The sequence below is a fragment of the Haliotis asinina genome, chromosome 11 (genome assembly GCF_037392515.1).
Source record: "Haliotis asinina isolate JCU_RB_2024 chromosome 11, JCU_Hal_asi_v2, whole genome shotgun sequence".
In the NCBI taxonomy this organism is placed as follows: domain Eukaryota; kingdom Metazoa; phylum Mollusca; class Gastropoda; order Lepetellida; family Haliotidae; genus Haliotis; species Haliotis asinina.
Window position 1 is genome coordinate 36,341,926 of NC_090290.1, and position 144,179 is coordinate 36,486,104.

A 144,179-nucleotide genomic window follows, 5' to 3' on the forward strand; every position below is an offset into this window, starting at 1 on the left:
CGGGGTACAATAGGGCTCCAGCAAGCCATGTTTGTCGTAAGAGGCGACTAACGGGAAAAGTACAAATTTTTGGTAGTGTCTTTTGGGTGAGTCCATGTGGGATTCGAACCCACACTCTCAGAGTGAGGCATGTAATCATCAGCACACTAAGTCAGCCGCCATCTCGCCATCTCGCCATCTCGACTTCCACAAATGAAAGTCGGACAACTGTTAGTCTAGGCTGCGTAGTTTATGTACCCTTCTGATAAGTGTTACTTGGCACGGCTCCCACGGTAGAAAGCTATGATTACACAATGCCATTTAGAAAGTGGTCAAATGTAACGTATGCTATATTTGAGGTTACACATTCTTAGGAACGTAGGAATTCTAGTTCTTTTTTCAGTTGAGTTCCATCCGGGATTGTGGAAGTCGCGGTGGCTGAGCCAGTTAGGCGTCTGAGTTTGTCCACTGGCGATTAGGTGAGGGTGAGGGTTGGAATCCCGGATTGAACTCAACTCAAAAACGTACTAAGAATTTGTACTTTTCTCAGAAGTGTAATTTCAAATAACATATATGTGACATTTGACCACTTTCTAAATGGCATTGTGTAATCACAGTGTGTGTGGTAGTTGCATGCTTCCGTTTCAGGAAAGAGTCTGAATAGATTATATATTGTCTACGTTTATAGAGTCTTTGAATATATTTAAGAGACGTTAATATGGCGTTAGCGTCAGCAGTGAAATAGAGCTATTATCTGGTAATCTAGAAGATATTGTTCTGGATCCAATGACAGTGCCACAAGCCAAGTCCTTGGGCCTATTTGTGTATATAGATTTTTAGTTGCTATATTTAGTTTTGATATTCTTATTTATATTTTAATTCATTAGTTTCTGATTTTTTTAAAATGCAGTTAAAGTTAGGTCAACTTGTGGCCTAACCAATTGCCAAGGAGGACAAGAAAGAAGACAGGAAGAAGCTATATTTTCCAGCTCAATGCCGACCGAAGAAAGAAATGGTTTAATTCTTTGTCCTAGAGGCGGAACAAGAGGTTTCTTGTTGTACAAAATCCTTATAAAGGGGATTGAAAACAGTTATAGGCAGGAATAGATTCATTAGAGTACAATTTAGTAATAAATTGTAAGGATATTTTTTTACGACGTTGTGTAAGAGATGTGTAAACCTTGGTGGTGGACAGAATCAAGACGTTTAAGGTTGCTTTTGCAGGCTCCACCATATACGATGGAGCCACAATGAAGTTTTGAACGGAACAGTGATCGATATAGGTATAAGAGGGTCGCTTGATCCCCTCCCCACTTTGAGTTGGAAACAACTTTCAACAAGTCAAAAGCTTTCAGGCATTTAGTTTTAAGGGACTTAATATGAGGCAGAAATGTTAAATTGAGTCAAAGAGTAAGCTCAAGAACTTGGCCTCCTTTACATCTTTGATGGGAGTTCAGGGCCCGAAACCATCGAAAGCACTGTTCTGAGTTGTTTTATGGATTAAAGTGTTTACTACTGTCACAAGCAAACGTGAGGCTGTACTATTCAGAGTTCGCCTTCAACACATTGACTGCCACACGAGTATACCCCTAGTATCAATGGCTGCTCAGATTTGTGACTAAGAGTTATCTCGAAGCAAGTTTCACATGCTGAAAAAACAGGCATGTCACAGCTACTGGCGCCGATAAACACATCTTATAACTACGACTCGCTGTTGGGTGGGAATACGTTTATGTAATCATATCGTTGGAAAACGAATACCCTGTAAATATTGTATGTGCATATAAATATCACATTATATATTTTTCTGACAAGGGTATATCACATTCATTTATATTAGTGAACGAAAAAAGGGAGACGACTGAGTACATACATATCATGATCACATTAAATGACATGCACATCACAATGAAGAGAGACGCATACAATGATACCAATTATCTTTCCTTCAGTTATTTTACAAATATAACCATATTGTGCTTGGAATAAAACCTGTACATGTTGGTTACACGTTCTTGGGGAAAGTTTCATACGTTTACATTTTATTCGAGTGAGTGAGTTTAGTTTTACGCCGCACTTAGCAATACTCCAGCGATATGACGACGGTCTGTAAATAATCGAGTCTGGATCAGACAATCCAGTGATGAACAACATGAGCATCGATTTGCGCAGTTGGGAACCGATGACATGTGTCAACCAAGTCAGCGAGCCTGACCACCCGATCCCGTTAGTCGCCTCTTACGACAAGCATAGTCGGCTTTTATGGCAAGCATGGGTTTGCTGAAGGCCTCTTCTACCCCGGGACCTTGACGGGTCACATTATATTCGAGATTTGCTCGCCCGTCTATAAGAAGTTACCCTCAGACATCTGTTCGATGCGAGTAACACAAGGAACACTTGACTAGTTATTACAACTACAAAGTATCAAAGGAATTATGCGTGTAATACAACTGCATGTATATCACTAGTACACGCAAGAGAATCAGTCAGAACACTCATCACTACAGCACGCGCAACATACATGCTCGATACCCATCCAATACACATTAGATGAAAATAGACTGTCTAATGACATCACGGGAATCCCCGGGTCGCCATTAGCGGGTTTAACAAACTCCAGATGTACCGTGAAAATAAAGAAACAATCATCCTTAAAAAATACAAAAATGACAACAAGTAAAGAACCCATGTAGTCAATAAAAGCAGCTCAACTGTTGAAACCACTTTTTCCCCAGCACTGGGGGAAAATTTAGTGAATCGTTTGAACTTCGATTTCGGAGGCTTTTTTCATCGCGTTTTTTTTTAACTTTATAGGCTGAACTGGCATTTCTGATGATTTGTTTCGGTAAGTGCATACCGAAAGATATCAGAATTTGCAAAGTTGTGTTTTCCGTTGCATGTGAACTTTAACAGGTTCATGACAAAATCAGCACACCCAAGTGACCTCGAGCTCGTGCATGTCAGTAACACCCAATGCACACCTGCCGCACCAAGTCCTTAACGACTGAGGTGTAATGGCTGCCGTTTGTGCTAAACTATTTTTCACGTCGGCTCTGAAATCCAGCTAGGGTCCATGCAGAAAGCAAATGTGCTGCTGTAAGTCCCCATGGTCCTCAGTATGGTGATCTACCTTCAGTTGTTGGCAACCTACAGCTCATTTTTGTTTTGTATTGTCCTCTATAGATACATTGTTCTAGGTCTAATCACTAGTTTTACATTCTACTCTGATGTTCTAGTTAGTTTTACTGTCCTTCGTTGACAGTTTTTAACAATGTATATGCTATTAATTCATCTGTATTGTAATAATTAATCGTTCTAGCCACGATATGGCTGCAATATTGCCGATGTGACGTTAGATATTAAATCACTCTGTCTACTCCTCGATGCAGGCCGAATTGTTCTTATGACGTAAAATTAATCTTTTGGGAAGAAAACAAAGGAAAAAATATATCATAGTTGAAACTGTAACTTTATTATCTCGTAGCTTAGTATGTTTAAATATGTAATTTTATTGTCTTGAAGTCGACACTATTAATTCTAAAAAAAATAGCAACAAACTTACCGGACAATAAAGGCACATGATAAAATCCGGTATAATAAATACAGATTAATAGATGCAACAGCCAATTTCTAAAATGAGTAAATAATAACGGCTTTAATTCATTATAAGCAATAAAAACCGGAAATGGTCTGCCCGGTATCACTTTGCGCTGGAGTATATAATGGCGTGTCATCACGGGTCGCACGAGAATACACGCTGAACATGCAGAATGAAAACAACGGGCATCTTTTAATCAACCATCAACAGATACCCTGTGAGTACTGCATGCTACTTCTTATATTTTACTTGTGGTCTTTACGTAAATGACTTTTTAAAATTCGTGTGTTTAGAATCTACTGTTATGCTATTGTCGGAATAGGACTAATATAGTTACAAAACTTTTACACACACAGTTAACGTAATCGGTAGAAAACAACACCGCGTTCTATGAAAAAAATTATGCTGTCACGTGACATGATTTGGAAATTATTTGTTTTGTATCAATGCTTTTTTTCAACAGTTTCGTTAACACGTCAAAAAAGGTAGAAATGAATGGTCCCGTTCAAGTATGACATAACTTTTCTGGATTTCCCCTTTTAGTTTATTTTACTTTACTAGGCTCATACAAAATCCGATTTTTTGTAAAACAACTTAAATGTCCCCACAATAAACGGTCTAAGTACCTCAATGAAAAATGTTTTACATTTTTATAAGTAATTAAAGGCAATTTATTGCTTTTCTTGAAGGTCTGTCCAATAACGCTCCTAAACTCCCGTGTCGTGCAACAATTTGCAATATTTTTCAAGAAGCAAACCTTGTTAGAAAAATGCATGTTGCTGATGTGTTTCTGGAGCATCCAAATAGTTGTATCCATGTTGATGGCACGACTGACAACCAGCGTCATTTCTATGGGTATCAAGTGTTTACTACTTCCCTGCCCAGCGTGGCCATGTGTATGTTAGAAACTATGTGGTGACAACACAAATTAACCAGCTGTACACTGTCCTGGAGGATTTTGCCAACTTTCTGTCCTCAAAGAATGAAGATTCTCAAGAATTATATGGCAATTTAAAATATATCATGACGGACCAACATATTGTTGATGAAGTGTTAAAATCCAAATTGGAAGAAATGCGTCAAGTGTGTTATCCAAATCAGAAGCCATATGGAGCAAATTGAATGACAAAAAAAAAAAGCCCAAACGATCAATGCTAACCAGTGGTTTTGTCACCTCCATGTGCTATTGGGTCTAGCTCATCCAGCATCTCTTGCCATTTCTCAATATGAAAATATTATTACTGACAATGGCAATTTGAACATGCTAAGAAGATCATCTGGCAGTGACAAGAAATTTGAATGTAGCCGTGCTGAGGACGTCATTAGATCTGTCTCTAATTTGATTAATACCTTAGGCCAACCCGCTGCAGGACTCACTGCAGATTTCACTGCATTCATGAAATCCATTAACCAACATATTCATTTGAAACAATATCACCACAATCGTTTCAAAATCCTCGTCCATAATGTTGCAGCCACAATTCATCACAAACATCACCTCAAACAGTTCATGGCGAGCATCACACTTGAAAATCAACTCATTAAAGCTGTCAGAGAAGATCTATCCAATGACATTCTCCTCTCTGAAGTTCTTACTCTTGCTCTTTTTCATGTTCACATCCCTCACCCATTTTACACTTTGATTTTAAGTTTTAAAAACCCAGCAAATCACATCCTCCATATACAAATGCAGTATTATCTTCAGCAACTCTCGGCAAATCCATCAATGATACTCCAGCAGGATTTCATCATGTGCCCATCTTTTAAACAACCTGCAAGCCAACATCCTCTGGGCGTACAACAAGCCATATGCTTGGTTACAATATGTCATCACAGATCATCTTTTACAGAGATGTCAAGCCCAAAAGTGATCCAAGGAAGTCATAAGTGTAATAAAGTTGAAGGTGCGAACAAGCGAATAAAAGTAATATCAGAAATGCCAAACCCTGTTGGTAGAAAACGTCGCCACAGGTTCAAATTTCTCGTAAACGTAAAAGTTACAAGTGGCACAGAGGTACTGTACTCCAGGTACAAAGCCATTCTATGCAGATGATGATTCTGATGGAAGAGAATACATGTTCTTTGACATTAAATATGATGGGTATGAAGATATCAGTTTAACTCGTATTGAAAAGGACTGGCACCAGGGAGATGTGGTATTTGATTGCAATAGATAACACTCAAATGTCATTGGAGCACTTTATCACATTCTCTTGTGTGGTGTTTGCAATGAGCAGAGTGTTTGCAATGGGTTTCATTTGTTTGGGTACACATTTGTGGAGAAGGATATTATGTTGCCAACTGTACCTTGTTCACAGTTGGATGGTTATCCGACAGCAAGGGTTTCTGGTTGGATAGGATCCAGGATGCTGATGGTGTTCCAGTGGAATACTTGTGCACGGCTGGGGGCATAACACTTGCATTATTTCAAATCATACGCAGGGAGCTAGCAAAGTTCATACACAAGCATGGGAAATATGCAACTATACTGACACACAATAAAAACTCAAAACCCATTTTGGTCATTTTCAAAATTATTTTACATAATGAATTCAATTAACACACTTAGATAACGATGTAAGGTCGCCAAATGAAACCATAAGAAGATTTGGGTTTTAACCCATTTAATGTTCACGACAAAGGGATAATTCGACAAAACAACTCTGGCAGTTTTCTTGGATCTTATGGGGTTACCGTGACGTGGACGGGCAAAGTGGGGTTTTGGACACATAAAAGGCATCATGATTCGATTGTTTCACTACCATGGCTCAAGGAACCACAGAGGAATCTAGCCATTGGGATGCTGTTGGCCGCAACATCACAGAGCGAGGTTGCCCGCCTCTTTGGAGTGCATCCATCAGCTGTCCACAGACTCCAGCAACGTCATCAGCAAACAGGAAGTGTTCGTGACCGTCCACGACCAGGCCGACTTACGGTTACGACATCACGTCAAGACCGACACATCCGACGAGCACATCAACGGAACCGCTTTCAGACAGCAGCGAACACAGCTCGTACCACAGTAACGGACGGCAGGTCAGCGCTATGACTGTGAAAAGACGTCTGCGAGCCGTGGGTATGAGATGTCGAAGGCCATACCGTGGAAACATCATGACACCACGTCATCGGGCTGCCAGACTGCAGTTTGCTCAACAACATCGCCTTATGCCACCCAGATTCTTCAACCATTGTGTCTACTCTGATGATTCAAGGTTCTGTCTATCCTTTGCCGACGGACGTCAACGTGTATACAGACGGCAACACGAACGTTATCAAGATGGATGCGATGTTGAGAGAAATCGCTTTGGTGAAGACAGCGTAATAGTTTGGGTTGAAATCAGATTTCGTAGCCATCTGATTGTGGTTAACGATACACTGACAGCACAGCGTTATGTCGACCAGACTTTAAGGCCTGTTCTTCAACCGCTTCTGAACAACCATGGACATCAGGAAATGCCCTTGACATTCCAGCACGATAACGCCCGTCCCCACACTGCATGTCTTACCAGAGACTTTCTCCAGCACGCAGAGATGCCAGTCCTTCCCTGACCAGCTGCTTCACCAGATTTATACCCTATTGAACATTTGTGGGATGAACTTCGACGTCGTGTCCATCAACGTCAACCAAACAACGTCGCAGAATTGGCCCTTGCTCTACAGCAGGTGTGGCAGAATATTCCTCAAGCATCTGTTCGACGTTTGTGCCAGTTCATGCCACGACTCCGTGCTTGCTTGCAATCTCAAGGGTGTCACTCTCGCTACTGGCTTTGATAAGGGGGTCTGTGTGTTAAACTTGACGTGTTACGTCATCAGAGTGCAAACATCATCTTCTTAACATGCAAAGGAAGACAATTAAACTCTTTACATTACTATTAAAACTTGTTTGCAACTGATATGGTTTGTCATTTGTTTTCCAAGTTTGAAATGCGTTTTGCGTTTCCATTGCGTGTCAGTATGTATATGTGTGGAGTGGCACATGTGATATAACTAAACAGAAAATATGGGCTATGAATATGAGTGAGTTTAGTTTTACGCCGCACACAGCAATATTCCAGCTGTATGACGGCGGTCTGTAAATAAGCGTAGTCTAGACCAGACAATCCAGTGGTCAACAACATGAGCATCGATCTGCGCAACTGGGATCCGATGACATGTGTCAACCTAATCAGCGAGCCTGACCACCCGATCCCGTCAGTCCCCTAATACGACAAGCGTAATCGCCTTTTATTTCAAGCATAGCTATAGGTTGCTGAAGGCCTATTCTACCCCGGGACCTTCACGGGTCGGCTATGAATATGGATGGGGGATGATAATTCACACAGCACTGAGAGGTAGCAATCTGCCAGGATATGAGCACCACAAGTGGATTACTTTTGCATTTTCCTGACTAAACTGTTACTGTTATACAATAAAACTTACCATAAAAATAATATTTCCTTTGAAGGATGAGTGGATATATAATCAGACCCACTGAAAAAAGTAACGGTCCACTTCAAACTTTGTGATTTTGCACTTTGTGATAACTGCTCTGGGTAGAGGTTGCACAAATTTCTGGGACATGGGCATTTCACTGTTTGGAATGTACATTATTTTCTTTGACAACACATGTAAAACTGATGAAAGTCATCAGAAACTGCTTATTTTCTAAAACAGCACAGTAAATTTTGAATTCATTTGGGGTACAGAAGTACGAAAGCCTATTAGGGTCAAATCCGTATCTGAAAAATGCGTTTTGAAAAGTAATTACGAATTTTTTGTTAAAAACGTTAATTAAAATCTCGTAATTACGACTTCTAAAACAATCTCGCAATTACGACTTTTTAAAAAAAATATCGTAATTTCGACTTAATCTTTTACGACTTTTCAAAACGCAAATTTCAGATTTTACCCTAATAGGCTTTCGTACAGAGGTAATAGGCACATGCGAAACAAGACTTAGTTGTGAAGAAATTATGGGGATGTAACGCTAAAAAGTATTTTTCTGCGGTTACTGTGTAATAATGACCAGGTCATTTATGAATAGTTTTCAGCAAATATCATACACATGAGAAGCAGACGCCCCTGAGCTCCTAACCGTGAAACCTGGATATGTTTGGGCATATCTGAGTGTATAAATGTATGTGATGATATTTTAAAAAAAAATTAAATCTATTTTGTTAGTACATCTATAACAGGCTTTGTTGCTATTTCACTAGAGGCAATATTTTAAAACAGTCTGGGATCCCTGATGAAAATGTAGACAAGAGCAAATCCTATTAAAGGCATAAACAGCCTAACCTGGATTAGCACACCATACTTACATATTTTAACAGACGTTTTTAGTCTAGAACTTTATTTTATATGAACTACTGAGTTATTACATCCTAAGATGTTAGAAACCACTGTACAACCAAATATAACTAACCTGGTGACTTCTGAGACCCAACCTCACATTGTCATTACACAGAACGCAGTGCCAACCACCAGACACGAGGTATGATCACATTTAATTAGATGATCCCATCAACCAATCAAAATCCTCCGTGTCATGACAAAGATTCCCATAAAGACGGAATGTGCGTGAAATACGTATTAATCAACCTTGGCCTACCCAGAACAAGCACAAATACTGTTGGCCACAAAACTGAATAACATCAAGAAATGTTTTTTGCATGATGTTTTTAACATTTTAAATGAAACACAATAAATACTACGTGATACGTCATTGCGACAGGCACAAGAGGTAATTTTCTCCTGGACGTAACAAAGAACGCCAGGAGAGGTTTGCCTATTGTGCCTATTTTGCTACCATGTGAAACTTGTTTTAAAATACCACTGATGTTAGATGAGAGATAACTCGTAGTAGTGGAATTTATATGACGAGTATATTCGTGAGAGACAGTCAGCGTGTTTAGTTCTAACAATGCAAGCAAAGCCCATTTACACACATGACATGTCGGTTGTTTTCCCTGTTTTTCTCTGTCTAGAAACTTGATAGACAATACAACTACTCTGCGAAACATATTTAGTCTATCATTCCGAGAGTGAGAGTAATATTCCAGCTATGTCATCTGTAAATAATCGATTCTGGACCAGACAATCCAGTGATGAACAACATGAGCATCGATCTGTGCAATTGGGAGCCCATGAAAGTGTAGACCGAGTCAGCAAGCTTTACCACCCGGCAATACGAATAAAAAATATGGTATTACGCCGCTGTAATCGAACGCTTTGACACCTACGCTACCTCACGTCTTCGTAATAGAAATACATTTAGAATGGAAAGTATGATACTGTGATACACTAATAATTCACTTAGCATTCCTAATCGGATTGTATTATTTACGATACGCGAACACCCCTGGCGTATAATCTATGTGAATGTGTTATGTCAATACTGGTGACACCTATCCGTCACGATATGGGTTAGAATCCTTCTAAACGTACTAAACCCCGTGCATGTCGTAAACAGCAACTAACGAGACTGGGTGCTCAGGTTTTCTGACTTGATCGAAATATGCTATCGTGTCTCATTTGCGTAGATCGATGTTCATGACATTGGTCACTGGATTGTCTGGTTCAGTCTCGATTATTTACAGACCATGTGTGTTGCTGGAATATTACTGAGTGTGGCGTTAAACAACATATCAGCCAAACCAGTGACTGAATGAAATAACGAGCCATCTGATGTCAACAAACATATGGCGCTTCAGTTTATTCAACCCGAACAACAACCCTGAAAATAATACTGTTTTGGCATTTGATAAAACTGGGTCCCAAACCAGAGAGACTGTATCAATACTGGTATCGAAGGCGGACTACCAACACACAACAATGTTCAGTCACTGGTCCGTACCTACATAGTCCTTGCCTGCTCGAATGATTTCCTCTGTTGCCCTGGGACAAATATGTAAGATCGCTGACCATGATTTCGAAAAATTCTTCCCATCTGACCATAGCTCCTCCTTAGAATGTTATCAGCCTCGGCAGTTGTCACCCTTGGAACTGGACGTGGTGTGATTGGGCAGCTCCGGGGATCATGCATGAGTCTCGACATCCTCCCACCCTGAGCTATGCTTGCACTGATTTCAGCCTCCGGCTTGACGCGCGGAACTGGACGCGAGGACAGAGGCATACGCCCATAGCTGTGAATCAGTCTTTTCATTCTCTTGCCCTTATCGAGTTCTGCTGATTGCTCTGCTTCAGGTTTTACACGTACGGGTCTTCGTGGCGTCCCCTCGTTTTTGCCATACTTGTGGATGATATTATCCATCCGCTTCCCTTTACTCACTTCAGCTATTTCTTCGGCTTCGGGTTTGACGCGAGGGACAGCTCGAGACGATGCGGGCATCATGGCGTACTTGTGAACAAGATTATACATCCTCCCGCCTTTGTGAACTGTTGCCGTTTCCTCCGCTTCTGGCTTGACCCTTGGAACTCTGGGCGTAGGTCCATGCTCCCCATACTCGTGTACAATAACTTTCATTCTCTTGCCTCTACTGACTGAGGCAATGTCCTGTGCCTCAGACTTTATTCTAGGTGGTGCGGAAAAGGACCTTGGAGTTGCTGTGCCGTTTAGGAGAGGGGCCACCTTACCATTACGTCCGAGGTTAGAGTTGTCTCTTGTGGCTGATGTGGGACAGCGAGGTTTGGGTCGGGGAGAAGAGTATCCTGCTATTCCTTTTCCAAAAGCCCATGCCTTGACCACCCCCCAGCCCCGGGTGTAGTTTGAGTGAGCCTCAGGTTTGACTCTGGGTACAGGACGAGGGGTTCTATAGGAACTGTTTCGAACATCATGCCCGGGGTAGGACGCACGGTAACTGGTCTGGGGTCGCACGGGCATTTAGACGGTCCGCTTCGGATGATGAAACCTACGGGTATACATAAAATAGCATTAAGTGTTGACGACGGACATAGTGAAATATTTTATGAAGTTTCACGGCTCATTTCGGCGTCATACACTGACCGCAAGGTATAAGTCGCATCGGTGTGTTTTAACACGAAATTTAGGGCCGTTACGAAATGATGGTTGATATAGGCGGCTATTTGTCGGTTTAAGTGACAAATGTCTGGTACATCAGCACGCATGAGCAGAAGAGTGGTTGAGTGACTTTAGTATTCCAGCTGTATGACGGCGTTGCTGCAGTTGTTGGGTCAGTGAGTGAGTTGCTTATTACGCCGCTTACACGGCCTATCACAGCCTGGGACATCAGAATTGAGCTTCGCATATAGTAACATGTGGGGAATCGAACACGAACCATCTTGGCTAACACTATACCATCACCTGTAGAAAGTGTAGAAATGAGCAATGCGAAAAGTAAACAGTCGTAAGTTCTTATATTTTCTCGAAATAAATATTTGGCTCAGTCACTACTCATAAACTACTATACTGGCGGAGCTGTGCATAAACATAAACATGTTCAGTTTAGAAGGGTTCCTTGCAGCCCCTCACTCAATTAGAGATTGGACTGTGTTGGAGATAAGACTGTTGACTGGCTGTATCAAGCAATGTTTCAATTCAACGACAGACTTTCAGCGAGACTAAAGACATTATTTATGGCAATTCAAAGCACATTCCACAAGAGTCATATTTACATTGAACTACGTTGATAAGAACATATCGATTTGTTTGTTTCGACACGACACACGACATGGACCGTGTGATCAATGTAATTTTTAAAAACTGTTTTGTCAAAAGGTTATCAGCCTTGGTAATGGCAGTGTAGCAACTCTTGTGAATGTTTGCACTTCGATACGATCAACCAGCGGGTAGATTTTTCAAAAGTGTATTCACTGATAGTTCGTCGATTATAACGATCGATTTAACCATGATTCAAGGGCGATTTGAAAATAATGTTCCAAGTAAATTTCAGGATTTCAAGAGAAATCTACAGAATGTCAACTGATTAGGGGTGAACGAGCGAGTTGGGGTTCATGTCGCTATTAGCAATATTCCTGCAATGTGAGGAATCGAACCCGGGCCTTCTGTAACTGTAGCTGTAACTATTATGTTACCTCAGGCCCTGTTCTCGACTTTATGCGAACTGCCACCCTCACCACACAGCCAACACACTGTGATATTTGGAGGATCGATACAAAGGTGAGAAACTGACACCTTTGGTGACATCGTTTAGAGGCAGAACATTAAACAACAGGCGGACAGGCCCTGTCATTCCACGATATCATCAGGGACTCATTCATTGATACATACCGCCAACACTAGAACAAGGGATGAGATCCGTGACGTGTACGACAGGATCAGGATCAGCATTTAACGCTAAGCTGGCCAAATCTTTGGTTGTCATAATACAACAAAATCACCGAGATATTTTTCAGTCGCCAGGCGTGTGCAGTGCGCCTATCCTTTTCTGTCTCGCTATAATCAACGCCAATGCTGGTCACACCCAATATTGGCACTGTTGATAGTTGCGTTGAAACACCTCTCTCTTAGAGGACATTCCCATGTGACCTGTTGCAATGTGTGGATTTAGTCAGTAAATAGGTTATCAAAAACATTAGACGGATCATTAGATAGAATGTTTAGACGGATCACCAGATAGAATGTATTCATTTTAAATAACATTTACAAAAACTTTCCCTTTGGCGTATATAAAAGTTATCTGGTAGAACTATTGTTTTCTCAAAATCAGTGTTGTCATAGATGGCGCAACGTTGATAAAGCATTTTGTGTAGTACATTACATTTGCATGTCATGACACTCGGTTTCCTTCCTCTGACATTTACATATGCATGGACATATTTGTCTTCACTTATTAAAAACATGCTTACCTTGGTTAAAGAATAGCATGCCTTAGTACATAGGCCTTCGATCGACTGACTCAACCCTACATACCGATGAAAATATGCTTACCTTGGTTCAAGAATTGGTATGCCTTCGGTATTTTAAATGTAGGTCTTCGATCGACAGGCTGAGTCCTAAACACTGTGTTGCCGCCTTGACAAATTACAGAAACTGGGAACACTAATCTGGAGCTAATCTCTGTGGGTCAGTGGTAGAGTTCGACCTAGACGCCAGCAGGTTTGCATTAGGTAACGACTCGGGGATATTTGATCACATTACGATACTACTGATACGGGTACAATGCCTACGGTATTGATTTGGCTGGTAACGTCATGGCCTACACCTGACAAGGGACAGAAATCAGGAATGCTATGCCCCAAATGATGTGAATGACTGCGTGGGTACGACGCACAGATCAGTTTAAGCTTTAATCATACAAAGAAAGGGGACCAAAGTGATTTGTCACCCTCTATTGGAAAGGAAAGTATCTGATTGCGTGCGTTACTGTGCGGCGAGGTGAATTCGTTTGGAACTTTACCCACAACGTTAGTTTAGTCATAAACAACACGGTCAAGTATTGATCAGTATATTTGTACACCGCGCTACAACAATACTCGTAGTGTGAGTGAGTGAGTTTAGATGAACGTCGCTCTCGGCAATATTCCAGCCATATGGCGGCGGTCTGTAAATGATCGAATCCGGACCGGACGATCCAGTGAACAACAGCATGAGCATCGACCTACGCAATTTGGCACCGACGGCATGTGTGAACCAAGTCAGCGAGCCTGACTGCGCAATCCCGTTAGTCGTCTCTTACGACGAGCATAGTCGTATGGCAAGCATGTGCTGCTGGAGACCTATTCTACCCCGGGACCTTCAAGGGTCTTTTATTTTGGAAGTTCAACACATTTGGAAGAAACAACATGGGTTATTGAAGGTTAATTCTAACCCGTATCTTCACGGATAATACTGATAAGGAAGACATTGTGTGGACATTAATGCTTTTTCTTTTACCTGAACGTTAGGAGTTTCGTTGGGTTCGTCGATTTGATAGTCATATATAAACTGACCATGGTCAGGTCATTTAACCATAAGATGAATGCAAACATTTTGTGCTTAATGGGCACTTTAACCGAAAAAGACGGGTTGTTGATTGCCAACAACTGAAAGTTGATCACCATACCAAGAACGATGGGGACATACAGTGCTTTTGCAACCTTCATGGGCCCTAACTGGATTTACACCACCTTGGCGGCCACTGGCGATTGTACGAAATACGCAATATCCAAATTTTCAAGAACAAATACTACGTTTTACAAATTTTGTGACATTAAATTTGACTTTGGAGGCTTTGGGACTTACGTAACCCTCTCAGGAGGACAATAATATTAAGATACTTTAACCTCTTTCGAAGATACAGCTTCTAGGCATGACTTGTGGGTAGAAGTGGTGTAAGAGGGGCTATCAGACAGCTTTGAGCCTAAAGGTCATCTGATATGTACATGATCAAAATAAATGTATGATAGTGTTGAATGGTTTATATTATTAAATTTGACTTTGGAGGCTTTGGGACTTACGTAACCCTCTCAGGAGGACAATAATATTAAGATACTTTAACCTCTTTCGAAGATACAGCTTCTAGGCATGACTTGTGGGTAGAAGTGGTGTAAGAGGGGCTATCAGACAGCTTTGAGCCTAAAGGTCATCTGATATGTACATGATCAAAATAAATATATGATAGTGTTGAATGGTTTATATTATTCACATAAACATAATATTGACAATGAAGAGTGATTGACAGCTGTACCCAATAACACTCAGTACTCGTTTTGCTGTTCAGCGCCCTTCATCGTACTTCACCGGGTGGCCTCGGGGACCAAAAACGTTTATGGCTGCTCTGTCTATTTCTGTGTCGATATGGGTATACGCCATAAGATGCCACGTGATCAGAAACAAGCTCCGTGTGCATGTCACTATAACGTTTATGTGAATGATATAAGCAATGCTTCAATATGACACAGTTGCCTTTTTTATCGATATCATGCACATATTTAGGCTCAAATCCTTTTGATGGCCCTTTGAGGGCTTTTGAGTAAACCTGATCATTCTAATTTAGTAAATACTATTTTCCTGTTATGAATCATGATGGTGTTTACCTTACGGAATGTTGTTCTTCTAATGCTCCCGGTGAGTCTTTTATACCACACGATTACATTAATTATTTCAATTGTACCATTGTGTAACTGGAATCTTCTACGCACTCACAGGCCGATCTCGATAATTGTAATTGCAATTGTAATAGTACGGTAACTGTGCTTCTTCAGAGTGAGTGAGTGGGTTTAGTTTAAGGCCGCACTCAGCAATATTCCAGCTATGTGGCGGCGGTTTGTTAATAATCGAGCCTGGACCAGACAATCCAGTGATTAACAACATGAACATCGATCTGCACACTTGGAAACCGCTGACATCTGTCAACCATGTCAGTGAACCTGACCACCCAATCCCGTTAGTTGCCTCTTATGACAAGCCGCCTTTTATGGCGTACTCGTTCAGAACGATCAGCAGGAAGACGCATGCCCACATCCGTATGGTCAGTAGCTGTAGCCTCAAAAGGGGTTAAAGTATCATAAATACAGGATACGTAAGTCCCATAAGTTTAAAAATAGAACTTATAAGCTTACTGTAGTATCTGTTATTTTATTTTCTGTTATTTTAAGTTTCGGCTACATTTTTCTGGTTATTTGACAAGACATATATTTACTGTGTATGTAAAACCTTTCTTGTCACTATATGGCTGAAATATTGCCAGGTGACCTTAGATTTTAACTTACTCACTCATCACGTGTTTATGGTGAGAGGTAACAAGAGACCGCGAGTTGTAAAAGCCATGGTGGAATGCATATGCTTGCCAGCTTATACTTTGGGATGTAATGTATGAACAGGAGAAGAAAACTGTGTAAATGTTAGCATGAATGCGACAATATAATTTAACATTATTTTGTAACGAAATGAGTGAGTGAGTGAGTGAGTGAGTGTAAAGTCACATCGGTAATATTGCAGCCATATCGTGACTATAATAACATATACTTTGATAATAGTTTTTCCGTAAAATCTGTCGACAAAGGACAGTAAAGCAACTGAGTTAAGGAAGGCAGAAAAGGCTAACATGTAAGCGTTAAAGCATTTATTAAATGCAGGATAATATACTTTTCAAATAAGTAGGGTAACTGTACATTCAATGTACGATTGTCGAAATTTTGAGATATATGGGATTGAATCACTGTTGATGCAATAATAATGGATGTTTTGAGAATGCATCACCACATGGATTTCATTCAAAGCAAAGAATATTGCTGAGTGCGACGTAAAACTAAACTCACTAAAACTCTAAGCAAAGATGTTTGTTCAGTTACCCCCCTTGTTAGGTGACTGAAGCATGGCATGATAATTTCAGGTTTACAGTTTTAAGTCTGTAGTGTGTGATTTGACCATGAAAACCATGACCCTGCATAGATGCAAGAAAGTTATCGGGAAAAATGGTCTACAATGATTTAACGACCTACCTGAAAAACGTCAAGATTCATAATGACACCCCATGCACGTGTAGGAGGCTCCTACGTTGTAAACGTGCTTCCCATGCATTGTGTTTGCATGTGGTGATAACGTGAAATGATGCTGCATACACAAGATGAATGTCATTGTAACGTTCCTCAGTGGGTTTTCTTTCTACCAGACTTTAAAGTTCAGGTTCCCCTACTTCTTTTTAAGAGACTACAATATTAAAACTGGACTACAGGTTACCAATAACCGAAGGTAGATCATCATACTAGGGACTCACAATACCATTGCTGCCTGCATGGATTCTGGCTGGATTTACACCATTTCTTCAGATGTTGGTAATTTCTGTACAGTTTCGCCATATGTTAAAGGAAAACATATACTACGGTTTAGGTAATGACAGAATTTCGAAAGTGTCGTTCAGGATGCATATGAGTGAGTGAGTTTTTGTTTTACGCCGTTTTAGCAATATTCCAGCAATATGACGGCGGGGGACACCAGAAATGGCCTTCACACATTGTACCCATGTGGGGAATCGAACCCTTGGCTTCGGCGTGACGAGCGAACGCTTTAACCACTGGCCTACCCCATCGCCCCCAGGATGCATATGAACTGACTAGTATGTAGTGAGCGTCTTGAAGAATTGAGAGAAGGCATGATCATGCATTTTAGAGTTGATCTTCAGCAACCCTTGGTGGTCTATTAACGGTCAGACTCGCTGGCTTAGTTGACACATGCCATCATATACAAACTGCGTAGATAAATGCTTGCGATCTCAATCAATGGATTGTCTGTTACGTAGTGCCATATCTTTGTCCGTATGTTCGGAGCTGTGATCAAAGCGCATGTGTACTAACCTGATTGTCCATGTTCTGGAAGTCAATTTGAATGTAGTAGATCAAATAGAAAAAAGTAGACATAGTTGAGCGAATTATCCATTAACATTCAACATAGACAGTATCTTAATTTTGTGTTTAACCTTCATTATTTATTAGTTTGTTTCACATCTTTCATTGCGTTTAAAGGAGTATTTCGCGTTTAGTTGGTTAAAAGGAGAGTTCACCTTTACCTTGTTGAAACATTAGTCAAAATTTGTCTACCACCGCAAACCAAATGTAGTTTAGTTTCAACTGGTAGTTAGTTGTTGTGAACAAGATACTGGCCGTTTGTGTTGTTGTCTATGAACCTGATTTCTACACATGCATTCGCGATTGTGATGAAATTATTTAACTAAAATTCGCTATATATACTGGTAATACCTCCTCAGTGGCAGATCAAGTTAAAGATTAAAGTTAATCGCACCAACTGAGCACTTCCTTGAATCCTCCAAGAAATCACATAATACCATATAAATGCATCTCACTTTAATACAAATGTAATTAGCCTCACTAATTTTAAGTTTATCCTACATTATTTATTAGTGTATTTCACATCTCTCATTACGTTTAAAAGTGCATTTCGCGTTTAGTTGGTTAAAAGTGTATTTAACGTTTAGTTGGTTAAAAGTAGAGTTCACGTTTACCTGATTGAAAAGTAAGTTCCAAATTGCAAACCAAATGTAGTTTAGTTTCACATAAAGTGTGATAGTGGACAGAGTATCATGATATATTTTATGTCTGTATGTTTTAGGTGTATATTTTGTGTATTTTGCCACAAATTTCACTCTCTTTTGAAGCATTGAACCGTCACTTAATTTTTCTTCGTGTCATGGCTCAAACTGATGTAAAGATAATTAGCAGGAGTCCTATACTATTCAAAGTGTCTAGTTAAGACTCAGTCTATTGTTTCTAGGACCAGTAAATTTCCTAATCACCACTGTACAGATATCCAGATTGTTGGGTGGGGGTGGAGGGGTGGGGGTTCCGTGTTCTATATAAAAATTCACAGATGCGTGACAATCTTTTAAACAATAGGGGATTACCTCATTGTCTGTTTCGGCCTACATATAGAAAACTACCCCCTTTAACTTCATCTCGATTTTTTATTTCAGCAATTCAACATTTTTGCTTTATTTCCTCCTAAGACCAAATGCAGGAAATGAGAAAATGCTATCTGAAGACATATCTTCCCTTGAATTTGGAATGAACTTAATGTTAACTTGTACGTGTGCCATTTTGCAATGACGGAATCATGTCTACATTCTTCATATGCAATCGCAAAGACAGAGAAATAATCATTTGAATAAGCTCCACTCTGTTTCGCTATTATAATTCGAGTTCACTCAAATTTGTTACTAGAAACCGAATTTGCTTACAAAAATGTGCCATGTAATTAATGAGTTCCAGCTCAGTCTGTCAAACACTCCTGTCCCCCAAATGAGATTATGGGTGACATGTACAAAAGAGTAAAGAGACTATAGTCGCCAGATTAGCTGACCCTTACTGTTAATCCGTTATCATCACATCAGCTGGACGGCAAAGTGGAGTAGGAAGGTAGGATGAGTGTGTGGGTGTGAATGTGTGGGTGTGAGTTTGGTGCATGCATGAATATACTTTTGTGTGCAAGATTTGTGATGTAAGTGCAATATATATTTTTATTATTTTAATTGTTTTAGTGTGGGATATAGTTATATGTGTTTCACAGGCCAAATGGCCGGATGGTATGTAATACGTTTAGCCATGTCATTATGCACCGAATATTAGGATGTGAGACAATAATCAAAAGTTCTTGTTCTTGTTCTTGTCAGATTGAGATAGAAATGCAGCAGAGAGCGTTCGGGTGATCCTGGCACAGTCAGGCTGGTAAAGCTCATCATCAGCTCAGGGCCCTCCCCCTTCTACACGCAGCCCAAACAGAGAATTGGACTGCTCCCAGGAAACACTGCCCAGTCGAACCCACCAAGAAGTTTCCGGAGAATATGAAGACTTCCCAACACTGCAGCCTTCTGCATTACCCAGATTGTCAGAAGGGCTGTGCTGTCGGTGTATTCGTAACAATTTCATTATGTTATCAATATCACTTAAAAGCACCAGTTGTCACAATTCACATTGCACATACCGGGTACTACATTACTTAAAGCTAATTTAACCATTGATATACTCTATCTAAGTAGTACAACACATCAATGTCGCCATGTGCAAGTCAGATCGTTAATTTTCTGCTCGTCCAAATATCATCTAGGAAATGATTGGGTGTATCTTTCCATCTTCATTGATTTTCCAACTCAACCCTCCACGTCATAATAAGATGAAGAGATTTTCAAATCATGTATGGCACAGTTAAACTTATTACTAACCTTACAAGTGTCACGCAAAACACTGGCTCTGTGTTAGATATTAGTATATTAATCAATAACTTTGGCGTAGACATGGAATGTACCATCACCGTAGATAACTTCGTCAGATAGGTTCTGTTGAGCTAAACGGGGTAAATTAACAGTAAATTCAAATCGTATTTCACAACATAGTTCAGAATTTTAAAGCACCCAGTGACTTAATCCCTTATGAAAACACCAACACAACATGAAGGAGATTATCCACACTGTAATAACAAAATTCTACATTACTTCTACATCCCCACAACTGTGTAAACAAACTGCAATTGACGCCACTTACCATTGTGTCACGGTCACGAGAGCTATAAAAAGTGTGTAAAACAAATCGTAATTAAGGTGCCGTAATTATCCCGTCACGGTCACGTGATTACCCCTCGTTACGGCTTGTCCAATCAGAAAGTATTAGCAAAAGTACGTAATCTATGTCGAAAAAACAAACTCGTAATTAAAGACCGATCATAGGTATGGGCCAATCGCAAAGCATTTCAACACTGAAAAGTGATGTTTCGGCTATAAAAAGAGGTCTGTGACACTTGACCTCACAACTGAGAATTAAACATCGCCTTGTCTGATCACTGAATTAAGGAATTCTGCATTGTATTTTAAGGTAAGTTTGTCGATACAGCTCTATGAATCATGTCAGATAATATCATGACTGAAATGTATCACTGAATTGAATTATTGAATAGAAAATGGGAATATCGTGTGTATTGTTTATTTGCATGAACATTGTCATGTATAATATCTTAATCATTATTGAATATGTAAGTAAATTACATGTGTCATGAGGTTTTTGCCTATGTTGACCTCATCTATGGACACATCATTGTTATGCTGATGCATAACAGTGCAAATATGATAACTGTATATTTTATACAACGACGGCTGAGGCATGATTGATATATGTGTTAAAATGATTAGCATGAATGATTCCCGATTATATTTATTAATTAATGTTAGGTAGAAACAAGAAATAGAACTGTTATACATACAGGCTTTGAGATGCTAATTCCCTACCAATATGAGTACATTACATTATCGTTTGAATATCTTTTATGGATATGTATTTCTGTGTAAGACCTCACAATAAATATTAAAACATCCCAATAACTGGTCATTTAATCAAGGAATTATAACGTGCCGGGTAGCATAATGTAATAACGTGTAGTATATGTGGCTTGATAAACGTATTATCCCATTACGAACTGGGTAACATAATGTAATAATGTGTAGTATATGTGGCTTGATAAACGTGTTATCCTATTACGAACCGGGTAACATAATGTAATAATGTGTAATATATGTGGCTTGATAAACGTGTTATCCTATTACGAACCGGGTAACATAATGTAATAACGTGTAGTATATGTGGCTTGATAAACGTATTATCCTATTACGAACCGGGTAACATAATGTAATAATGTGTAGTATATGTGGCTTGATAAACGTGCTATCCTATTACGAACCGGGTAACATAATGTAATAACGTGTAGTATATGTGGCTTGATAAACGTGTTATCCTATTACGAACCGGTTAACATAATGTAATAACGTGTAGTATATGTGGCTTGATAAACGTGTTATCCTATTACGAACCGGGTAACATAATGTAATAACGAGTAGTATATGTGGCTTGAAAAACGTGTTATCCTATTACGAACCGGGTAACATAATGTAATAATGTGTAGTATATGTGGCTTGATAAACGTGTTATCCTATTACGAACCGGGTAACATAATGTAATAACGTGTAGTATATGTGGCTTGATAAACGTGTTATCCTATTACGAACCGGGTAACATAATGTAATAACGAGTAGTATATGTGACTTGAAAAACGTGTTATCCCATTAAGCACCCGGTAATATAACGTAATAACAGTAGTAAATGTGGCCTGATAAACCGTCCATTTTACAAGCATAGTAGCATCAATTCCAAAATACATGCTTGTCGTAAGAGGCGACTAACGGGATCGGGTGGTCAGGCTCGCTGACTTCGTTGACACATCTCATCGGTTCCCAATTGCGCAGATCGACGCTAATGCTGTTGATCTCGGGATTGTATGGTCCAGACTCGATTATTTACAGACCACCTCCATATAGCTGGAATATTACTGAGCGTGGCGTAAAACCAAACTCACTCACTCATTGTAAAGAAGATATGGGTGACGGGTTCCAACGTACTAAACTGTACCTGTGAAGGTCGACAAGTCAAGCATGCAGTGACTGAACTTAGAAGGAAGGGCAATGATGCACGACAGCTAGTTAGGGAGTTCACACAAAAGCTTCTCACAGCAGATGAGAAACGAATGGGGTTCTTGTCAAAGAACTACACCTCCTACACGTTCATTCAGAACGGCATGGAGTTAAAAACTTTCGCTAAAAATACAGCCTTTACTGTCTTCTGTCGGTAGTTCTCAGTCGGTTAAAATATAGCTTTTACTTTCCTAAAGTGAAGGAATTTTAAACGATTAAAAAATCATGGAACAAAGCCAGAAGTTGTGTGATCTGTACAGTGGACTTTACAGACGACGCCTTTCCATGATTTTGCGGTACATATGTACCAATTTATTTGAAAGCCTTTCTGATTGGACATTGATGTCCATGGAGTGAAAACGCATTATTTGATATAAATACAACTCACGTTGTGCAGATTAACAACAGTACCACAATGAAATGGAACCTTTGGTACCGTTTGTTCTCGTGACATTCAAAATGACTGACCGAATGTATGTGTCGGTCGATGTTATTGGGTATGATACTTTAAAAACCCTTGTGTTCTTTCACTTACTAACAGATATCCATGTTATTGATCAAATAACAACAACACTACTATCTGTACTAATGTCACTTTCCCGTCTCTTTCAAAATGAACACACTGAATAGAAATCTACTCTAGTCTTAAATTGGATTTTGTATTCATTTGTATCCACCCCTTTCGTCCCAGTGGTCACTTGCACCCACACAACCGGTTTGTGATGACCTAGGACTCTGTGTCAGTCAACAAGATTGGCTTTTATCGTCTGATAACTCAGAGGCGTTTGTTGTTGAAATCTAGATTTGAAACCAGTCGTGCTGTGCCTTGCGGGCTTGGATTTTTGTCAGATTGAATTCTATCATGTAAGTACACATTTAATCGTTTTCTTTGGGGGCATTTCAGTTACGACCAGTTGAATTTGTGTCTCTTGACTTGCACAATCTGCTTGCACGTGTACTTACATGTTATAACTTGAAAACCACCCCTATGTTGACAATCAATCAACCATTATTTTATTTAGCCAAACCACCACTAGTTTAACAGCAACAGTACAAATAAAGTTATTTTTTATGATAAATTCTTTGAATCATGTGGTAACAGTGAATATATTAGTGTGTACATATTTTTATTGATAGCTCTTAGAAATCCTGAAATAATCTTAACAAGTGGATAATCATTTGAAGGAAACAATAGTTTAATCTTCCGAGATTCCGAGGCCACTAACTATATAATACTGTGGGGTTATATTGGGGTCTTATGTTGTTAAAAAAACATTCAAACAGATAATGGCATTCGTCGGCTATCACTGGTGAACTGCAACGATTGCATTTTCTTTTGATTCTTGGTGTATTTTTCATCAGTTAGTCTTAACTGGTAAATTATGACACCGTGTAATTGCAACTCATATGCGCATATGGGCTAAGTATGCATGTCTTGTTTATTAGTTTATTACAGTGTCACATGTTACATAGTACAAAACATTTGGAGCACATATACAATACAAACACCAGACAGACAAGACATACTTTTCGGTCCAACTTCTAATATACACAAGCCACGGAAAGTGTGTCCTTTTCAAACACGCATTCTATCGTACTGCCCAAATCAGTCACATTCACCAACGCATTACAATGGTCAAATCTCTCAGAATAAGACATGTAGGCATGATTAAAGATCTTCTCTTTTGTTAAGTTATTATTGGTTGAGTCCACATTAGCGGTGAGATCGATAAACATTGGTGAGTGCCGTACAATTTAACATCACTTTGGTGATGATCTATTTTGACCAACTATTGCAATGTTACTTCTCTCCTTGAATTGTCGAATTTGAGTCAATATCCAAATGGATGTATAGTTTATTTGAAATTTAAACAAGCTGAAGTTGCTTCAGTGCCTATTTAATAACTGACAACTGACAAGAAACCAGATCAAATGAACAATGAAGCTGCAAGTCTCCAACCAATCTATAAAAATGCAAAACAAGATAGATATTTAATAACAATAAAGTCTAAAATTATGATCACACACACACACACACACACACACACACACACATACATATATATATATATATATATATATATATATATACATCGTTGCAGCCCTACAAATCACGTTGAGCTTTCTACATATCAGGTGAAGGCAGTTAGTTTGTGTGAGACATTCATTCAAGAGGTTTGTTTAATTAATCCAAGCTGTTTCCACCTGCTAGAGATATTGCAAAAGAGAGAGAGAAAATGTTTGTTATAGTGTCACTTGCTTTCGCAATCAATTACAGAACCATACATTACATACATACATTAAAACAAAAAAGCCCCACCCATACAATTCACAACATACTGCACACACTCTTCGCACCTTCCACACACATAAACACCACATGAACAGACACACAAAACACATGGATATGTTCAAAATGCCATATGAAAAGTGAGGTTCTTCGTCTCACCATAAGATGCACCTTGGAAGCGAGTAGAAGGTGACATTGAGGATATTGCATTAAAAATTATATTTTTCTTTGGATGTTTTCTGCATAAAAGTATAATTGTTCAGTCCCAGTGTATGACCGTCATACATGACATCTGAGTAGAGCGGGCACGAGATTGTGACGTGAGCTTCATCCTCGATATACAGGGGGCAGAGTGGACAACCCTGTCGTGCAGTGGGATAGGCGGCTTAGCGAATCTGCCAGTCTCGGTGCACAGAGGGAGACTGCAGGCTCTCAGTCGTATGAAGGACTTGCGATGGTGTCTTGACATCGCATTGGTTACATAGGGTTCAGGGCATAAATCATTCTTAACCAGTCCATAGGTCCTGTTCCCTTTGTTGTATTACCTTTATCATTCAGCAAAAGCAGGAGAGGCGTGCTCAGTGGTGTTAATTTTGTGTTATACACAAGATGCCAAACTGCATTCCTCCGTAGCAGTGGAGGTTATCAGTGCCCAGGTTAAATACAACGTGACGTCGCAGAAATGTTCGAGTTAATCGAGCAGGGGATTTCATGCAGTGACATAAAAAGTGTGAAGAGAGCTTGCGAATCTGAATATAAATATGTCCAGATTGTCATCAGTTTTACTGAACACCAAATCCAGAGTTTGAAAATATCCTATAATTTATATATCATGTACATGTACACCGATTTTAAGATTTGCCACATCACAATCTCAGAAAACGTTTGTATCCTTTTGGAGACGAATTTCACCGTCGTTATAGTTGTGAAGCTTTTGTGAACTACCCCTTTATAACACAGATAATGTACTCTTCAAAAAAGTAGGGGAACTTCAGTATTTTTATTTACGTTTAAAAAATATTTAGGAGATTTGTCGGAGTCAATCAATGTTGATATGATAATATTGAATGTTTTGAGAGTGCATCACCATTTTCACTTCCTTACAACCATAGCTTTTTGGTATGTAGTCGCTTTTGAAAAATTATTCGTGTATGACATGTAATTTGCATGTGTACGATTTTCATTTTAAAACAAACGACTAGAAACAAACACTAACAAATGTGTGATGCCAGATGAGTGTCAAAATTTATGTTCTAAGTGATGTCACGATTTTTTTGAAAAATCGCCACAATCAAGGATGGGACCCCATGCACGTGCATGGGGTTACTGCGTTGTGCACGTGCATATCATGCGTTGTCTTTAGGGGTGGTAATAGAGGGAATTGATGGTGCTTTATTCAGATGTCTGTACTTGAAACGTTTACACTTCCAATCCAAATTGAAAGTTCAGAATCCCCAACTTTATAAAGAGTATACGTGGGTTGATATGAAATTCAATGTTATAAATACTAATGTTGGTATTGACGTCACAGAGTAGCAATCGAAATCACCTGACCTCACTCCTATCGAACCCGTGTCTTGAGAAGAGCTGGGCGGCATGTTGGTGCAACAATGTCTCAGGTTACCTCATGCAGTGTTCCCAGGTGTTAGACAGTGAATGTGACAACCTTGCCTTATTGTACTAAATGCGAGAGAGGCTATTGAACAAGACGACTGGTCCCTGTGAAATCCAACTCTGGCCCCTATGGTGCTATTGTTGAGGGAGAAACCAGGGAGGATTGTGAGGGAAAGCACATCTTAATGCCTAATCCTATTTTAGTGTACGCTCATTACGTGGTGTTCTGTATTTTGGTTGCACATGTTTGTAGAGATTAAAATTACTGGACCGATTTAATCAATGGGGATTAAAAATAACGTCTGTAGTGGAAATGCAAGTATGCCAACACTTGCTGATAAAACAAAGTTTATCACATTTTATTTATTGCATACAGCACACAAATATGAGGCGTTGGAAAATATGGTGAAATGTCACTTTTTCCTAATTTTGCATGTAACATCATGAATACACAATATCGCACGTCAAAATGAATTATCTGACAACTATGATAAAATTTTAAATCAGCAAACTGACAAAAAGTCACACCAGGAAACATCTCTATATGCACTGTGCATTATACATGAATACATAGAACTGTATAGTTTGTTTACATTCAGAATCCCACTAAATGAGAAATGGAATTACTATAAACAACAGATGAGGAGGCACCAGTGAGTGAATGTTTCTCAAGGTAAAGTCCCAAGTCAAAGTCAAGTCCCAAGTCCTAGCTGCCGATATTTCCGTCGTTTTGGTCTCATGGACCCACTGACCTCCAGCTTGTGAATCGTCACTTCAATGTAGCACTGTTCTTATTCCACGATGTTTATGAATTTAAACATGCTGTTTTATACACGCACGCACGCACGCACGCACGCGCGCACACACACACACACACACCTCATGTCATAGTTGATTACTTTTAATGACTGAGATGGCTAATGATTTTGGATTGAGTTCAGTGTGAAGGCTTAGTGACCTTGGTGGTACGTGGGAAGTGTACTCCATTTACAGAACAGACCAATTGTGCAGACACTGGACTGATCAGCTTGCAGTTAAAATGCAGGCAAAGAGAGAATACGAGTCATTACGTCCCTTCAACCTCTTTATTCTCCTTCAACCACCCAGCGGTGGTACAAGAGTACAAAATATTGGACTGTATAGAACATTACAAGATGGGGCATAGTTAGTGTTAAAAGGTAGTATACAATTAACAAAACATCGACAACTTTTTCAGTTCTGCTGTTTTCTTTGTACACATTAGTTGCTTGAAGATAGCCAGATTTTTCCACTTGAGGTATCGTCAAGGACTATATTTTAGTCTAATATCGTTAAAGTAACTACATCGCAGTAAATAATGAAGTTCATCGGCTGTTGCTGGGGAGTCGCATAACTTACATGTTCTATGTTCTCTTGTTATACCCTCCCAGCGGTCGGTCTCAGTGGGTAGAAGGTGGTTAGTTGTCCTGAATTTCAGAATTGGCGTATAAACATTGGTTGGAAGAAAAAAAAGTAACGTTCACATGTTATATAGTCTTTTACAGTTTTATAATAAAGAGCCTTGGATCTGAGATCCAGATGTATCCACGAGCAGCACATTTTCTTCTGTTAATGTTTGTGTAAAAAAGAAACACATGTTTCTGATAAGTGTGGTATAGTTCTGAAACACCAGAGGCAATGATCAGATGGCTGGCTGGTTTTTTGGCTGTCACGATACTTAAACATAGCTTCATTCATTTACAATCTCCGAAAAACTTTTTAAAAAACTTGCTTTAAGCTAAAGTAGAAATTCCCGCCCATGGGCAATTTTTCGAAAACAATTTTTCATATTTTCATCCTTAGCATATATTCATGACAGGTGCATGTTGAATTTTGTCTAATCCTTTGTCAAAACGTGTTCACAGTGCGGAGAATTTCTGCGTTTCCAAAATTAAAATGATGACGTGTTCGTTGATCTTCTTTGATAGGCATAAGTCATGTATAAGAAAGCAACAGGTTCACTACAATTATCTGCAATGCTGAATTGAATTGGTATGTTCAGTGAAATATAATGTTGAAACCTGTTGATGTTCTGCAAGACTTAATAGTTATGGACCCGTGAAGGTCCCGGGGTAGAATAGGCCTTCAGCAACCCATGCTTGACATTAAAGGCGACTGTTCTTGTCATAAGAGGCGACTAACGGGATCGTGTGGTCAGGCTCGCTGAATTCGTTGACACATGTCATCGGTTCCCAATTACGCAGATCGATGCTCATGTTGTTGATCACTGGATTGTCTGGTCCAGACTCGCTATGTCGACAAGCATATTTTACTGAAGATACATTCTAACCAGTACATTCAGGGATCCAAGCTGTTTAGATGCTAATTCATGCTGAAATGTGCATATAAACTGAGTGTTTGAAAATATGTCATGTATATGTACAGTGTTTATGTATAACACAATTGATCCCCCCATTGATATTGAAACATTATTAACTGATGACTGACTTACTGAATTCTACATTCTCTTTAAAGGATTACAACTTGTTATTTACCAAGAGAACTCGGGTGACATTCCAGTCAAACGCTCCATGAACCCTAATAAACGGATGAATCTGAACGGGTTCGTAAATTTACACAAATACACGGCATCTCATTTAAACATATTTCTTTTCCTGTTTCAGGAAAGCAAGATAAACAACCCTGACTGCTTCTCGATGGATGGTCGCCCAAACATGTCAAAATACCGCATGCTGTGTAAGTGTCCAAAACGTCTTGTCATTGTGGGCCATGAATGAGACATGTTATGTCCGACTCCACAGTTGTTTTGTAGTTTATTTCACTTCCACATACAAAGTACAATTACCTGCGTCGTTCAAGAGGAACTGGACCTGTCCGTCGGGACCAGAACATGGAACAAAAAAAACAAGTATTTACAGTCCTCAAATCACTGCATTTACAAAAGAGACTGATTACAAATATGGTTTAATTCACTTGACATGAAAAAAAAACGTGCAGGAACATAAAGATGCTGAAAAAAAGAACGATAGCGGTATAAAAAAAATATTCTTTTAAATAACTTGGTTTCTGGGGAAGAGAGAGGACGGAATTTGACGTCATTTTCGTCGAAAAATGTTTTATTTGTTTGACATGATATTTTATGAAACTTGTTAACGCAGCAGAGTCATATCTTGTTTTTAGAGTCTTGTCTCAATTGATAATAAAACGTATCTTTCTAACCATCTAAAACCGTAAACATTCGACTTACATGAGTGCGACTGAAGCATGACTAACGTATCAATGAATTACACGAACTCATTTCGTCATACAATGATTTAGGTCATCACCACAGAGTAGCCGTATCTCGCACGGGTTCCGTATATAATATGACCAGAAATTAGCAAGAATGTTAGGAACATGTGTAATTGGATTTCTAGTATAAACGACATCGACAAGCTATCAAGTGATTGGTTTTATTCCGTTAATCCTTTTCCATTAGTTTGTGAAGAGTTATCTGTGGCAGGAGGCGACATGGTATTCTTGTTTCTAAAAACAAACGAATTAATTTAGAAAACTTAAGGCTGGGTATGATTGTTTGGCGAACTGTGGCTGTCTGTAAGGAGACAAAAAGTGAGCTGCATGCAATGGGTTGAAAGAAAAGTCGAGGAATTCCTTCACCGACCATAAAACCTGAACAAAAGGAGCGAAGGCTGCACTGGTGCTTACAGCATAGACATTTTAACTGGCACAATGTGATTTTCTCAGATGAAAGTTCTGTGTGACTGTTTCCTAATATACTGAAAAACAAAGTACAGTTCGAAATTTTACGTGTGGTGTGTCATATCTGTGTTTGGGGCAACGCCCCTCTGTGTATTTGAAGGGAATATGAACAGTGAGCAGTACACAGATATTCTCGAGGGACATTCACTTCCATCTGCTCACGTGTTCTATATAACTATGACAAATAGTGCTGAAATGAAAGAAGAGGTGGTCCGACATTGGGACGGCATGGACCACGACTTCTTTGATCAGTAGTATTGAAGCATTGAAGCCCGCATTACTGCCCATGATGACTTCACAAAACACTAATTGTCTTGGGATCTGCAGTTATGGATTCTAATAGTCACATTTAATATGTGATAAATGAGAGAAAACAATTACAATCAAAATTCACAATAGTATCTTGTCATACTATATCTGCAACATATATTAGATGTGTGTATGGAGAGTTTAATAAATGACATAAAGCAGGTAGATACATGTACATGTATAAAAACAACGTGAAAAAAATTCAAAGCCGGGATGTTAAATGAAGGATATATGTAAACAACAGATCAAATGAACTATTACTGTCTATGTGCAAATTTCAGTGTTCGTGGTCGTCGCTTTTTGTGGAGTTTCCTTGTACCAGTACATAAATGTCTTCACGATCTCAAGTGAAAATACTTTCCTAGGTAAGTCTTCCCTTTTGAACTGACATACATTAATTTGTGGAAATGTACATTCAACCCACGTGGAAACCGGAAACATGTCAACTTAACTACTGCAATGATATTATCATTGCTATCAACAGAACTATGATATGCTCGAAGGAACAACACAGGCAGTAAACGAAACACAACACATGTGTTTTTTTAGAATTTAATTTCTCAGTTGAATTTGATTTTAGTGCTTTGAGTGGGAGAATGGCAATTTCATTTTGGTGTTTGGGAAGGGATCTTCCTGACGTTACTGTGCCTATTAATTTTCCCATAACTTCATGCGCTCGACTGGTTGTCTGGGTGATATGGAGGGTCGTTATGAATCGGTACCTGAGTTTTGTACCTGGTCATGTGACCTGTGTGTGTCCTTCGGGCATCAAAGCTGGTCTTGCGTTTGGAGATATTTTTGCGTGTTTCTTAACACGGTGGAGAGTTTTTATATTCATATTAGGAGTTTTCAGTATATGTGTAAATATCGTGAGTGGTTTGGTGTTTGGTTTTAGCTGATTTTAGTTGTGTTCAGTAACGAAGTTTATTACTCTCTCCGATACTGGGGTTTTATTTTCGTGCGTGCGTTCGTTTGACGCTTTGTTGTATTTAAGAGTTGCTAGATTGAGGAGTATGTTCGGGTTGGTGCCCTGAGATTTTTGGTTACATTTTCCATCCTTAGTTCTATGGAATTTCACCTGTTGTTGCTCATAATGAGATGAATGAGGTTCCTTGTTGTGTGCGTCTCGTTGGTGTGGAGACTTTGTAATGAAATTAGACCGTTAGATTACACAAAGTTTCAATTTTCCTTCATAATGTCCGTGGGCTTGCATTTCAAAGCACGTGATTCACTGCATGCAGTTATTGTGATTAACGAATATCTTAATTTCATATCTTAATTTAGAACTATTGCTTTGTAAGAGTTCCCCCTAGATTGTCAAATTGATGGTCCTCTAAACGGACACTGTACTGAACGTAAAGTTGCTTTTTTTCCTAGAGCTATCTAAACTGACGACCCACCGTGGCACCGTGAAGGAAGAATCTCGCGTGCTTCACATAGAAGGTATTATCTTTTTGTACAAAGAACTCCTTTGATTATTAATATAAATTGTACATTTATTCAAACAAGACACTGTTGAGCGCTATATATATTTTTAAAAAGTCTGTTATATTAATATTAATACAGTACATTTTTGTATTATGGTGTATCTAAATGATAACATCCAATTATAATTGAAACTTGAAATTCCGCTAAGTTATTTAGAAGTTTGTATAGTTAGACAAGACAAATCTTGCTCATAACAACTTCTTTACTAGTTCTTGTCCCTTCTTCATGTGGAAAATGTGGATTATCCACACGAAGAAGTGGTAAACAAAAAGGAAATCGTGGTAAAGAATAAAGAAGTTGCTATCTCTAAGATTTGCATGAATCGGAACTTGTACATGCGTACAAATCAAGTAACAGAAAATATTATCCTGTGTAACTTATCCTGTATTGATGTTTCTATTGAAATTACATATTGTCATCTTATTTCAGACAAGAATCTGTTGTCTGCCAGTTTTTTCACATACAATCTAAAGAGGTCAATGGCATTATATAGGCAGAAGATAGCAGGTATGCGCATCCCACGTGGAGATACTTCCACATCAATACGTGCATGTATGCATGTGAAGATCCGGGTTAGAATTGGTCTTCAGGAACCCGTTCTTGTGTTAAGAAGTGACAGACGGGATTGTGTGGACTCGCTGACTTGGTTGACACATGTTATTGTATATCAGTGCCGTCATTGAGCTGGACTATTGTTCAGGGCAGTGTTAAACAGCAAACCAACCACATTTAATGTTTCATTTATTGAAGCTTTGGCAACCCCATTAATGCAAAATATATCACCAAAGTGTTTTTGAAGCCTTTTAGTCACTTTTCCTTAAAGAAATTAACATAATTTTTCTTGCCACAGTATGTAACATACATTAGTAATACTACGAAATAACAACCCTTTCTGTCTGTGTATGATTGCAAAAGATTTTGTTAATATTGCAAATGGTAGTCATTTTCCTTGGTCGACAGTCAAGCCCATGTACACAGCATTTGTTGTGCTTGCTTTGATAATTTAATTCAAATTTGATACCATTCTACTTACATGAGTTCTGATTCACCACAGCCTATCAGGAATTAGTGAGGTTAATGTCATTTGCAGCGTTGAAGAAACACAAGATATGGTCTCAGCTGGATCCCATTTCCAACTGTACCGGACATGAAAAAGGACGTAAGTCACCTAACTTTGCGCATCAGTTCTATGGGAATTGCTCAAGTAACAGACATGGACGCACTGTGTCCACCAATGTAATGATAGGATTATATAGATTGAAACCTTGACGTTGAAACCAATCTGCTGTGATTTGCCACACTGCTTCAGTGATGGAGACCGTTGAATCATTAACAGTGTTTGAGCACACCACTCCGAGCTTGACTTCATCTGAATGTGGGGGTGGCGGGGTAGCCTAGTGGTTAAAGAGTTCGCTCGTCACGCCGAGGGTTCCGGTTTGATTCTCCATATTTTTTGTGTCTCCTGCCTTGATATTGCTAGGACATTGCTGAAAGCGGCGTTAAACTATGCTCATAACAGCCACAACAATTATCTCATGTTTTAAAGGTGCACTGTATTATAAATGCATCATAATTCTCAATACTTTCTGATGTTGTGTAATAATTTAATGTTTATTTTTCAAGACATATTGCAGGCAATGACCGGAGGTATAATAACATTTACTGGATACTTTACATCTCATTATCTACTTTCCAGCACAACTATGTGATGACACAAGAAAGTGCTCTACATCGCTTCCCGCTGCTAACAGCACCGATAATATAAAAAGTATCCTCACGCCATTGACGAAAATAAAGGCTGGTGCCCTGGAGATGTTGAAGGACGTGTTTGGCGTTCCATCTGTTAAAGTGAAGTATGTGTTCCTCACAGCAGCTTCCGAAAATCACTTCACGGAGTCTCAAGCCATGATAGAAACACTGAGCAACAACATTCTGCCCCATTTGAAGAACTACTCATTCTATTATTACGACATGGGGTTAAAGAAGAATCAAGTTGAACTTGTGAGTTGATTCATTTGTAGACCAATGGCAATAGGTTTTCGTTATGATGTTGGCTGTACTCAGAAAAAATCCAGCTGTATGACGGCTGTCAGGAAATAATAATTTGGACCAGGAGTTGGGAGTGAGTTTAGTTCTGCGCCTCAGCTATATGGCGGCGGCGATATGTAGATAATAGAGTCTGGACCAGACAATCCAGTGATCAACAGCATGAGCGTCGATTTAATGGGTTAAACATTTGAGATACAATGGTATGTATCAACCAAGTCAGTGAGTCTGACCACTTAATCCCGACAGTCTCCTCATGCGCCAAACATGTATAGCAAAACGAGTTAACACTCAGATAATGTAATGCGACACAAGGATGTTCCAACAAACCACAGGTAGTCTTATTTGTTGCTATCCCTTGAGATTCTTTTACCTTCAAAGTTTCCCTTTACGTTTAGGGTCACATGTATTTGCACTATCCTACATCTCTCTCTCTCTCTCTCTCTCTCTCTCTGTGTGTATGTGTCTCTCTCTCTGTCTCTCTCTCTCTCTCTCTCTCACACACACACACACACGCAGCGATTTATGGGTGTAAAATGAATGAATGAATTTATTGCGGTAAAGGGGTCGCAGGATAAAAATTAAAAATGTACAAGAAGATAAACAGTGATGAAGCGCCGCACAGGTGCCTAAGCTTTCAATGATACATGCATTGGCTGATGTAAAAAGTAGATATAGTTTATGATCTAATAAATATTTCCAATGTGTTAGCGAAAATCATCGCCTTAATTCGTCATAAATGGGCACTGTAAAACAAAACGTAATTCTGTTTCTACAGCTGTAACAATAATTACCACTGTACATTATCTTGTAGCTGCAAAACTTCAGCAAGGCAGTGGTGACACAATTCCCTTTTGATCGTCTGCCAAACCGGTTTGCCAACCTGCGGTGTTACACATGGAAGCCCTTGATACTGCAAGTAAGTATAACCATGTCCACCTAAGGAAATCCACCTACCCATTGTGATCAGATTCTAGCACTGGTTTCCTGCCTTTATTTAGTATACCGATTTTAACACTACAGACTTTACAATATATTCAATTTTGTTTCTCTAGTCTGTCATACAGACCCCAAACAAGCATATCCAAGAAAGCCCATGAAGGTCTACAATGTGTGGAAAGTCTATTATTCAAAATGACTTCTCTCGACTCCTGACACTGTTTTATGATTATAATTAATGAACCGTTTTTCCTTTAAAATACGTTTGTCTCATACTGATGCTAGTCTGCAACACACACACGTATCAATTTTGAGGTCTTTTCAAATCTGCAGAACATCCTTTTATATTGTCATAATATGGTTAAATATTTGTCAAATGGCCAGGTTTTCGTCCTGTTGAGATGGGGCACATACAAGTGTACCAGGGAAATTTCTGTTCACCATTGCTTTAAAATGTAGGTGTGAATTTTTCATTTTCTTATCCTTTTCAGGCTCATTTTGACTCAGCAGAACATGTCATTTGGATGGACTCGTCTGTTCGGTTCACGACACATAACCCACTAGAAATGTTCCAGAGACTCAAAACAACAGGAGTTGTAATGTCCTCCGTAAAATTCCCATTTGCTCAGCACACCTCGATGCAATTGTTTTCCTACTTCAATACTGATCCATGTCACTACTCCATGTATCAAGAAATCGAGGCAAACTTCATACTTCTTCATAATCAACCATTTGTGCGAAGACTCATCATGGATCCTTGGGTAGCATGTGCGGTAGATCCGAATTGTATGTGTCATCGCGGAGCCTCGAGACTCTTCGTGTGTTCCAGACACACACGGAAATATGGGAAATGTCATCGTTATGACCAGTCAACTATTGGTTTGATTCTTCTTAAACTATTCAGAAGGAACATAGCGACAATTCTTGCCCCAAAAGGTAAATACGCCCACATATCAAGATCTAAGGAAAGTGGGCATCGGTACCTTGAAGAATTGTACAATAAAACAAGGACGAGATTATAGATAACCACATATCAGGACACGCCCCTTCTGTAGTGTCAAATCCCTAGGTTTCTTCAGAATCTCCATTATCGCTGGGACTCCTTTTAAATTTGTAAAATTTAAATTCACATAAAAATATTTGTATTCAGGAACTAAGCGTCAGTCTAGAAATTAGACTGTGGCTTTATGTGCAGTATGTGATCTTGTGTACATGCATGATATTGGTTGTCTGCGCTGTATGTTGTGAATAACTGATTATACGTGCAGTATGAGATCTTGTGTATGATATTGGCTGTCTGCAGTGTATGTTGAGAATAAGTGTGAGAAGTGCTGTATGAGATCTTGTGTATGATATTGGCTGTCTGCGATGTATGTTGTGTATAACTGGCTATAAGTGCAGTATGAGATCGTGTATATAATATTGACTGTCTGTGCTGCATGTTGCGTTGTGTATAACTGGCTACATGCTTAATATACAATTTGAAATGTTATTAACAAAATATGTTTTCCATCTATGCGCTTTACTTTTATACAACTGGCGAAATGTGCAATATTAATGTCAACAGACTGTGTCTGTAATATGAAATATTGCACAGGTGATTTTGCCCAATGTGATCTATTGAGCGTAACCTGTATATTATATTTTTTACGTACTTATCAGGTAAGAAAGCCAACATTTCCCACTTGAGTGGCACATACTCAATTTCTCTCATAACACAATTTACACAAAGTAGAGAGGTCAACATACGGGCGGTAGGACACCCAGTTTTCTCCTTCTTGTAATTGTTGTTTGTTAGGCCTGCTGTCGATTCACTAGTCAGCCGGCGCTCCTTCTGCACATGCTACACGGGACTCTCGCGCTTGTGTAGCTCGTGCGCTTGGACGGATAACCGGATAGGCGGACCTTCCGCCTTGACGAACCCTTCGTCAGTTGACTGTCGTTATCCCCCCGTTAGTTCCCTTAACTATCGAATCCCTCCGCCTCTGTGCGGAGAGACGCCACTCGAGAGATGTCCCTCCGCCTCAGTGCGGAGAGAAGGAGGACAGGCGACCCCTTCGCCTGGGCGGACCTTTTGTTAGTACCTGGCTCTACTTAAGAGTGAGTGAGTGAGTGAGTTTAGTTTTACGCCGCACTCAGCAATATTACAGCTATATGGCGGCGGTCTGTAAATAATCAAGTCTGGACCAGACAATCCAGTGATCAACAACATGAGCATCGATCTGCGCATTTGGGAACCGATGACACGCGTCAACCAAGTCAGCGAGCCTGACCACCCGATCCCGTTAGTCGCCTCTTACGACAAGCTGAGTCGCCTTTTATGGCAAGCATGGGTTGCTGAAGGCCTATTCTACCCCGGGACCTTCACGGGTCCTCTACTTAAGAAGAGTGAGAGGGAGTCTCACCGGAAAGAAGCGGCGCCTTCCACAGGTTCGCCCGAATCTTTGGCGGCGTCCAGACGATCGGTGCCTCCCTCCCCCCTCCGCCCTCCTTCTCCCTCCGCCTCAGAGGAACTAGTTATTCACGTGGAGGCAGTTTGACGCTCAGTTAGAACTGGGGTCGGACCCATTACGATTATGCCAGAGGGGAGCTCCCGTTCTAAGGGCTAGTAGAGTCTATCCTCGACCAACGCCTTGGTCTTCCCAAGCCGTGAGTCTCCCCTGAACCCTCTCCACTCCGCCCCGTTGCCTCCGCGGCGGCCTCCGATTGTTCACTCCCCCACGGTCTTTCCTTCCAGGTAGGTCCTCCCCTCCTCGGAAGTTCATTGACACAAGAGACCCTCCTCTTATTCCCATCCCGCCGGAGGAGGTGGAGGATGACAGCGACCCTGTCCTTACGGAACCTAACCCTCCAGTCTCTGACTCTGCTTTTAGGCTGGAGGCTATTGCCGAATACACTGGCGTGGTGTTGGCGGAGGTAGAGGACCAACCTTCGGCCACTTCTAGGGCGAGAGAAGAGTCTTTCTGCCCTGAAGACTCTGTTCTCTACCCTCGGAAGGTCCTCCCTCTGCACCGCTTCCTCGAAGCAGCTGCTATGGAATTGAAGGAGACTGTTGCCTCCGCCAGACCAGGTCGCCTTATCTCTCAGCTCGTCCTTTCGGATAAAAGGAGGATTACGCTTCCGGTGGCGAACTCGCCCATTCCGCTAGATCTACCCTCCTTGGTCCCGGACATCTCTCGAGTGGCGTCTGGAGGCGAGCCACTGTATGGGGCATTTGGCGGAGTGGGACAAGTCACCCTGTCGGCTGCTAGGATTTCGAACGGCATTATCAACCTCAGACGGGATGGCTTCCTGGGGCGCACTAAGCTCCCTCCAGTGATTAGGGACTCCCTCCATCACGCCTCAGTGTCCGCAGACACTTTGTACGGTTCCAAACCCCCAGCAAGGGCACTCCCCTGAAGCGGACCAAGGGTAAGTGGACCCCCAAGAAGAATTGACTCTTGGTGCCCGCCAGTCCTTCCACCACCATCATTTCTCCGCTCGAAGGGCCTGTTGACGGCCGACTGAGCCTCTTTGTCCCGAACTGGCGTCAGCTAGGACTGGGCCCGCTCGTGTGTCGGATCCTGGAGCGGGGCTTCCGCATCCTGATCGCCTCTCCGCCCCCTCTAACCTGCTCCCCAGTGGAACGTCCGATGGACTCAGGTTCCAACTCACCTTAGAACAGGTGGAGTCTCTCGTCTCCAAGGGGGCAGTTCAGGAAATCCCCCTTCAGGATCTGATTCCCAGGTTCTATTCCCCTGGTTTGTCAGGCCCAAACGCAACTCGGGGAAATGGCGGCTGATACACGACTTGAAGGAGTTCAACTCCTCCTACCTCGAACAGCCGCCTTATTTTCGACTCTTGACCATTCCATCAGTCCTTCGGTTGCTGGAGCCCACGGACAACATGGTGTCCCTCTACCTCCAGGATGTGTATCTGTACATCCCCATTCACTTGACGGATCGCAGGTACCTCCTTTTCATCCTGGGCGGCAGGCACTTCCAATGGAATGTCCTCCCTTTCGGGATTTCCTCCGCCCCATGGCTGTTCACTCGTGTCACCCAAACCGTCGTCCAGTTCCTCCATGAACTCCAGGTACAATTCCTCATGTACCTGGATGGTGGGTTCGCTCACAACCCTCCATTCTCGAGGTGCAATGGGAACTCGTCATCCACCTCCTTCAACGTCTAGGGTGGCTAGTGAAGTCAGATCTAGCACCATCCACCTCTCTCCAATACCTACGCGCCATACTGGATACGGAAGCCTTCAATGCCTTCGTATCCAAGGACACCCGTGAAGGTCCCGGGGTAGAAAAGGCCTTCAGCAACCCATGCTTGCCATCAAGGGCCACTATGCTTGTCGTAAAAGGCGACTAACGGGATCCGGTGGTCAGGCTCTCTGACTTGGTTGACACATGCCATCGGTTCCCAAATGCGCAGATCGATTCTCATGTTGTTGATTACTGGATTGTCTTGTCCAGACTCGATTAATTACGAACGGCCGCCATATGGCTGGAATATTGCTGAGTGCGGCGTAAAACTAAACTCAGCTCCCCCCTTTTTGCGTTAAATAAACAATCCTGTTGCTTCTCTCCACTCCTTCGGTGTTGAGCTGTCTTTTATCGTATTGGGTTTCCCTTCCGGGGTTGCCGTCCGCTCTCCCCTCCTTAGTGGAGGTGTCCGGTCAGCGGTTCATGTCCTACCCGCCCTCTAGGGCGGGAACGGATGCTACAGCAAGGTCGCTCCCCTCAGGGTTTCTTGGATCTTCTTTACGGGCGAGGTCTCGCGTCCATGCTCTCAGCCCTCCTCCTCTGTGCCCTACTGGGCAATGTTGGCTTTCTTACCTGATAAGTATGTAAGAAATATAACATTCTTTATTAAATGTCATTTTTTATACTTACTCGGTAGAAAGCCGACAATTAAATGCCAACAGTCGGATGTTCCCGCCCAGCCTCCCCCATGAGGGTTTTATTTGCCTGCCTCGTTGGGTATGGGAATGACGGGTACAGGTCATCTCGTGACCTGGGTGACCTACCGCACGTATGTTGACCTCGCGTCTCTACTTTGTGTAGACTGTGTTATGAGAGAAATTGAGTAATCGCCACTTAAGTGGGCAATGTTGGCTTTCTACCAGGTAAGTCTAAAAAATGACATTTAATAAAAAATGTTATATAGTGTTGAATGAGCTGTGTAATGTGTGTTAGCTCTACATGCAGAACTGTAAATAGTACTTCCCTTTGTCTAAGGACATTTCTATTTGTCCATAATAATCAAAGCTGATCCTTATTATATGGTATGCTACGAATATAATGTTATACTATAATATGAGGTATATTAAATTATATGGTTACCCTTGTCAAAAGTTGATGAGAGTATTATGTAATGAGAGCTGTCTGGTACATTGTTTATTCCACGTGTCGTATTTGGTTTTGTCATAATTACTGAACAAAAGCCTTCGTAATGCATTCACAAACAGTTGAAATGTAATGTTTAATTTGTAAATGCAACTTTAACCAAACCCTTCGATTTACCTCATGTTGCTACATGTTGGAGTACCGAATAAAAATATTTACGCTTATATCCACTGTTGTGTTGAGGAATATAGTAGATAAAAGGCAGTGATACCGGGTATTATACGGATTTGAAGGAATCAATGCTGTACTTCGTATATAGATATTATCACTTTATTTTACTATTTGCTGATGGTCCGAAACACAGCTACAATATTCAGTTCTCAACATTTAAATACATATTAATGTATATCAAGAAAGAGGGGTCGTACCCGTCAACGGTACCTTCAAGGACTGTACATTAACAATCGTCAGATGCGGTGATACTCGCAGCTAAACTGTGTACAGTCAATCACCTGGTGGTAGAAAATACTGATACTTGTGCCTGACGTGGACATGAGGTGTGTGTTTTCCCAGTGAGAGAGACCCGTAAACATTCGGGTGAGAATTGGCCTTCAGCAACCCAGGCATGTTGTGAGAGGCGAATAACAGTATCGAATGGATATACTTGCTGATTCGTCATCGTATCTAAATAGCGCAGAATGCTCATGACGTTGATCACTGGATTATCTGATCTAGACACGACTGTATACAGACCGCCGTCATATTGGCGAAATAGTGCAGACAACAAACCAACGAATCAACATGATAAGATATGTAATATACACTTCAGAAAATGTAGGGTATGACGTGTAATTTGCATTTGTACGATTTTCTTTTTCAAACGAAAAGCGCGGTTAGAGCGAAACATTATCAAGAATGTGACATAAGATGATTGTCAAAGTAAATGGTCTACAGTGATTTATCGACCAGCTTGAAAACCGCTAAAATCAAGAAAGACACACACATATACGTGTACGGGGCAACTGCGATGTGCACGTGGAAAGGGGTAGTGATAAAGAGAAATAGTGGCGTGTTATAAGACGTCTGTCTTTGAAAAGTCTGTTAACACTTATACGTCCAATCCAAATTGAATATTGTTCAATATCATGTTCCCGGACGTTTCTGAAGGGTATATCTAAACATTATTAATTTCGAGCCATCTGCACTGGACGGACAGTCCTGCTAAAACGCGGATCTCGTTACCCCGTCTATCTCGGCATGATCGATCTATGATCGAGGCAAATTGTGCTGCCTGTGTGGCGTCATGCAAATGTAATGGCCCATATGCCATTATCGTTAAGCTGCATGTACAGCATTTGTCCACGACGCACTCTAGGCACGAGATCTACTTGGTCCAAGGTTTCGCCTACATGTTTAAGAGCATATTTATCATATCAATGACAAAGTCATTGGCGACATAAACACACCATTTAACCCTGGATAATTAATGATCCGTTAAAATCAAACCATCCAAATGATACAAACTGTATATGGATACTTTTATGTTATATACTCAGTAGCAAAAGTTTAAAAACTTCCAAATCTTCCAATTTCACGACTCCAGTCAGGCCAGGCACGAACTGGAATGGTGGAAAGTCGCCCACGGAATGGCAGATCTCGGAAAACGACGCCTGTGACGTCATCACGTCGCAACAGCTTTGCCAGTGCGCCTGCTCATCTTCAATGTCTTGGGGAACACCTGTGCAATCGCAGCTCGTCCGTCTCCGTCCTGCTTGGATCCGTGCTTCTTGTTTATGTATGTCCATTTCACTGACCCAACCCTCACTCTTTGAAGCGCCCTGTCTTGTGATCGAAAATGGTCAAAGTACAGTTTAAAACGATGTAGTGATTCTTACCCTCTTTTCTTTCTGTTTAGTGGACTATTTCGATGGGTGCTGCTAAACTCTTCTTCCTGAGTAATATTATGTTTTACCGACAGAGCAGCAGAGAGGATGCGGGTGATCCTGGCAGTCAGGCTGGTTAGGCTCATCATCAGCTCAGGGTGCTTGCTCCCTCTACGCCCAGCCAAGACATCAAATGGGACCTCTCCCAGGAAATGCTGCCTAATCGAACCCACCAAGAACTTTCCGGGGAATATGTAGACTCCAAACCTCTGCAGTTTTATGCTTTACTGAGAGTATCAAAAGGGCATGGAGTGTTGGGGATCCGTGCTGATGAGGTCCAGGATAGTAACTCTCCTCTTCATTGACCAGAAAGTTTAAATGATAATTTAAAGACAAACAAAAAGCAAAGGACTAAGATACCCCCTCCCAACCTTGGAATATTCGCCTCCCGACTGGAACAGGTTCCGAATTCTGCTCTCGTCCATGACACATATTCCAAGTTCATGGATCACATACCAATTACGTCATCACGCACTCACCTCACAAACTCCGAAATACATTCAAGGATTTCCTCTTTCTTTGTAGCGAATGTTTTAACTACTGATTTTAATCTTATCCCAGTTGGTGGAAGGTGCTCAGGTGTTAATGGTGATATTTGTGTTTACCTTTTTGAGGAAACGAAATGATGGTCACCACTCTTGAAAAGGATTTTACACAGAAGCAATATCATGTTTCCCTAATTTGTCTGAACACCGTTGAAGCCACCACACCGCAACAGCCACATAACCTACACATTATGTCCGTGTGTAATCGTGAACACAGAATACATTACGCGGTGGGCGAGCTGACTAAGGTGCTAGGCTAGTAATTCAGCGAGCTTGGGGGTGCCGGGATAAGGTGTAAAAACCTTTTGGGTCAACTTTGTGTGCAGAGTCTTTCAGTGTTGTCACAACCCCTAGTGTGCAGTACACGACCCCGTGCACTTAAAAGAACCCACGAATCCGTTGGTAAATGACCAGATGGTGGCCACATGAACACGTGCATACACCTAATTGCCACCTTACCATCTCTTGTTCTTTTATAGTGCCCTGAAGAAAGAATGTGAAGTTTCTTTTTTGACTTAGTATATAATAATACAAAACCAACCTACTGTTACAAGTCTCATCGTTTGGGATGGTTGTGAGTGAGTGAACTTAATTTTACGCCACACATAGCAATATGCCAGCTATTTATCTGTAAATAATCGAGTCTCCATCAGACCACTGATCAACAGCATGAACATCAATCTACGTAATTGGGATATGATGACATGTGCCAACCCACTCAACGAACCTGACCGCTCGATCCCGTTAGTCGCTTCTTAAGACAAGCATTCGTTATTGAACACCAATACTAACCCGGACACTGTCGGTTTCTTTTTTCCGGAACATGAAAGAGTAGTGCATTTCCTCAACGATGTAATACAGAATCTAAAATTAATGACAAAACGTTTTCAAAAGAGTAACCCTGTGACATTTTCTTTTACGGCCTTGATTACAGTGTATGACAACTGATGGAAAACATGCCATCCCAAAGGAAAGTGTTAGAATTCTTTGTAGAACAAACCTGAAACATAATGCAAAAGATAAGTCACCTAGCGTATGGAACCATTTTATGATGCTCGGATACACATAGTAAACGACAGCATAAACACGACAGCTATGGACAGGTGAACTATGCTATCCCCAAATAAGAAACAAACGCGAAGGAGATTTGTATTTTTTAAACATCTATTAAGTACCCACTGGTATCTGTTTCCTATTGGTAATCATTTTGAAGGAGTTTCAAGGTCAAATCACTACGCCATGTCTTGACTCTGTGAGCATTGCTATTGAAAGAATACAGGCTGGAAATTACCAAATTTCTGTTGCCAGACGTCTGAATGTCAACCTGAGCAATATATCACGGTTTGACGGCTGCAGTTCGTTGCAACCAAGCAAGTATAACAAATGCCCGACATTAACAATGTCCATTTCTGATTGATTCACTTGACCTTGCGAGGGAGAATAGAGCATTAAGTTTACCGCACCCCATGGAAAAAGCATGTATCCAAGGCAGTCAGTGAAACGTGAAGCAGCAGGCAGTACCATGTTAATAAAATACATGATTCAATTTCAGTTTGTTTTGAAGCTGTATTTACCTAAAAAGAGACATTATTAGACATTGTCTTATTTTAAACGTGCGTAAAAGTTGCACTAAAGTCTATTTGTGGACGAGTTATACATGTTTGCAAATACATTTGCTCAACAGATTTCTACTCGATGCGTATCTTTTTGGGATAGTATATACAGTTTGGTATAATGATTTATTTTTTCAGAAATATGAAATATATATTGAATACAATAACGGTATGTACATACCCGCTATACATGCTGTGATGAAACATGCAATATTCCCTGCTATCATTGCCCGGAAAATGATAGCAGAAAGATCTTTCTTCCGAGACGGAGCAAGCGCTGACAGTCCCCCCAAAGTAACACCTATCGAGCCAAAGTTTGAAAACCCGCACAATGCATACGTTGTTATAACCTCCGACCGTTCCTGGAACATGAGATGCAAACCAGAGCATAAGGCTTCATGAATGTAGATGTCACCCCGAAAATAACACACATCAAACCGACCGTCTTTTAGGGTGGGTTTCGTGTACTTTTGTTTAACCACAACATCGCGTTTCAACAGAATAATCCGGAATTATGAAAAGCAAACATCTTTAAATACACTAACCTAAATGACATTGAATAAAATGAAAAAAATGAATAATAGCCCACTGTTACATTGCACAGTCCAAAGTTATATTTCTACTTTTAAAGACATATGCTAGCTGGTGCCACGCTTTTGTTATAATCTAGTAATTTTACTCTGCTTCGTTGAGAGGGTTTTATATATTATATGTATGTGTTGTGAATTTAGTTTTAGTCACGATATATTGCAGAAGTGACTTTAAATTTGAACTCACTCCCGCACTAACATGAAACATTGAAACAAACACTAACCTCCATGAATCCTCTCGTAAGAGTCATATTCCAATGAGTAAGAACAGCAGCTTGGCCATCCCAGTACCATTCGTCCTTGTAGCCGTAGGTCTCTGTGTAGTTCAGGAACGTCTGTCTGTTTTGTAACAGTTCCTGGAGAGATCTGTAGGCGATGAACTCGTTCGTGAAGGTCTTCACACCTACCAGCTCAGCCACGTGACGACAGTCAGCTGGCTTTGTACCCATGAACAAGGCAACTGGGTACATCACGTAGGAACAAATGAACTGGAATGATACACAATCATTTCAAATCACTCGTCAGGATATGGCTGAAATATTGCTGATGTGACGTTAAATATCATCACTCAATCATTTCAAGCCACTTGAAAGAGAGAACAATACAAAATACAAAACAATATGTTACAGATATGGCGGTCATCTTTGTATAGGCACATGCATTTACCTTTCCTTTCGCGCCGCATCAAGATACGTTGACCATAGTTTGAATCAAAATTTCGTCAAAATTGTGAATGATATTCACATTCGAAGGCTTCAATATTTCCTACATCAATATTATACAGTATGCAGACATTGTTGACCAAAGTGCTGTAAAATCGTAACAAGCATTCTCTTTGAAAGACTAAACAAGTGGTTGTTGATGTCGCACGTCACGCCACAGTGTGCTTTCCTGGTGTTCCACGTCGTGATATTGCTGGGATGGTGTTAACAGCTGCGTAAAAACACCCCAACTCCCAACTCCAAACCCCCAAACCCCAACCAGACACACTCAATGTACATAAAACGAAGTCAAACGAAATGGCCGCTGTTGCTCTTCGAAAAGCAACGACCCCTGTAACCACTCACACACATTTCCGAAAATACTTCCCATGGCAAGGTTACCGATGCTATTCTTTAGAAACGGTTAATATTCGGCATGTCCTTAAAACAAAACCTTTCCTCTACATCAATTTGATGTATAGTTTTAGTTTTTGCCCTGAACTGTGACGGACATTGACAAGGGCGTCATCAGTCATACCTCAAAAGTGAAACCTTCAACGCCTATTCTGTCGCCAAACCAGATTAGAGTGGCATTGACGAAGGCGAGGAGGGCGAGAAAAGCGATGACGTTGACAACGATGTTGGCGATGAGACGGATAGATGTTGAAGCTCCATCTGATGCCGCCTCGATCAGGTTGCTTGCGTTTCTGTGAAAGTAAACGCCTAATTAACGGATGGTACGACATTTGTTCTAAATGAGTTCTAGAATGGTTGCATTTTGATCCATTAAAATGTTCACAAGCGCAACACATGTGTATTGGCCAGGTGAACATAGCACGAAACTGTGACAGTAATTACACTTTAAATATACCATTTCAAAAGTAGAGGATATATCATTTAAAAAGCACAGGGTAAGCCAATGAAATAGTAGAGGGTATATCATTTAAATAGTAGAGAATATACCATTTAAATAGTAGAGGATGTATCATTTAAATATTAGAGGATATACTATTTAAAAAGTAGAGGATATACCAGTTTGCGAGCATACCACTATTCAGTGCCAAAGCATATGAGAAAAATTATGGAATACATTGGCACATTATCTCTTATACTTTCCTCCTTGGCTTCCTCATTTGCAGTTTGTGAATCCAATATCCCTTACATTTAATGGTATGTATATCCATTGTGAGACGGTGGGTAACTGATATAGTTACATATTTGCTTTCCATTGCTGTGAAAATTGAGATATGTTACATGTTACATGTATATTGTTAGTGGCATAACTTGTCCACTACCAACATGCATTATCTAGTTCAAAGATGTTGGTCATTGGTGACTGACTGTAACTCCCATATCGTAACATAGACTTAAGCTAGCCATAGCGCTAAGGTTGTTTTGTACGACAGCACTCAGGTCTGTTAGACTATTTCAAGTCAACACTTTCCTCCCTTTGTTATTTTCTGAAGCAAGTGTTGACCACTAGAAGACTGCTAGTCCACACTAGTCTTCATTTTACTAATTTCTAAGTCAGTCCACAAATGTACACCCACCCTGTTTTCATTTTACCAAAGTCGTCCGTTGATGCAGTTGTCACTTCAATCTCTGGACACATCAGTTTAGAAATGGCCAGAGCCGCTGGTGCCGACATCACAGACGCCGACAGTAAATGGCTGGCAGCAACCTGAAAAAGTGAGGGAGTTTAGTTTTACGCCGCACTCAAATATATTACAGCTACACGGAGGTGGTCTATTAATAATTTGGACTAGATGATCCAGCATGACCATCGATCTGCACAATTGGGAACCGATGACATGTGTCTACCAAGTCAGCGAGCTTGACCACCCGATCCCGTTAATCGCCTCTTACGACATGTAAAGTCGCTTTTTGTGGCGTAAAGTGTATATTATCTGACAAGCTTAAAGTCACCATGTCTCGCTTATTTGACAATATTTTCGTCTGTGATATACAATTTGGGGCACATTCACTCACTGTTGATGCAATAGATTTATTATTCCTTACGACTTGCCTGAAATCGATAACTGAAACTTCGAAGCGAATAGCTTCAGAACAGATAACACGTGCCACATGTGTAATGTATATGTACGCTGTGTACATATACAGGATTTAGGACATTTATAGAGAGCGCTCCAAGGGACATAACTCTGCGAGGTTCGCTTGAAATAACGTTCCTTCGAACTTTATAATTTCATATTGCAATCTTAATTCGTAATTCTTTCAGGGTTAGATTATATGGTAGCGTCACTAGGAGTTAGTATTGCATTCGAGACCAACTCGTGTTATTCCGTGACAAGCGTGACAAGCGGAATAACGACTCGAGTCTCCTTGGAGGTTACAGAAACGGACGAGTAGTGATAAATGTTTGATGAAAGAAATGCAATATTGATTTTTGCGTGATAGTATGCCTTTACCAACTGTTTAAATCTAATGCGTAGAAGTTGTACATTCGGATCTGTTGGGCTGGAAGTTGATATGTATCAGAATTGTGCTACTGGTATGGGACCCTATTGTCTCTAAGGAGTATTGTGATTGAGTGAGACGGCTATGACTTTACGCTGCCTTAGGCAGTGTTCCAACAATATCAAGACGGGCGGACAAAAGGGAAATATGCTTCACACACTGTATCCATGTAGGTAAGCGAACCCGTCCGTCACTTGGATACCAATAATTTATCTTCAAAACAAAAACATTGTTATGGGCGTAATTTAATCGATGACCACTTAATACTGCAACTTAGATTCTTCTGCTTCAAACGCATTATAATTATTTAGTTTGTATCGCACAAACTCCTATATGTGAGCTAAGAAATCAGCAAGAGACTGACAACCGTATTGACTCGTTAATGGAAGGTGACCTTTCAGGGAAAGGGGAACCTCCTTTTCTTTCAAATGAGAAATGTTCCTACCCCAAACCCGGTGTAAGCTCCTAACAATTCCCCTGAAATGGTGGCGAATCCTCCCGTCATCACTGCATGGAGCTCGGAAATGGTCATGGTCGCTATGAAAGGCTCGATCATAAGTGGTGCTTCAACCTGAAAAACAAATGAGTGAGTTATTGAGAATGGTTTTACACCGCCCTTAATAGTATTCCATCAATATCACGGCCGGGAACACCAGAACTAGGCTTCAAACATTGTAGCCATGTGAGAAATCACACCAGCGTCTTCGGCCTGATGAGCGTACACTTTAACTATTAGGTCACACCAAGGCCCCCTTTGTGAAAAAAAGATGCCTTAGCTGTTATTAGCATGCACACACCTTCTGGTGTAAATTCTCTATCCCATCCCATCCCATCCCATCCTCTCCTGTCCTATCCCATCCTATCCAATCCAATGAAATCCAATCCAATCCTCTCTCCTCCCCTCTCCTCTCCTCTCCTCTCCCATCCCATCCCATCCCGTCCCATCCCATCCTATCCTATCTTCCATGATGTAGAGATCCGTGGAGATTCGGATTCGAATTGATCTTCAATAACACATGCTTCTCGTAAGGGGAGACTAACGGGGTGGTCAGGCTCACTGACTTTATTGACACTGGTCATCGTCTCCCCATTCCGTAGATAGACGTTCACGCTGTTGATCACTGGATTACCTGGTCCAGACTAAATTATTTACACACCGCCGCCTTATGATTGGAATATTGCGGAAAGCAGCGTCAAGTAAAACTCATTCCATTACGCAGATGACACAATTGGATAATATACTATGTGCTTGGTATCTTGGCTTCGGAGTTTCTAGGCCTTCAGCCGTGTCCCACAGCGAAACACATGTGACACAAAAAGGACTTTTTTGTAATATGTGTCTCGTAGCATATTGTAATTTTACATCATTGACTGAAAATATTAGGAGATATATCTGAGTCTATCAACTTTGATATGATAATAATAAATGCGTTTGAGAGTGCATCATCACTTCCATATGATCATAGTTCTTTGGTGATTGGTGTATGACGTGAATCTTGCATGTGTACGATTTTCATTTTCAAACCAAAAAATAACCTACACTGCAGAGAAATGCTGCTGCGTTCATAAGATGTCTGTCTTTAAAAAGTTCACGCTTGCTTCCTGTCCAAATTCAAAGTTCAGGTTCCTCTACCTTTTGAGGAGTATACATAAACATTATTCATTTCGGTCCACTTGCATTGAACAGGCAGTCCAGAAGTCCAGATAAAACCAGGTTCGGCTTACTCGAGGCTATTTCTCGAAGCGATCGAGGCACGTAATGCTGCTTGTGTGATGTCATACAAACATAATTGTCTATATGGATGCCATTATCCTTAAGATACATCTGCAAACGTTTGTTCAGTTTCGAAAAACATCCAGTTTAGGCAATAGCTCGAAGATCATAGTCTACTTTGTCCAAGGGGTGCTACTCTGATCTATTAAACCAAGTTCAAGGTCGTACAGTAAACGGTGTTGTAAATGTTGTGATGATATTTCGACATACTACACTCTTCACACTCTTCATAGGTGAAACCCTAAAGCTGTATAATGTCACGATGCTCGACTACACTAACACAAAATTCATTTGGACAAATATTTGTTTCCAACATCTGCAACATATCACAGACAAATACAAAATCCTCAAGTACAATATGTCAGTGTTATAGGTTAAGGTGCATGCATGATGTGTATGTGGGTGACAATTATAGTCTATATTGGAAGTAGAATGGAAAAACAGTAACATTCCGTTGACAAAAGGGACTTCGAATGGTTCCGTTCAAAGGAGCTGTAAATAAATCAGTAAATAAATAATAGTCAGTATATAAATAAGGTGTGTTTTCATTCAAACTATGACCGCTAATAATGATAAGAACGATAAAGCTGTTTAATTTCTCATAATTTGTAATCTTAGCCCTATGCACAGGCCCACACACCACCACTTCTCAGATAAGTAAAAGAAATCCTATATGACACCACGGAAGAAACTTACTACAAATATGCTTTAAATGTCTCAGGGAAGAGAAAGTATGCGCAATGCGCGGACTGTCTAGACAGACATTATAATCAGGCTGTTGAAAGGTACATGCTAGAAACAGATTTTTTCGACGTCATTGTGCACCGGAGAAATACTGATGAAATACATTAACAGAGAAGATCACAACAGCTAAGATGAAAGAAAGAGGAACACACTACCATGCCAACACAGATAGTGGCTGCAGCGTTGAGCGACTCCGCTGGCGTAGTTCCAAGGCAAAAGGACAGGAAGCGTCCAAAGACCTTCACAATAGCTTGCATGACGCCCAGGTAATACAGGATGGAGATGAAGGCACTGAAGAAGGTGACGACGGGCATAATCTGAAATTTACATTTCATGTTCTATTAGTTTGTCCTTCAAATAATCAAATATCATCACTTTTATTACCTTATTTTACTGATGGTGGTCACATAATTGTTGCGTTTGTTTATATAAAGGCATATGGACGATGGTGATAGATAATTCGAGAAATACAATGCAACAGGAATACGTGTTCATCGTTACTGAAATTTATGTAAAGGGGTTGTGGCAAGATGAAAAAGATGTGAAGGATGTATTGTACTTACAGTGCGAATAGGCTGTACATTTGTCAATTTTATACAGGATGTGTGGGTAAGTTTTTTATCCAACAAACTGTGGATGCAAATATGAACATCTCTTTGTATGTACATAGTATTGTGTTGCATCGATAATCAGGTTTAATACATCAATTCGTTTTTCTAGATCTCCACAGATGATCGTGCATCCATTTTAATCTTGTGTCTGTATCTTATTCAATTTTAGTTGCTGCCACAACGTTTTCGAAAGAAACAATTAATTCTTATTAACATTCTTCTGTTCAATTTGATTCACTGCACTCAAAAGTGTTATTTGTATTCGAAGACAAAGAATGTTGTTTGATGTAAATTTGATATAGCGTGGACTCTACGTGTATATGTAGACCTAAAAAGCTTCTTGTAGGTTTAGATGGCTCTTTTGACTTCTTGTGACTGCTTCCGTCAGTGTCATTTACATGTAGAAGCTGGCATTATGACGAGGCATACTTCCCTAAGGACAGACAACTTCTATGTTGCAATAGGTGAGACGTATAGGTGCAGATACTATCACCGTCATCACGAAAATAATGTTGGAAGTGGACTTGTACAAATCGTTCGCGTATTCCAAAGGGACACAGAAAATCGTTTGTAGCAGTTTCAAAATACATACAGCAAATGCGAAGGAGTGAGCACTAGTGTTATCGAAAACAAACTTAGATCCTGCATCAGTGTAGGCAAGGAACGTTGTCACTTGATCACCAAGCCATTTGAAGATGTTGAAACCCCAAGCCGTTCTCAGGATGGCGGCAGCAAAGAAAAACTGGACAGCCAGTCCCCAGAACACAGGATGCCAGTCAACCTGCAAAACATCGTTGAAAGAGTCAGAGAAATACCAATACCATCACTTATCTGTATATTACTCTCTCAGTACATTTGGACTCGAGCTTGTAAGACATTCAGAATATATACCACCTGCTACCTACCCTTCCAGGGTTTCTGGAGAAGATGAACGACAAGAGGATGAAGGCAGTGAGACCTGCGAGTGATATCAGGTTCTCGGGAGTTGGTATAGCCACCTCAACCACCAGGATTATGATGATGGCTATCACGCACACCACATACAGCACCCTGAAACATTGTGGTGTACTGAAATAAATGGTATCACCAGCCACATTCTAGTCTGATTATAGAACCTAAGTTAAGTTGTGGCAATATACGGACTAGCCGCGCAGTCCTCACTGCATAATATTTCATGGAACCGACGATAGTCTTCATTGCTGAATATCTCTACATCCCTCACACACTGGTCTTTAGTATGCAATATTACTGTAATATTTTTACGGCAATATTATACCAGTGTAATACCGCTAGACGTATGACGTCACGAAGTTATATTGGATAGTAATACACAGAGTACTAAACTCGCTTCCGTGAAGTGACGTTAAATATTAACTCTCTCACTCATTCGCTTCCGTGAAACAATTTTGTTATTAAACTCGAGAAAGATTTACTGTGAAACTCGATTTCGCTCGTTTGATACCAAATCATTAAGTCGTTTTACGGTATTACACAGACGGTAGTTTAGTACCCTCTATAGTGAGCTAATAGTCAAACCAAATAACTGAATAGGAGTATTAGGGCAAACTAGTAAGGGTATTTCTACTGCGCTGAATTCCACACCACGGAGGAGCATGCTCAAAGCGCTGCAACCTGATTATTATTACCCCGGACAACCTAAGCTGCATGTGAGGGTTTGGAAGGTCAATAGTCACATGATTTATTTCACTGGGTGCCCATTTTCTGCTGGGTGAACAGAGGCAATTTTGAACAAACTCACTTGCCTAAAGTGACACCACATGTGATTCTTTATGGGAGAGGGATGAATTTCTAGAGACTCTCAGGAGTCACACCGTCGGTCACCCATCCCTGCAGTAGTTAGATGTTAAGGGTTTATGGATGAAATCAAGTGTCGAGGTATGTCACATTTGTGGAATGATCTAAGAATGGTAATATTATGCTGTTATAGCACAGCATGGACCCCAGTTGTGTGACCAAGCCACATTAATTATAGTTATAATTGTAACTAAAGTTTGGAAAGGTGCAATAACATACGCGCGTTCCGGTTACAGACACGACTGCTATAACTATTATTGTTAATATTGTTATATTGTCAGTGTATTGTTTTTGTTCTATTTCCAGTTTGGTTAACATGAAGAACTCACCATCTGACTATTTTCACTTTTCTGGCATTGTCAATGTTTGCTAACGCCTGTCCACATGCTTCAAACGGAACCTTGATGGAGTCCCACACGAGATTGAATACAATGAGTAACACGGCAAGTATTGTCCCAACTAGAAGCCTGATGGAACCTTCATCTCCAAATTGCCAGTACATAGCATAGGCAAAATATGCCATGTATAGCACAAAGACAACAATAGCAATGGTTCTCCATATTAGTGTGGAGTTTTCCTCGCAAATTGTAACCACCTTTGTCTGTGTTGATGTGATGACGCTTTGGCATCCATTCATTTCATAATCCATCTGATGTTGAGGATCATTTTCAAAGTTGTTATCTTGAGGCCATATTGTATTCTCCTCTGGTGTCTGAATAACACAAAATACATCAGATAACTAGGATTACTAACAACAAGGATTTTGGATATGCAAATGATGGTGGAATTCATTGCGGACATCTTTCTTTTCGTCTGGTACAAGGAAATTGAACATCACTCACACAAAACTAAGGTACAATACAAGTCCTCTAAATTATGATTTATTCAAAATTAATTTAACATCAGATGCTTCTTGCACTTATGGTTGTTCTTGTGAAAGCTCATGGCATTAGCTTTTAGAATGTTATTTATATACAACGCAGCGTAAAGAATTTGTTGTAAATGTAAATACTGTCGCATACCCATTAATTTAGATCAGTTGTTGTTTGGTCATGCTACTCTGTCACTTCATGAAAACGAATTATTATCTGAACATGTATAAAGATATATTAAGTTAACTGGAAGATTTTTGTAGTTTATTCTTGTATATATTATTATTGCCAATACTGTTGTCAATGTTTTTGACATATGCAACTTCTTGGAGAGGGCATTCCTAAGTTGGATTACATACTAAGTTGGATTACTTACCAGATTCGAATAAAACATATTTAAAACAAACCTAGTGGTTAATTTAAAACGTTCGCATCTCACGCTGAAGACTTGGGTTCAATGCCCCAGATCTGTACAAAGTGTGAAGCGTATTTCTCATGTCCCCGCCCAGTGTTGGGATACTGCTGAGACCTCACTCACTCACAACCACACAGATCATGGGTCGGAAAATGCGGACTAATTATGAATGTTACATGAATACATGACAGACATAAAAGTGATATCACCTTACATATGCAAAACTGTCAGAACGAGCTCTGGCGAAACAGGAGTTGTCTTCACCTCTCGTCAGACTGTCTTCCCCTGCGGTTCTAATTTTAGTCGGCTCTACGCTCATCTTCAGAAAGTTATACCTCCTTCACTGCGTCTGAAAAGGGCAATCAAGTTCTTTCCTTCCGACAGAGCTGTCCGCAGGTACATCTATGTGTAGTTATTTCGTGGAGTCGAATGACGCATATCATGTGAGGTGGTCAACCTTTACGGTGCATAACTGGAACCAATGCCGGCGTTGCGCTGTCTATTCTGCGCTGTTCGTGTGGAATGCGACTTTGAAGGGCTGCTATTGTCCTGTTAAATACCACTCCAGAATAACGTAATGTAACTAAAACTCTGCTGTGGACCATATATTTAATTCGTATGCTTTTACACAAACGTTTACTGGAGAGGAAATAAAGAACTTTAGGTATCATTTTCATGGTTATTATCTTGAGGCCACTTTGCATTCTCTGGTGTCCGAACAACACAAAACACATCAGATAACTAGGTTTGGAATAACAAATGATTTCAGATGGTGCCAATGGAATATGTATGTATGTATGTATGTATGTATGTATGTATGTATGTGTGTGTGTGTGTGTGTGTTTGTGTGTGTGTGTGTGTGTGTGTGTGTGTGTGTGTGTGTGTGTGTGTGTGTGTGTGTGTGTGTGTGTGTGTGTGTGTGTGTATGGATGGATGGATGGATGGATGGATGTATACATATATGTAAACTCTTGCGTTTCTATATAAAATGTTATCATGTAACCTCTTCTGTTTGCATGCATGTCCATCAGAAAGACACTCTAGTTCAATCTGTGCCTTGTACACATTAGATTTCACAATGTATTCCGCTCAGGTGCATATGTGTAAGCGCAACACCAGCAGTGTCAATAAAGTAGTGACGCTTTCAAGTGACAAACCCCCCTTCCCCCTGTCCCCCCTCCCGTTCTCCTCCAAAACCCCTTATACACACACGGACACCCAAGTCCCCATTATTACAAATTCAGTTGCACGAATCACTTAAAAATTAGTTCGTTCCTCCGTTGCATATGCACGTAAATGTCAAGGCGAAGGTTTGTCTTGCTTCGACCATCCATCCAAACATGCGGTAACCTGCTTTTCGTACACATTCTTATTCATGTGGAATGCGACTTTTGAGACCTGTTATTGTCCTGTTAAATACCAATCCAGAAAAACGTAATGTAACTGAAACTCTCACCTATGGACCATATACTTACTTTATGTGCTTTAATACAAACGTTTACTGGAGAGGGAGAAAAGGAACTTTAAGTAACCTTTTTAGATTTTAGGAAGGCATTTGACTCCACTGGTCGTAATAAACTGTGTGATTATTCTGACGCTGACACAAATTCTTGCATTTAACTGACACAGCCTACGGGCAAGGTTTCAGTAACTTCGCAACACGTGCCTCACCCACGCTACTTTCAACACAAATTGCTCATGAATATGCAACGAGTTTTTATTTATTTATTTATTTATTTATTTATTTATTTATTTATTTATTTATTTATTTATTTATTTTAATTTTCTCTGCTTCTTTTGGCTGCAGAGACAAAGTGATAAACATTTCTTAGAAGGTAACGGTTGTCAGTGCGGGCGGATAATGGACAACAATATTTTCAAAAGATACAAAATATATTTAACACACTTTATCCATACCACATGTATTCAGTGTATTGTCAGATACATTGAAACTTGAAAACAATTGTCAATTTAGCTTAGCGTGTGTATGTTCCTTTACAGAAACACGTCAGGTGGTATGAAGTACACACCCATTAATGTATTCACGCAATGCTCCCAATTTTTCCACAGATCTTAGATTCAGTTTGAAGTAAATAAGCATGTGCGTGGAATCAAAAGACTTTGTATGTCTAGTGAGTATTTGAAAGGAACGTCACGGACATGAATAGATCGCAAGGTAATATATCATTTAGAAATTGTCATACAGGTATTCCTATGTTATATGACCTGCCAATGATAAAATAATAATTTTACACAATGTACACCAAACTTCACGACCTGTAAATGTTCCCACTTCACCTGAAGAAGAGACTAGAATCTGTCTCGAAACGTTGTGACCTTGTAGAATAAAGAAGTTGAACCATAAAGCACTGTTAGTTTGTTCCCAGCAGTTGATGATGTTGGTTGAAATGGACATCATGTTTGAAGAGGTTGGATACCTCTGTTAGTGTGCATACCGTATGTGACAGGATGTGATAGTAGGTACGCGTGTTTAGTACTTTCTATGTTACGCAGTTATTTCCCTTTTTCGTGCTTCTAATCATACTTTATGATATTTTGGCCACACAAGCATTTATCCTGAGGTAAACCTGAGCAAGAAGTATACCCCTTATCAAATCAATTTTGGCATGCTGTTTTAATTGGAGATAATGCTTTGGTAGCATATTTGTTATTTTTTGCATTATTAATCTAGTGTGAACTGACTAGATGAAAATTCTTTTTATAGAAAAAACTAGTTATTAACAAATTCGGTTTTTATCATCGATACATTAACTAATATTTCAAATCCTGCATACTGCCTTGAAAACAGATTTTCCTGCTTTATTTCATATCAGTATTGAAACATCTTTATGAAAAACACATATTGGTTAACAAAAGTAAGCAATTTACTTTTAAGAGAACTTTTATTGACATATTACTTTTTACAGACGGTGCCACAAGGGTGCGCCACTTGTCAAACAAATGCCGTGGTGAGTTGCTATTATTTTTTCATTGTGGTATTTGGGACACATTTTTCTACAAAAAGGTGATACCAACTTTAGCGATTTCTTCACATTTTAAAATTTTGTATCCAATCTCCTCAATGTGTGAATGATATTTCATTTCCCAAATAATACGGTTATTTAACTAAATTATATTACATTGCTCAAAATTTGAAGATACCACTGTCTAATATCAATAATCTGGTGATTAATGTTGGCAACGAACATGTAGACTAAGTGCAGGAATTAGTTTTAATAACAAATTCTGAAAACTCTTAACAACACTTTGAACGCATAGAACGCAGAGAGAAGTCTGTGAATACTCGGTGATGCCTTGATGCTCACGTGGCAACACATGACATTATTCCCACAGGTGTATGCTGTTCACCTATTGTGTCATAAGGTGTTGTGTAAATGTAAACTTCGAGGCGCTGGGTAGTCTCACAGTCCCTAACTTCATTATTTTCATATTTCTCATACTGCCAAATTAAACCGTTCATGCAATTTCTAGATTTCCCAAGGTTTCCTTCTTCAGGACTCTCCTATTCCACAAGGGCTCCTCTTCAATTTGAAAGTGTTTGTTCATTACAATCAAAATTATATATATTCAGGGACTAACATTCTGTCCAGGCGCAATGCTGCGTTCCACAAAACTATCGCAGGCCGGTTAAACACAACAATGTGAGAGCTCCAGTTATCCTATTGCCAAGTAGCTTTGGGAGGCAGACACCTTGATTGTAATGGTTGTTACGAGAGTGTGTTTTCTGTAATTTGTATTGTTATTGATTAAGTGATAGTTATTATTGAGTCACAATGTATAGTTTTGAGTGAAAGTTATTATGTATCACATTTCGTATTACGGTAATAGTATTTTAGCGGCATGTCCTTTAAGGTAGCACGTTAGAGTTGCCTCCCTCTAGGCACACGTCTCTATGTGGGTATGTGTTTTGACTGTTGGTTAAACACCAACCGAACGAGAAAGTTCTAGGTGAATTGCGATGTGGTGGCACAACGTTCAAGAATCTGTGACTGTATATATAAGGTTGGGTGTTGTGTTGACGGGACACACACACGCGGACTTATCTCAGAGTTGAACTGGAGTTGTGCCATCATTCGGCCTACCTACATCTGCATGCCTCTTCGGCAACATTTGACCTACATTCACAAACGCTGACTGTGAAACTTTTAGTATAACTGTACACGTCTCTCACTGGAAAACAAGACTTTGGTGAGTTGATATTATATTTGTGGCCCATTACTTTAGATTTGACTCAGTTGCATTGTGCTAGAAATCTCTATTGTGATTCGTTACATCTTGCTCAATACATATCATTGGATACTTAGACTTGTCAGTGTTATATTTTGCTGGTTCATAGGGGATTTCTTATAGTATTACCATTTTCACGGCAACGTATTAACCTCAAGAAGATACACAGCGTGTTTTAACAAATTAATGCAAACCATCTTCTGTTTATGTTTCTATTCTGTTGAACTGCCATTCTGTGGATCTTGTAACTGACCTTACGCATGACAAGCGCTACAAACCTCAGGCCATAAACTACTAGTATTAAACGAACAGCAATGTCATGACGATTTTTGAAGCTAGTCACTAGTTATGGTATCGTGTAATGGGTCAACTATTTGGGTTGATTCTGTGACAAATCATAGCGACAATTCATTTCGTTAAGAACGTTCTAGCTTCCGTGTTTCCCATCTTCCACCCGCCCCGAATTGTCATTCTAATGTGATATGATACAAAAATATCCTTATCAAACTTTTACAGTGAAAACATGTAAGCCCTAATACTTTTACTTGGTGATCTTTATCTTTCTCTGTCTTAATAGATTAATTCTATTAATTGAAACGGTATTTCCGAAGCAAAGTCACTAAATCATCATCACAGAAAAAAGGCTGGAATATCACTGAGTGCGGCGTTAAACTAAACCCACTCATAAAGAAAGGTAAGGACTCTTACCAAATGATCTGAACAAAAAATGACCTATTACGATGATGACCTACTGAGAACCCTCAGGGCAGTCATCACACGGCCATGTACGTTTGCTGGACGAATCTAAGGCGTCAGTTACAATATTGACGTATACTCTCGAAGTCGCATCCTTCATGTAACAGGGTGCTGGGGTGACCTAATGGTTACACACCGAAGACCCGGGTTCGATTCCCCATGTGGGTACAATGTGTGAAGCCCATTTTCTGGTGTCCCCCGCCGTGATATTGCTGGAATATTGCTAAAGCGGTGTAAACTCACTCACTCACTCACTCACTCACCTTCATGTAACGCTAGCACTAGCTGCGAATACCGCGATAACATTGATAACACCACAAACACAAACACAATCACTTACAGAATGTTTTAATAAAAAAACATGTATAAAACTAGATGTGAAACATATGAACATCACTATACATGTCGTGTGACCAAGGGCATTGTGCGTCTAAACTATCCCTCTAGATCTTTATTCAAATTCATGTCCATACGTGTATGTGCAACATGGGAAGATCAGCACAACATTTAATATAACCAACACTGAATAGATGGGAATTATACATTTGAGCAAATGTTCTGGTATATTTAACTTTATAAATGGTGGGATTAATGCTATTTGATTGAAATAAAAATGAGTGTCGATGAATATTTTCCAGATAATTGTTACTTAAGATAATGAATAATGATAATGATAATGAATAAGATTATTATTCATGGTCAAGTATGATTATCATTCAAGGTCACGTGTGATTATCATTTAAGATCATCGGCCATGGTGCGTTTTGACGTACAATGTCTAGTGATAATGAATATAAACACATATTTCATCTGTCTAAAGTGGATTTGCAAAAACAAGTTATTCAAGGCTATGATTACACGATGCCATTTAGAAAGTGGTCAAATGCAACATATGTCATATTTGGGGTTTCACTTTCTCAGTAAAGTACATATTCTAGTTCATTTTTTGTTGAGTCCCATCCGGGATTCGAACCCGCACCCTCCGGCACCAAATCGCCAGCACACAAAGTCAGCCGCCCAGCCCGCTTAGCCACCGCGACGTCCACACGTGTGCTGGCGATTTGGTGCCTGACACTGAGGGAGCGGATTTGATTTCCGGGTGGGACTCAACCAAACGAGTACTAGAATATGCACTCTACTGAGAAAGTGAAATCCCAAATATGACATATGTTGTAAGTTATTCAAGGAACGATAACGCTTTAATTTACATTCATCCAACTCGATTTTTCAAGGATTGCGTTTGGAGAACAATGTGTAAAATGAAAAAGGGAGTTTCATTTACCCCTTCAAACAGCACTCAGAGCCTTTATGGCAAGGCACTGCCCAATCCAACCAATGCCCTATATTCTAAAGTATGCGTTGGCGGAGCACTTTGAATATGCTGTGTATTTCGTATCGAATTCCTGACAAAAAGTTGGTCTTATGAAGTAGTAATAATAAACCTAAAATCATAGTATACTAGTAATACTGTCTTCGAATTGCCAGAGATAATTTAAAGTATGCTTCCAGTGCAGACGATATGGCAAAGTATAAGAACTGCGTACAACACGTTTGACCGATGAGGTGCTACAATACATACAAGGTCGAATGTAATAAAAGAAAAGTATGAGGTCCCTGTCATGTGTTTAGTACCAGTATTATGGAACATCATACAGCAGTTAAATAGATAAAATATATTTTAAACATACTCTTTTGCTGAAGAACAGAATGATTAAACATAGAAAAATTATTTTAAACATTTTACTGTCATGATTAAATCTGAGTAGATGTTCTGTGAGTCGTATCAAAATGTAAAGGTAAAGTATGTATTGAGGTTTTCCCAAAACATATTCCTCAGGTAGTATTATATTTATCACATATAATTTATCCCATACCGACCCGTGAAGAAGCGGGTAAAACTGATCTTCGATAACCCATGTTTGTCGTAAGAGGCGACTAATGGGATCTGGTGATAAAGTTGACTTGCTTGACACAGGACATTGCGTAGATCGCTACCCTTACTGTTGGTCACTGGATTGGCTGGTCCAGATTCGTTTACTTATAGACCACCGCCAAATAGCTGAGCTATTGCTGAGTGTGCATAAGGGCACAGAGGCACTATCCTATACCATCCTATGAATGCAAAAGACATCGTTCATTCCGGGTACAAAAATACACTTTCGTCTCTTTCGAAATTTTAGTTTCTGTGCAAAGCTCTCAAATGCTGTTTGTTCACAGCTAAGTGTGTAGCACTACTACCCATCAAATTTAGTTTCGCCAATCCTGAGCTTGTAGTTATGGCGGTTGTCTTTCAAGTTCATATGTTATTTTCCAAACAATATGATCTGCATTTGTATTTTCAGAACTTTAGGATATCCTCCTATTTTGGAAAACACTAAACATATTAGCGAACCACATTACACTGATTATCGATATGTATTATGCATCATTCCTGCCTTAGTTCATATGTGTTGAGTATGTCATATATGTATACCTCGACGGTTGCTTGGGTTGACAAAGTCAACATTATATGGCTCCCCACTGATGGCTCAAAATTCTTTGAAAAACAAACCTGAAAAGAGAAACAATATGTATATTAGAAGAAAGAATATGCATACATGTCTTATTCATTGTATTTCTACACGTATTACGTAAGGTAGATTATATCGAACAGTCGTCCGCATAGAGTCAAGCATTGAATTCCGATCAAGGCTAACATCACCTCTAACAGGGATAGTGACTGAAACTGAAAGCTACCTAGATGGAATTGAAACACTTCAGTGCGATCTTGTTCTGAAATTTATTAGGGGCGGTGGGGTAGCCTAGAGGATAAAACGTTCGTTCGCCCCACCGAAAACCAGGATTCGTCAGCATATCAAACTGAGAGTCAAGCATTGAATTCCGCTCAAGGCTGTCATCAAAAGGGGTAGCCTAGTGGATAGAACGTTCGCTGCCGCCGTAGAAGACCGGGGTTCGATTCCCCATATAGGTACAATGTGGAAGCCCTTTTCTGGTGTCCCCAGCCTGGATATTGCTGGAATATTGCTACAAGTGGCGTAAAACCTCACTCACTGACTCACAAAAATTGAGACATATTTCCTTACCAGCTATACATGCTGTGAAAAAGCATGCTATGTTTCCTGCAATCATTGCCCGGAGGACTATTGACGAAAGATCTTTCTTCCGAGACGGAGCGAGCGCCGACAATCCACCAAGAAGAATGCCCATCGACCCGACGTTTGAAAATCCGCATAATGCGTACGTCGATATGACCTCAGAGCGTTCCTGGAATGTAAGACACAAACCAGTGCGCATTGGATAACATGCGTGAACCGACAGGTGTACAGCAACAACAATAATTTACACAGTACCCGTGAAGATCAGGGTGAGGAATGACCTTCAGTTACCAATGCTTGTCGTACAGTCCGCTAACAGGATCGGCTGCTCAAGCTTGCTAACGTGGTTGACACACGTCATCGTATCTCAGTTCCATAGATCAATGCTCATGATTTCGATCACTAGATTGTCTGACAAGACACAAGTATGTACAGACCACCGCCATGTAGGATGTGTTTAGGATAGGAAATATATATAGCGCACATATCCACGTAAGCAGTTCAGCTTATAGCCGCAATTTTGCTGAATGCGGCGTAAAACGTAACTCACTGTTAGCGTTGTCTCAGTTGTGGGTTTGGTAGAAAGCCTTTAAGTGATTGCAGATGTTTCAACTTTTCCAAACATTAGAATAAAATATTGCCAGATAAAAATCATGCCCCATGTGAACAGCGTGCAACAATGTATGGTAACTTTAAATGAAACGTCGTAACGAAAAATGAAAATAAATAGCCCATTGTTACATTGCACTGTCCAAAACCTTTTTCCTAAGTTTAAAGATATAAGCTAGCTGGAGCTACGTATTTTGCTACAGTGCGTTTACTCAGCTTCGTTGACAGGGTTTTACATATTATATGTATGTATTTTGCATTTAGAAATAGTGTCACGATATGGCTGAAATATTGCCGAAGTGATTTTAAATCTACCTCACTACTATGAAACAATGAAACAAATACTAACCTCCATGAATCCTCTCGTAAGCGTCATATTCCACTGAGTAAGAACTGCAGCTTGGCCATCCCAGTACCATTCGTCCTTATAGCCGTAGGTCTCTGTGTAGTTCAGGAACGTCTGTCTGTTTTGTAACAGTTCCTGGAGAGATCTGTAGGCGATGAACTCGTTCGTGAAGGTCTTTACACCCACCAACTCAGCCACGCGACGACAGTCAGCTGGCTTTGTACCCATGAATAAGGCAACAGGGTACAGCACGTAAGAACAAATGAGCTGGAAGGAGAATACAAAGTACTGTAAGCTTCAAAATGAACGTTTGACTCTCGGAACATAGGAAACAAACAACAGTGACCAAACTAGGGTTCGGTCATCGCGGGTCCTAATCCCAGTTGACATTGATTGTCTTCTCGACGTCTGTCAGAATGCGTGATGGTATCCCATGTTACTACCTTATTATAGGTCTGTCACTCCTTCCTAATTTCGACAACTGTTTAATATATATTTGTCGTGTGACAATTGCCACCAATAAAGCGGGGTGCTCTCATGCAGTTTAGTGTAACACGTTTGATCCTTACTAAATCTGAAATCTATAAACTTTGGTATTCTTTTGTATAGAATATAAAATAAAATTTCAACCAAGGTTTCGTTTGTCCCTCCTCCTTCTTTTCGTTACTATTGTCTTTGTTCACATTTCACAAAACAATCGGAATTACCAAATTCATTTGAAAATATAAAATGTATAACCAGATTCAACAATATTTCTGGTTCTTAAGAACCTGAATCCAAGGAGTATTAACACAAAATATTGCGAAAGACTCCATCAGGGTGAAAGTAAGCGTTAACAAGTTACCTCAAATGTTAAGTCTTCTACGCCAACCCGGTTTCCAAACCAAGTAAGTGTGGCATTGACGAAGGCGAGGAGAGCGAGAAAGGCGATGACGTTGACGACAATGTTGGCGATGAGAGTGATAGACATTGAAGCCCCATCGGACGCCGCCTCTATAAGGTTTCGTTGTTCCCTATGAAATACGAATTGATGGCAATAAAGGCGAGTAAATAAAAACATTGACATAGATTTAGGTAAGGTATCTGAAACATATTCAACACGGGGGGCCTAATGGCTAAAGCATGAGCTCATCACGCTGAAGTCCTGGGTTCGAATCCCCGAATGGATACAATGTGTGAAGTCTATATCTGGTATCTCCCACTCCCATATATATATCTGTGTGTGTGTATGTATATATAAAATTGATGAGTGATATTAAGACAGTTTCCGTTAAGAATTGATCATATTGTAAAACGCAGTAGTGATCAAAATAAGCATGAAAGTTTGAAAAATAATGTCATATTTACAAATAATTATGTTTTATATTATTTCGTAGCTGATATCATTACATAAGGTGATGATATCACTAATCCATTTACCATCATCAATGACCATCATCTTTTTATCACAAGGATTAAAGGGATTTTAATCACAAAACAAGTACATTCTTAAAAGAAAGTAGAGGAAGCTGAACTGTGAATTCTGGTAGAAAGAAAACCCATTGAGGAACGTCACAATGACACTCATCTAGTGCATACAGTATCATTTCACGTTATCATCACACGCAAACACCATGCATTGGGAGCACGTGCACAACGTTTGAGCCACCTACACGTGCATGGAGTGTCATTATGTATCTTCACGTTTTTCAGGTAGGTCGATAAATCGCTGCAGACCATATTTTCCAAAAATTTTCCTCCATCTGTGCATGGTCAAGTTTCTCAGGGTCAAATCACACACTACTGACTGGAAATTGTAAACCTGAAATTTTCATGTCATACTCCAGTCACTTAACAAGGGGATAACTGAACGAATAGCTTTGCTTTGAATGAAATCCATGTGCTGATTCATTCTCATTGATTCTTTCACATACACCCCCCATTTTCGACAATCGTACATTGCAAGTACAGCTCCCTACTGTTTTTGAGGGTATATGTAATGACAACAGACAAGGGAGGCTACTCCAACCGCCGTGATTTCATGTGTGGACACAAGCTCGGACGAAGTACACAGTCAAAGACTGATGACTTTCTAAGTTTTAATAAAATATTGAAAGTTTTGAAGAAACACTGATCCAGAGTCAAACACCAAACATTAATTGTTGAATATGATTTATCACTGGTTTTGAGATTCGTTCGAGCATAAGAAAGACGTGAACAAAACTCTAACAATTGGTCAACACTCTTTTTACGCAGATCTTGAACATACTCTGCAGCGCTTTTTCCTCAGCTGTCCAATGAAAACTCTCCACTATACGTAACGTTTATTGGTGACAAAGGTATTGTAGCACTTGAAGAGTATCTGTGCGGTGTGACTTCTGGCAACCCAGCTAACTCCATCTACTCAGGTTATTAAAGGTTATTGTATCTAAATGCGAGATTTTACAGCCTCTTGATAGTTCCCACGAAGGCATTTGACACACAAGAACCTGACGTTCTCCTACAGCCATTACATAAGCTGGAATCTCTGGGATTTTCTCCATTTCTGTTTCTTTAATTTATTCTCATTTATCAGCCTGTGTTTAACCCCAAAGTGGATTTTCACATGTTTCATTGTCCTAAATTGTCCAGGTACGAATTTAAAATACTAAGGATTTGGAGTTTAATTTTAGCGTCTTTCAGCGAATTCAAGCAATATCCCGGCGGGGGACATCACAAACGGACGTTACACTTTGTACCCGCGTGGGGAATAAAACGAGCGGGCGCTTTAACCACCACACTACTTCACCGCCCCTTTTATGATTCGGAGTAGATAGACTATTAAACAACCTAACCAGTCTGTTCTTTTAGCAATCAATTCTGATCCAGGATAAGATCCAAGTTCAAGATAAGGATGAATGGCACCAGCAAATCGGCTGCTGTGGGACAAACTTACCCTTTCTTCATCTTGTTATAATCGTCGGACGAGGATGTGGTTCTTTCCGTCTCCGGACACATCAGCTTAGAGATGGCCAAAGCCGCTGGTGCCGACATCACAGACGCTGACAGTAAATGGTTAGGGGGAACCTGAAAGAAGATTCAAATCCGAAGTAAGAGGCACTGTAAAAGATTTGTATCCTACTCGTTCACTGTACACTGGTAAAGTGAGGTGAACTGGCTTTTAACGTCGTACTTATAAATGCTCCGCTTGTAGAAGCCTTGGTCTAAGCTGGTTTTATAGTGCCAGCTTACTGAGACACCATGCTGCAATTAAGCATGAATGCACCACACATTATGCTCCGAGCTGACCAGTCCTTTTGTAATGCTGGGCGCCAGGCAGGGACGAACAAGTACTACATTGTAACGTCTTTCGGTATGTCGCGGCAGGGGATCGAACCCGCAATCTTCCGCTCTCCGGCGGACGCCTAACACTGGACGTAATTTTTTATTTGCGTTTAATCAAAGTAGCTGCTACGTTATACTTGTTCCGTTTCACGCATGAATTATTATAGCACACTCGATTTGGGAACAGGTACAATGCAAACGAATTGAATCAACACAATATACTGAGCAAATATGTTTAGGACCACCGATCCATTTCACGAAGCAAATGACATTTTCCTGGTTTTTTAATTTTTTAATTATTTAATATCTAAAATGCTTGTCAATGCCCCAATCATCTATTCGTCTTAACTAAAGGTTAGCGTGGAATATCAGGATCTTATGCCTGAAATTGCAGTCTTATCATTCGAAGGAATATGCGGTGTTGTTTCAGTGAGTAAAGTTGACTTTTCGTCTGCTAAATATTAAATAGATAATAACTACATATAGTTAATTGTGTTTCATTTAACTATTTAATATGTTAAAAGTTATCTGTTACTGAATGGTGGTGGCTAAACCAGAGTAGCAAAGAAAAAAAAATTTTATCCCATAATTTTGTTTGTTTCATCCATAATTCCGCTGGTGATCGACCGGGAATACATGTCTTGGAAATTTAAATAACCGGTTCCAGAGAAATGGTTAGTATTCAAACAATATTTCCAAATTTCTGTCATATTTTTATTATGGTCACCAAAATTGTGTACAGAAAACTGAAAATACATTTGACATTGATAAGTCAGTGAGAAATATCTTTGTGCACAAATTTGTCGGGATTTGGGGATTACTCAGTACCAGACTCAGTAGATTTATCAGTGACTAAAAAAATATAAATACAGACAACTCACCAGAGGTTACCTTTTTATGACAAAGTATGAAAACAGTAAAAACCTGATATAGTATGTGTCCATTATTATACAAGACACAACAATGCTGGAAAATTAGGCGGACTTACTGATTTACTTTAATTATCACTCTCTGATCAGTCTCGGTGTCTGAATCACTTGCAAGTCCTAAGTTAATCACTAGTCTGTCAATTTCCCTTTCTACTGCGATTTCGCGTTGCCAGTAACCATCTTCAATTGTTTTAACATGTTTACAACATTCCGACCATTATCTTGCACCGATTGCATACATGCTTTCATTTATGGCAACTCTTAAGGAACTTTTTGTGAACTGCAAGTTTTGTGACGCGACATAGTTTTTCACATTTGCCCAAAGTAACTCAATCGGGTTTAAAAATTTAGTTCTACTTGGTATGGAGGAATACGTAGTACATCATGACCATGTTGCTTTAACATCGTGTCTACTCTGTAGACAGGGCCCGATTTGTTGGATTTGGCAAGAAACAATAGTTCGGCTTTAAGCATTTTCTCATCAAATGAGATATTGTGCCTTTGTAGCCACGCTTTTATGTCATCTTTTCTGTTGGCGAATGTCGGACATTTGTCCACTTGCTTGCTATGATATGGGGCATAACGATGACAGAGTGCAGTGGAAGGTTTGGGATCAACTTTTCCTGGAGCCATTTGGGAAAATTATCAAAGTTCATCTCGTCATGATAGTCTGCTGATTTGAGTTTGGAATCCAAAACAAGCAAAGCATTTGGAACAAAACCGTTTTCACCCCCTGCATGAACCACAATAAGCCGAGGTCCGGTGCCAGACGGAGGTTGAACCCGATTTATTACGACTTCACCCTCAGGTTGCCAACACTTTGGGACAATGTGGTGTACATGCAACCATGTTTCATCTATAAAAATGAGTGTTCGATTTTCTTCTCTGTATTTCTTTATTGCACGCAAGTATTGCAAACGCTTGGAAACAATGTCTTTACGTTCCATTAAAAGTTTACGGTTTGACTGCGTTTTTCGCCACCTAAACCCCATGTCTTTGAGATTTTTTCGAAAACTTTCCTTAGAACCCTTGTAGTTCAACTGGCACTTTGTCATATCATACATCGTCTCCAGAGTGGGTAGTTGTTTTTTTACGCCATAGAAACTTTGTACAAATTGACGGACTGCACACCGGTCGAAATCATCAAGTTTGTAACTGCAAGTTTTGGGTTTGCGCAACTTGGTGGGACTGATAAATGTAGGTCCACTCGCACTCCTACCACCTTCTGCCTTAATGCGCTTTAAAGTTGCCGTTGAGAGGCCAGTAGCAAGGCTACTTTGTAAAACAGAATCTGCTTTGGTTGCACACTTTTTGTCCATATACATGATAACATTGTATGCTATCTCCCTTGCCTGAGAATGAACTATTTGCCCATGTTTTCGTAACTTGGACATTTTTTACTACAACTGAAATCTGTTTAACAGTATTGAGACAGGTGTAAAGCAGTAGCGAGACTGGTGTTACACAGTAGCGAGACAGGTTTTAATCAGTAGCGGTGTTGATTTCATGTCACGGTTAGCATGTATTGCACGTGCGTAATCGTCAAGCTACCTGTAGCAGCCAAGTGTACTCGCCCAATTCGTTGTACCCCCTCTCTTGTCACAAATGCGATTAGTGCGCAGGATCATCTAATATGGGTCTAGCAATAGTCACGCGATCCCGTTAGTCGCCTCTTGAAACACGCATGGGTTGCTAAAGATCAATTCTAATCCGCATCGTCACTGGTCTACGAAATACGAAATCTGAGTTCTCAAAAAAGGTATTAAAGCGTTTGAATTATTTTCAGACTACATCACTGGAGACGACTCCCAAGGGAGCATGTTACGAACGAGTTTGACCTTGATCTGTTTCTCCGTCTCTGCGTTAACATGGCTGACCTTGGCCTTATTTAAGAAGGAAATAATGTCAACATAGTTGTTCTTGTGACAGTAATCTTACCAAATGGTAGGAACCCAGATGATAAACTAGATCCGTAACTATTTTCACCATCTAAGAGGTTTACTGTACCGTGAATTTCATAGATATAATAATGCATTTGGTGATTTTCTAATTATCATTTGCTTATACTTAATTAGATACAAATAAATCTAATGACAATGCTTGAAATGCTGGGCCTTATCAGTTATACTATTCAAACAATATACTCTTAAAAAAGTAGGGAAACTGTACTTTCAATGTACGATTGTCGAAATTGGGAGATATGTGGGATTGAATCAATGTTGATACAATAATAATGGAATTTTTGAGAATGCATCACCACATGGGTTTCATTAAAGACAAAGCTATTTGTTCAGTTATCCCTTTGTTAGGGTGTGATTTAAGCTTGAAAACCCTGACCATGCACAGATGCAAGACAATTTTCGGAAAAATGGTCTACAGTGATGTATGGACCTGCCTGAAAAACGTCAAGATTCATAATGACACCCCATGCACGTGTAGGAGGCTCCCGCGTTGAGCACGTGCTTCCCATGCATTGTGTTTGCGTGTGGTGATAGCGTGAAATGATCCTGCATACAAGAGATGAATGTCATTGTAACGTTCCTCAATGGGTTGTCTTTCTACCAGACATCAAAGTTCAGGTTCCCCTACTTCTTTTGAAGAGTACACATATGTATACTGAAACCACTGTTTTGAAATAATCCATAAAGTGTTTGGGCAAGTGCTGGTTCAAAATTGATTGTTTCTACACAGTGGTTCCAATATACATATGTATTTAAAACTGATAAGTGAAATATGAAAATACGGAAAATGAAATAGGAATGTATATAAGGCCGAACGGAACAACTTAGGAATGGCCAGCGAGTCCTAACTTGACACACAGAAGGGAGCAATCTACAAAGACATATTTTATATCATAGGAAAGGTCTCGAGGAGATGAACGCGAAAAGTACCAGTGTGTTAACGTGTTAATAATCTCACAAAGTGGCGCTGAAAGTGCATTTCTGCAGACATTTCTGGCTGATTTTTTTTCTGCAAAAATTTCTGGCAGAATTTCCTTTCCTGCAGAAATTTCCGGCAGAGAATTTTTTCATTTCACTACCAGAATTATCTTAACTGAATAAAATTACAGATCTCAGGTATCTTTGGATACCTTATTATGGACTTTCTGTAGATGATGTGTTCTAGATAGTACACAGTCATAGTCATAAAACTATCCAGACAGATACCATTCTGTTTAAATACCTGTAATGGCCAAATATTTGGAAGAATGTCCGTCCTTTCACTTGTATCAAATAATTTATGACACATGAATTTATGATCTGAATTGTTGGACTTGGGGTATTTTTGCATCAGAATACGAATATCTGCTTCATCAGCAGGAAACTGAAAATACACAGTATGTACATTTCTGTGTGTATATAGCATCCTCGTGATGTTTTGCATATATTTGTAAACTTATGGTAATAAAAAAAAAGGATGGTGATGATGTTAATACCCCCAAGACCGGTACTTCTTGGCAAAGAGGCCAGATGAGGCAGACTTTATCAATCAGCACCCGTTCGTTTACTATTGTTTTCAGTACTTAATGCCTCCTGATTATTTGCTTCCTGGCTGTGCTGTTTGTTGTTCTTAGTTCCCACCTGACCTGGTCCAATTATCTACTCCTTGTTATTCAAGTACATGTTGTTTGTCACAGCAGTTAATTATTCTAATCACCTGGTTGTTGTCACTGTCAGCTTGAACATGATGTAAGAACCTACACATAAACGTTGCTATATGCAGTTAACACGAAGTTGTTGTTAATAAAACCTGATACCGCGTATGCAGCTCTTACATTCTTAACGTAAACTGAAGCCGTGCTTGAGTTGTGAACCGAGGATTAAGTTGTCATCACATCCGTGATGTTTAAAAAGACCTGCACAGTAACACGTTACTGTCAACCGTCTCATTCGGGGACGGACAAAATCCCATAAGAAAAAAATCTTTGGACAAAATCGCTTTTAAGAACATGCTACAATATCCAGTTTATATTTGTTATTGCTACCCTTTTTCACCAAGACCCCAGTGAGTTAATTATCATCTAATCATGAGAGAAGCTAGTGAGATAAGTTGACTGGCATGTTTTCGTAACAAAGGCCAGTGGTTGAAACGTTAAAGTGTATAAATGTGTCTGTGATGATGCCAGTTTATATCAGTGTTCTAGTGTACCATCGTCATATTATCAGTTACATGTCTTTCAAACAGGAATTATGAATTATGTTAGTCACTCGTGAATTCGTACAAAATACAGTGTTAAACTGTTTGAAAATATCCCAATCATTATGATTCATCCATCCACATCTAAACATATACAATAGAAGAAGTTGTTATCCATAAATATTATATATATTGAAATGCAGGGTTTTGTACGTACAGAACATGAAACTGACAATCTGAGTTTACACGCGGTTCCGTCCGATCCTGTCAATCGGGAAAATTGGAGGCAGTTTGTTTGCAACCCGCAGACGTAATAACATGTCATGTGTACAGGAATCGGACCTGCCTGTCTGTGTAAATACATAATGTGACAGAGACAGACCCCAGGTGCACGAGCCATAAATCAATGTAGTTTGTTTATGGTGTATAGTCTGATAGGTGCGCAGGGAGCCTATATAGAGGGGGAGAAGAAATTCCTAGAAAAGCCGCTGAACGTATGTCTCGGGTCGTTACGTAATCAGTGTAGCCAATATGGTGGCAGCGCAGTATTTAAGATTGAGTCCGGTTTATTGTCAACAGCTGATTAAGTTCGCTTAGTGTTGTAACAACTGAAATCCAACATGTAGAAGACAGGTTAACTATTTTGTCACTTCAGTTTAAGTCAAATAATTGGTATTAGCGTGAGTATTAGGACAGAGGATTTGTAGTAAAGTTTCAAGTCGGTATGTTATAGCTGACTGGCTTCTATCCTCGATTCACTGCGAAGACAGACTAAATTGTGGCTATAAAAACTTCTTTCACACATTCGTTTAATTTTTAGGAGAACATACCTTTAGTTGAACGGTACTTGCAAGTAATAGTGACAGTTTCATGACTTAAAAATTGTTAGGTTGTAAATGAGGTGTGTGAAAAATATGACATTTCGCCAGTGAAATGCTATACGCCGTTGTTTGAGTATTCCTAGTTACTTCCTCAAAAACATCTTTCACATACACCTTTAATTCACATGAGGGGAATATACTATCAGAAGAAATGTGTTGCAAGTAATAGTGATAGGTGCATAATCTAAAAAAGAATGTTAGGGTATATTTGAGGTGTGTGAAAAATGTGACATATCGCAGATCTGCTCTGATCCGCTATTGAAATACTATACGCCGTTGTTTGAGTATTTTTAGTTATTACTTCAAAAACATCTTTCACATACATCTTTATTTCTTATGACGGGAATATACTATCAGGTGATATGTGTTTGCAAGTAATAGTGATAGTTTCCTAATCTAAAACAAAATGTTCGGGTGTATTTGAGGTGTGTGAAAAATATGACATATTGCCGATCTCATCTGATTCGCCATTGATGCTTGAGGGTTATAGTTCCATAACTTCTTTCTTTCTTGTTGATCTTATTATTTGACAAAACTGGAAAGGTGTTCTAGAACGCTTTGTGGGAGTTTTACACTTTATTTTTGAGGGCAGTGTGACAGTGTCAGTTAACATTTTGTTAATGTCCATTCCATTCCTCACATGCAATAAGATATCTGAATTAATTCTCAATATTTAATGTAAACAAAAATGTTTCAAAGTAGATTTTTTAAAAGGACAGCTTATGTTAACACGTGTTCTCGCGATACTTTTGCGTTCTTTAACATGTTTTGGGAGGGAAGGCCGCGGTGTATCATTAATTTTATTCTTTTATTCATTCACATATGTACTTCTTTCTTTTATTATTTTTCTTTATTTCGTTCATTCATTCACATAATTCTTGCTCTTAATTCTTACCATAATTCATTCATTTATTGTAAAATTCCGACTGATACAATAAACTGGCTGAAGTTCTGTTAAACCAGGGATAATCTACAACGTATATACTCTATATAGTCTCCAGGGTTAAACACAACTTAAGTTGCACTGGGAACGGGCCAAGTCCCTGTGTGCGTTGGAGCATGACGAGGCACACGTTAATGAGTACAAACGGTAAAGAAAGCAAGCGAGTGACCTATCCCTGTTGTAGTGTATCCCTGGTGTCTTTGGTCAATGATTGAAGTTGAGTATTGTATATTGTCATTTGCAGACAAACAGAGAGACAGGTGTAAATAAACAGACACTGAGTTTTGTCTGTGACAGAGACTACTTGTCATAATCAATATATTTTTCTATGTTTCCATACACATGATTTAAAACATTTCAGTTTTCAGGCTGATCAGTGAAATTGGCATTTCTAATACTACACATTTTTTTGAAAACATGGGTTGCAAATATACAGGTATTGTACCAGTGTCTTGTTATTACTGCCGACCCAAGATGCCTGTAACCACAAGAAACATCTCTTGTTCTCCAACCTTCGACTGCAACGATAATCCTTGCACACATCACTTGTTGTGTTTATACGAGTTGGTTTCCCGGTTCAAGCCAATCACAGCACATATGGTATGGATGGTGGGGAAACGTTTGAACTCCGATTTTGTTTAATCGCGTTATTTTCAACTTTATAAGTTTAATTTGCATTTTTGATAATTTGTTACCGAACGGAATCAGAAACTGCAAAGAACTGTTTTGTGTTGCATGTGACCTTGAACCGACAAAACGTACTGGATAGACTCTATAAGATGTCGATTGTCCATGCAGCACCAACTGGCATCGTTTCGGTGTATTCCCCGAGTGGCCGCACTCTGGATTGCGCAATTATTAACCGCGGTGTCCACTCAGGGACAACCGAACCGGAACGATGATCGCTTATAGAGACAACCTCATAAACCACCAATTAACAGGTGTGAAAACTCGGTGGCCACATAAATCATTGTTTCAACGAGGCAATTACATTTTCGCGGCTATTGTCACTTTGAACACTGATGCATTGTCGCATAGGTATTGTTTATCATCTCATCTGGTATGCTGGTCTTGTCGAGCATATGCTAAATTCAAATTATGACTCACATACTTACATTGTTATTATTGTATGTATCTAGTACATGTCCGGTTTCGTCTCTATTCGCCTTCAACCCAGATCGCATACAAAAACAATGTAGGCTAACAGGGATTGGAAAATGCACCCCAATACTGTTAACTTAATCTTGCACGACGTGAATCCACTGAGAAGTTACACCTGTGTTATAATGAAACGGATTGGAATAATGCATAAGCCTTTTAAATTGTAAAAGCTATGATGAAATACGGTCAAATTCACACTGTAAAATACTCAGTTGTCTGGAACTAATACGCTTTAAACAGGGGAAAACAACATCGTTTAAGGAAAGTCTATATTAAATTATGTAACGATGGTGTTTAATCTTATTCAACTAAGATAATTCTGGTAGCAAAGCAAAAGTATCAGATCAGTTGATCACGCTGAGTGCTTATTACTTGGAATAAACATTAAGCTACCACTCACGCAGGAGCGTCATAAATAGTTTTAGTCTAGTTTTATTCAGTTCGATAATTCTGGTAGTGAAATAAAAAATTATGCCAGAAATTTCTGCAGGAAAAAAAAATTGCTAAAAATTTCTGCAGGAAAAAAAATTCTTCCAGAAATTTCTGCAGAAAAGCACTTTCAGGGCCATTTTGTGAGCTTATTAACACACTGGCACATGAACTTTTCGTGTTCATCTCCTCGAGATTTTGATTTTATGTCTTTGCAGCTTGCTCCCTTCTGTGTGTCCCGCTCGGCCTTATATACATTCCTATTTCATTTTCCATATTTTCATATTTCACTTATCAGTCTTAAATACACATGTATTTTGAAACCACTGTGTAGAAACAATCAATGAAGAGTTTGATCAGTTAAGAGCTGGTTCAAAATTTACATAATATACATTCTGACATTTTCATATTTCACTTGAATTGTTAAGTATATGACTTAACATGAAGTATAGATGATATATATCGCCCTGGAGATTACAGAATGCCTCACCCCAAAACCAGCGTAAGCTCCAAGAACACTTCCCGCAATTGTAGCGAATCCTCCTGTCATCACTGCATGGAGCTCAGATATTGTCATGGTATCCAGGAATGGCTTGATCATGAGAGGTGCCTCAGTCTGAAACATAGTCAGGCATATTCAATATCTGCTCTGCCACTAAGGGTGACTACGCTTGTCGTAAGAGGCGACTAACGGAATCGGGTGGTCAGACTCGCTGACATGGTTGGCAAATGTCATCAGTTTCTGTTGCGCAGATCGATGCTCATGCAGTTGACTCGATGATTTACAGACTGCTGCCATACAGCTGGAAAACTACTGAGTGTGAAACTAAACTCACTCACAAGCCTTTCCGATAATCGATGTTCATGCTATTTACCGATGCCAGTTGAGTTTGATCGCGTCTGCAATGTATATTGATATGGTGACGCTTTGGAAAACTGTACAAAACAATTTTGAGATATGTGTCCGTTATACAGATAACATCATATATGAAAGTTAACATTGATTCGTAGTGTTATTCATCACTCATAAATGTAAAGTTTTTATGACTAAAAATACCCCAAAGGTGTTTTCCAATAGTCGAGATCTGTGCATACCGCTCATAAAGCAGAATCAAGCTGTTTCAAGCTTGAAGATCCATATACACATGGTATACATGTAATTCTTCACATCGAACATGAATTACTTTTAATGTACATGAACATTTATAATGATGAAGATTTTCAAACAGATTGCACGTATAGGATTAAGCTATGACAAACAGATTTGCATAAATTATTTAATACACAACTACAATTTGAATACATTAGATGTCGAAATTTGTGAATGATAATATTGTGGTGATACATAAACGGTAGACACTGTATTTACGCACAAGGATAAAAGTACACGTCTTCATTTCCAGTGGGCCAGTGGGATAGCCTAGTGGTTAAAGCGTTCGCTCGTCACGCCAAAGACCCGGGTTCGATCCCCCATATGGATACAATAAGTGAAGCCCATTTTCTGGTGTCCCCCGTCGTGACATTGCTGGAATATTGCTAAACACTAAACTCACTCACTCACTCATTTCCACTGTTACACTAATGACATACCCTCGTTAATTTTAATTTTAAACGTCCACATCTAAAGTCTTATTATATTTCGTTGTTTTTCATTTGTTAATAGGGTGAGATAGGCAGATACTTTTCTGGTTCTGGTAGATTGTTATATTCACAATATCCAATATATCGAGAACTTTAATGTATAATGCCATTCCTTTGCTGTAGTAATTAACATGTTACTAGCGTTCTTTCATATTCTGTCGACTATACTTGTCGTAATAGGCAACTAACGGGATCGGATGGTCAGGATCGCGGACTTGTTGACACATGTCATCGGTTCCCAATTGCGCAGATCAATGCTCATGCTGTTGATCACTGGATTGTCTGTTCCAGACTCGATTATTTACAGGCCGGCGCCATATAGCTGGAATATTGCTGAGTGCGGTCTAAAATTCCACTCACCCACTCTGATATTCTGTATTGACACACAAACACGAGTTTTAACCAGCATTATACAAATCGACATTGTGCATTCATGTACAGTGGATATCGGCCACATTCACCGTAAACAATGGCATTAAGTATCTGTGGAGGGACGTTTAAATACCTTTTTTTACGTGCAGTGAGATGGACATTTTAAATATCATGGAAATAAGTATTACCCCATACTCGGAATCACTGTTTGTATTTGCATATCAAATATCTAAACAGATTAATCGCAATATCTAGTTTAAGAAGGTAATCAATAACGGATAACTTAGATGACAAATCTTGTATAATTTTTTTAATTATTTATATAATGTATTCAATTTACATGAGCACAAAGGCAATACGTATACGTACCTATGTATCTACACGAATCTACTGTCATAACATTATTTCCTTTCTTTCGTGCTTCGACAGGCGTCCACGTCTTCTAAAAGATAATACACTGATTTTCACCAACTTACTGTTACACCCAACGTATCTGCAGATTGGTCTAAAATGTTAAGTTGTCACTGAAGATCAGATATTACATGGGAGAATAAAATCTCATCAGCAGCATATAATAATAACAATACCTATATCATATCAGGAAAGAGCGCGACACTATCGCCACTATCAACATTTTCTAAAGAAAGTTTTTGAAGAAAGAAAAAAAACGAGCTTTAAAATACAAGATCGCCTCAAACCCCGAGAGGACACTTAAAATAATCAGTGAATATAATATTAGCATTGTCTCTGACACAAGATTCTATTGTCTGTACTGCTTTAAACATTTTACGCTGAATCATATGCTTAATGAACGTAAACATTCCCAAAGTTTATTACGGTCAAAGGAGTCAAACGCCTTCCTCAAATCTACAAAGGCTAGATATAGCTTCATTTCTTCTTCAATAAACACGTTTGTTTTAAAGCATGTAAGGTAAGCATCTGTTCCATAGCAGAGAGTTTACGTTTTTCTGGAGTAGCATTTAACATAACAAGAACAGGCCTGAGCAAGCTGCGTTCCACACGAATGAACACAGCTCAGAATGCACAGCGCAACGCAGGCATTGCTTGCAGTCATGCACCGTAACGGTTAATCACATCACATCACATGATATGCGTCATTCGACTCCATGAAACAACTACAGGTAGATGTACTTGCGGAGAGCTCTGTCAGAAAAAGAACTTGCTTAGCCATTTAGAAGCAGTGAAGAAGGTAGAGCTGATTACAATATTAGCCTCGCAGCTGAAGACAGTTCGTCGAGAGGTGAAGACAACTCTTGTTTCGTCAGAGCTCCTTCTGACAGTCTTGTATATGTAAGACGATTTCACATATATGTCTGTCATCTATTCATGTAATTGTAACGCCTTTTCCGACCAATGATTAGTTTGGTTGTGAATGAGTGAGGTTTCAGCAGTATCCCAGCATTGTCACGACTGGGACATGAGATATAGGCTTCAAACGTTGTACACACCTGGGGCATTGAACCCAAATCCTCAGCGTGAGATTCGAACGCTTTAAAATTACTACTATACTATGGAGGTAAGACTAAAGCTAAACTAACTCTCTCACTGTAGCACGCTCAGGTTTTCCCGATGAAGGTTTCATTATGATCCTGTGGAAACTTGGAATTATTATGCGCATATGTTTTTTAATCATTTTCGAGGTTCGCGACAAGGTGGGCATGTCCTGCATGTGAGTTCCGTTACACAAATTCAAGTGGATTGTTTAGAAATACCTAAACAACCAGGAAACAGACAACACACGAAAGTGGGAAATTGTACATGACATGTAAATGCATGTAGCTTGATCGTGTCTACCACAAAACGTTTTGAAACGTCCTGATGAAGCATGGGCTGTATGTCCATGAAATGAGCATAAACTCGTGTATTCACAAAAGTTGTGAAACAAGGATTCCAAAAGCTACACCTGCTCGACCTATTGCTTGAAGATGACTCTTGGAAGTCAGGTATTGTGTTACACAGTTGGGTGTTCTGGCACTCTGACTACATAAGCAAAGAACACAAATATGAAACAGACAAGAAAGTTTCACTGGTCTATTTCATTTTCGTTCACTTTAGTCAGTTACCACTCGGGTATGTGAAAATTGTATATATAAGTCACTGAATTCAAATTATGACACCACGTTAAGCTGCATGTCCTGCTCTACCAGTAGAATCTGCAAATGAATTAGCTGTGAAACGTAAACGTGTAAAGACCGACAGAACATTCATACCTGTGGGCATCTGCTGAGGTTCAATCGTTCAAGCGGATCTGGTTGGCAAATTCAAATCTGGTGACCTGGCCAAGATGACAAACTTACGCCTCGGGTGTATCGATGATATAATGCTGTTCATTTGTTTTCGAAGGGCCTATTCCATTCCTCTGATATACCCACTAGGACGTGATATGGAGATGATAAGTGAGACCGCTTCGTGTGTTTCATTTAAAGTTCCATGCGAACAACATTATTACTAAGAGATAGTGTCGCTTTCATTTGTCGCACGACATCTCAATGCAAAATTTCAGCATATATATAAAACGTTGCCACAGACATTTTGGAAACATGCTAAATGGTTTTCTGAATACAAAGAGGACAAAAAGGAAGTACGAACCATTCCGACAAAAATATTTCCAGCAGCATTCAGCGACTCCGCTGGTGTCGTCCCAAGACAGAAGGAGAGGAAGCGCCCAAAGACCTTCACAACAGCTTGCATGACACCCAGGTAATATGTGATGGAGATGAAGGCGCTGAAGAAGGTGACCACGGGCATTATCTGAAAACAAATAGTTTATATTTAAAATGAAATCATCTTGAATAAGTTGTGCATTTTCCTTTTGCATTCACGAATATCTTTTGGGTGGGAATAAGGCTCAATAACTTTTTCTTAAAGGCGGCATTGTCTTTCGAGGTAGCGATCCAAAATAGAATCCCTTAATTATTACGCCCTTGCAGAGAAACTGGGAATTTTTACATTAGCAAGAGGGTAAGTCTTCTGTGAAGCATTTTCTCTATGACTAATCGTTACAATGTAGTTCAAACTATAAATCAAGCATTTCTCAATAATGTGTACTTGGTCGCATCAAAAATTTCAGTCATTGTTGTTTATACGTCAAGTACTGAAACTATTATTACAGAATTTGGTCATCAAAGTTTGAACAATAAAACAATAAATTAAACAAATGGGCTTCCGTTTAATGGTTCTATAATAAAAACCTTTTGCACTCATTTGTGGACGATAACTCATTTAAATACCATATATCTATATAATTCTCTTGCTATTTTATGCAAATGGAAGTATATATTAAACATTTGATACTGATTATCACAAACCGTGGAACTATAGCATCGAAGTTCCAGAAATGAATGTATTATTAGTAAAAGTCCTGTTTGGTCGGTACATGTGTGATGTCGAAATATGAGCACCTATCTATTAGCATAATAGCGATTCCCTTCGAATTTGATGCATGCAAACCGCAGTAATCGACAAATGAAATAATAGTATTACTGAATTGAAAATGATATTTGTTGAAGAATCGTGAACATACTTACAGAAAATGCAAAGAAATGGAGCGATATGTTGTCAAATACGAACTTAGACCCAGCATCAGTGTGAGCCAGGAATTCTGTGACTCGATCACCGAGCCACTTGAATCCATCATACCCCCACTGCGTCCGCAAGATGATCGCCGCGAAGAAGAACTGCAGTGCCAGTCCCCAAAACACCGGGTGCCAGTCGACCTGAAAATACAATTAAAGACATGATGAATGTGACTGAGTGAGTTTACTTTTACGCCGAGTTTTAGCCATATTCCAGCAATATCACGAATGGGGACACCAGCCAATGTATCCATATTGGTTATCGTGTTCGTGTCTGCGGCGTGACGAGCGAACACTTTAATCACCAGGCTACCCCGTCGTGCCCATAATGATCATAATGAAATGACATCGCATTATGTAGTTTATTAAGTTCAGTTGTTCTTGTATGTAGACTTATGTATGTATGTATGTATGTATGTATGTATGTATGTATGTATGTATGTATGTATGTATGTATGTATGTATGTATGTATGTATGTATGTATGATCTAAATCTCTCTCCCTCTCTCTGTGCGCGTGTGTATGTGAGTGTGTGTTCCTAGCTGAAGCTCAGATTCGACTGTGAAACCTCAAAACTGATATACGGTCCTATGCACCGAGTCCTATACATGTCTCCTCTACATTACCAGTACATAGCACATCTAAGATGGGCACATTATGGCAGAATATACTAATAATAGTGTTTCTCGACATCGGAAATGCGTTCGCTTGTAAAAAGATAAACCATAATTGTTTGTGCTGATGTGATACCACGATCTTTCAAATCGTCATGAATTGTTTGATCAGCATTCAAGAATTTGGAAAATCCATAATATTTCTTGTGTGTTGCATAGATTGTACACTGCTATCAAGTTTAAGGTGAATATTACTAACAGATGAAAGGTTTATGCAGCATGTTGTGATTAACACTGACAACAGAGTGTTCTTAGCAGGTCACACATAACTGAGTGAGACCAGAACAACACACACTGGAAACCAATGTGCATGAAGGGTTAAGAGACGTATTGGATGCTGGTCCGTGAAGATCCTGACTCAAAGTGGAATACATGCTAGTCGCAAGAGACTGTTACTTACACACACCATGACCATATAGCCAGAATATTACCAAGGACAGCGTTAAACAACAGCAAGCTAAACAAGTGAACTGGATGCTGGTTAATTATTATATTGATAGATTTTATAGCTTGATTGATTTTTCATGGCAAAGTAATACCCTTCGATAGGGTTTATATAAAGCAGAGAGACAGGGTGTGGCATTTGTTCGTGGTTGTCAGTACGACCAGGAGTTTGAGTGAACTACCTACCCTTCCAGGGTCTCTGGAGCAGATGAAGCACAAGAGGATGAAGGCAGCCAGACCTGCGAGGGATATCAGGTTCTCGGGAGTGGGTATAGCCACCTCAATCACCAGGACTATGATGATGGCTATCACGCACACCACATACAACACCCTGAAACAACACCCTGTCATGTTTAATATCAATTGTATGTGATAATTAGCAACTATCAAAGTATACCTACATCACGACAGCAATGCGAGCAGGAAACCTACAACCTTCCAAACGAACAAGTATTGGTCTAGTTGCAACATATGTATTGCAATGCATGAAGTGTTAGCATGTACGATGCATGGGAGAGCAGATTTGATTTTCGAATGTCCGTTTAAACGGGTTCTAATTCGTGTCTGCAGCCAGTTTATACAGCTACTTAACTTACTGAAGGCGATCGAGGACTGTTTTTCAGAGATATATACAAAGGAAGCTATCTAAACCGACACTCATTGGGGCTGAAGAAATACTCCAGTTAAGACAACGTGCCGGAATGCAGAGATGATGATAAATGTACAAGTCACTGAGGGGACTGCGATTTTACGCCGGTGATAACATCTTGAAGGATTGTACAGATGCTGTTTTGACAGCTTCCATTGTTTGTAAATACATTCGGTGTCGGAAAAATTAAGAACTCACCATCTGACTATTTTCATTTTTCTGGCATTGTCTGTGTTTGCAAACGCCTGTGCACATGCTTCAAACGGAGCCTTGATGGAGTCCCACACGAGATTGAACACAATGAGTAACACGGCAAGTATTGTCCCAACTAGAAGTCTGATGGAACCTTCATCTCCAAATTTCCAGTACATAGCATAGGCAAAATATGCCATGTATAGCACAAACACAACAATAGCAATGATTCTCAATATTAGTGTGGAGTTTTCCCTGCAAATAGTGACCACCTTTGTCTGTGCTGACGTGATGCAACTTTGACATCCATTCATTTCATGATCCAGGTTTTCGGGATCATATTCAAAGCTGTTATTTCGATACCTTGTTTCACTCTCTGCAGGCGTCTGAAGAATGAAAAACATATGTCATCACCCAATAATAGCTCTTCATTTTGAATTAATACAAAGATGCAGGAGGAGAACAAAATGAATAAATGAGTCTTTAGACAGCACACGAGTGAAAGACGGTGAGTGAGTGGTTACATGGTTACCCAGTAAAGTGCTTAGGTGGTTACCTGTGAGTGGTTGAGTGAGCGGTTAGATGGTTACCCAGCGAAGTGTTTACGTGGTTACCTACTTAGTGATTAGGCGGTTATACAGTTAGCCGTTACGTGGTTGCGCAGTTAGTACTTACTTAGTTACTGTTTACGTGGGTACCTAATTTGTGGGTAGGTGGTTACACAGTTAGTGGTTCCGTGGTTTCCTAGTTAGTGGTTAGATGGTTAAATAATCAGTGGTTAGGTGGTTATCTAGTTAGTGGTTACGGGTGGTTACACAGTCAGTACTTACCTGGTTATGTGGGTTAGGTAGTTACCTTGCTAATGGTGGGTACACAGTTAGTGGCTAGGTGGATACCTAGTTAATGGTTAGGTGATTGCGTGACTAGTGGTTAGGTAGTTACATAGTCAGAGGTTAGGTGGTTATATGATCAGTGCTTAGGTGATTACATATTTTGTGGTTATATGGTTAGGCACTTAGTAGTTACATAGTTACCTAGGTTGTGATTACGTTGTTACGCATTTACTTATTGGTTTCCTAGATAGTGGTTAGGTGTTTACCTAGTTAGTGCTTGGGTGGTTACCTAGTTGGTGGTTAAGTGGTTACCTAGATAGTGGTTAGAAGGTTACGTAGTTAGCGCTTAGGTAGTTGCCTAGTTAGTGCTTAGGTCGTTACCTAGTTTATGGTTCGGTGGTTACCTGCCTAGCGTTTGGGTGATTACTTACTTGTTGGGTGATTATCTAGTTATTGTTTAGGTGGTTACCTAGTTAATGGATAGGTGGTTACACAGTTAGTACTTACGTTTGTACACAATTAGGGCTTTAAACCAAGATTGTTCGAGTGATTTAGAGACATTGATTATGATTTTACTCCGTTTTTAGCAATATTCCAACAATATGAAGTATTTGATCAATTTTGGAAACACACTTTTCATGCACAATACCACTGTCTGTTTTATATATCCTCTGTAATGTGTGTGTATTGATTTACATCAGGGTGTTGATATCAAATAAGGAATGCAGTGTTACTGCACAAAACACGCAATGTTGTAACCCCAAGCGTTGCATTGACCATTTTCCCAATACAAGCTTGTTCTACACTCGTATAAAGTTTCATGAGAAAACCTGAAATAGTTAAAGCTGTGGTTTCAACAATCTTTAATGCAATAATTCGGCAAGGTGAAATAAACTGTTACAGGAGAATGTGGACGTGGAATTTCAGCAAGTCGTTCCAGTTGTATAGGCGTTCGGTGTCAATAGAGAAGCATAATGCGCTTTACATGCTTGTACTCGCTTAACATGTGGGGATATAGGATTATAATGTCAACTATAGGATATGTGAGAAAAAGACATTGCAAGCCAGTTCAGACAACAAATCCCGAACTTGTTCGTGGAAGCATGTGTGTCAACAAGTATTTTGAACATTTTTTTTACTTTAAAAGGGGAACACTTGATTTTTCTTCTTGAGTACAGGATCGATTTACATCAGATATGCAGCATGTTAATATATCATCACAATTGCGTGGAAAGGAATATGAATGCTGACACTATTTAGAATTGTTTGATTTGAACGTTACAGGGTTGAATCATAAATGTGACATTGAATGGTGGCGAAAGAAGATGTTAAATCATGTCAGTCGGATAATGGCCCAGGAGAGTCAAATAGTGTCTGACCGGCGAGCCACTGCTTGCTAGTTACATGGCGGGCTTACAACTTTATTTTACCTGTGGGCCTTTTTATTGTCCATGGGTATATATTTTACCATGTCACTGACTACAGGAGATATTTCGAAAAAAGTTTACAATTGTGGTAGCTAGACGACGTCTAGGCGTCTGTGCAGTTCAAACCGTAACTTTCACGGAACAGCGTACCCTGTTATTTAACACTAAACGTTATTGGTCTAAAGAATGCTTTCAGTGACCAAGTCAGTTAAACCCGACTCACTTAGACATTTGCAGTGTTTGACCGTTTGACTGTTTGACTGTTTGACTGTTTGACTGTTTGACTGAGGGTTCTGTGGGAGGGGAGTTCTTCATACCGGCCATGCTGATTTATTCAAACAGAAGAGCACGGCTGTTGTGCTGATAGAACTAGAAACATAATCCAGTGAATGAAGTTAGTTTTGCGACGCACTCAGCAATATCCCAGCTGTATGGCGGCGGTCTGTAAATACCGGAGTCTGGACCAGACAATCCAGTGATCAAAAGCATGAGCATCGACCTGAGCAATTGGGAACCGATGACATGTGATAACGAGCCTGACCATAAGCATAGTCGCCTTTTTAGCAAGCCTATTCAATCCTGTAACTTCACGGGTCGAAACATGATCGAACCAACAATAGCAGCAATAAAATATTTTGGTTAAGCAATCCTTACCATCCAACTAATCGAATTTGCCTCCAAGACGACGAGGTCTCTTTTGACCCCCCCTAATCTAGATGAAATATACTTTCTTATTTTGGGGGTATTTTTTTCTATTCCATTCTTATCACTCTCAGTATTAGCTCCGGTTCCTTTCTTATCATTTTTAGTATTATTCACTATTCCTTATCTATTAATTGTACCATTATTTCCTATTCCTTTCCTATTAATTTTAGTATTATTTCCTATTCCTTTCATGTTGTATTTAGCATTATGTCCTATTCCTTTCATATTATATTTAGCATTATGTCCTATTCTTTTCTAAATACTTTTAGCATGTCCTGCTCATTATTTTTCAAAGGAAAGTACACACCTACACTTTTGTCCACCATACATGAAGCTCGTTTCAATTCATCAAGATTTGCACTGAAAAAAAAAGACCTCACAAACGCAACTATAGGGGTAAAAATGTTCAAAATGCAGCCACATTTGTGGCTGTACGCGCAACACAAGATTTGTGGAAATTGTGATTATTCCCTCTTACACATACAATCAACATGCAAATGGGCATGAAAGACATTCATCCCAATGCTGATCTGCGCAATTGGGAACCGATGACAGCTAGCCTGACCACCCGATCCCGGAAGTACGGAAAGGCAGTAAAAGAAGGCGATGCAGTTCTTAGAAGACGATTACCACTTTTGTGAAACCAGGAGTGGAGTTAAGGCAAAGCAGTTTCACATTTCGTTACAAATTGTGAAACAGTAGCTCCTAGGCAGCCGTTTTAAAGGAGCCTTCAACAAGAAATACCTTTCACCTAAAGCAAATTGAAATATTTTTTGAAGGGTTATTATTCATTTAGTTTGTCAATCAACTTACATTTTCGAGATTGTCAGTACTACTGTTGATATAGGCTGGATTGTCCTGGCCTTTACTTGTCCCGTCTTGAAGGCGAGGTGTGATCTGAGTCAGTTCAACACTCATTCTTGGACATGTAAACCTCCCTCACTGCGCCTGAAAAGCAACGTTTGTATGAGTGAGAGCACGAGTTCATCTTTACCCCGCGTTCAACAATATTCTAGCAACACCAGAAACGGGCTTCACTCTTTGTACCCTTGTCAGGAGTCGAGACAAGAGAACGCTCGCCTGTTTGTGGATGAGAGTGAGTTGGGAACTAAAGGATATGCATTAAAACACGTTTCAATTACTGCAAGCCATTTAAAGAGACTCGTCCATTTGAATGAAACGCGGCCATGGTTCGGACAAACTATGTCGAATCCCACCACGATGTCTAGATCCAGTGAACACTAAGGGACACAATTCGTACTATAAGGGTGCAACATTGAGCTACATGTGCTAATGACCTTCACCGTTAATTGAATGTCAAAGTCATTCAGTAAATGCCTTACATATAAACATCGACAATATTCCCAAGTAAAGCAAACATGCGCAAGGGCTCGAATCAAACGGGCATGCCTACGGTTTACTTAGTCAACCAACGCTCAATCGTGCTCTCGACTAGACTCTAGCCTCGGGTAATACATGTATTCTGAAAACAACCCTATACTGTGTAAATATATCTGCCAAGTGATACGTACGTACCAGTGCACTATTATCACCGTATGTCCGTGTTGAAGGGTGATGGCGTTCAGGCGGGGCGATGACCACGAGATTCGGTTGATGAGCTCTGGTTATTTAATAGAATGGTGTGGATATGTCACGTTTTTCTGTACCGAGAAAATGAATCTCCGAGCAGGTTGTGTTTACGGGATTATGGGGAAAGAGTCATAGAATAATTAGCATGTGTAAACATCACGTTACCGTTATATAGGAGGATCCAGAGGGGGGTGCAGGGTTCAGACACATACACACACACACACACACACACACACACACACACACACACACACACACACACAATAATGGAAGGTGTATCCCTCGGACAAGGGTAAATTACCACGGTTCAGACATTCCAGTGCTACAAATATACATTACCATTTAATTAGTAGTAACATCTAACCCATTTGGTATTACGGTTACTCAGAAAAGATTCACGTACTTTTGCTAGATTGTCCACAACATGTACTTTGTGTACACCTCTGACAAGAGCAAACTGGCGAGACGTCCACTTGAGCCTATCAAAGGTACAAGAATTTATGCTTCCATCATGCTGATTTTCAAATATAGACACGCCACCGTATTTACATATCGTAATAGTAAATCAGTAAGCAGTCAGCCTGACTACTCGTGAAAGCGTGTTCGTCTCACTAACACGCTCATTGCAACATCCATTGGCTAACCGACATTTGGCTAACTGAACACTGCGGTTCATGCTATTTCACGCAGAGTTTGTGTACAAAATGTGGTTGGGTTTATACTGTTCTGTATAGGTGAGTTGGTGGATGGATTGGTCCATTAACAGAGGGATGGTTGGGTCGTGGAAGGATGGATGGATGATAGATGGTTGGATGGATTGGTGGTTGAGTGAGAGATGGCTGGCTGACTGGCTGATAGATGGTTGGATGGGTGGGTGGTTGAATGGATGATGGATGGATAGATGGATGATGGATGACAGACGGACAAACGGATTATGACGGAAGGATTGATGAATGAACAGGTGGGTTGGTGGCTAGGGAGTTTTGATGGGTTGGATTATTAGATGGATGGATGGATGTGATATTGCAACATCAAAGCTAAACAACCATTACCTTACTGATTCAGTGAGTGAATCAGTTTAATTTTATGCCGCACTGAGCAATATTCCAGCTATATGTCGGCGGTCCTTGAATGATCGAGTCTGGACCAGACAATCCAGTGATCAACAGCATGAGCCTCCATCTGCAATGTTGGGATTCGATAACCTGTGTTAAACCGGTCAGCCTGACCACCCGACCATTTAAACGCCACTTGCAGCAAGCATCGATTACTGAAGGCTAATATTCTAATTGGAAACATCACGGTTCTGCCATGGTTCAAGTCTGAGTATGGGTATTCAGTCTGACACCGGGTGTCGTCACTGATGTGAAGCGGACCACTCATTTCATTATCACTCCTATTGTCTTGTACTCCCAACTGGGTCTGTTTTCGACATTTCATTATCACTCCTATTGTCTTGTACTCCCAACTGGGTCTGTTTTCGACATTTACGTGCAGTCACATAAATCTATTCTTGCATTCTCCCTTTTGGGCATTCACGTTCAGTCACAAAAAAATTATTCTTTGATTTTCTCATTCAGGCATTGACTTGCATTCCCGGTAATTTATTCTTTTATAATCACATTCAGACATTCAGGTACAATCACATGAGTTTATTCTTTTAATATACAGTTACTGTATATCTATCAGGAAATCACGTGCACTCACATGAATGCAATCACATGAGTGATAAGTGTGTCAATCAAACAGGAGTAATAAAGAAGAGTTACCAAGTGGCTGGTTGACAGATTCAAATATTTACTGTGTTATTGTCAACCTCTTCTTTTGTTCACGTACTATGGTTGCCTTACGGGAGATCGTTGTATCCAACTGACAATGGCGCCCACCAAACGCTCTAGTCATACGTTAGCAGACTTTAAGTAACACAACCGGTTCATAGTCGACGCTGTGGTTAAACATACCCCTAACGATTAGCGTATGGAACGCACACACGCACTGCACGTTCCTCCTCGATGTGATTAACGGTATACCGTATTATACAGTTAACACCCCTTTTATCATCATCAGCTGAGGAATTGCATCATCTTATATGTTCATAAAAAATCGGACGATTACACGGGCAACAAGCTCTCAACTATTCCGTCCCTCAAACAAACAACCTCTGTTCAGCATGTCGACAATACTTTTGATATCACTTGGAGAGGTGAAAACGAGTTCTAATACAATGCTCCATAAATATTGGCCATAGTGTATGCCTCAAGTCACGGATTGGGGTCATGTATACAATACAATATTCAGTATGAAAGTTGGTTGGTTGGTTGGTTGGTTGGTTGGTTGGTGCTTAACGCCGCGCTCAGCAAGATTATATATATATATGGCATCAGTCTGTAAGTAATCGAGTCTGGACCAGAAAATCCAGTGACCAACATTATGAGTATCGATCTACGCAATGGGGATACGTGTCAACTTATTGCAAGTCAGGGAGCCTGACCATCCGATCCCGTTAGTCGCCTCTTACGACAAGCATGGGTTGCTGAAGATCAGTTCTAACCCTGATCTTCACGGGTTATACAAGCTGGGATGAATGCATATTATTTATGTGGCCCCACATGGTCGGCCCCGACCATCATAAACTACATTTATTCGCCATGTCAGTGGTACAATCAATTCTCTCACTTTATTCGTTGGTGGCTCGAATAGTGTGATGGCGTTGTGCAATAACGTATCGAGTTCGTTTTCATAATTTGGAATATTACGGCCATGTTATCCCTGCTAGAAAAATAACACGATAATTATTATGATCATAATAATTAACAGAAAATGAATGAAAATGAATCCAATTCATTTCACTGTGAAGCAACCTGACACTTGCATAATTAAGTGTCAACTCTGAGTCGTTTAGTGTTATTATGCATTGAAAGCTTTATTTCATATATATACCAGCCGATTAAAGCTAATGTTGAACATGATAGCTAAATCTACTCCCACAAATAAGGATCTATTATATGACTTAAAACATACAGAAAGCACTTAAGGTGTTTACGTTTGAAGGTTCTCAATAATCAATCAGTTATCCGTGAACGTCCGGATAAGAGTTGATCTTCATGCTTGTTGTAAGGAATCGGGTGGTCCCTGAATTATATCCCATATTCACTGTACCCCAAGTTGGGAAGACTGATGTTGATCACCTGATTGTCTGGTCCAGACACGGACCCAGACCCACAACGTGGGTCTACGGTGTGACGAGCGAACGTTTTACCACTGGGCTACCCTACGGCCCCTCAAGGTGGGCAGGACCTCTTGGTGGTAGAATGTAGGAACCACAAAACCTGCTATTCCACATTTCCACGGAATGATTATACATTGATGACGCAGAAATGATTAGCCCTGAATTCGGATTAATACAATTTGTCTTCCGTTAACAGACTTTAACAAGGTTCGGAGTTTATCTAATATGAGGCAAAAAACATTCAATTCGTGTGGCTTAAACTGCAAGCAATTGCCACACACAAAGAAGCCAGACTTCAGAGGTTTGACTCTCAGTCATCAGATATTGTTTTCATGCCGGAGTATTTTTAATCATTACTCGCTTAATACCTACATGTATTAGATATCTCTAAGGACCTTAGAATGGTGGTCTACCTTCACATTATTGCTGATCTATGGCCTGTTTTATTATCATGCATTGTCCAAATAGAATGTTATTAGTTTACATAACTTCACATGCAGTTTTTATTCGTATGATAGTTTAGTTATTTTAATGTCAATATATTATTCTAGTCACGATATGGTTGAATCATTGTCAATGTCACTCACTCACTCCGAGGGCCGAGTCAGCCAGACCGACAGCTTCTACATGGGTCATCTCCGACTATTGTGATGCATTCAATTTCATATAAAGTCAAATCAGACGTCACGTGATATTTTCGAATAAACCTTTAGTGCCTGTGTAATGAGTATGAAGTCATTTTGCGGTTAGTAGAAAGTCAGATAACCGGAACGAATCTCGTTCACATCACTCTCAGCCGCAGGGTTATTTATTTAAGCCACTCAACCAGGAGAGAGAGATATACTCGATCATTGGTGCGAGAGTGTTGGAATCGACAATATATCATCTCCACTGCTTCTCTGTTGAGTGTTGATTGTATGATTGTATGACACAGATGCTTCTACATGACACAGGTAAACATGTATCAGCAACAATTTGCAGTTAGACTGACTATGTTGAATGATTACGCCGACCGCACAAACATCAGCAACAATTAGGACACCAGTGATGGATTTCATATTTCATACGCCTAGAATGAACAGCAAAATGAACACAACCCTGTTTTTTATCGTTTTTAAATAGACGGCATAAACGATCGAGTATCGATCCCGAAACATAGACGTAATGACGTTGTTGTTTGGGTTTTTTTTGTTTTGTTTTTGATTTTTTTTTGTTTGGTTTGGTTTGATTCTTTTTTTTTTTGCTTTGTTTGTTTGTTTGTATCATCCACATAAGTAAACCCATTTTACCTATTTCTGATGACTCGTTCGGCACTCTCTGTTGTCGACAAAGGTTATAGGCTTTTGGCAAAGTTTATTGTGCTTGTCTGAATGACCGAGTACATTTATAACCCTCTGAAAGGACCTGCCCTGGGGCAATGCCTTCTTGACCCACTTAACAATGAATGTACAACATTCTGCATTGGTGCAAGGAGTCATGCTCATAGGATCCCCTTATCCCCGACCTGCGCCCTCCGAGGATTGTTTTCACGTTTCTCTATTCACTGAACTTCTTAAATATCCTCGTTTGTGTAAGGTAACTTTTTTGTCGTACATGTTAGGATTGTCCTTACTAAGTCATGCCTGACCACAACCAGCCGTGACGGACTGTACTAGGATTATGTGGGTCAGAATGACAAGTGAGGCCGCTTGACACCATAGAGTAAACAAAATACCTGAATACGACCCTGTCATTGCTTGTGGTTTGTTACCTAAATACCACCCTGTCGTTTTCTGAATGTTGTTACCTAAATACCACCCTGTCATTGTCTGAATGTTGTTACCTAAATACCACCCTGTCATTGTATGAATGCTGCTACCTAAATACCACCCTGTCATGGCTTGAGTTTTTTCTTAATCTGAATACCACCCTGTCATGGGTTGAGGGTTTTTTAAAAAATTTGAATACTACCCTGTCATTGTCTGGAGGCTGTTACCTGAATACCACTCTGTCATTGGCTGAGGGTTGTTACCTGAATACCTCACTGTCAGTGGCTGAGGCTTGGTACCTGAATACCACCCTGACATTGGCCGAAGGTTGTAACATGAGTACCACCCTGTCATTGTAGGGAGGTCGTTGCCTGAATACCACTCTGTCATTGTCTGAATGCTGTTACATAAATACCACTCTGTCGTGGCTTTGGTTCTTTTAATCTGAATACCACCCTGTCATTGTCTGAATGCTGTTACCTAAATATCACTCTGTCATGGCTTGAGTTCTTTTAATGTGAATACCACCCTGTCATTGTCTGAATGCTGTTACCTGAATACTGTAATTGAGATAGGAGAACAGCTCCATTGCTCGCAAGTGAGAAGAACACATGATCACTGAAAAATGTGCATTGATAGACAGAATCGGTTCTTTGAAAGTGAGGTTCTCAAGGTCTAGACTTCTTGACATAGAAATACATCACTGTAATAGATAGATGTCGGACATTACTTTGCACTGTTCTATTATTCTTAGAGTGGAACTGTCAGGTCAGCGGCTGGCCATTTATTGCCATTTATTGCCAGAGAAAATACATGCATGAGCAGGAGCCAGTATCAATGTGACCCAATTCGGACTTACAGTTATGTGAATGTGATTCTTAATGTCTCTTTGTTGTCAGCATGGGAACCTGAACAAGAGGACCTGACTTGACACTGGACACACATAAGTCAAAGGCTGTCTTTATAATGAATACACGGGATATGTACTGGTACATACTGCGATACCCTCAACTTGTTAACCGTATTTGATAGCGAGACCGATTCACATACTGACGATGCTTGGAATAGTTCCCTCAACTTTGCTCCGGGTGGAGACTTCTCGTGAATATGGAAAGGGATTGAAATATTTGTGATCATTCTCGAGCTGATGCTCTGTCACTGATAGAACTGAGGCCACGCGTGCCCTGCTCTTTCAAGATACTCTGATGCACGTTTGGATCTTTTGACATACAAAGATTAAAACTTATGAAACGCATTTAGCTTATAACATGTCATAACAAATCTTAAGTTGAAAACTGTAATGGGGGGCATAAAATATTCTCAATATTAATTAGTTGTAAACAGAAAGGCAGAGTGTGCCTTTAGTAACTTTAGAAGCTGTCGTTAAAACGACAGTAATATCACCAAACACTGAAAGAGTACAATTGCAGATCAACTATTAATGTCTTGTATACAGTGTCAGGTATAAGAGACAGTGATGTGTCCAAGATTACCTAGTGTAAGTATAGAAAGAGCTGGTTCGTCCTCTAGGCAACGTTCTCCTAAGGTTGTTCACAACTGTAGCTACATAACGCACTGACGCTTTGACATGCTTCGATAAAAATAGACCATTTCACCTGAATACACAAGTGTTGTCAGTTTGTGTCGTTGATGGGCCGTAGTGAAAAAACTCATGGGACGTGATGAAACGGAAATATGTTAGTGAGATCCGTATAGAACTAAGTACAGTTGATTCTCTCCAGTCATTCATGGGTTCGCCTGTTGTGTGAGTTGGGTCAAGTACAATTCGAGATAGATAGTGACCCCAGATTCACACCCCCGACGGACACCATCGAATATGCCTTGACCTACACCTATCACCTATACAACACCCCTCTGCGTCTTGGGAGAACTCCCAACACGACTCGCCCCCAAGGGAGTGGGGGTGGCGGGTGGGTGGGAGGGGGTTTAATTTAGGAGAATGCTGAAGTATTTCTTAGTCTATAATTTCTTTTAGTAAACATTCGACAAATGCAGTCGTTGCCTATTCGTATTTTCTTACTTCATGTACGTCAAACTGCTTCTCGAAACTACCCAATAAACAATTACGAACAAGTAAGAAACACTCATTAACACACAGCCACGTTTAGATGAATACCTCAATACCTGTCAAATATCCTCTCTATTGTTCACTTGAGCAGGTCATGTCTTTCAAATAAAAACATTTTAACACGAGCACATGGTACAGCCTTGTAGAACTTTGAACTGAATGGTTGCAATATCACGGTGTGCAAGAAATAAAATAAATCGTTCGGATCGCAGTAATGCCCCTCAAACCTGTTTACAAAGGCGAGGCCAGTACCCTCTTGACATTACTCTGGGCATGATAAACATACGCAGGTGAGCACTTTTACATCTTAGTGGGTCAAGTGTACTAAAGTGACATTTACATAAATTCTACTTTCCTTACCTGTGTTGATTGCGTCTTAAATACCCGCGGTTACTGCTTTTGTAGATGATATTCACGCCACTGTCGTGCACACGTATCCAGAATTGCAGGTCCTGCCTGTTCCAGGTTTGTTTGTGTGAATGTCCCGTTTCGACGCCACGGTCGGAAGTGAGTAATCTCAACGCGTCTTTCCAGCCTATGCCGGATGTTTGGAGGAGTGATCTGTGACGTCTCAATGCTTCTGCGTACTTAAAACATTATGAACGTGTTATTCAGGTGTCGGTCACAGTATATCACTATAACAGCTTAATTAGCTTAATTAACCCCGAGAACAAAGGCATGTAATTTAGGTAAGTTGCTGTTGGTAGAGTGCGTTTTAGTAAACGTTTAATCCTTATAGGGACAAAGATTTAAAGAACTGTCCCGGACTGCCTGTTGCTGTTGTTTTCGTATTTTCTCAGACTAAATGACAGACTAAATTTTTCAATTGATTTAGACTTCTTGGACGAATAAGAAAAAAACATATGTCAAAAGTATACCGCCGGGTAACCAGACAAAACCCCACCAACTCCCCAGAAAGTTCATCGTAGAACAAAATTCCCACGCATAAAAAAACCGGTACTGTTTTGACCATGGACTTTTCTACCGAACACCAGTTGAATCACGAAGTATGTTAAAATAAAACATAACACAAATGCATGTTTACAGATATTATTCACGGACAACAATAAATCATTTTTATTTGCTTTATTAATGGAAGTATACGAGGATTGCTTTAAACTATTGATACAGAATTCAAAATCCAATTATTTTATGTTATTGCTACCCTTTTCCACTAAGAACCAAGTGAGTTAACCTATGATTCATCAGCCTGAACCTCTCTCCCCCCCCCCTCTCTCTCTCTCTCTCTCTCTCTCTCTCACACACACACACACACACACACACACACACACACACACACACACACACACAAAATTTTACCCAAATCGCTCTGTGTATGTATTGTAAGGGTTTCAGATTTCACAAAAATTTCTATGTACTCGCCGATGTTCCCTCGAGGTAGACTCGCAACTGGTTGTATGTGTAATGCAAGAACGTGACAGGACCCACGTTTGTCCCGGTCAGATCTGTGATGTGGCACTGATTCAGATGCAGGCACCCATTTTAATAATGTATGTACATAAACAACGCAATACGAATTTTAAAAACGATTTTGAGTTTAACATAGGTTATATTTTGAGATTACACTTTCCCCAAATAGTACAGGTCCTAGTAGCTTTGGCCACAGACTTTGAGTACGCGTCTGAAAGGCGTGTATCGGCGAAAGCTGTTAATACACAATGCCATTCATAAACTTGTCAAATACATATTTTGCCATTGAGCAACCCTTGCAAATAAGAGACATTACGATTTAAGATCGTGAACGGAATATTTGTGGTTCGAGTGTCATCCCCATGAAAATGATGGAGAAAGGTTCGAGTAGTTACAGAGTGTGATCAAATCTCGACTGGCAGTATCAATATTCATATTATCAACCACTGTTTTCCTGATCCAGATTCGATTATTAGAATAACAAACCTTCAAAAGATCCCCAACCAAGCACCTGACCATATGTACACATAGCGTTACAGTTGTCAACACGCGGGGCTTTTGTACATGTTTATATCATGTTTATGTTTCCAAACAAGACGGGTGCAACATCGATGTAGTATCACTGTAATATCAGATATGACATCTCGCCTATTAAACACGACATGCATCTGTTCCAAACCTAGAACAGGTTCCCTGATTTATTGTTGGTATCGACAAAACTCGCACTTGACGTCACTCAGCCATGCAGTCTATTCAATTGTCAAGGTCACCTGTGCAGGCAGGTAACATGTTCACATGGATAGCTATAATTGTTGCTTTATACGTAAAAGTTCTTGAGATACTTATGGATGGAGAACTTCATGCATGACAGAACCGCTTTTCGATAGGTAGTACTAAAAGGAAACACTTAGGCGACATCAACCAAACCGTGAAACCCTCGAAGCTGGAATTCGGAAAGTAACAACGTTGTGTAGCTGCTTGTTGTGGTCGACATGAATACATTATTGAAAGAGACGTCGCTTTAAAACAAATCCGACCCTTGAAGGTTCGCGGTAGAACAGACCTTCAGCAATTTATGCTTGAGAACCCGTAGGGCAGCCATCACACGGTCGTGTGTGTTTGTTCGACGACTCTAAGACGTCACTTACAATATCGACGTACACTCTCGAAGTAGCATCCTTCCTAGCGACGAATACATCGGTAACATTAATAACACCACAAACACAATCACTTACAGAAAGTTTTAATGATAAACAGGCATAAAACTAGATATGAAACATATGAACATCGCTTTCCATGTTGTGTGACCAAGGGCATTGTACTTCTATACTATCCCTCTAGATCTTGACTTCAAATGCATGTCCATTTGTGTATATGGAACATGGGAAGATCAGCACAACATATAATATAACCAACACTAGCACTAGCTGTGAATACCACGATAACATTGATAAGACGACAAGCACAGACACGATCACTTACAGAAAGTTTTAATTAAAAGAAAAACAGGCATACAACTAGATGTGAAACATATGAACATCACGTTAAATGTTGTGTGACCAAGGGCATTGTGCTGTTACCATATCCCTCTAAATCTTGACTTCAAATGCATGTCCATTTGTGTATATGGAACATGGGAAGGTCAGCACAACATTTAATATAACCAACACTGAATAGATGGGAATAATACATTTGAGCAAATTTTCTGGAACATTTATCTTTTAAATGGTGTGATTAATGCTATTTAAATGAAATAAAAATGACTGTCAATGAATATTTTCCTGATAATTGTTACTTAAGATAAAGAATAATATTTTCAAATATCAAGTAATATGGATTTTGATTCAACATCGAGATAGAGTAGCATTAATGTAACGTGTTCTGACGTACAATGATGTCTAGTGATAATGAACACACATTTCATCTGTCTAAAGAGGATTTGCAGAAACAGGCTATTCAAAGAATGATGACTCTTTCATTTACAACGCGTGAAGGTCCCGGGGTAGAATAGGCCTTCAGCAACCCATGCTTGCCATAAAAGGCGACTATGCTTGTCGTAAGAGGCGACTAACGGGATCGGGTGGTCAGGCTTGCTGACTTGGTTGACACATGTCATCGGTTCCCAAGTGCGCAGATCAATGCTCATGTTGTTGATCACTGGGTTGTCTGGTCCAGACTCGATTATTTACAGACCGCCGCCATATAACTGCAATATTTCTGAGTGCGGCATAAAACTAAACTCACTTACTCACGCACTCACTTTCATTTACATTCAACCAACTCCATTTTTCAAGAATTGAGATTTGAGAAATTTGATAGCAATGTGTAAAATGAAAACAAGCAGCTTCATTTATACTCCTTCAAGCAGCACACAGAGCCTAAATGGCTAGGCACTGCCCCAGTCAACCAATATCCAATATTCTAATGTATGCGTTTGGCAGAGCACTTTGATTGAACATGCTGTGTAATTTGTATCGAACTCTTAACAAATAGTTGGTCTTATGAAGTAGTAATAATAAACCTAAAATCATAGTATACTAGTAATACTGTCTTCGAATTGCCAGAGATAATTTAAAGTATGCTTCCGATGCGGACGATATGGCAAAGTATAAGAACTGCGTACAGCACGTTTGACCGATGAGGTGCTACAATGCATACAAGGTGGAATGTAATAAAAGAAAAGTATGAGGTCCCTGTCATGTGTTTAGTACCAGTATTACGGAACATCATACAGCAGTTCCATACTAGATAAAATACATTTTAAACACAGCCTTTTGTTCAAAGCTGAAGAACAGAATGTTTAAACATAGAAAACTTATTTTAAACTTTTTTTTTTTAAATCTGAGTAGATGTTCTGTGAGTCGTATCAAAATATAAAGGTAAAGTATGTATTGAGGTTTTCCCAAAACATATTCCTCAGGTAGTATTATATTTATCACATATAATTTATCCTATACCGACCCGCGAAGAAGCGGATAAAACTGATCTTCGATAACCCATGTTTGTCGTAAGAGGCGACTAACGGGATCTGGTGATACAGTTGACTTGGTTGACACACGTCATTGCGTAGATCGCTACTCATACTGTTGACTACTGGATTGACTGGTCCAGATTCGTTTATTTACAGACCACCGCCAAATACCTAAACTATTGCTAAGTGTGCCTGAGGTCACTATCCTATACCATCCTATGAATTCAAAAGACATCGTTCATTCCGGGTACCGAAATACACCCATTAACTTTCGTCTCTTTCGAAATTTTAGTTTCTGTGCAAAATTCTCAAATGCTGTTTGTTTACAGCTCGGTGTGTTGCGGTACTACCTATCAAATTTAATTTCGCCAATCCTGAGCTTGTAGTTATGGCGGTTGTCTTTCAAGTTCATATGTTATTTTCCAAACAATATGATCTACATTTGTATTTTCAGAACTTTAGGATATCCTCCTATTTTGGAAAACACTAAACATATTAGCGAACCACATTACACTGATTATCGATATGTATTATGCATCATTCCTGCCTTAGTTCATATGTGTTGAGTATGTCGTATATGTATATCTCGACAGTTGCTTGGGTTGACAAAGTCACCATTATATAGCTCCCCACTGATGGCTCAAAATTCTTTGAAAAACAAACCTGAAAAGAGAAACAATATGTATATTAGAAGAAAGAATAATATACATGTCTCATTCATTGTATTTCTTCGAATTTCTACACGTATTACGTAAGGTAGATTATATCGAACAGTCGTCCGCATATCAAACTGAGGGTCAAGCACTGAATTCCGATCAAGGCTAACATCACCTCTAACAGGGACAGTAACTGAAACTGAAAGCTACCTAGATGGAATTGAAATACTTCAGTGCGATCTTATTCTGAAATTTATTAGGGGCGGTGGGGTAGCCTAGAGGATAAAACGTTCGTTCGCCCCACCGAAGACCAGGATTCGATTACCAATATGTGTACAATGTGTGAAGCCGTTTCTGGTGTCCCCAGCCCCCCAGCCCCACCCCCATTGTTATTGCTGGAATATTGCTACAAGTGGCGTAAAACCTCACTCACTGACTCACAAAAATTGAAACATATTTTCTTACCAGCTATACATGCTGTGAAAAAGCATGCAATGTTTCCTGCAATCATTGCCCGGAGGACTATTGACGAAAGATCTTTCTTCCGAGACGGAGCGAGCGCCGACAATGCACCAAGGAGGATGCCCATCGACCCGACGTTTGAAAATCCACATAATGCATACGTCGATATGACCTCAGAGCGTTCCTGGAATGTAAGACACAAAACAGTGTGCATTGGATAGCATGCGTGAACCGACAGGTGTACAGCAACAACAATCATTTACACAGTACCCGTGAAGATCAGGGTGAGAAATGACCTTCAGTTACCAATGCTTGTCGTACAGTCCGCTAACAGGATCGGGTGCTCAAGCTTGCTAACGTGGTTGACACACGTCATCGTATTTCAGTTCCATAGATCAATGCTCATGCTTTCGACCACTAGATTGTCTGACAAGACACAAGTATTTACAGACCACCGCCATGTAGGATACGATTAGGACAGGAAATATAGATAGCGCACATATCCACGCAACCAGTTCATGCTCAAGGCGCCTATAGCCGCAATATTACTGAATGCGGCGTAAAACATAAGTCGCTAATAGCGTTGTCTCAGGTGTGGGTTTGGTAGAAACGATTTTTTCAAACATTAGAATATAATATTGGCCGAAAGAAATCATGCCCCATGAGAACAACGTTTTTCTAGTTTTAAAGATATATGCTAGCTGGTGCTACGTATTTTGCTATATCGCGTTTTCTCAGTTTTGTTGACAGGGATTTACATATCAGATGTATGTATTTTGAATTTAGAAATAGTGTTAGTCACGATATGGCTGAAATATTGCCGAAGTGATTTTAAATCTAACTCACTACCTCACTACTATGCAACACTGAAACAAATACTAACCTCCATGAATCCTCTCGTAAGCGTCATATTCCACTGAGTAAGAACAGCAGCTTGGCCATCCCAGTACCATTCGTCCTTGTAGCCGTAGGTCTCTGTGTAGTTCAGGAACGTCTGTTTTCTAACAGTTCCTGGAGAGACTTGTAGGCGATGAACTCGTTCGTGAAGGTCTTTACACCCACCAGCTCAGCCACGCGACGACAGTCAGCTGGCTTTGTACCCATGAACAAGGCAACAGGGTACAGCACGTAAGAACAAATGAACTGGAAGGAGAAGTCAAAGCGTTGTAAGCTTCAAAATGAAAGTTTGACTCTCGGAACATAAAACAACAAACAGGAGGACAAAAAATATAATAAAATTTTAACCAAGGTTTCGTTTGTCCCGACTCCTTCTTTTGGTTACTATTCTCTTTGTTCACACTTCATAAAACCAATGGAATTACCACAATCATTTCACAGTGTAAAATGTATAACCAGATTCAACAATATTTCTGGTTCTTCTGAACTTGAATCCAAGGAGTATTAACACAAAATGTTGCGAAACACTCCATCAGTGTCAAAGTAAGCGTTAACAAGTTACCTCAAATGTTAAGTCTTCTACGCCAACCCGGTTTCCAAACCAAGTAAGTGTGGCATTGACGAAGGCGAGGAGAGCGAGAAAGGCGATGACGTTGACGACAATGTTGGCGATGAGACGGATAGACATTGAAGCCCCATCGGACGCCGCCTCTATGAGGTTTCGTCGTACCCTATGCAACATGAATTGATGACAACAAAAGACGAGTTATGTACTAAAAGAATTTACACAGATTTCGGTAAGATATCTGAAACATGTACAACATAGCGTGCGCTTATCACGCTGAAGTCCCGGGTTCGAATCCCCGTATGGATACAATGTGTGAACCTATATCTCCCACAGTGATATTGTTGTGATACTACTCAAGGCAGCGTAAAACCATATTCACTCACTTAATTATTACTATTATTACTTCCACTGTCCTTCTACTGCAAGTATATTTGTACTGTCTTAGTGATACTTTTGTGCTGATTTGAATTCAGTTGTCAATTACATCACATTTCATGTACAATGAGTGAGTTGAGTTTTCAGACACCTTTAGCAATATTTCAGAAATAGCACGGCGGGGAACACCAGAAATGTTCTTCACACATTGTACCCATGCTAGGAATCGAACCTGGGTGTTCGCCGTAACGAGTCAACACGTTAACCACTATCCTACCCAACTGACATCACGTACGATGATAAATTTTGGAAACTAAACAGATGCTACGTAGGTGTCTGGATACCAGCTGAGGTGTTTCTAGCCATTTTCGCAGTCATCATCGATATTCTATCTTCGTTTCGGGATAACAGTATATATTTCATCATAGCAGTTGTTCTGGTTTTATTGGTGACTGAAAGACAGTTTCCGTTAAGAACTGATCATATAGTGAAACATAGTAACGATCAAAATAATCATGAAAGTTGAAAAACAATGTAATATTTACAAATAATTATGTTATTCTACAGCTGATATCATTACATCAGGTGATGATATCACTAATCCATTTACCATCATGAATAACCATCATCTTTTTTATCACAAGGATTAAAGGGTCTTTAATCACAAAACAAATATAGTCTTAAAAAAAGTAGATGAACCTGACCTTTGAAAACCCATTGAGGAACGTCACAATGATATTCAGCCGGTGTGTGCAGCATCATTTCATGTTATCACCACATGCACACACAATGCATGGGGAGCACGTGCACTACGTGGGCGCCTCCTACACGTGAATAGGGTGGCATTATGAATCTTGCAGTTTTTCAGACAGGTCGATAAATCACTGTACACCATGTTTCCGAAAGTTTTTTTGCATCTGGGCATGGTCAAGGTTTTCAGGATAAAATCACACACTACTGACTGAAAATTGCAGACCTGAAATGTTCATGTCATACGCCAGTCACCTGACAAGGGGGATAACTGAACGAATAGCCTTGCTTTGAATGCCATCCATGTGCTGATTCATTCTCATTGATTCTTTCACATACATCTCCCATGTTCGACAATCGTACAGTGAAAGTACAGTTCCCTACTGTTTTTAAGAGTATCTGTAATTGCAGCAGACAAGGGAGGCTACTCCAAACGCCGTGATTTCATGTGTGGACACAAGTTCAGACGAAGTACACAGTCACAGATGACTGATGACTTTCTAAGTTTTAATGGAATATTGAAAGTTTTGAAGAAACACTGATCCAGAGTCAAACACCAAACATTAATTGTTGAATATGATTTATCACTGGTTTATCACAGAGACATGAACAAAACTCTAAAAACTGGTCAACACTCTTTTCAAGCAGATTTGGGACATGTTCTGCAGAGCTATTTCCTCAACTGTCCAATGAAAATTCTCCACTATACGTTCATTCATCAGCATATGTTTAAACATAAAGTGGTAAGTTTCACTGTCCTAAATTGTACAGGTACGCACTTAAAATACTAAGGGTTTAGAGTTTAATTTTACGCCGTCTTTTTAGCGAATTCAAGCAATATCCCGGAGGGGGACATAAAAAACGGACGTTACACTCTGTACCCGCGTTCGAAATATATATACTAAGTACAAAAATTAAGGGAACCCCTGGTTTTGTTCAACGTGTTTAATTTCATTATTGGTCACAATTTGAAAGCTGCTTCGATAGACTTAGTAGCGAGTGTGTCCACCTCGTGCAGCCACACAAGCTCGATACCGTGACGGCATGCTCGACACCAATCGCTGGATTGTCGCCCTTGGAATCAAGCCCCACTCTCACTGTAATGCTCGGACTTTTCACCGTAAAACGTCACACAAATGTTCAATTGGGGACAGATCCGGGGATTTGGCAGGCCATGGTAACGTTGCAACGGCTTGTTGCAGAAAGTCTACTGCAACTCTAGCCCTGTGAGGACGAGCATTATCGTCCTGAAAGACGAAATTTCGACCAGGCCTTGGAACAACAGAATGGAACAACATGGGTCCGCAAAATTTCATCAACATAGCGTTGACCTGTCAGATTTCCACGGACGATGACCAAATCTGTCCTCCTATCGAATGAGATTCCACACCAGACCATGACAGAGCCCCCACCGTAAGAATCCTGTTCTTGTACAGTGTTACCACAATAACGCTCCCCTCGACGTCGCCATACACGGATACGTCCGTCAGTGAACCTTAAACAAAAGAGGGACTCATTGCTGAACATCAAATTTCTCCGGTAACGGTAACCAAGCCTGTGACGTTGTTAAGCTCACTGTAAACGGAGACGCCTGTGATTAGCTGTCATGGCGACGCCTTTGAATGGACGTCTTGATTTGACACCTCTGTCACGGAGCCTACTGCGTACCGTAGAGTTGGAAATCTACACACCCGAGGCTCTTAAGAACTCAGTTTTCAGTGCTGGAGCAGTGACAAATCTGTTCCTCAGAGCAGTAGTCCTCAGGAGCGTGTCTTGTCTTGGTATGGTTTTACGACGTCGTCCACAAGCAGGTCTGACTTTCACATCACCCGTTGGACGGTAGACATTGTTGAGACGTGAAATGACGCTCTTTGATTTCCTGAAAAACTGTGCTACACGATTCTGGGACTGCCCACCCTATATCATGCTTATTGCTTGCCATTTCTGTGCATTTGTCATGTAATGTTTTGGTGGCATTTTTCCAAAGAGAGTGGATAATGTGCTGCGTCCGGATACAGTAGTCAAGAGACTTTTGTGTCACATTCATGTTTACTATACATTTAATCAGGGGTTCCCTTAATTTTTGTACTTAGTGAACGAGCAGGCGCTATAACCACTAGACTACCTTTTATTATTTCGAGTAGATAGACTATTAAACAACCTAACCAGTCTGTTCTTTTAGCAATCAATTCTGATCCAGGGTTCAAGATAAGGATTATCGGCTGCTGTGGGACAAACTTACCCTCTCCTCATCCTGCTATAATCTTCGGACGAGGATGTGGTTCTTTCCGTTTCCGGACACATCAACTTAGAGATGGCCAAAGCAGCTGGTGCCGACATCACAGACGCTGATAGTAAATGGTTAGGGGGAACCTGAAAGAAGATTCAAATCCGAAGTAAGAGGCAGTGTAAAATATTTGTATCCTAATCGTTCACAGGTACACTGGTAGAGTGAGGTGAACTGACTTTTAACGTCGTACTTAAAAATGCTCCGCTTGTAGAAGCCTTGGTCTAAGCTGGTTTTATAGTGCCAGCTTACTAAGACCCCATGCCGAAATTAAGGATGAATACAGCACACATTATGCTCCGAGCCGACCAGTCCCTTTGTAATGCTTAGCGCCAGGCTGGGACGAACAAGTACCACAGTTTAACGTCTTTTGGTATGTCGCGGCCGTGGATCGAACCCGCAGTTTTCTACTCTCCGGCGGACGTCTAACACCTGACGTAATACATTTAATCAAAAGTAGCTGCAAAACATGAATTCACCATGCTATACTTGTCATTACACTTTCTCAGTTCAAGTTACAGGAATCGATTATATCGTTTTGGGGCTTCGGACCAGTTCTGGGAACCATTATGCACTCACAGAAATGGCGTATTAATTTCGTCAGTTCCTTACTGAACAACGTCTGAGCAAAGGTCGTATGATGCTCTTGGAGAGAGATTTCTCTAAAAGTAGATAGCCTGTTGTAATGAAATGACAGATAGAAGGTTGACTAGTGGAATGAAGAAACAATCATTTTTCATACGGCTTGCTTTTTCAAAAGCATTTGAAAAGAACATTCTGTATGGCATAATAAGGTAACTGATGAAATCGGTGAAACCATCCACAGGTACAGATAAGAATTAGTAATAACTGGCAACGCAGCATGCGGCAATTTAAGACATTCTTTGAGAATAGGGTGTGGCAGGTTTTGTGTGAGTGAGTGAATGATTTTAGTTTTTTGCCTCTTTTTGGCAATATTCCAGCAATATCACGGCGGGGGACACCAGTAAATGGGCTTCACACATTGTACCCATGTGCGGAATCGAACCCGGGTCTTCGGCGAGACGAGCGAACGCTTTAACCACTAGGCTACCCCACCGCCCTAGGTAGGTTTTGTACAAAATGAGATTGGTTGACTTACTTTTGCTTAACGCCGCACCCAGCAATATTCCAGCTATTCGGCAGCGGTCTGTAAATAATCGAGTCTGAACCAGACAGTCCTGTGATCAACATCCTGAGTAGAGACAACTGGGATACCACTTGTCAACCAGATCAGCCAGTCTCGCCACCCGATCCCGTTAGTCGCCTCTTGCGACACGCATGGGTTGCTAAAGGTCAATTCTAATCCGAATATTTATGGGAAAACAACTCTGACAAGTTTGAGTTCTCAAAAAAGTATTAAATCAAAGATTTTGTATTATTTTCAAGCTATATCATTGGTTTGAGATGACCCCCAAGGGAACATGTTACGAACGAGTATGGCCTTGATCTCTTCCTCCGAATTTACATAAACACATATTGCAGTTATCAGTGTTTTTTTCTAAAACTATGAAGGGTAAGCAGACTGGTGGCATGTTTTCAAAAGAAATGAAAAAAAAACAACTGAGCACACGTAAGTCTGTTCAAACGCACATGCTCGATATTGGAAAAACTTTGTACTTGTTCCTTTTGAGTCTGTGATCATGGGAGTGAGGTATTAGAAATAGCAGTCTATATACTTGCTACAATTTTCTTGAGACATGGCAGCATATATTCACAATCGAAACTTTGGAACTGAAGATCCAGAAACTTTAACGATCGCAACGGACACCCAGGACAGACAAATTAACAGTACCCAGTCCTTGTCAGGTAGGTTTCAGATGAAATTGGAATACAGTTTGTATCGAATGAAACATTTTTGTCAGCTACGTAAGAAATGTACAGGAACCTTTCGCTTGCATATCGACTTCGCCCACGGTTATAACCGTAAGTATTGCATTTTGGTGCGAAATGTGATGTAAAAAACAACATTGTTGACAACAGCTGAACGCTCCATTGATACATGTTTAACCATGAGACAAGTATGGTTTCGTGTTCCCCACTGAAACTGTAATAATACTAATATGCAGGAAGGCAACATTGTGAAATATTGATGAAATAATTAGTTTATGAAACTTAAGTGGAAAATAATACCAGCTGACATATGTTCATAATCCAAATGTGTTTCTTTACGTTTAAGGATGTTGTGAGAAGAATCATGGAAAAGTTCTTCCTTTTTCATGATGAATAAAGAGAAATTGACTGACTGATTTTTGTTTTATATCCAGGTGGTGTTGAAATAACTAATTTGGAAATATATTCAGACATCATTCATGTGGACATATATGGTAATCACTGCATGCTAATAACTAAAACCAAACAGACACACAGATTCAGATTTACTGAAACTTATGGAATATGTCAATGTAGTTAATAGAAACGGAAATCATTCGGAAACCTAACTGAATTAAGTAACCGAAACCAACTGAAATGAGAGGATAGCGAAGCCCAATGGAACCTCTTTAGAATCTGGGTAAAGGAAACCCGGTGCAAACTTAAGGGGATGGAAACCAATTGGAGCCTTACAGGAACCTGGGTAACGGAAACTCACAGGAGCCTTATCGGATTGTGGGTAAGTTGTGGGTTTCCATTTTCCAGAAACTTAAAGGAAATGTAAAGAAACGATCCGGAAACGTAACTGAAACATAAGTTTCCATTTTGTTTCAGTTAGGTTTCCGGTGTCCGGAAACGAAGGTATTTTTGCTGTGTCTATCTCTGCATTGACATGGCTGATCTTGGCCTTCTGTAAGAATTAAATAATGTCAGGACTGCCCAAATGGTTGTTACTGTGACAGTGGCTTTACCAAATGGTAGGAACCCAGAAGATAAGGTAGACCTGTAATTATTTTCGCCATTTAATGCAGAGGTTTATTGTGCCGTGAATTTCATGGATATATTAATGCATTATGTCAGTATTAGAGCTGCAATTGGTGATATTATATTTATCATTTCCAAATGCTTAGTTTAACTACAAATGCCAATATTTGAAATGCTGGACTTTATCAGTTTTAAATACATGTGTATATTGAAACCACTGTGTAGAAACAATCAGTGAAGAGTTTGATCAGTTAAGAGCTGGTTCAAAATTTACATAATATACATTCTAACATTTTCATATTTCATAACTTAACATGAAGTATGGATGATATATATCGCCCTGGAGATTACAGAATGCCTCACCCCAAATCCAGCGTAGGCTCCAAGAACACTTCCCGCAATTGTAGCAAATCCTCCTGTCATCACTGCATGGAGCTCAGATATTGTCATGGTATCCAGGAATGGCTTGATCATAAGAGGAGCCTCAGTCTGAAACATAGTCAGGCATAGTCAATATCTTCTCTGCCCACTAAGGGCGACTACGCTTGTCGTAAGAGGCGACTAGCTGGATTCGGTAGTGGTTGGCAAATGTCATCAGTTCTCAATTGCGCAGATCGATGCTCATGCTGTTGATCACTGGGTTGCCTGGTATAGACTCGATTATTTACAGACTGTCGCCATATGGCTGGAAAATGGCTGAGTGCGGCGTAAAACTCAACTCACTCACTTTGATATTCTGTATTGACACATAGACAGGAGTTTTAACCAGCATTTCACAAATCGACATTGTGCATTGATGTTCAGTGGATGTCGCCCACATTCACCATAAACAATGGCATTAAGTATCTGTGGTGCGACGTTTCAATACCTTTTACAGTGAGACGGACCTTTTCAATTTCATGGAAATACGTATTACACTATACTCAGAATCACTGGTTGGATTTGCACATCAAATTAGTCGCAACATCTAGTTTATGCAGGTAATCAATAACGATTAGTAAAGACCTTGCACCATAGATGGCAAATCTTGGGTACATTTATTAAATTTACAGGAATACAAAGGCAATACGTACCTACGTATCTACAAAAAACTACTGTCATAACATTATTTCCTTTCTTTCCTGCTTCCACAGGCGTCCACGTCTTTTAAAAGATGATATACTGGTTTCGACCAACTTACTGTTACAAATGTAAAATGTAAGTTATCATTTTTACGGTTACTCCAGATGAAGATAAATGTTCCCAGAGTTTATTACTTTCACAGGAGTCAAACTCCTAAGTTCCTCAAATGTGCAAAGACTACTTATAGCTTCATTTCTTCTTCAATAAACACGTTTGTTTTAAAGCATATAAAGTAAGCATCTGGTCCATAGCAGAGAGTTTCAGTTACATTACGTTTTTTCTGGAGTAGCATTTAACATAACAAGAACAGGCCTGATCAAGCTGCGTTCCACACGAATGAACGCAGCTAAGAAAGCAAAGCACAACGCATTGCTTGCAGTCATGCGCCGTAAAGATTAATCACATCACAGGCTATGCGTCATTCGACTCCATGAAACATCTAGGTACACACAGATGTACCTGCGGAGAGCTCTGTCGGAAGAAAAGAACGTGCCTACCCTTTTCAGACACAGTGAAGAAGGTATCACTTTCTGAGGATCAGCGTAGAGCTGACTACACTATTAGCGGAAGTCAGTTCGACGAGAAGTGAAGACAACTCTTGTTTCGTCAGAGCTACTTCTGACAGTCTTGCATATGTAAGGCGATATCACTCATGTACCTGTCATCTATTCATGTACTTGTCATGATTAGTCCGCCTTTTCCGACCAGTGATTTGTTTGGTTGTGAGCGAGTGAGGTTTCAGCAGTATCCCAGACATGAGAAATAGACTTCACACGTTGAACACATCTGGGGCATTGAACCCCAACTTACTACTATACCATGGAGGTAAGACGAAAGCTAAACTAACTCCCTCTCTCATAGGGACACGTTCAGGTTCTCCTGATTAAGGTAGCATTGTGATCCTGTGAAAACTATATATGTCTATATGTAACAAACTGCGTTTGATGAAATGGACATGGAACAGACAGGTGATATTATTGGAACATTCAGTACTACCCTTTTAACCAATTCAGTGAGTGAGTTTGGTTAGGAATATTCCAGCGATATCACGGCGGTGGACACCAGAAAATGGGCCTCACACATTGTATCCATTTAAGCAAGTCAGTATGAACCTAAAGGGACAAAGCTGTTTTCATAATCATAAGTTTATGGTTCACTGTATGTTTCCTATCCAGGTTCGCGACAAGGTGGGCATGTCCTGCATGTGAGTTGCGTTACACAAATTCAAGTGGATTGTTTAGTAGTACCTAAACAACCAGGAAAGAGACAACACACGAAAGTGGGAAATTGTATATGACATGTAAAATGCAAGTATCCTGATCGTGTCTACCACAAAACGTTTTGAAACCTCCTGATGAAGCATGGGCTGTATGTCCATTAAATGAGCACAAACTCGTGTATTCACAAAAGTTGTGAAACAAGGATTCCAAAAGCTAGACCTGCTCGACCTATTGCTTGAAGATGACTCTTGGAAGTCAGGTATTGTGTTACACAGTTGGGTGTTCTGTCACTCTGACTACATAAGCAAAGAACACAAATATGAAACAGACAAGAAAGTTTCACTGGTCTATTTCATTTTCGTTCACTTTAGTCAGTTACCACTCGGGTATGTGAAAATTGTATATATAAGTCACTGAATTCAAATTATGATACCACGTTAAGCTGCATGTCCTGCTCTACCAGTAGAATCTGCAATTGAATTTACTTTGAAACGTAATCGCGTAAAGACTGACAGAAGAAGAATTCATACCTATGACCATCAACTGAAGTTCAAAAATAGCGGATCTGTTTCGTTCTGCCTATGGATCAGAATGGTGACCTGGCCAAGATGACAAACTTACGCCTCGGGTGTATCGATGATATAATGCTGTTCATTTGTCTGCAAAGGGCTAATTCCATTCCTCTGATATATCCACCAGGACTTGACATGGAGATGATAAGTGAGACCGCTTCGTGTAACATGCTTAATGGTTTTCTGAATACAAAGAGGACAAAAGAGGAAGTACGTACCATGCCGACAAAATATTTCCAGCGGCATTCAGCGACTCCGCTGGTGTCGTCCCAAGACAGAAGGAGAGGAAGCGCCCAAAGACCTTTACAACAGCTTGCATGACACCCAGGTAATATGTGATGGAGATGAAGGCACTGAAGAAGGTTACTACGGGCATTATCTGAAAGCAAATAGTTTATATTTAGAATTAAATCATCTTGAATGAAGTTGTACATTTTCTTTCTGCATTCATGAATATGTTTAGGGTGAGAAAAAGGCTCAATAACAATTTCTTAAAGGCGGCATGATCTTTCCAGGTGGCGATCCATGAGTAGAATCCCTGAATGATTAAGTCATTGGGGAGAAACTGGGGTTTTTTTGTCATTAGTGAGAGGGTAAATAAGTTAGAACGTGATTCAAACTATAGATAAAGCAATTCTCAATAATGCGTACTTGGTCGCATCAAAAATTTCAAATTAAGTTATTGTTGTTCTATATATCAAGTACTGAAACTATTATTACAGAATTCGGACATCATGTTTCAGACCATGGACTAAAACAAATTAAACAAATGGACTTTTTTATGGTTCTATAATAAAAAAAACTTTTGCACTCATTTGTGGACGATAACGCATTGAAATATATGTTTATAATTCTCTTGTTTTTTTATGTAATGGAAGTATAATAACATTTGATGCTGATTATCACAAACCGTGGAACTATAGCATCGAAGTTCCAGAAATTAATGTATTGTCAGTAAAAGTCCAGTTTGGTCAGTACATGTGTGATGTCGAATTATGAGTACCTATCCATTAACATAATAGTGTCTCCCTTTAAATTTGATGCATGGAAACTGCAGTTAACGATAAATGAAATAATAGTATTACTGAATTGAAAATGATATTTGTTGAAGAATCGTGAACATACTTACAGAAAATGCAAAGAAATGGAGCGACGTGTTCCCGAAGACGAACTTAGACCCACCATCGGTGTGCGCCAGGAATTCTGTGACTCGATCACCGAGCCACTTGAATGCATCATACCCCCACTGCGTCCGCAAGATGATCGCCGCGAAGAAGAACTGCAGTGCCAGTCCCCAAAACACAGGGTGCCAGTCGACCTGAAAATACAATTAAAGACACGATGAATGTGACTGAGTGAGTTTAATTTTACGCCGGTTTTAGCCTTATTCCAGCAATATCACGAATGGGGACACCAGCCATTGGCTTCAAAATATTGTATCTATATATAATTATATAAACTAATTAAACTATATAACTAACTTATCGACATGTATGGTCTCAACCAAAGACTTTCTTCTCGACATTACCAGTACATAGCACATCTAAGATGGGCACATTATGGCAGAATATACTAATAATAGTGTTTCTCGACATCGGAAATGCGTTCGCTTGTAAAAAGATAAACCATAATTGTTTGTGCTGATGTGGTACCACGATCTTTCAAATAGTCATGAATTGTTTATCAAGTTTAAGGTGACTGTTCCAACATTTGAAAGGTTTATACAGAATGTTGTGATTAACACTGACAACAGATAGTTCTTAGTAGGTCACACATAACTGAGTTAGACCAGAACAACACTCACTGGAACCCAATGTGCATGAAGGGTAAAGAGACGTATTGGATGCTGGTCCGCGAAGATCCAGACACAAAGTGGAATACATGCTAGTCGCAAGACACTGTTACTCACACACACCATGACCATACAGCCAGAATATTACCAAGGACACCGTTAAACAACAGCAAGCTAAACAAGTATAGCTTGACTGATTCTTCATGGCAAAGTAATACCCTTCGATAGGGTTTATATAAAGCAGAGAGACAGGGGTGTGGCATTTGTTCGTGGTTGTCAGTACGACCAGGAGTTCGAGTGAACTACCTACCCTTCCAGGGTCTGTGGAGCAGATGAAGCACAAGAGGATGAAGGCAGCCAGACCTGCGAGGGATATCAGGTTCTCGGGAGTGGGTATAGCCACCTCAATCACCAGGACTATGATGATGGCTATCACGCACACCACATACAACACCCTGAAACAACACCCTGTCATGTTTAATATTTATTGTATATGATAATTAGCAACTATCAAAGTATACCTACATCACGAGAGCAAGCAATGCGAGCAGTAAACCTACAATTTTGCAAAACAACAGGTACTGGTCTAGTTGCAACATATGTATTGCACTGCATGAAGTGTTAGCATGTACGATGCATGGTAGAGCAGATTTGATTTTCGGATGTCCGTTTAAACGGGTTCTAATTCGTGTCTGCAGCCAGTTTATACAGCTACTTAACCTACTAAAGGCAATCGAGGAATGGTTTTCAGAGATATATACAAAGGAAGCTATCTAAATCGACACTCATCGGGGCTGAAGAAATACTCCAGTTGAGACAACGTGCCGGAATGCAGAGATGATGATAAATGTACAAGTCACTGAGGGGACTGAGATTTCACGCCGGTGATGACATCTTGAAGGATTGGGCAGATGCTGTTTTGACAGCTTCCACTGAGCTCTATGGTACCAAGGTATTGTTTCTTATGAGTAACATTCTGTGCCGGAAAAATGAAGAACTCACCATCTGACTATTTTTATTTTTCTGGCATTGTCTGTGTTTGCAAACGCCTGTCCACATGCTTCAAACGGAGCCTTGATGAAGTCCCACGCGAGATTCAATACAATGAGTAACACGGCGAGTATTGTCCCAACTAGAAGCCCGATGGAACCTTCATCTCCAAATTTCCAGTACATAGCATAGGCAAAATATGCCATGTATAGCATAACACAACAATAGCAATGATTCTCAATATTAGTGTGGAGTTTTCCCTGCAAATAGTGACCACCTTTGTCTGTGCTGACGTGATGCCACTTTGACATCCATTCATTTCATGATCCAGGTTTTCGGGATCATATTCAAAGCTGTTATTTCGATACCTTGTTTCACTCTCTGCATGCGTCTGAAGAATGAAAAACATATGTCATCACCCAATAATAGCTCTTCATTTTGAATTACTACAAAGATACAGGAGGAGAACAAAATGAATAAATGAGTCTTTAGACTGCACACGAGTGAAAGACGGTGAGTGAGTGCTTACATGGTTACCTAGTAAAGTGCTTAGGTGGTTACCTGTGAGTGGTTGGGTGAGCGGTTAGAGGGTTACCCAGCGAAGTGTTTACGTGGTTACCTACTTAGTGGTTAGGCGGTTATACAGTTAGCCGTTACGTGGTTGCGCAGTTAGTACTTACTTAGTTACTGTTTACGTGGGTACCTTATTTGTGGGTAGGTGGTTACACAGTTAGTGGTTCCGTGGTTTCCTAGTTAGTGGTTAGATGGTTAAATAATCAGTGGTTAGGTGGTTATCTAGTTAGTGATTACGGGTGGTTACACAGTCAGTACTTACCTGGTTATGTGGGTTAGGTAGTTACCTTGCTAATGGTGGGTACACAGTTAGTAGCTAGGTGGATACCTAGTTAATGGTTAGGTGATTGCGTGACTAGTGGTTAGGTAGTTACATAGTCAGAGGTTAGGTGGTTATATGATCAGTGCTTAGGTGATTACAATTTAGTGGTTATATGGTTAGGCACTTAGTAGTTACGTAGTTACCCAGTTTGTGATTACGTTGTTACGCATTTAGTTGTTAATTAGAGTTCACATAGTTAGTGGTTACGCAGTTAGTGGTTACGTGGTTATGCAGCTACCGGTTACAAGGTTACGCAGCCAGTGGTTCGGTGGTTACCTTGTTAGTGGTTAGGTTGTTCCACAGTTAGTAGTTTCCTAGATAGTGGTTGGGTGGTTACCTAGTTAGTGGTTGGGTGGTTATCTACTTTGTGGTCGGATGGCTACCTAGTTTGTGGTTAGGTGCTTGCCTTGTTAGGAGTTGGGTGGTTACCTAGTTAGTGGTAGTGGTTGGGTGGTTGCATACTTAGTGGTTGGGAGGCTAACTATTTTACGGCTAGGTGGTTACCTAGTTAGTGGTGGGTGGTAGCCTTGTTAGTGGTTGGTGGTTACGTAGTTAGTTACTAGTTGGTTACCTAGTTAGTAGCTAGGTGGTTACCTAGTCAGTGGTTAGGTGTTTACCGTGTTAGTGGTTATATGGTTACCCAGTTAGTGGTTGGGTGGCTACCTAGTTACTGGTTGGTGATTACCTAGTTAGTGGGTGCATGTTTACATAGTTAGTGGTTAGGTGGGTACCTAGTTAGTAGCTAGGTGGTTACCTAGTTTGTGCTAGGTTGCCTACCTACTTTGTGGTAAGGTGGTTACATAGTTAGTGGTTGTGTGTTTACCTAATTAGTACTTAAGTGGTTACCTAGATAGTGGTTAGGCTATTATCTCGTTAGTGGTTATTTGGTTACCAAATGGTTGCGTGGTTACTTAGTGGTTGGGTGATTACATAGTTATTTGTTATTTGGTTACCTAGTTAGTGAATAGTTGGTTATACAGTACTTACCTTGTTACACAAGCAGGGATTACGTATTAAACCAAAAATATTCGAGTAATTTAGAGACTAATTGATTACGGTTTTACTCCTGTTAGCAATATTCCAACAATATGAAGTATGTGATCAATTTTGAAAACACACTTTTCATGCACAACAACATCACTGTCTGTTTCATATATACTCTGTAGTGTGCGCATATTGATTTGCATCAGGGTGTTGATATCAAGTAAGGAATGCGGCGTTACTGCACAAGACAGGCATTGATGTCACCCCAAGCGTTGCATTGACCATTTTCCCAATACAAGCTTGTTCTACACTCGTATAAAGTTTCATGAGCAAACCTGAAATAGTTAAATCTTTAATGCAATAGTTCGGCAAGGTGAAATAAACTGTTACAGGAGAATGTGGACGTGGAATTTCAGCAAGTCGTTCCAGTTGTATAGGCGTTCGGTGTCAACAGAGAAGCATAATGCGCTTTACATGATTGTACTCGCTTAACGTGTGGGGATATAGGATTATAATGTCAACTATGGAATGTGTGAGAAAAAGACATTGCGAGCCAGTTCAGAACTTGTTCATGGAAGCAAGTGTTGTTGCGAGTGTGTATTTTCTGTATATTTTTGTTATTAATTCAGTATTAATTATTATTGGGTCATAATGTTTAGTGTTTTGAATATTAATTATGATGGGTCACATTTCGTTTTAATAGCTGGTCAACACTTTTATCATTCTGGTATTCCGGAATTTATCTGCTCCTAGTTTTCGATGTGTTTACTTCCATTATTATACAGTGTTGACGATGTTCGTTTGTGCCCGGACTTTCGGGAAATGACATAGTACATATATATAAAGGCTGGTTGCCGTGTTGAGGGGACACTCACATTCTTTCATATTTGCTGGAGTTACATCTCTGCCACGCTTGATCATCAAAACCCGTCAACGCCTGACCTACATTATCTGCTGTCACACCGATCGCTGTGTTGACATTCTGCATAGTTGATTACCTCTCGTACTGAGACTTTGGTGAGTTTGCTATATTGTATTTTGTGACCCATTGACTTAGATTTTGTCTCTCTTGAATTGTATTTGTAATCAGCATTGTTATATTGACTTGTGACTTTGTATACCTCGCTCTCGTTGCATAATAATACAGAATTTGAACCTAAACGACTTCTCTTTGTTCTGTTTTGCTGGTTCACAGGGGATTTCTTAAATTGTTGTCACGGTAAATTCTTAACCGTAACAAAATTGGGGGCTCGTCCGGGATTGAATTCATTTGACATTTGAGACCACTTGTGAAATATATTCCAAATTTCTGCAAATTTACAACAGGTTAATTGTGGAACCAGCAAAATGGTGTTTAAACTTGAGAAGTTTGTATTGTCCCCTGACTCTGAGACAACTAGTCACTTGAGGAAGTCAGATTTGTTGCAAATTTCTTCACATCAAGTCAGATTTATTACACATTTCTTCACAAACCTGCTTTGAGGAAATTTCAGATTTTGAAAATTTTGTTGAATTCATGAGGGAAGTTTTGAAGATGGTGTTTTGGAAATGGTACCAGAGGGATGTTCAGACCAGTTGGAAATGAAAAAAATAGAAATGGAAATGAAAACGTTTGAGATGGAGAAGGAAATAGAAAGAGAAATAGAACTGAAAGAAATGGCAATTGACAGAGAAATAAACCTGAAAAAACTTGAAAACCCATCTCAGTCCTTAGATTTTTCCACTTTTGACATTGCAAGGCATGCTAGGCTGGTAACCCCTTTCAATGAGAAAGAAGTAGACATTGCAAACTGTTCTGAAGGGTAAAGCTCAGGATGCTTTTTCAGCTTTGTCAGTACAGCAAAGCTCAGATTATGATCTCGCCAAGAGTACACTTTTGAAAGCTTTTGAGTTAGTGCCTGAGGCTTATCGTCAGAAATGCATCAGAGTTACATCTCTGCCACGCTTGATCATCAAAACCCGCCAACGCCTGACCTACATTATCTTAACCGTAACAGTATTTTGAACATTTTTTTTTTTTTGCTTTAAAAGCGGAACACTTGATTTTTCTTCTTGACTACATGATCGACTTACATCAGACATACAGCATGTTAATATAGCAACACAATTGCGTGGAAAGGAATATGAATGCTGACACTATTAATTTTAGAATTGATTGATTTGAACGTTACAGGTTGAGTCATAAATGTGACATTTAATGGTGGCGAAAGACGATGTTAAATCATGTCAGTCTGATAATAGCCCATGGGAGTCACATTTGGGCAATGGGTATGGATGAGAGATTGTATGGTTTTCTCGACAATGCCCTAGTACAGTGTATGACATAGTGTTTGACCAGCGGCCCGTTGCTTGCTAGTTCCATGGCAGGCTTACAACTTTATTTTATAGCCAGACCTGTTGGCCAATACATTTTCCATGGGCATGTATTTTACCATGTCACTGACTACAGGAGATATTTCGAAAAAGTTTACAATTGTTGTAGCTAGACGACGTCTAGGCGTCTGTGTACTTCAAACCGTAACATTCACGGATCAGCGCACCCTTTTATTTAACACTAAACGTGATTGGTCTAGAGAATGCTTTCAGTGACCAGGCTGTATTTGTTAAATTTGCCGTTGCACATGTTTACATTTCACAAGGAGTCACAAATCCCCTGTACTCATTGCATGGAGAACGTGTAGAGACCATTCTTGTCAAAGATACCAACCATTCTGACTTTTTTTCTGATTCAGATGGCAGGGACACTAAATGAATGAACAGGGACCACCAAGTTATGATTTGTAAAAAAATGCTTTTGCATATGTTCAAGTTTACCTCACTACAAGTAATTCATTAATTACATTATTTTAACACTATAACTCAGTTTCCTGTTTTTGACACAGGGCTGGTTACATGTTAACAGGGCCAGCAACATTTTTCAGTTATCAGCCCTGTGGACTTGATGGTTCTTTTTAGGAGTTTTGCACACTGGCTAGCAACTAATCCATGTTACCGTAAAAACTGGGTTTCAAACGTAAAGCAGTCTACGGAGTGTATCTCACTCACCATACATCACAGCCAAAGTACATACTTTGGCACTATGGAATATGTCATGCTTCAAGAATGGTGTCATCAGGCGACTTACACTTTCCACGAGGAGACGACTACAGGCTTGCACTGATGGCCTTGGAGGCCATACACGATTCTGAATGTGATACCTGTTTTTGTGATATTTGGGTGTCTGGTAATCAACATTGAACCTATCATCTGCAATAATGAAATGAGTCATGTGGACCTCTTTGCCTGTATACTTTCATTTGAACGCCAGTTTATTTCCTATTTCTTACTATTTGCACTATTGTTCCCTATTCTGGAGATCGTGATAATACCTCTGTGAATAGCAGTTTAGGGTGAGTGAGTTTAGTTTTATGCCACACTTAGCAATATTCCAGCTATATAGCTGCGGTCTGTAAATAATCGGATCTTCACCAGACAAGCCAGTGATGAACATCAATCTGGGCAATTGAGAGCCGATGACATGTGTCAACCAAGTCAGCGAACCTGACCACACGATCCCGTTAGTCGCCTATTACGACAAGCACGGAAAGGCAGTAAACGAAGGGGATGCAGTTCTTGGAAGACGATTACCACTTTTGTGAAACCAGGAGTGGAGTTAAGGCAAAGCGGTTACACAGTTCGTTAAAAATTGTGAAACAATAGCTTCTTGGCTGCCGTTTCAAAGGAGCCTTCCACAAGAAACACATTTCACCTTGAGCAAATTGAAATAATTTTCGAAGGGTCATTATTCATTTATTTTGTCAATCAACTTACATTTTCGAGATTGTCAGTACTACTGTTGATATAGGCTGGATTGTCCTGGCCTTTACTTGTCCCGTCTTGAAGGCGAGGTGTGATCTGAGTCAGTTCAACACTCATTCTTGGACATGTAAACCTCCCTCACTGCGCCTGAAAAGCAACGTTTGTATGAGTGAGAGAGCGAGTTCATCTTTACCCCGCGTCCAACAATATTCCAGCAACACCATAAACGGGCTTCACTCATTGTACCCTTGTCGTAAGTCGAACCCGGGTATACGGCGTGACAAGAGAACGCTCGCCTGTTTGTGAATGAGAGTGAGTTGGGAACTACAGGATATGCATTAAAATACGTCTTAATTACTACAAGTCATTCAAAGAAACTCGTCCATTTGAATGAAACGCGGCCATGGTTCGGACAAAATATGTCGAATCCCACCACGATGTTTAGATCCAGTGAACACTAAGGGACACAGTTCGTACTATAAGGGTGCAACATTGAGCTACATGTGCTGCTGACCGTCACCACTGATTGAATGTCAAGGTCATTCAACAGTGAACTGAGCAGATCCGCACAAACAGACTAGTGCCATCTGATTGGTATGGGAACAAAATATACAGTGGAAATGGCCAATCGGATGGCCCTAGTCTGTTTGTGCGGATCTGCTCAGTTCACTTGAATGTCAAGGTCGCTTATGGCCGACATGTGAGTAGGATTGCCGGCTATTTTGGTGAAAATGCTTGCTTACTGTCGAAAAAATGACATGTAGATGTTGCAATAAGTTTTCCGACCCGCGGAATGCCGCGGCAGATCGAATCCAGTCCAGCGCTGGTCCTGCCAACATGGCTGGAATTAATAAACGAATTTAAAAGGTGAGTTTTCGCCGTATTTGGTGATCCATGATTTTGGCGTGAAATTGCGGAGGTAGCTGTTTTCGATGATTCGTAGTGTATAACTTTTGAAATAGTGATCCGAATGTGACCATTTATAGCTCATTTTGTAGGGAACTCATCTGGCTTTCGATCCGTTAGCCTCGATGGGGCCTTAAAAATATTTTACGCGGTAACATGTAACTTTGATCGAGGAGGGGGTGGTTTCTTCGTTACACCCCTTTCCTTTTATATAGTACTAGGGTAGGGTCTATACATCTATATGTCTTTCGAACGCCGTTTCAAAGCGATACAAGCCCCTGTGGTATGTTGTATATCCCTCGGACGTGTGTAAATTGGCACGGTTAAGACTTTCCAATGCTAAGAACACACAATACCATTTAGTTAGTGGTAAAATGTAACACATTTATAACTGGTGTTCCATCTTCCCAGCAAAGATTCACGTGATTTTGTTAGATCGTCCTTAACACGTACTTTGTGTACACCTCTGACACGAGCAAACTGGCAAGACTTCCACTAGAACCTATCAAAGCTACAAGAATCTACACTTCCACCATGCTGATTTTGCAAATATCTTTTCGGACACGACACCACTCCGTAATCAGCACAGCGAGGAGCATTTACATGATATTATCTTAGTAGTAAATCAGTAAGCAGTCAGTCTGACTTCTCATGAAACCGTGTTCTTCTCACTAACACGCCCATTGCAACCGACATATGGCTAACTGAACACTGCTGTTCAATACGGTTTGTACAGATCCATGTATTTCACAGGGAGTTTGTGCACAAACTGTTGTTTGGTTTACACTGTTCTGCATAAGTGGGTTGGTAGATGGATGAGTGGATTAATAGAGGGATGGTTGGGTCGTGGAAGGATAGATGCATGATAGATGATTGGATGGACTGGTGGTTGTATGGATGATGGATGGATTGATGATGGATGGGTGGTTGGGTGGGTTAGTGATTGTTGAATGGATGGATGATAGATGGTCGGATGGATGGATGGTTGGGGGTGATGGATGGATGATATGTGATAGATGTTGGATGGGTGGGTGGTTGGAAGGATGATGGATGGATAGATGGATGGATGACAGACGGGCGAACGGATTATGACTGACGGGTGGATGAATGAACAGCTGAGTTGGGTAAGGGATTTTGATGGGTTGGATGATTGGATGGATGGATATGATATTGCAATATCAACGCTAAACAACCTTTACCTTACTTCATACCTTCCGCCATGATTCATTGAGTGAATGAGTTTAATTTTATGTCGCACTGAGCAATATTCCAGCTGTATCGCGGTGGTCTATGAATAATCGAGTCTGGACCAGACAATCCAGTGATCAACATCATGACCATCACGCTGCACTGTTGGGATTCGATGACACGTGTCAAACAAGTCAGTCTGACCACCCGATCCCGTAAGTCCCCTCTTACGACAAGCATCGGTGACTAAAGGCCGGTATTTCCACCCGAAACTTCACGGTTCTGCCATGGTTTACGTCTGAGGACGGGTATTCAGTCTGACACCGGATGTCATCATTGATTTGAAGCGGATCATTCATTTCATTATCACTCCTGTTGTTTTGTACTCCCAACAGGAATGCAATCACATGAGTGATAAGTATGTCAGTCAAACAGGAGTAATAAGAAAGAGTTACCAAGTGACTGGTAGACAGGTATTTATTATGTTATTGTTAACCTCTCCTACTATTCACAAACTATGGTTGCCTTATAAGATTGTTGAATCCAACTGACAATGGCGCCCACCAAACGCTCTAGTCATACGTTAGCAGACTTTAAGTAACACAACCGGTTCATAGTCGACGCTGTGGTTAAACATACCCCTAACGATTAGCGTATGGAACTCACACACGCACTGCACGTTCCTCCTCGATGTGATTAACGGTATACCGTATTATACAGTTAACATCCCTTTTATCATCATCAGTTGAGGAATTGCATCATCTTACATGTTCATTTAAACAATCGGACGATTACACGAACAACAAGCTCTCAACTATTCCGTCCCTGTGACAAACAAGCTCTGTTCAGCATGTCGACAATACTTTTGATATCACTTGGAGAGGTGAAAACGAGTTCTAATACAATGCTCCTTAAATATTGGCCATAGTGTAAGCCTCAAGTCACGGATTGGGGTCATGTATATAATGCAATATTCAGTATGAAAGTTGGTTGGTTGGTTGGTTGGTTGGTTGGTTGGTGTTTAACACCGCACTCAGCAATATTTCAGACATATGGCATCAGTCTGTTAGTAATCGAGTCAAAATCCAATTGCCAACATTACCGTGTCTCCGTAAGATTTTGAGTCGAACTATGAGACATTTTATCAGTCGGAAAACACAAACGTAATGTTTCCACATTGATGTTGGCTGTGTGGTGCAACTGCAAACCAAGAAACGGGATGCGACGAAGCAGTTTACTGTGGGAGGCTGTACGAGGCGATGACAACTGGCATCCATCGTGACGTCGTTTACGTTGTGACGTAATGCAAAAAAGTTCGATTACGAGGGGCAGACTGGAATGGCGCAGTGACGTCAACACATTGTGACGTAATGCAAAAAGTGCACATTATCGTCTGATAAAGTATTGTCGGCGCCTTTGATCTTTCGCCGAGCAATCTTAGAATTTGCATGAAAAGCTGTATTTCATCTATATACTAGCCGCTTAAAGCTAATGTTGAACATGAGAGCTAAATCTACTCCCACAAATAAAGATTTACTCAATAACTTAAAAGGTGTTTACGTTTGAAGGTTTTCAATAATCAGTCAGTTACCCGTGAGGGTCCGGATAAGAGTTGATCTTCATGCTGGTTGTAACAGGCCCGTAACGGGATCGGGTGGAATATTGCTGAGTGCGGCGTTAAACAGCCACCTAACCACCTAATTTGAGATCAATCATAATGATGACAAGATATTTTTGATGATGACATATAATAATAGGATAATAGGAACGTAACATTATACGTCTTCATAAAACACTTCAACAAACTATCGTCAGTGGTGACTGAGTATAATTTACGCCGTTTAGCAATATTGCAGCGATATCAATAGACTTCAAAGATTGTTCCCACGTGACGAGCGAACGTTATAACAACTGAACTAAGCTACTGCTCTTTTACCATTAGGAATCATGGCGGTTGTATGCCAACTATTTTTGGTACCTACATTCAAATTTTCTCCTGGAACCTTTTGAGTGACGTTTTGTTGGATCTAACAGTGTACGTCAGTTAAATCATATACTGGTGATCTATAGCCTGTTTTTATATTATGTATTGTCCACCCTGTATTGTGCTATTAGTTCACATAACGTCACATGCTAGATTTTATTTGTGTGATAGTCAAGTTACTTTACTGTCACGATATTATTCTAGTCACGATATGGTTGAATCATTGCCAGTGTCACTCACTCACTCACTCACTCCGAGGACCAGGTCAGCCAGGCTAACAGCTTGTTTATGGGTCACCAAGGTCAAATCAGACGTCACGTGGCATTTTCGAATAACGGTGCCTGTGTGATCCGTATGAAGTCATTTTCCGGTTAGTCGAAAATCAGAAAACCCGAACCAGTTTCGTTATTCACTTCACATCACTCTTAGCCACAGGATTATCTATTTAAGCCATTCAACTAGAAGAAGGATATATACTCGATCACTGGTGCGAGAGTGTTGGAATCGACAGTGTACCATCTCCACTACTTCTCTGTTGAGTGTTAGCTGCATTTGTAGCAATGTATGACTGTATGTGGCACAGTTGCCTCTATGTGACACAGGTAAATAAGTATCACGGACAATTTGCAGTTAGATTGACTATGTTGAATGATTCGCTGACCGTACAAAAAACAGCAAAAATTTAGACACCAGTGATGAATTTCATATTTCATACACCTAGAATGAATGCAACTCTGAACGCAACATTTGTCTGAAGGGTGTCACCTGAATACCACCCTGAAAATGGCTGAAGGTTGTTACATGAAAACTACCTTGTCATTGGCTGAAGGTTGTTACCTGAAAACTACCTTGTCATTATCTGAGGCTTGTTACCTGAAAACCATCCTGTCATTGGCTGAAGGGTGTTACCTGAAAAATACCTTGTCATTGGCTTAAGGGTGTTACCTGAATACCACCCTGTCATTGGCTGAAGCTTGTTACCTGAATACCACCCTGTCATTTGCTGAAGGTTGTTACCTGAATACCACCCTGTCATTGGCTGAGGCTTGTTACCTGAATACCACCCTGTCATTGGCTGAGGCCCGTCACTCGAATACCACCCTGTCATTTGATGAAGTTTGTTACCTGAATACCACCAACACATGTTCACTGAAAAATATGCATTCATAGACAGAACCGATTGTTCTCGCGGTCTAGACTTGCTTGACAAAGAAATACATCACTGCAATAGCTAGATGTTGGACATTATTTTGCACTTTTATATTATATTATTATAAAGTAGAATTGTCAGGTCAGCGGCTGGCAAGTTATTGCTTGGCAAGAGGGCAGAGTAGATATATGTATTGGCAGGAGCTAGTATCGATGTGACCCGATTCGGCTTTACGGATATGTTAATGTCACTCTTAACACTGCCGTTTACTAGCGTCATGGCTATCTTTAACGTCGTGGTTAAAGGCGTATTTAAAGTTCTGTCCATCACATAATGCAATAGTTTGTTTACTTCCGTCAATGCCAACAATGGGTTAATGTCTCTTTGGTGCCAGCATGGGAACCTGAACAAGAGGACCTGACTTGACACTGGACACACACATGTGAAAGGCTGTCTTTATAATGAATACACGGGATATGTACTGGTACATACTGTGATACCCTCAGCTTTCTACAGACACCTGGTGTCATCCGTATTTGATAGCGAGTCCGATTCACATACGCACACTGCTTGGAATTGTTCCCTCAACTTTGCTCCCGGTGGAGCCTTCTCATGTATATGGAAAGGGGTTGAAATATTTGTGATGTTCTGCCACTGATATAATTGAGGTCACACGTGTCCTAGTCTTTCAAGACACGCTGATACACGTTTTGATCTTCTGACTTATAGATTTAAATTTATGAAACGCATTTAGACTGATAAAATATCGTTTTCACAAATCATAACAAAATTAATAATAATTTGAAAACGTTGATGCATAATATTTCTTAATATTTATTAGTTGTAAACAGAAAAGCAGAGAGTGTCTTTAGTAACTTTTAGAAGCTGTCGTTACAACGACAGTAATATCACCAAACACTGAAAGAGTACAATTGCAGATCAACTATTAATGTCTTGTATACAGTGTCAGGTATAAGAGACAGTGATGTGTCCAAGATTACCTAGTGTAAGTATAGAAAGAGCTGGTTCGTCCTCTAGGCAACGTTCTCCTAAGGTTGTTCACAACTGTAGCTACATAACGCACTGACGCTTTGACATGTTGACATGCTTCGATAAAAATAAACCATTTCAAGTGAATACACAGTTACATGCATTGTCAGTTTGTGTCGTAAGTGCCATTGACAGGCTGTAGTGAAAAGAACTCGTGGGACGCGATGAAACGGAAATGAGATCCGCATAGAACAATGTTTTTAAAGTCTAGTCATTCATGGGTTTGCCTGTTGTGTGAGTTGGATCAAGTCCAGTTCGACATAGATAGTGACCTCAGATTCACAAGGCTCTCTGGTCACATCCCGAAGGACACCATCGAAAAAACTGTATATGTCTTGATCTACACCCATACAACACTCCTCCAAACACAACTCGCCCCGAGGAGGAAATTAATTTAGGAGAATGCTGAAGTATTTCAAGTCTATAATTTCTTTTAGTAGACATTCGATAAATGCAGTCGTTGTCTAATAGTACGTTTCTTTCTGCATGTACGTCAAACTACTTCTCAAAACTACTCCTTGAACAATTACGAACATGTAAGAAACGCTGATTAACACACTGCCATGTTAAGATGAATACCTCAACTACCTGTCAAATATTTTCTCTATTGTTGACTCGAGCAGGTCATGTCATTCAAATAAACACATTTTAACAATTTTGTACAGCCTTGTAGAACTTAAAAAAATATCACGGTGTGTAAGAAAACAATGATTCGTTCAGATCGCATTAATGCCCCTCAAACCTGTTTACAAAGTCGAGACCTGCAAGTACCCTCTCGACATTACTCGGGGCATAATAAACCAGGGATATTCTACAACTGTACTTTGTTGCTTCAACACGTAGATAAAAAATAAAATGCAAGTATCAAAATTTAAACCTACACAAGCTATAGCAATAATATCAGGCTATTATTACCTTGATCGAGGAATGTGTCCAGTAATTTACGATAGGCATTCGTCTGCAGCTGACAAAGAACACTGAGTCGTATAACTGCCTTAAATAGGAAATGTATATGACGTTATAACATGTCATAGGTTCCCAACTGGACACGTGACATTTTCAAGCTTCTCCATTTGGTGTATACTCTCACTGGTCACCCAAGACAGCAACCTGAAAACTTATTTGCATGATCTCCACCATCATTTAAGAAGAGTAAGTTAGTTAGACATCGAGCAATGCATTGGTCAATAATCCCGTGCAAGAAGGACATTGTATATTTACGCAGGCACGTTACAACATAATGTGTTTAAATTCACATTCGTAAATCTACATACTTAAACATTACCTTTTGACAAATCTGCTGTGCGGGATACACTTAATCAGTCTACGTATTAATCCTTCTAGTTCAGCTGCGCTGATAAATTCCCTTGCTGAACTTTCATAGCATATGACTTCACATCCAATGCACTTGCGATCTCGCTCCTAATCCATAAAGTTTCCCAATCCAGCGTATTTACTCCAGAAACCTTTGTCGGGTAATCTGTGTGTAGTTTCTACTAATTATACCACTAATAATTCATTAACTGACCATTAAATGACTGAAGACGAATAAACAGGTGTCGGTTCAAGATTTATGACCACCTCTTGTGTTGGTTGTTAATCAGGTATACACAGGTATCAGGTATAACTATAGTTTCTGAGTGGCCACCATAACAACTTAATGACTATAAGGAAAAATTCCTCGAGTGGAAGCACCTTGGTAAAAAGGTACTGGTGAAAAGATCCTGTTTACTGATTTAGTTATTTAATGACAGGAGTGACATCAAACATAAAAAACATGAAGAAATTACATTTAGTGGCTATCTTTTTAATTGGTTTGGACATTTTAAACGAATAAGAAAAAAACCCCACACAATTACGTCAGGCCTATACGGCCGGGTAACCAGACAAAATCCCCACCAACTCCCCAGAAAGTTCACCGTAGAACAAAATCCCCACACTCAAAATCACCGTTACTTTTTTTACCATGGACTTTTCTACCGAACACCAGTTCAGTCATGAAGTATGGTCAATTAAAACAAACACAAATGCATGTTCACAGGCATTATTCACATATATAAATTCTCAGACAATAATAAATAGTTGTATTTGATTTTAATGGAAGTATACGTGGCTTTGAATTATTGGTACTCTCTCTCTCTCTCTCTCTCTCTCTCTCTCACACACACACACACACACACACACACACACACACACACACACAAACACACACACACATTTCCATAAATCTAGGGGTGTTCTAGGTTCTAGTACCTTTGACCAAAGACTTTGTCTACCCGTCTGAAAAGTATGTATCGGTGAAAGCTATTAATACACAATGCTATTCATAAAGTTGTCAAATACATATTTTGCCATTGATTCGACCTTTCAAAAAAAGACATTGCGATTTAAGATCGTGAGCGGAATATCGGTAGTTCGCGAGTCATTCCCATGAAAATGAAAGAGAAAGGTTTCTAGTAGTTACAGAGTGTGATCAAATTCCGCCTGACAGCATCATTGTTCATTTTATCAACCACTGGTTTTCCAGATCCAGATTCTATTATTAGAGGAACCAACCTTCATACAGATCGTCAACCAAACAACTGACCATATGTACACATAGCGTTACAGTTGTCAACACGCGGGGCTTTTGTACTTGTTTATATTCATGTCTTCTTTATACTTCCAAACAAGACGGGTGCAACATCGATGTAGTATCACATGTAGCATAAGATATGACATCTCGCCTATTAAACACGACATGCGCGTGTTCCAAACCTAGAACAGGTTCCCTGATTTATTGTTGGTATCGTCAAAACTCACGCTTGACGTCACTCAGCCATGCAGTTTACTCAGTTGTCAAGGTCACCTATGCAGGCAGGTAACATGTTCACATGGATAGCTATTGTTGTTTTGTAAGTAAAAGTTCTTAGGTAGTACTAGAAGGAAACACTTAGGCGACATCAATCAAACCGTGAAACCCTCGAAGCCGGAATTCGAAAATTAACAACGTTGAGCCCCTGCTTGTTGTGGTCGACATGAATACATTATTGAAATCCACGTCGCTTTAAAACAAATCAGAGCAATGAAGGTCCGGGGTAGAATAGACCTTCAGCAATTTATGCTTGCCATAAAAGGAGAATATGCATGTCATAAGAGGCGACTAACGGGATCAGGTCGTCAGGCTCGCTGACTTGGTTGACGCATGACATCGGTTCCCAGATGCGCAGATTGATGCTCATGCTGTTGATGACTGGACTCTCTGGTCGAGACTCGATTATTTACAGACCACCGCACTATAGCTGGAGTGCGGTGTAAAACTACACTCACTCACTCACTCACTAACCGTCCGTCAAGTGGTGAATGTTCATAGCTACAAACGCCAATTATGTCTTGTAAGAAATGACTGATGTCTTGTAGTAATGGCTGTCAAAAGACTTAAAATGCTTGCCCTTCGTGTTATCTTTACCTGTGTTCGACACTTAAGAGGGTAACGCAAGGACAAGCGTACACACATGAACAGCAGGTATACCATGTATGTAACGCATGCATACCATGTATGTAAATTATTCTTCCTTTTGAGAGGCTTTATAGAAGTTGTAAGAAATAGGAACGACAAGCCGTTTGGGACTATCAACTTCTTTTTCACAATGACAGAACAAAACAGTGCATTGAAGAAGTTGATCATCCATAAAGACTCATCATTCCTTAGTGAATGTTGCGAGCAAAGTTGAACCCCACTTCAACACAGGATGAAGGTAAACGTAATTCATTTTTTTCGATTGCTAATTCGTATGACTTCATGCACAATTCGTGTATAACAACTACTTGGTAAGCTTCAGATGATGATATAACTGTGACATAACGGTGAACGGTGGTGTTCACTATCATAATGGCTTGTACGTAATGTTTGTTGTGGCACTACAATCTTCCCGCTGTATGACGACGGTCTGTGAATATTGTCTAGACCAGGCAACCAAGTGATCGACACAATTCTTGTATAATAACTACTTGGTAAGCTTCAGATGATGGTACAACTGTGACATAACGGTGAACGGTGGTGTTCACTATCATAATGGCCTGTAATGTTTGTTGTGGCACTACAATCTTCCCGCTGTATGACGACGGTCTGTGAATATTGTCTAGACCAGGCAACCAAGTGATCGACATAATGAGCATCGATCTATGCACTTGGTGGACGATTATATGCGTCCACCAAGTCAGCAAACTCGTGAGTCACCTCTTACGACAAGTATGGATTTGTGTAGACGGTGTCTTATCTACACGGGTAGCTGGACTTCGACATTACCGAGATTGATAAGATGGCGGCTGCAAGGAATTAATATTTTCCAGGTGCAGTGTTTGTCTTCCAGGGAAATTACTAATTCCTAGCTGAATTGTAATACTCGGAAACTGCATGTGTAAGTACACGGATTTCCGCTACACTGTAACCGGACGTCATGTGCAATGTGAGTGATGTCCACTGCACATTCCTAACCGCTGTGTACTCGTTCAGTTACTCCCTCCACATCACAGTCCATATACACATGCATTCCCCAAATGGATACAACATGTTGAGCCCCTTTCTGATATCTGATGTCTGATGTCCTCAGCTGTGATATTGCTGGAATTATGCTAAAGTGGTGTAAAACTAAACTCACTCACTGATTTACCGTATATACATAATGTCCTTTTACTTTCTCACTCGTCGTTAGGAGTTTTAATGTATTTTCTTTCCGTTACTATGAAACGCGCAACGATTTCACATAATTTCCCCTCCACAAACCTGAGTTACATACATACAATATGATTATTTAATTCACATGAAATTGGTCACGATTCTTAATAGGGGTCATGTGTATACATGAATATAGATATCCTGCTATTCGATGCCCAGATGATATGCTTGTCGATTGTACTTGGGACTGATGCTTTTTCACCGTAAGGGCGGTGTGGTAGCCTAGTGGTTAAAGCGTTCGCTCGTCACGCCGAAGACCCGGGTTCGAATGCCCACATGGATACAATGTGTGGAACTCATTTCTGGTGTTCCCCGCCGTGATATTGCAGGAATATTGCTACAAGCGGCGTAAAACTTAACTCACTCACTCACTTTAGTTAAACCATACTCACTCAATGCGTTTTCACACGGGCACTTTACGACAGAATGTGTAAGTGTGTGTGTGTGTGTGTGTGTGTGTGTGTGTGTGTGTGTGTGTGTGTGTATTAAGTATACATGTATCTGCATACATAACACTACCTTTTGACAAATTCAGTGAGTAAGTAATCAATCAGCGTGTTATCGTCTTTTTTTCTTTTCAACTCAGCTGATAACTACACGTGTTACACGCCAATGTGCATATTACATAACAGTTAATACCTTTGCCACATCAGAGCTCAATCAGTAATGTTTCATACGTACGCCAGACATGTGAGAAGGGAGATGGGTAATCTGCCTCGTGTTACCACACATTATAAATTTATTAACTGACCACCAAGTGAATGATAACAAATGAACAGGTATAGGCTTATGTCACCAAACAGTTGGACTATACATGGGTTACAATAATTTTATTCCTTAAAATATGAGGGGGTCGACACTTTTTCGGGGAAATGGACTTCATTGAAACGTAATTTAATCTGTTATTTGCGGTGTACTAAAATTTAAACTCTATATGTCTATTTACCTAAGTAATTGTTTAGATTTTTCTAGAAATGGCAATTTGACGTATGTTAAAGGTAAACAGACATCACTTTGTTACATGACATGAATACATAACAAGGTAAATGGCACAGAAATAGAATTAAACTTGATTAAACATGGAGCTTTAAAGAGGTACATGGCATAAAATAGCAATGACAACGTCAGCTAAGCAACATAAAGCTTTAAAGAGGTACATGGCATAAAATAGCAATGTCAATGTGTGCCGTGCAACATACAGCGTTAAAGAGGCACATGGCATAAAATAGCAATGACAACGTGTGCTGTGCAACATAAAACTTTAAAGAGGCACATGGCTTAAAATAGCAATGACAACGTGTGCTGTGCAACATAAAACTTTAAAGAGGTACATGGCATAAAATAGCAATGACAACGTGTGTTGTGCAACATACAGCGTTAAAGAGGTACATTGCACAAAATAGCAATGACAACGTGTGCTGTGCAACATACAGCGTTAAAGTGGCACATGGCATAAAATAGCAATGACAACGTGTGCTGTGCAACATAAAGCTTTAAAGAGGTACATGGCATAAAATAGCAATGACAACGTGTGCTGTGCACCATAAAGCTTTAAAGAGGTACATGGCATAAAATAGCAATGACAACGTGTGCTGTGCAACATAAAGCTTTAAAGAGGTACATGGCATAAAATAGCAATGACAACGTGTGTTGTGCAACATAAAGCTTTAAAGAGGTACATGGCATAAAATAGCAATGACAACGTGTGCTGTGCAACATAAAGCTTTAAAGAGGTACATGGCATAAAATAGCAATGACAACGTGTGCTGTGCAACATAAAACTTTAAAGAGGTACATGGCATAAAATAGCAATGACAACGTGTGCTGTGCAACATAAAGCTTTAAAGAGGTACGTGACAAAAAAGTAGTAGTACAAAGTATGGTGAGCAATATAAAGCTTTGGAGCTTTAAAATGATACATGAGATAAAAGTAGCAATAACAATGTATGCTGAGCCTACTGGTAATACGACAGTGGAGCTGGGCTTTAGATTGATGGCACTAAATGTTATTTACAGTAAATAGCAATTCTGGATGGAATAAATATTTCTATGGATCTGCTGGTGTCTGAAAGGAGGTGTTTGAAAACGGCGTTCGGGTGGTAAAACTTCGTATTTATTATGAAGTAAGTGTTTGGAGCCAGTAGAAATTTTCAGATTTACAGTTCGAGGCCTAAGAACTTTGTTTTTTTATGTGATCCCTGAAATTTAACTTGCAATGTTTATAACGTTTAATAATTCATTTATATTTTTATAAAGAGATCCAAGCCAACAAGGCATTAAATGAAAGATGTGTAAAACAAAAGGTGGAAAACAAAGCCTCAACATTAAAAGGTCTTAGTTAAGGTATTAAGTGCAGTCTGTGTTGGCATTTCTTGCAAATTCTGTCGGTATAGGCTGTAGCATCAGATAATTTCATTCAGTGTCCATTTCTATGTTGTAATAATCTCTAGATATACAAACTGAAATTCGAGTTGTTGGGTTTTTTTAAAAAAATATATCACAGTATCCTTGGTTTTCTTCATATTGTGTTTAAAAATTTGTCTTTGCACCAATAGTAAAACATGTCAGCTGCCCTGTAGTACAGGTAAATCATCCTTTTCCAAGGAGTAAAAAAAAAGGATTTAATGGATAATGTTCCTTCGTCATTTTTCCTACAATCGTTCGCATGCAAAATGAACAGGAGACAGCACACAACCCCGTAGTAACCCGGTATTGTCTAGTCTTCTCTGTGGACTTTCTGAACAACACTCACCCTCTCCCCCCCCCCCCCCCCCCCTCTCCTCTATGAATAGAATACGTACACACTTGTTTGATAAATCTAGGTATTTGTTAAAGTGTTACTAATGGGATTGTAGCATCTTCTGCACCTAGTTTTGCCTTGTGTACGAATTCCAGTGGGTCGAGAAAGTCCTTTATTTCTCTCTGGAAACGTTGAAGTAAGGTCCGTCCCAGCTGGACACTTCATAATACGGATGCTACAGCAAGCCATCGGATGTCGTTAAGTTCTTTGGGTCGTTTGACACTGAGGACTGACCCTTTTACACACTTCCAACACTTACAGACTGTGCCACCTACTCATAAACAAAAGGTCACATCGTATTGCATCCTTTTCGGGCAATTCCACATTTAATTCCAGTAAATTGTAAATGGCTATGAATTTTCAGTGGAAACCGCATTACGTCACTGGCGTAGATGACGCACGTTAACAAGCCAGTGCTGGTAATACAATGTTATACAGTATTCATATTACCGATAGAGCCGTGTGTCGTGGCCTAAGTGGTGAGACGATGTATCTCGATACCAGTTACCGCATTACGTCACTGGCGTAGATGACGCACGTTAACAAGCCAGTGCTGGTAATACAATGTTATACAGTATTCATATTACCGATAGAGCCGTGTGTCGTGGCCTAAGTGGTGAGACGATGTATCTCGATACCAGTTACCGCATTACGTCACTGGCGTAGATGACGCACGTTAACAAGCCAGTGCTGGTAATACAATGTTATACAGTATTCATATTACCGATAGAGCCGTGTGTCGTGGCCTAAGTGGTGAGACGATGTATCTCGATACCAGTTACCGCATTACGTCACTGGCGTAGATGACGCACGTTAACAAGCCAGTGCTGGTAATACAATGTTATACAGTATTCATATTACCGATAGAGCCGTGAGTCGTGGCCTAAGTAGTGAGGTGATATATCTCGATACCAGTTTAATGAGGCCATGCTATATATCATAAAATATTGGCAAGGGGCCTGCAAGACAATTATCACGACGATACAATAGTGGCTATAAGAAACGTATCTCCATATTTGCAATTTCTAGAAACAGAAGAGCTATGACTAAAACTTTGTTATACAACAGAGCTTGTGTTACATTCATTCACGCACACATACACGCGAGCACGCACGCACACACACAGCACAACGTACCCTATACCATACCATACTATTTTACAATTCTAACAATAGCAATATTGAAAACAGAAATAGACTTCACAAACTGTACCTATGTGGGGAATCGAACCTCGGTCTTCGGCTTTACGAGTGGACTCTCTCACCAACAGGCTACCCAACCTTTGTTTCAGAACGATGAACACAAAGACTAGAAATATGACTGCTCTCTCTCTCTCTCTCTCTCTCACACACACACACAGAGAGAGAGAGAGAGAGAGAGAGAGAGAGAGAGAGAGAGAGCACAGCACACCATATCCTACCATACTATTTTACTACTCTACACACTACACTAGACCGGTGAAGGTCCCAGGGTAGAATAGACCTTCAGCAACCCATGCTTGCCATAAAAGGCGACTATGCTTGTCGTAAGAGGCGACTAACGGGATCAGGTGGTCAGGCTCGCTGACTTGGTTGACACGTCATCGGTTCCCAATGGCGCAAATCGATGCTCATGTTGTTGGTCACTGGATTGTCTGGTCCAGACTCGATTATTCACAGACCGCCACCATTTAGGTGGAATATTGCTGAGTGCGGCGTAAAACTAAACTCACTCACTCATTACACTACACTACTCTATACTACACTATATTTGCATATGTGTGGGCGAGTGTCATACTATATTGTAACTGTAAAATTTTAATTTAGGTCAAATATTTTAATCATTTTATCCATCTTACGTACATTATTGCTCTTTAGGTCTCTTGTGGCCGTCTGGCGGTTTGTGCATGCACAACTATATAACGTTAGTACACATTATTTGAAAGTACCAGATCGCTTTTAAATCTTAAATAAACAAACACTACTACTACTGCTGCTGCTGCTGCTGCTGCTGCTGCTGCTGCCGCTGCTACTGCTACTGCTACTGCTACTACTACTAATACTACTAAGTTTTACCATAATTCAGAATAACTTAGAAATATTCTTAAATACGCATTGTCTCGTTGTTCTCTTTCTTAACAAGTCGAAAACAAAACATATTTCACTTACTTGCTGACAAGTATTCTACAGCTGGCAGAGTTTGAAAAATGCCACATTCTTTCATTCATACACTAACTCCTTCGCTCCTGTGTAAGAAAGACAGCAGACACAAATTCCTGTATTTCAGCTTGTGTTTAAACGTCAATTTCAAAGAGACTCTCTTCTTATTTCTGATACATTACTCCTGATAACGTTAAGTAGAAAACAGGTTGTATTGGGATATATCGTCTCTTGTGGAGATACATGGATGTATCATGGACCCTGAAGATATAATTATCCCGATATGTATATATTATATTATTGTTTAAAGGTGTTTTGTGTCGATTCACTCGTATCACGCCGTTAACGATGCACAGTCCATACTATCGATGAATCGTTATTACGCAATATAAGCTAATTTCTGTCACTATGGTAATTATTCATTCGAATAATTTGAGATTTATCATTTATAATTTAGGAGATCGAACATTTAGGAGAGTGTGAATGAAACGATCAATCTAAAACCTGGTCATACACGATTTCAAAAGTATTTAAACCTGTGACATAATCGGTGTACAGTAATTATTATTTCGCGTTTTATCAGTATATGAAATGGATGGTCGTATCCACACACCTTTGTCATATGTGTTCGCAGTGTATCAAAGGCTCTTTATTTCATGACCATTGAAGCAAGTAAAATGCTACCTACCTTTCTAACTTTGGTCATGTGAGCCTTAGATTATATGCTTTCTTCAAATTAACAAATATGGAAAATATATATGCTTGACTGGTATATATGACCAATAGTCAACACCTACAATGGACACCATGTATCAGCACTGCTCAAACATAATATTTACATACCGATAAGTCGGTTTGACAGACAGACAGACAGACAGTTTATTTGTATATGTGGGACTAAGTCCAATAGTACATCTCAGAAAAATCTTTACAATGCATATATGCGCAACCTGTAATGTCATGTGTTGCTGTTACATGAAAAAACATCTCCAGACACTCATTTATAATTTATATTGCTTTCTCTGAGCCTAAGTATGTGGTACAAAGCAAGAGCTACCTTAAACAATAGGTCCGTATCTTCTGTGCGGAGCAGCATACAGAATTTTTGTCTCGAGGGTTGGTTATGAAAGAAATTAGGCAGATTTTTTTTCTGATTTCTGAGTATTGCGGGCATATAAGTGGTACATGGTACTCATCCTCTTGCGATAGATTACAGAATGGACACTGAGTATCTATTGCATTTACAGTTTTGGCAAATCGTACGGCTTAGACATGAAAATTGTGGGCATTACATTTAAATTTAGTGAGCGCACGCGTAAGTTGTCGTGATTTAATCTTTGAAAAGTAAATTTCTGTATTAATACAGTATATATATTCTCTATAAAAGTTTACAGACGTAGATGAAGTTATTTCATTGTGCCAGTCTTGTTGATAAATATCTTTGCATCTCTGTCTGAATGCTTCAGTGAAATATTTTGCATTGCTTACATTTTGAGCGAGCCATACATTTCCAAAACCATGACTAAAAAGAGTAGTTCTGACGAAGGAAACCCAATTAGTATCCCCTGTATCATCTAATGCTTTAAGCATTTCATAACTGCATCGTGAATATCGTGAAATTGGTTGTCTTATCAATCTTAGCCAGTATGATATAACCCGACAGCGGGCGTTAATAAATAATGGAAAACGACCACATTCAGCTAAAATAACCTTGTTCGCGGTAACCAACACGTAACAGGAACTTACAGAACTTTGAATGTACCTTTTCAATATTCTTATTTATCCTAGTACCCCATATTTCAGAGCCAAACAGCAAAATTGGCTGAATTTTCCCATCAAACAGTTTAAAACTTGCGTGGATCGGTAGTTTTTTTAATTTACAAATCAATTTCTTTATGACATGTAGGGCTCGTTCGGCTTGCATAGATAATGTTTCGCAGGCTCTGGAAAATATATTTCTACAAGAAAATATGATACCTAAATATTTATAATATGATACCACCTCTAATGTGTGGCCGTTGAGAAACCATTTTTCACTACTGGAAATTTTACCTCCATTTTTGAAAACCATTACTTTAGTTTTGCTTATATTTATCTCGAGACCCCATTTCAGACAATATTCATTTAAAGTATCTATCTTACATTGTAACTGGACAACAGAATCAGCAAGGATCACTACATCATCTGCAAATAGCAGCACTACAAGATCTCTGATATTTTCGTTAATAAATACACCTCTCGTATCATTTAATAACAGTTCCTTGACAAGTTCTTCGACATATAACAGGAAAAGAACCGGTGATAGAATGCAGCCTTGCCCGACTCCCGCATATGTATCAAATACATCACTCATTTGAAGTTTATTAATTCTGACAGATGCTCTCACGTTGGTGTACATATTACGTAAAAGACGTTGGAGTTTACCATGTATTCCTGACTGTAGTAGAACATATAACAGTTTCGTTCTATTAACAGAGTCAAACGCTTTCTTAAAGTCTACGAAAAACTTCCTCCTTTTCTTCCGTAGGTATTTATGGATAATTCTATTTAGAGTAAATATGTGGTCGATAGTTGAATGTTCTTCTCGAAATCCAGCTTGGCACTCTGATAGAAGTTCGCATGTGGACACCCAAAACAACTTAATGCGATTGTTTAATACGGTGGTAAATATTTTATTTAGCATATTCAGTAATGCAATGCCTCTATAGTTGTTTGGGTCACTACTTTCTCCTGACTTATGCAGAGGTACTATCAGTCCTACATTCCAGGCATCTGGGAAAACACTGCTATCTAGAACTTGATTAAGCAGACTATTCATAAGAGGAAGCAATAAAGAAATACATTCTGTAGAAACTTCGACTGGAAAACCATCTTCCCCGGGTGCTTTTCCACATTTCAAAGTTTTCACTGCACATACTATCTCGTTATCAGTTATACGGTCACCAAGGTATTCGTCAGACGTAATACAATCCTCGCATTTGTTAAAGTTGTGGTTATTTACATAGTTTTGCACGTGTTCCCCATGTTTCTTTATAGATTTCCAGAAATGACGACAGTCTCGTTTCTTTGCAGCATAAACAATTTCGTTTAAAATACCTTTTTTCATAATCTGATTTCTTTTTTTCACATAGTGTCTTAAAATCATTCTTTGCCGTTAAATAGTGCCTACAATGCAATATGTTGTTTGTTCTTCTGAATCTATTAAGTAAAGCGTATTCATGTCTTTTAGTCTGTTCGCATTCACGGTCGAACCACTTGGGCTGTACGCGTGTATGCTGTGGACGAGCGCGCGGTAGCGACTGTGCACGTGCTCTCGTGGGTTGGTGTGAGAGAGAGATAAGTCGGTTTATCTGCATGCGTTGTGCTGAGCTGATTAGATGGTAGACAGACAACGAAGATACGCAGAAAACGTGGCCTTGCATACGTACTATATTGTTATCGACAGACAGGAATAATCCTCATCTGGCCCATATACAAGAACATCTCGCGGTAGGTATCACACGAGATTCAAAATGGCCGCGTCCATTGAGTACGTCGTGAGAAGGCACGATCTGTTGGATTTTTGTAAGCGATGCATGGTCAAGGTCGGAGCTCCGGTTGATCATGCTGTCTCTTTGGCAGAGGTTGTTGCCGATGCTGACAGTAGAGGACATTACAGTCATGGTTTAAACAGGCTACGTAAGTAAATTTCGCGTTGGCGCGTGATATGGAGTATTAAATGTACACTTCTGTTCAAACGTCACTTGTTCCGATAAGAGACTGTACACAAATCTCACACTTGAACCGTAACCTCGAAAATAGATTGAAACTGTTCGCATTATTACTTTGTGAAATATATAACTTCCGCAAGGTGCATCTGTAATTAACGTCGGTTTTAATTTCGCATGGACGAAGTGGTCCTACATTTTTGTTCGGTACTGTAACTGATCAGCTGATTCTATGACCTACTCTTATAGGTTTGACCGCCTTGTGCCAGTTACCCCAACATTACTATCACAGTGTTGTACTGTTGTATCAAATGCATGCTGTTGGCATCATTCATTGGAATAAAATGTTGATGATGCATCTTCATGGCATCTGATTATTATTTCGATCTTCTTCCAAATGTACCACATATCAAAGTATCTGTTGTTTGATCTTCGGGCTTATCATAGCAAAGTAAATCTCAGGAGAACAAAAGCGTACGTGTTCTAGACTTACACTGACGCCTCTTCATGTTTGTTCAAGTCAACGGGGCCGAGTGAGGTCGCTGAACTTGTGTGCTGACGATTAAGTGCGACAATTTGAGAGCGCCCATAACATTAGAGGTTTGCTAACAAAATACCGTACACCGAGCTTCAAGTGGAGCTCTGAATAGAGACCGCACATTGAAGCAGTGGCACCAGTCATAAACACATGCAGAGGCGTGTAAACTGTAACAATCGTGCGGGACAAATCAGGGCTTGCAACCAAGCCTATTTTGTCACCGTTTGAAAGTTTGAAAGTTCTGAACATATCTCACCATAATACACTGTGGAAGCTTTAATGGCCCATGAATGTTGCGCTTGCAACTTTGATCAAACAACGTTTGAGCAAGACACATGTTACGCCCTATTGGCTCGATTGTACGGCAGGAGCTATGTGATCAAACACTGAAGTTGTTGAAATACTGGTCGACAAAAAGAGACTACAGAAATTGAAGTCATCCTGTTTGTCATAAAATGGCGCGGACCGACTTCGTCATTCTGAATCTGTATGCATCGAGGCAAACATAAAACAGACTGCATATCTAGTATTTTTACATCATATGCGTTTACATGCACAAAGAAACGCATCAGAAGGATGGGCTACTCCAGTCGCCACAATAAGCAGGCTTACGTCATGTCCACGCGCCCAAACCCAAAGTTTTACCCAGATGTTATCAATGCATGTTACGGGTATGCTAGTCGTTGCATGCAGTGCATTATTTTTCAGGATTCTACATAAAAAGTTATCAATTCCTTAGTCAGAAGGAACACCAGGAACCAACGGTTGTCAAGGAATCCCTGGCAACGGCTCTTGTTGATGGAAACAACATGTTAGGTACGTTCATGTGTAGTCTACAAAGCACATTTTCAATAAAGCAATGTACACTTTAATGTTTAGACGTTCTGTATGCAGCCATAAAATGTCGCACCTTCTCACATGTTTAGACCCTCGACGTGGATCCGGGTTGGAATTGGCCTTCCCTAAACCACGGTTGTCATAAGAGGCGAATAACGGGATCGGATGGCCTGTCTCGCATCTTCGAAAAGCCAAGAACGGCGGCACACATTCACTAACAGATCTTAGTGACGGACTGAAGAAATAAGTCCCACATAACTTCTTTTGATTTTGCTAGCAATGAGAAATATATCAGTTTATTCCCAAAGAAAGTAAGAAAGAATGAAATCCGACTTAGATTTGACTACCCGAGGACGGTTCCTTCGGTTATTTTTCATTCTTTCTCCCTTTTGTACAAAAACAGAGAGATCATTCGAAAAGGTATGGTAAAATGTCGAGAGAAGAACAATGATGCATACTACTTGCACTTGTGTGACAGAATATCTTCAGAGCTCGTCAATAATACGTGGTCATCACTGATTCGAGCAAGTGGGCGCCAATATCCATTAAATCAAGTAATATAAATAGAGGATACTGAACGACCTCCTGTGCAATACCAGTTTTGATAAAACGAGTTTATGGTTTGGTATGAAACGAGCGAAAGCGAGTTTGATACTAAATCTATAACGAGTTTAATAAAATAAATCTGTAGGAGATGCTCGATATATGTTAATACACATTAATCTGAAATGGTCAACTTAGGTCCCCCAGACACGGAAACCATTTCCTATGTGACTGTTTCAGTCTTTGTTTTAGAGTTTACATCCATGTGTTTCATTTACGTTTAGAATCTACAGTTATGTGTTATATTTACCATTAGAGTCTACTATCATGTGTTTCATTCACCATTAGACTCGTGTGTTCAACTATACTACCCATCTAAAGTTTAGACTCACTAGTGTAAATGTAGCCGCATACTTCAGTCAACTGTTCGAAACTAAATTTTGCAAAATATTCCATACTGCTTACAGGTACTGTTTATACATGAACTGATGTATAACAAAACAAATTCGTAACGCTGACAAGATTATTGTCATGCACACACGATATTTGCCCATGCTTTTCAGCAATTTAATTAATCATCCTCGTGCATTTAATCTGCATAATGTTGTGCAGTTGTTTCCCCCAAGTTGGTGGAGAAATGAATCTTCGTTGTAACCATGTATACATGTATAACATATAGTGGTCTTTTAAGTAAGTCTGGACTTTTGATGGGTAGTATAAATGTTGCCTATTGCTTTCATGTGTTTACCGAATGTTGTACTTTACTGCCTCGCGTTCAGTTTCCCTTATTGTTACTCGTTGCGGTTAGTTCACTGTTACATATTGCCCTTCGTTACATTTTTCTATTGTGCGCTGGATATTTCAGAGGTTGTTGCACATTAGTCACAATCTGCGTACACAAACGTGTCTATCGGAGGCAATCTATGCGTAATTATAGCCTTATACTTATACAAACAACTATGTTGACAATCTCTGTGTATGCGAGAGTGAGAGCGAGAATACCCATAACTGCAATTAGATGTAGGTCCGCGTCACCCAAACACACACACACACACAAATAACACTTTGTAGTAACACTGCGTTGGTGTCATAAATATGGATTGACGTGCATTTCTACTATCTAACGTCCTGCATACCCAAACATTTCTCAGTCTAATAACCACACTTCATAATCGGAACCATCAGGGGATTCTAAGTCCTACGTAGGAGATAGTATGCCCTACGTAGGGGATAGTGACACCCAAAAACATGGCCGTGGCTCTACTACGCTTACGCGTAATCCCTACACTGTTTTGAACACGAATTAAATTTCCCTCCGGCTTGTATGGTTTTAATCGCTGTAATTTAAGTGCTATGTGTTTTCATCATACATACAAACACCTGCGTTTTCTGTTTCCTGGTAATGTATACTGATATGTTTCAGGGCCGGTGGTTGGCAGATTTTGTATGAATCTCGCCATAAGAAAGGCCAGGAGCACAGGTGTGGGGTTGGTGTCAGTTTATAGTAAGTTGTACGTGTGCATCACCATTGGTTGCAAGGATCCGCTGTTCGACGACACGCATGCTCGATTAGCCCAGTGACTGATACAATTATTTATTTATTTATTTATTTATTTATTTATTTATTTATTTATTTATTTATTTATTTATTTATTTATTTATTTATTTATTTATCTATTTATTTATCTATCTATTTATTTATCTATTTATCTTTAATTTATAATTTATTGATTTATTAATTTATTTATTTATTCATTTTTTATTTTATATGTATTTATTTAGGAGTCTGTGGCGTAAGGCAACATAAACTGACGTGATGTGGCGTAACGTGACGTGACGTGATGTGTTAGTACTTTCCGAAACCTTGCATAATGACAATAGGCAGACATTTGTGTTGTCATTATATAGAAAAACGACATTTATGTGCTGATTTGATAAATTTAGCACAATTCATTAAAAGTAACTTCTCTTTAGAAGTTATTAACTTTATGAGATTACAATCATTTGTTAAATTATTCCATAGCGGTAATATGTTTGTCGTAGCGTTGCATATTTATCACATTAGGAAATAGGAAGTGGACCTCGTCTTCATGTCTATTCCTATTACACATCTTACAAATTACATCTGAGTTCATAGTTTCCTTCCACTTAATATTACATCGTAAACGTAATACATGCAATGTAAGTCTCTTACATTAATTCTTACAATGTGATTATCAAGAGGCAATGATGACAGAATAACTGAATGATTCCGTTATATAGCTACTGATATTTTGCTTTGAATAATCAATTAATCTCATCTTAAATAATCCAGTCAAAGTATATAATTATAAAATTGTTTTGGATAACGATCATGAGACATTCTTAATAGTTTACACCAAAATGTAACACGTCTAAGATGATTATCATTCTACATCCATACTATACCATCCACATTCAGCTAATTCAGCATTACTTGATGTATGTTTACAAAAATTTGTTATGAAAATTATCAATAACACTTCTTTTCTGAAATCTCCACAACTCTGTCCCGTACAGTAGTATTGGTTTTATTTTACAGTGAAAAAAATAACTAACGCATGAACAGGAATATTTCTAAAATTATGTTGTAACTGATTTATAAGTAATAAGGCTTCACTGGCTTTTGCCACAAGCGTCTTAGTGCAAACAGTCCAAGGCAACCTAGTAGAAAACATGATACCAAGATGATGATGATATGTAGACATCCTTGTCTTACTCCACTTAAGCAGTCAAAATACCGTTTTATAGAAGTACCAGATATTCTAACAGACGCTTTTATTTTAGCGTACATAAACCAGCATCAACTTTCCACCAACCCCTTTTTCACAACTGAAAACCATAACAAAACCAACCATAACAGAAAAATTTACCCTCACCGTTAGACAGCTATTTTCATTTTATTTATTTATTTTATTTTTTTTTTATCATTGAAATTCAGAGATAAAAATTGAAAATAGAAATAGACTGAGGACACATCCTTGTCTCACTCCACTTAAGCAGTCAAAATACTGTGCTATAGAAGTACCAGATATTCTAACAGACGCTTTTATTTTAAAGTACATATTTTGTAAAACCAGCAGCAACTTTCCATAAACCCTTTTTTCATAACTGGAAACCATAACAAAGTTATATTAACCGAATCGAAAGCCTTTTTGAAATCCACATACAGAGAGAAATTGGCACTGGCACTTTACATCAGCCCTATTCAAAATAGATAAATGGAAATAGTAAATAGTAATTATGGTACTATGTTCAATACGTCATGCATATTGACAATAAAAAGCCTATGAGACATGCTAACTCCATAAAATGTGCATAGTATCCTTGCACATGATACTTAGATCCACTCAGCTTTAAAATGGGTACCCGTGAGGATGTGCTGGCAATGTGAATTTCAAGTTCATTGCGCCTGACAGGCAACATGGATGTATGATCCCCAGGGATTTGTAAACGTGAAAGTACGATAGTGTCCTATGACCAGGGATAGTAATGTACGTAGCAGGCAATGTGCCTGGATATGAGCGTCATGTTCACGTACTCTTACTATAACTATTAACATCCTCATTAAAATATCAAAATACATGACTGATTACTATTGCCCAGGACTAAAGCGCGTGTTTTCGTCTATTA

The 144,179-nt window shown here is 39.8% G+C and overlaps 5 protein-coding genes and 1 pseudogene across 5 annotated transcripts in view; 2 read left to right on the forward strand and 4 right to left on the reverse strand.

The window, feature by feature from the left end:
- Positions 1-10,410: 10,410 nt before the first annotated feature.
- Positions 10,411-11,399, reverse strand: LOC137256316 (uncharacterized). Its single transcript, XM_067794077.1, has one exon. It carries the CDS (start codon positions 11,397-11,399, stop codon positions 10,413-10,415), a length of 987 nt encoding a protein of 328 aa, XP_067650178.1. The 3' UTR covers positions 10,411-10,412.
- Positions 11,400-27,386: 15,987 nt separating this feature from the next.
- On the forward strand, positions 27,387-35,889 carry LOC137255396 (uncharacterized). The gene is made up of 9 exons (XM_067792839.1): positions 27,387-27,467; positions 28,990-29,062; positions 30,676-30,759; positions 31,772-31,837; positions 32,312-32,389; positions 32,973-33,041; positions 33,579-33,883; positions 34,743-34,847; positions 35,359-35,889. The coding sequence occupies exons 1-9, from the start codon at positions 27,387-27,389 to the stop codon at positions 35,887-35,889; spliced, it is 1,392 nt and encodes a 463-aa protein (XP_067648940.1).
- Positions 35,890-43,571: 7,682 nt separating this feature from the next.
- LOC137256615 (solute carrier family 28 member 3-like) lies at positions 43,572-53,719 on the reverse strand. Its single transcript, XM_067794497.1, has 10 exons — positions 53,343-53,719; positions 52,104-52,248; positions 51,791-51,979; positions 50,743-50,904; positions 48,515-48,640; positions 47,142-47,272; positions 46,130-46,298; positions 45,115-45,378; positions 44,482-44,662; positions 43,572-43,687 (listed from the first exon to the last, which is right to left on the reverse strand). Exons 1-10 carry the CDS (start codon positions 53,660-53,662, stop codon positions 43,665-43,667), a joined length of 1,710 nt encoding a protein of 569 aa, XP_067650598.1. The 5' UTR covers positions 53,663-53,719; the 3' UTR covers positions 43,572-43,664.
- A 5,916-nt stretch (positions 53,720-59,635) lies between these two features.
- Positions 59,636-94,835, reverse strand: LOC137256614 (solute carrier family 28 member 3-like). Its single transcript, XM_067794495.1, has 12 exons — positions 94,687-94,835; positions 86,484-86,618; positions 82,712-83,091; positions 82,051-82,195; positions 80,699-80,887; positions 79,761-79,922; positions 75,628-75,753; positions 66,269-66,399; positions 64,199-64,367; positions 63,358-63,621; positions 62,388-62,568; positions 59,636-61,855 (listed from the first exon to the last, which is right to left on the reverse strand). The coding sequence occupies exons 2-12, from the start codon at positions 86,586-86,588 to the stop codon at positions 61,833-61,835; spliced, it is 1,875 nt and encodes a 624-aa protein (XP_067650596.1). The 5' UTR covers positions 86,589-86,618; positions 94,687-94,835; the 3' UTR covers positions 59,636-61,832.
- A 2,152-nt stretch (positions 94,836-96,987) lies between these two features.
- Positions 96,988-119,098, reverse strand: LOC137255397 (solute carrier family 28 member 3-like; annotated as a pseudogene).
- Positions 119,099-138,415: 19,317 nt separating this feature from the next.
- Positions 138,416-144,179, forward strand: part of LOC137256062 (uncharacterized oxidoreductase YjmC-like) — a 20,578-nt gene continuing 14,814 nt past the window's right edge. The window contains exons 1-3 of the mRNA XM_067793746.1: positions 138,416-138,581; positions 139,857-139,964; positions 141,952-142,032. Of these exons, the coding sequence (XP_067649847.1) occupies positions 138,416-138,581; positions 139,857-139,964; positions 141,952-142,032 (355 nt within the window). The remainder of the gene's footprint in view (positions 138,582-139,856; positions 139,965-141,951; positions 142,033-144,179) is intronic.

Coding starts and splice junctions, on each gene's coding strand:
- LOC137256615 (XM_067794497.1), bottom strand. CDS start 53,662: ATGGATTATGAAATGAATGGATGCCAAAGCGTCATCACATCAACACAG. Junction 52,249..53,342: donor AAAGTGAAAATAGTCAGATG/GTGAGTTCTTCA, acceptor ACAATGTTTCAG/GGTGCTGTATGTGGTGTGCG. Junction 48,641..50,742: donor CCACTATCTGTGTTGGCATG/GTAGTGTGTTCC, acceptor TTTGTTTTTCAG/GTTGAAGCACCACTTATGAT.
- LOC137256614 (XM_067794495.1), bottom strand. CDS start 86,588: ATGAGTGTTGAACTGACTCAGATCACACCTCGCCTTCAAGACGGGACA. Junction 79,923..80,698: donor TCCATTTCTTTGCATTTTCT/GTAAGTATGTTC, acceptor ATTTGTTTTCAG/ATAATGCCCGTGGTCACCTT. Junction 75,754..79,760: donor GAAATATTTTTGTCGGAATG/GTTCGTACTTCC, acceptor ACTATGTTTCAG/ACTGAGGCACCTCTCATGAT.
- LOC137256316 (XM_067794077.1), bottom strand. CDS start 11,399: ATGCCCGTGCGACCCCAGACCAGTTACCGTGCGTCCTACCCCGGGCAT.
- LOC137255396 (XM_067792839.1), top strand. CDS start 27,387: ATGCAGGCAAAGAGAGAATACGAGTCATTACGTCCCTTCAACCTCTTT. Junction 30,760..31,771: donor AAGTGAAAATACTTTCCTAG/GTAAGTCTTCCC, acceptor TTTTTTTCCTAG/AGCTATCTAAACTGACGACC. Junction 34,848..35,358: donor GGAAGCCCTTGATACTGCAA/GTAAGTATAACC, acceptor TATCCTTTTCAG/GCTCATTTTGACTCAGCAGA.